The 119,108-nt window shown below is 47.9% G+C and overlaps 9 protein-coding genes, 1 long non-coding RNA gene and 2 pseudogenes across 10 annotated transcripts; 10 read left to right on the plus strand and 2 right to left on the minus strand.

Moving 5' to 3' along the window:
* Window positions 1–9,205: 9,205 nt before the first annotated feature.
* On the plus strand, window positions 9,206–10,915 carry LOC140222446 (uncharacterized). The gene is made up of 3 exons (XM_072293040.1): window positions 9,206–9,367; window positions 10,144–10,400; window positions 10,512–10,915. The coding sequence occupies exons 2-3, from the start codon at window positions 10,151–10,153 to the stop codon at window positions 10,544–10,546; spliced, it is 285 nt and encodes a 94-aa protein (XP_072149141.1). The 5' UTR covers window positions 9,206–9,367; window positions 10,144–10,150; the 3' UTR covers window positions 10,547–10,915.
* A 133-nt stretch (window positions 10,916–11,048) lies between these two features.
* On the plus strand, window positions 11,049–16,312 carry LOC117851421 (bHLH transcription factor RHL1). The gene is made up of 7 exons (XM_072293039.1): window positions 11,049–13,907; window positions 14,024–14,095; window positions 14,192–14,362; window positions 14,678–14,743; window positions 15,378–15,443; window positions 15,559–15,627; window positions 15,729–16,312. Exons 1-7 carry the CDS (start codon window positions 13,485–13,487, stop codon window positions 16,170–16,172), a joined length of 1,311 nt encoding a protein of 436 aa, XP_072149140.1. The 5' UTR covers window positions 11,049–13,484; the 3' UTR covers window positions 16,173–16,312.
* An 8,291-nt stretch (window positions 16,313–24,603) lies between these two features.
* Window positions 24,604–26,300, plus strand: LOC117853778 (uncharacterized). Its single transcript, XM_072293041.1, has one exon. The coding sequence runs from the start codon at window positions 24,732–24,734 to the stop codon at window positions 25,788–25,790; it is 1,059 nt and encodes a 352-aa protein (XP_072149142.1). The 5' UTR covers window positions 24,604–24,731; the 3' UTR covers window positions 25,791–26,300.
* Window positions 26,301–33,638: 7,338 nt separating this feature from the next.
* On the plus strand, window positions 33,639–35,660 carry LOC117854203 (cyclin-dependent kinase B2-1). Its single transcript, XM_034736507.2, has 6 exons — window positions 33,639–34,279; window positions 34,376–34,549; window positions 34,660–34,753; window positions 34,854–34,923; window positions 35,013–35,151; window positions 35,286–35,660. Exons 1-6 carry the CDS (start codon window positions 33,866–33,868, stop codon window positions 35,376–35,378), a joined length of 984 nt encoding a protein of 327 aa, XP_034592398.1. The 5' UTR covers window positions 33,639–33,865; the 3' UTR covers window positions 35,379–35,660.
* A 700-nt stretch (window positions 35,661–36,360) lies between these two features.
* Window positions 36,361–37,987, minus strand: LOC117854205 (uncharacterized). Its single transcript, XR_004640200.2, has 3 exons — window positions 37,824–37,987; window positions 37,361–37,714; window positions 36,361–37,264 (listed from the first exon to the last, which is right to left on the minus strand). It is a non-coding gene; the product is annotated as an uncharacterized lncRNA (long non-coding RNA).
* A 3,157-nt stretch (window positions 37,988–41,144) lies between these two features.
* Window positions 41,145–57,286, plus strand: LOC117851904 (CHD3-type chromatin-remodeling factor PICKLE). The gene is made up of 31 exons (XM_034733817.2): window positions 41,145–41,665; window positions 42,745–42,879; window positions 42,983–43,131; window positions 43,209–43,370; window positions 43,878–44,095; window positions 44,230–44,325; window positions 44,409–44,545; window positions 44,636–44,851; window positions 44,977–45,084; window positions 45,698–45,748; window positions 46,507–46,606; window positions 47,020–47,162; window positions 47,243–47,346; window positions 48,010–48,148; window positions 48,237–48,406; window positions 48,486–48,552; window positions 48,922–49,047; window positions 49,949–50,049; window positions 50,435–50,513; window positions 51,128–51,319; window positions 52,593–52,737; window positions 52,858–52,960; window positions 53,373–53,447; window positions 54,472–54,533; window positions 54,617–54,693; window positions 55,049–55,179; window positions 55,877–56,003; window positions 56,089–56,226; window positions 56,354–56,483; window positions 56,657–56,721; window positions 56,811–57,286. Exons 1-31 carry the CDS (start codon window positions 41,507–41,509, stop codon window positions 57,096–57,098), a joined length of 3,993 nt encoding a protein of 1,330 aa, XP_034589708.1. The 5' UTR covers window positions 41,145–41,506; the 3' UTR covers window positions 57,099–57,286.
* Window positions 57,287–58,923: 1,637 nt separating this feature from the next.
* On the plus strand, window positions 58,924–61,858 carry LOC117851755 (uncharacterized). The gene is made up of 8 exons (XM_034733651.2): window positions 58,924–59,313; window positions 60,269–60,352; window positions 60,495–60,529; window positions 60,622–60,733; window positions 60,856–60,944; window positions 61,075–61,183; window positions 61,268–61,408; window positions 61,500–61,858. Exons 1-8 carry the CDS (start codon window positions 59,062–59,064, stop codon window positions 61,575–61,577), a joined length of 900 nt encoding a protein of 299 aa, XP_034589542.1. The 5' UTR covers window positions 58,924–59,061; the 3' UTR covers window positions 61,578–61,858.
* Window positions 61,859–63,113: 1,255 nt separating this feature from the next.
* Window positions 63,114–64,636, plus strand: LOC140222447 (putative F-box protein At3g25750; annotated as a pseudogene).
* A 22,914-nt stretch (window positions 64,637–87,550) lies between these two features.
* On the plus strand, window positions 87,551–89,119 carry LOC117852472 (exocyst complex component EXO70A1). Its single transcript, XM_034734574.2, has one exon. The coding sequence runs from the start codon at window positions 87,697–87,699 to the stop codon at window positions 88,783–88,785; it is 1,089 nt and encodes a 362-aa protein (XP_034590465.1). The 5' UTR covers window positions 87,551–87,696; the 3' UTR covers window positions 88,786–89,119.
* A 1,542-nt stretch (window positions 89,120–90,661) lies between these two features.
* On the minus strand, window positions 90,662–92,163 carry LOC117852473 (putative F-box protein At5g55150). Its single transcript, XM_034734575.2, is given in 1 exon segment — window positions 90,662–92,163. A coding segment is annotated over 1 exon segment (1,116 nt). The 5' UTR covers window positions 92,041–92,163; the 3' UTR covers window positions 90,662–90,924.
* Window positions 92,164–92,210: 47 nt separating this feature from the next.
* On the plus strand, window positions 92,211–95,044 carry LOC140222487 (uncharacterized; annotated as a pseudogene).
* Window positions 95,045–95,238: 194 nt separating this feature from the next.
* Window positions 95,239–108,284, plus strand: LOC117852474 (uncharacterized). Its single transcript, XM_072293145.1, is given in 5 exon segments — window positions 95,239–95,559; window positions 95,649–95,721; window positions 95,817–95,947; window positions 106,260–107,037; window positions 107,040–108,284. Coding segments are annotated over 5 exon segments (2,043 nt in total). The 3' UTR covers window positions 107,780–108,284.
* The last annotated feature ends 10,824 nt before the right edge of the window (window positions 108,285–119,108 follow it).

A 119,108-nucleotide genomic window follows, 5' to 3' on the forward strand; every position in this document is an offset into this window, starting at 1 on the left:
TTATGTTCAAATGTGTTTTAAACATAAACACTTGCACATGCTTTATGTCACTCACAATGACCATGATTTAGTTAATAATATTTGAAATTAAAATATGTCGTAAAATGCCTAGATTTCTAACAATCCAAAAACTTAATATTTGTGATAGGCTTACGATCACTTGTCACTGGTTTTGCTGCTGCACTTAAACCAAATATTTTTGATGGCTCAAATTACAAACGGTGGCGTGATAGGATGATCCTTTGGTTAAATGCTATGAACATTATTCATGTCGCAAAGCAGAAGCCAGAACAGTTTACTCTAGAGGAGGAGCAAGCTTTCTTGGTGTCCGATAACCTTTTTTGAGACGCCGTGATTAGTGTTCTTGCGGAGAACCTAGTGGACATCTATCTCACGTTGCCGCCTGCAAAGGAACTGTGGGATGCACTTGAGGCAAAGTTTGGGGTCTCTCACGCTGGGAGTGAGCTGTATATCATGGAACAATTCTATGACTTCAGGATGGTTGATGATCATTCTATAGTGGAACAGGCCCATGAGATTCAGGCACTGGCGAAAGAACTCGAACATTTCCCGTATGTGTTGCCCGACAATTTTGTGGCAGGAGGCATCATTGCTAAACTGCCACCTTCTTAGAGGGATTTTGCCACTTCTCTCAAACATAAGAGACAACAGTTCAGCGTTACTGATCTTATTGGATCTTTGGATGTTGAAGACAAGGTGAGGGCGAAAGACACTCGCGGGAAAGGGGTTGTTGGGTCTTCTAGTGCCAATCTGGTGCGGAAGAACAATCCCAATGGCTTCCACAGTAAGAAGAAGAAGAAGAACAAGTAAGATAACAATGCAAATACTAAGCAGACAACCACTTTTAAGAAGAAGAAGAACAAAGGTAATTGCTACGTTTGCGGTGAAGCTAGTCATTTTGCCAATGAGTGTGAGAACCGCAAGTGGAAAGGCAACAAAAAGTCAGCAAACATGATTATTGGCGAAATTGCATGAACGTCGGGGTATGGTAATTCATTACCTACAGTTCTTTCAGTTTGTCATTCATCAAAGTGGTGGATTGATACTGGGGCTAATATTCATGTGTGTGCTAACGTTTCCTTGTTTTCATCTTATCATGTCGGGGGGACTTGCTCCTTGTTGATGGGGAATGGATCACATGCGCGTGTTCTTGGTGTTGGTATGGTCGATCTGAAGCTTACTTTGGGAAAGAACGCGCAATTGAAGAACATGCAGCATGTCCCCACCATCAAGAAGAATATCTCTCTACTATGCAGAGATGGTTTTAAATTAGTTTTTGAATCTAATAAATGTGTGCTTTCTAAATATGGGACATTTGTTGGTAAAGGTTATGAATGCGGAGGCTTCTTCCGCTTATCTTTGTCAAATGAATGTAATAGAGTTGTGAACAATGTGGTTAATGTTGATGATTCTAATGTTTGGCATTCACGACTCTGTCATATTAATTTTGGTTGTATGGCACGGCTAGCAAATTTGAATATTATTCCGAAATTCACCTTAGTCAAAGGTTCTAAGTGTCATGTATGTGTGGAATCAAAACAACCTCACAAGCCTCATAAGCCTACAGAGGCAAGAGATTTGGCACCACTTGAACTAATTCATTCTGACTTATATAAGATGAATGGCGAGTTGAAAAAGGTGATAAAAAGTATTTCATGACCCTAATAGATGATTGCACTAGATATTGCTATATTTATTTGTTGAAGTCAAAAGATGAAGATTTACACTATTTTAAGATCTATAAAGCTAAAGTAGAAAACCAACTTGAAAGGAAAATCAAACGTGTAAGGTCAGATCGTGGTGGAGAATATTTTTCAAATATGTTCACCTTGTTTTGCGAGGAACATGGCATAATTCATGAGAGGACGTCCCCCTATTCACCTCAATCAAATGGGATTGCCGAAAGAAAGAACCGCACTTTAATTGATTTGTTTAACACCATGTTAGATACAAGCTTTCCAAGAAATGGTGGGGAGAGGCTATATTGACAGCATGTCATGTCCTGAATCGTGTTCCTACAAAGAATAAAGAGATCACTCCATTCAAGGAATGGGAGAAGAAAAGATTAAATCTTTCATATTTGCATACTTGGGGGTGTTTGGCCAAAGTGAATGTGCCAATCACTAAGAAACGCAAGCTCGGACCTAAAACAGTTAATTGTGTATTTCTTGGTTATGCTATTCACAGTATTGGTTATAGATTTTTAATAGTAAAATCTAGAGTGCCTGACATGCATGTTGGCACAATTATGGAGTCCAGAGATGCTCAATTCTTTGAAAACATCTTTCCTATGCGAGAGGATTTTAGCAATGCTAGTCAAGAATTTATTACAAATGATGATCCAACCGATGTAATAGAACACAGTGAACAAACGCTTGTGAGGAATCCAGAGGAGGATGACATTGAAGTTCCTAAAAGGAGCAAGTGACGGAGGACTGCAAAGTCCTTTGGTGATAATTTCATTGTGTACCTTGTGGATGATACTCCTAGAACCATTGAAGAGGCATATTTCTTTCCAGACGCTGACTATTGGAAGGAAGCTGTCAGAAGTGAGATGAATTCTATTATGTCTAATGGAACTTGGGAGGTTGTTGATCATCCTTATGGGTGAAAACCTGTAGGATGCAAGTGGGTGTTTAAGAAAAAGTATAGGCCTGATGGTACTACTGAAAAGTACAAGGCGAGACTTGTGCCTAAGGGTTATACTCAGAAAGAAGGAGAAGATTTCTTTGACACTTATTTACCTATTGCTTGATTGACCACAATTCGAGTGTTACTTTCCCTAGCAACCTCTTATGGTCTTCTCGTTCATCAAATGGATGTTAAGATAGCTTTCCTAAATGGAGAGTTGGAGGAGGAGATCTATATGAATCAACCAGATGGCTTTGTAGCAAAAGCTCAAGAAGGAATGGTGTGTAAGTTGTTAAAATCTTTGTATAGCCTCAAGCAAGCACCGAAGTAGTGGTATGAAAAGTTTGATAAAACTCTTACGTCTGTTGGCTTTGTTGTGAACGAAGCCGACAAGTGTGTGTACTATCATTTTGGCGGGGGTGAAGGAGTGATATTGTGCTTGTATGTTGATGACATACAAATTTTTAGGACAAGCCTTAATGTGATTAAGGAAGTCAAGGATTTTTTTCTCAAAATTTTGAGATGAAAGATTTGGGAGAGGCTGATGTTATCCTTAATATAAAACTAGTAAGAGAAGGTGATGGTGGGGTTACACTCTTGCAATCCCATTATGTGGAAAAGGTTTTAAGTCGCTTTGGTTATAGGGACTATAAACCTGTTTCAACACCTTATGATGCTAGTGTAATTTTAAGGAAAAACGAAAGGATAATGAGAGATTAGCTGAGATACTCTCAAATTATTGGTTTGCTTATGTACTTGGCTAGTGCTACAAGGCCTGATATCTCGTTTGCTGTGGCCAAACTAAGCCAGTTTGTTTCAAATCCAGGAGATGATCATTGGCATGCCCTAGAGAGAGTGATGCACTATCTAAAAGGCACTGCGGACTACAGGATTCACTATACTGGTCACCCAAGGGTACTAGAGGGTTATAGTGATTCAAATTGGATTTTTCTGATGCTGATGAGATAAAAGCCATGAGCGGATATTTGTTCACGCTTAGAGGTGGTGCTGTTTCCTGGATGTCTTGCAAGCAGACCATCTTAACGAGGTCAACTATGGAAGCAAAACTTACAGCATTAGATACTACCACTGTTGAGGCTGAGTGTCTTCATGAACTCCTAATAAAATTACTGGTGGTTTAAAAATCGATATTGGCTATCCTAATGAACTGTGATAATCAGAAGGTGATCGTCAAAGTGAACAACATGAAGTCATCTGGGCATGTAACGAGGCGATTGAAACATGTCAGGAAATTGAGAAGCTCCGGAGTAATAGCTTTAGATTATATCCAAATGGCTCAAAACCTGACAGATCAATGCACAAATGATCTTTCACGAAATGTGATAGACAATGCATCTAGGGAATTGGGGTTGAGACCCAGTATGTGAGTCATGCTTTGGTGGTAACCTGTACTATGTGATCAGAGATCCCATGAATTAGGATAGTGAAACAAGCCATTGGTTGACTGAGAGAAGAGAACCTTTGAATAAGGCTCATTCCTGTACAAGTGCATTTCTCTTCAAACTGTAAGGCAGGTTGGCTTTTACCTTAATGTAATCTGAGTGACTTATTTAAGCAAAGATGTTATCCTACAGACCATCCTTTAAGGATTGCACCTATATGAGTTCGACTGCTGGTCACAGTCTATAAGAATTGGGTGATCTCTAGATACTTATGAAAGGTTTGGAGTATGACTTATACGCTCCAAACCGCAGGGATGCTTTTAAGCAGCCTAGTACCAGAAAAGGGTTTTGGTATAACTTGTTTGCACAAGATTGTCAATTCAAGGCATAGTCCATTGAACAGTTGTGAATAAATGTAGCCTCTCCTCTAGGTGGATGTTCAACTTAACAGTCTCTATCGAAAAACTGGTATATAAAAGCAGCAGTGAAAATGAGAGCATTTCTCGTGTGCCTTGAAATTTAGTGGGGATTGTTGGAATATTTGGGCTAGGCCCATTTAATTCATTTAATCTCAAGGCCCACGTTTAATGCTAAGTGGTTAAAGTGGTTAATCCCACATGGGTAGTTAATGAGTATCTTAACCAACTTAAATATGTGGACCATGTGTGCACTAATTGAGAAGTTGAGGAAGAGAGAAAGGGTGCCACAGGTGCGCGCTCGCTTGCCTCGCCGAGCCATGGCGTGGCGTGGTGTGCCGAGCGCGACGTGTGCGAACGTGATGTGTTGCAGTGAGGTGGTGGTTGGTTTTTACGTTTCTGAGAATTGATTCGTGACTTCATGACTCAATTATAACAGTGGCTGACATTAACTTCTAGTAACTAATATTGTTGAATGGCTGATTAATGGCTATCAATCACCTAAGACTGTGTCTAGGTTCGTTGAATCTCCTTTCTCCTACGTCTATAAGAGAGGTGCTCATCCTCTGGTTAATTTACCCGAAGAGACCAACTTCTCTCTCTGCTATTGCCCGCTGCTATCTTGGCATTCCCAGCGCGAGCCTTTGCACACACAGAGCTTGCGAGAGCAGGCCTCCAAAACTTCGTCCTGCTGCGACACTTGCACAAGTAGGCAGGTGATTAAATTTTTGGGGAGCGCATCTTCTGCGCGACTGCTCACTGGGAACGACTACGTCCTACTACTTCCTGAAGGCCGTTCGATGGACTGCTCTGCACCAACTCATCACCGTATCAACTCTGATCCACTACATCGAACAGCCTAAACCGACGTTTCGGGCATGCGTCCAGTTCTGGGAACGGCGCACCCATCGCCTCCGGCAATAGTCCCACCCCTGGTACATACTAAACCTCCTCTGGTTCTTTCTTTTGATTCTGTTTATGTCCAAATGTGTTTTAAACATAAACACTTGCACATGCTCTGTGTCACTCACGATGACCATGATTTACTTAATAATATTCGGAATTAAAATATGGCGTAAAATGCCTAGATGTCTAACAGATCTCACAAATCTTACAGGTAACATGGTGAATCGCTTTACTTGCACATTTTCTACCTACTACTTGAGAATTTCCTTCGTTCCGCCATTAGTTAGCCAACAGTACTATTCTTATGCTGCAAACAGCACATGAGTGAAAAAAAAAGGCATCAATAATAAATTAAAAAAGATACTGAGTAAGATCTGAATCCTTCACCTTAAGCAATGCTGCTGTACACGGAAGTTCATGCTGAATATGTTGGTATTATATCCACAAATAATCCACTTCGATTATTTGGATGAAACCTATTCCAACCCATCAGAGCTCAATTTACTGATATGGGTCTGAGCCAGTGGTTTATTGAAATCCTATACTTTTTTTTTCCTGAAATGGAGATTTCACAGGACAACCTATGTGTCATCGCAATGCTCATAATAGAATAGGCAATAGTGAGATAAACAAAGGAACACACTTTTAAGGATGGCTGGCTTTGGAAACTAGACACTTAAACTTGAGACACACCACCATTCATCAATCAGTAAAGTAGCACCAGGGTAACACATTAACACCTTAAATAACTTCATTTTATTGTTTTCTCCACAAAGATCTATGGTAGTAGCATCACCTGCACACTGTTTCTAAGGCTTCTTAATAATACGGCTAAGCAAATAATTGGTCAGGTCTAGTTAGGAGTGCAGAACAAATAAAAGTAACAGGCCTGCACTTCTAGGGCATAACTTCATTTTAATGTTTTCTCCACAAAGATCTATGGTAGTAGCTGTTTCTAAGGCTTCTTAATAATACGGCTAAGCAAATATTTGGTCATGTCTAGTTAGGAGTGCAGAACAAATAAAAGTAACAGGCCTGCACTTCCAGGGCATTGCAGAGCTGAATTTTATGGTAAAATGTTGTACCGCATTCATACCAAAGCATGGAAGCCAACCCGATTTATAACATTTTATATTTCCATATTGCATAAGTGATGTCCTATAAGAATTCCGATAAAGAAAATGGTACAGGGACACATTGACCCTGTAAAAACTCCTTAAAATTAGCTCAGGATGTCAAGCTGCATCAGCCCTATACTATGTATTTTGGTGGCATTGACAGCACAACAAATAATAATATATTACTAACAGGTACGCTAATGTTCAGCTGTAGCAAGCAGGACCAATGAAAACAAATTTGCAAAATAAATTTGATTCCACTCATGCATTGCAGGTGCACAGATGATCATTGACATTCCTAATTCTCTATTGTGACAATAACATGTGACTATAAACCTGTCTGAGGGCGTGTCGGGTCTATAGACCCGGGGTCCCCAATGGGCCCGTCTTTTCACAACACCCGGCCCAACAGGTGGCGCAGCGACAATGGACGCTTGGGCCGGCCCAGATACGCGACGCCAGGCTGTGACCACGATCTGGCCACCAACCAACGCCCTCGACTAGGAGGCCTGGTCGACGCCCCGACCAAGAGGCCTAGTCGGGGCTAGGGCCACAATCCGACTCCGACCAAGTTCCCCCAACCAGGGATGTGCCTCTGATTGGATCGGCGCATATCGCTCCCTCCCGACCAACACGGTCGGAACCGACCGGGACGACCGATCGGGGATGCTCGCTCGGTATGGGCCCGGAGAGCAGGTGGAGCGGATAAGGGAAGACGCTCAGGTCAAGCGCCATACCGAGGACTGTACCTCGCCACGCCCTGCGCACGCAACGCACAGTACCACCCTGCCATGTCAGGTGGACACTATACTACCTACCCATCACGACAGAGCGACCGGACGAGATGAATAGGGATGGAGGGCGATGGCCACCCCGTACCCGATGATGTGGGCGCTGACACGATTAGGCAGCACCCATGCACCTTCTCTCTCTGACTTGTAAGCCGTCCCCTTGAACTATAAAGGGGGCACTCTCTCTCTCCCTCTCTATGAGAGACTCTCTAGCTCTCTCGAGACACTCCGACGCTCATGCGCACTCGAGCACTCTCTCCAACACTTAGCGCACGTTCGAGCCCTCGTCACTCTCCTCCACTCGGACCAGAGCACGACCGGGCCTCAAACACCCCTTCTCTATTCCTCGCTTGTTTGTACCCCCACTGTAAACTTTGAGTACTTGGGCTCAGGAATACAATCGACCGACCGAACCCCGATTGGACGTAGGGCCCGTTGCCCGAACCAGTATAAATCCTAAGTCATTGTGTGCTAGGTCATATCCGATCTAACGCGCGGCAAGCTACGTATATATATTTACCTGCCGGCCAGATTCCGCATCCACAGGGCACAAGAACCCGAATTAGTAAAAGCACTAACACAAATAGAAAATATTCAGTAAGCGTTTAGGCATTGTGTCATCTCTTAGAGAACAAACAGTAATATGTTTGTGGAAGATCTGCAAATTAATAAAAAACTGTGATTCAATAAAAAAAGCAAATGGGCATACATGTACAAAAGGATGGGTATTAAGTACTAGCACAAAAGGATTATCCTAAGATGATCATTTCATACCCACAGCAACTACAGATATAGGCAAACTTGAATGCAAGTATGAAGACAAGCTACTCTCGATAGGATACCTAATCACGATGGGTAACACCTAGGGGGAAAACCAAAATATGCCCAAAAGACAATTTTAGTTCTTTCTGGCAGCATCAAAACACTTTACCTTCCAATCTAACATGTCGATGCTTTTCTCAAAGGCAATTGTTCCCTGATTTACACAAATTGACGTTCAGCGCAATTGCTTGGTATTCTAACCTGAGAACAAGGTTCTGCCGAAAGAGCAATCGGTTAAGTAAAATCCAATTGGATTTCTAAAACAATGGTTTTAATTCAGTGACATCTCAGTTCCCCACCAGTCAGGTTGCATTTTATGCTTGCTACAACTACTTATAACTAAAATTCATGTTTGAGATACAACTGTTACCTTAGGCAAGGACACAATCCTGAATTTCTCTTCTCGTATGTTCTTCTTTCATGATATAGGACTTCCCCTACTGACTTCGGTCAGAAAATAATATAATATTACATGAATAACCATTTAAAATATGTTACAATAGAGCAGTATTTATTATTTTGTTTTTAAAAAAATAAAAATCAATCACAACATGAAAGAATAAGTGAAGGAAAAATAAGCAAGAGAAAAAATAAAAAAGGAATGAATCAGGATGTACCTGTATGCATGCAGTTTCTGGTGTCGTATAACTTCAATCGACATCATCTACAGGCCGGTTCATGAAATAAAATTGTTTCGCGAAACAACAATCTCTTTCTCTTTTCTCATCCTCTCCTCCACATCCGAAAAAAATCATAAGTGGCACTGCATGAGATGATTTATGAGACTACTAAGGTGTGGCAACGTACTTACTCTTAAAAAATATTATAGGTACCTAAAACAAGAATAAAAAGGAAAAAAATAAGAAACACATATAAAAAATAAAAAGTAAATTAAAAATAAAAATATGCTAAACGAAAAAAATATGCCAAATGAAAATATACTGAAAAATAAAACTAACACTATACCATAAAAAAAGCCCCATAAAGCTTTGCTGGCTAGCTGAACGTTGGTGGGCCGGCCCAAAGAAAGACAAAAGCGACGTGCCGGAGTGGATCGACGATGATGTGGTCGGCGGCGTGGACCGGAACAGCGAGTATTTCGTCCCCATACTAGTAGGCCACAGCCCACATGCCCAAGAAGGGCTTCTCCGCCTCCGCCTGCCCGGCCCCCGTCGTCCCCGTCCTCCAGCCGTCCAGCGTCCACGCCGCCGGCGCCGCCGCCTCGATTGCCCTCCGGCCCCGGAGCCCCGCTCCACGCGGTAATTCCGGATCTGTTCCCATACCCTCTCTTCGCTTACTCGCCATTAGTTCCGCTGCTAACCGCTTGCCCGTCGATTGCCCTGGAGCTTTAGCAGGCCGTTTGGATTGCAAGTTCCGTTCCTCTGATTGTCTAAAATCTGGTTAGCAAAACTAGTTGGGTTCTGCTCTGGAGTCGGTTTTGTAAGCCCGTGCCGCGCGAGTAGATCAGGTGCGGTGCGGATTGCAGTAGCCACAGGCTGATATTAGTAATAAGGAATGAAATATGGAGCCTTAAGCTGATTCTGTAATATGTCATTTGAGCTCTTGTTATCCCTCCTCCTTTGGTCCTTTTTTTTGCTGTGCTCATTTTGAAGGTTATGTTATGTCTTGATGACTTTAGGTATTGGGTTTGGTGGCTTTAATTGATAAGCTCTGGTTGCCACTGTACCTGCACCAATCAACCATGTAACTTTGTAAGATTTCTTCATAAACCTTAGGGTGTAAGCGAGTAGTTGCATATATGGGGAATTGTGAGTATCTGCCATTCCATAAGTTTGTGTTTCGGGATATGCTAGTCAGAGTATGTTGAAAATTTGCAGAGAGGCAGATCCTGAAGAATTGAATAGATTGCTATTGTGTGAATGTCTTACATGTGCTGTTCGTCAAATTCTGATTACATTTATACAGTTTCGAATGGCACTGAAAACTCGAAAGATATCATGAAGAATGCAATATATTGCTATTATGTGAACATGTGCTACCCGTGGAATTCTGACTAGCATTTATACATATACAGTTTCGGTATGGCCGCTGAAGACTCGAAAGATATCCTGAAGAATGTGGATTGGAAGACTGTGGGCGGCTCAGTGGCTACTGAGTCTAGCCAACCGATTGTTAAGAAACGTCTCCCGAAGAAAATCAGGCAAGTCCCTGACTGTTATTTTCTGCCTCGGCGGTCCTGGCCTTCTGCACTGGCCATCTATGGTGCTGTGTGTGCTGCTGGGGTTGGTGCAGGGATGCTGCTTGAAGTGTGGATAAACAAAAAGATCAAAGGTATATTCCTGGATTTCATAGCAGGAGCAATTGATTTTCTTGCGAATTTTGTGTGTGCCACTGATAGCATGGATTGCTCACATTCATACTCTTGTTTGTTGCTGCATTCAGAGGATGGTGGCATTATCTGGGAGATGGATAAATGATATGGAGCACACTTTGATGCAGTAAAACCTCCCTTGCCATTATGGAGATTGCTAACTCGAAAAGTTTCTGATGCAAATTAACACAGCCTTGTTTCTGTATCTGGATTTATCTGCATAATAGCAGTATGAGGTGCTCCAAACTTCCAAGCTTCATTAAACAAGGAAACTGAAAGTGTCAGAACCACAATTCATATAGATTGGATTTTTGTGAGACATTGTAACTAATGTATTGGTAAGCATTACTTTGAATGTCTTTGTGGTTTTTCCAGCTGTTGAGTTGCATCTTGTAGTTGGGTTTGGCAATCAATGTATCTGGCATCATGTGCTATGTTGATAAATTATGAGAATTTATTCATTTTGTGCATCAAACTACTACCATGCCTGTTCTTGGAGAGAGAAAAAAAAGTGTACAGTATCAAACTACTATGCATTTGCCTTAGTACATAGGCAAAAAGCCAGGAGATGCTTGGGCATTTTCTTTTGTCATATTCTCAGAGATTGGATCAATCAATCCATGTTGAGATAAACATCAACTGTAGGACCAAAAGTGTAGGCAACCTTTATGTACCTTCATGGAGAAATAAATAAACTGCCATCCTTTTCCTTTGATATCTACTGGTAGTAAAATGCATAAGTTATGACTTACAACAATGATATTCCTATCTTTTTGCTTGATTTTGACCTTATGTAATCTTAAAACTTTTTTGCCATCCTTGCTAATTCATAATTGCAGCAATTTAAGTATTCAGCTTCCTGTTTTTCTCATAGAATGTTTGCACTGAAATCATTCATGTTCTTTTAGAAAGTGTTATGGTTCCTGTCTTCATGTTCTTTGTGTACTACACTTTCCTTCCCCGAAAGTGCTGATTTCTTCTCTTATCTGTGCCCTCTTTCTTGTGCCAATACGCTTTCTCCTAAGCATAGCCTTCGCATCAGCGCTGTAAGCAGCATTCAATAGAAACATGGACATCCCCGGATGGAATTTCTCTCCAATACATTATGGTATGAACGACAGGACATTAATCTCCTCTATCATCTCCATCCATGCCTGCTGGGGAGTCCGGGTACAGGGCGGATTAAACTAATCCAGGGGCCATTAATGTTGCAACCAGATTTGATTAGTGCAGTTAATGCGGGGATTGACTGACCTAAAACTGCTACTGCTCCTTCTCCAACTGATCCGTCCATTCCCCTCGGATCTTCAGCTCTGCAAGAGGAATGTGTCAGCAGTTAATGCTCCCTGCTGACTTCGCGCCACCCCCGTGCATGCTTCTTTTTCTAGACAAGGGAGGAGAGAATAAAACTGTGCGATCGTGCGCTCTTATTAGCCCCTTGTCAACGGATTATCTGATATTCAATAATCGTACATGCTAAGTAGGTTTATCCCCTCAACTAATTCATCTCCATCATGCTACCTTTATGTTCTTTTTACTACATCTTAGTTTTGTGTATACTTTTGCTATTATGGTCTTTTATGATCTGCAGTGGAGAGGCGGGTTGAGTAGTCTCTTGCATAAAAGGGCAGCTTGGGTAACAGAACATAGGTGAATCAACAACTAAAAATTCCGGTGAGTTAAAAGATTGGCTCACGTTTTGGAGAAGTGTGTAGGAATTGACAAATTGTGCCATTCAATGTATAGGGATCAGTGGTAAGAGATAAATTAGTTAATATGCATTGTAGTGACTATCTCTACTGTCTATACAAATATCTAGCTTGTGCTGATGATGTCATCTTGGTTGTTAGATGTGTAGAAACTAATACTATAAAGTAATAATCTTATACCTGTGAGAACCTGTAGACAAAGCTGGTACTGATCTCATTTTTTTTTTCAACACTTATGATCTTGATCTTTATTTTAACCTTCTACAAGTTGCAGGGTCTTCTCAATCAGCTAGACCTTTCCTTCACTTTACTGAAGGATCTGAGAGCATTTTGCTGTGCAAACTGCAAAGGCTCATAGGATCCTCCTTATTATAGCAAGCTGACAGTAAATAATCTTATCACTTTACCAGATTGAACCCGCACTTGTGCTAATTATTTTAGTTGAAAGAACATCAGACATGACTCGTAGTGGGGGCGTCAGAATAATCCCGGTGCTTAATGACTCTGTTCTTCCTGGGTATTTTCTTAGTCTGATCCTCTCTCTGAATACTTTTGCCCTACTGATAACTGCATTTAGCTGTCAGTCGATCTGTCATCGGATGCCATTTTGTCATTTGGGGTTTACTCTCGCACGCGCGCACGGAGCTGAGCATAACTTCTTGCCTTCTCCAGACTCCAATGCGTATGTTGTTGCACGTGTGCAGTCGTGAACTGCAGCCTGAACTGGGAGAGTGTGAAGCTGTTCAAGAACAATCACCGTTTCAGCTTTGGCCTTAAACGTGAGCATAGAGGTCATGCGGAACATTCACCGTTTCCGGAGACGCCTTCCAAAACGGCCCCGCAATACCTGATTTTTGTAAAGGCCCACTTTGAAATGCCATTTTTTGCCCGAATTTTGGAGGGAATTTAGCCAATTCGTGCAAAGTTTTTTGTGAAATTTCTGTGTTCCAAAGGGACGTAAGCTATTTAAAAAAAATAGCAGGGATTATCAAGTTGGTTGCGGAGAGAACGAAGGTGTGCCAAGATTGCCCCACACAACCAACTCGCTCGATCTTGCTTCCGATATTTGAATATTGTCTTGGACTCACACAAGTTATACTTCATGGCTGCATGTCAGTTAAGTTATGCTTCTCCTAATAACAAAAAAAAAATCTGAACGCCAAGGTGTTGCACGAACTAAGCTTACTTTTGTTTTTTAAAAAAACTGAAATTTGCAGACGCTGTTATAAAACCGCGCGAGCCACGAGTTGCTCCCTAGCTCCCTCCTCTTCACCCTGCATTCCGAAGATCCTTTACTCACCTCCGTTACCTAGACCACACAGAGCGGCTTCAATCATGCAGCCGAGCGGCCGCGAGATGGCCGGCGGCGAGGGCGGGCCGCAGCAGGCCGACGACTTCTTCGACCAGATGCTCTCCACGCTGCCCTCCGCGTGGGCCGACCTGGGCGCCGGCGGAAACAAGTCGCCCTGGGAGCTCGCCGCGGGCGCCGAGGACGCCGCCGTGCAGGCCGCCTTCGGCGACGAGTCGGCGCTGCTCGCGTCCCGCCTCCGGCAGCACCAGATCGGCGGCGGGGACGTCAAGTCCTCCTCCTCCTCCCCGGTCATGCTGCAGCTCAGCGACCTGCACCGCCATGGCGGCGGCCTGGCGGGCGGCGGGGCCAAGGAGAGCGGCGGGTTCTCCCCGCTGCCGCTGTTCACAGACCGGTCGGCGCCGGCGCCGGAGGAGATGGAGGGCGGCTTCAAGTCGCCTAACTCCGCCGTAAGTGTCGCGTCTTGGACTCACAATTACGCTTCCTTCCTCCTCGGCTCGATCTTTCCTAAACCTTTTGCGCGTCTCGTTGCCATGGATTCCGCCTGCCCGCGCGCGTCCAGCAGGGAGGTGACCACTCGCTGTTCAACGGGTTCGGGATGCACGGCGCGGCCTCCGTGCAGCCACAATTTGGCCAGGTAAGGTCACCGACTCAACTCTCACCAGCTAGTATATATATGCAAAGAACCCTGCTTCTTTAATTTCATGTATCCATGCTATCGTCTCTGTCGTAGGGAGGATCAATGTCGCCCCAGAGCCTGGGAGGACCGGCGGCGAGCGGCGGCGCGACACCACCCGCTGGCGGCGCAGCTTCGTCGGCCGGCGGCGGTGCGGCACCGCCGCGGCAGGTGCGGCAGCGGGCGAGGCGAGGGCAGGCCACCGACCCCCACAGCATAGCCGAACGTGTATGCCACATCTCGCCACTCTCAGCCCACCACCCTTTTCCATTCTCTGAATTATTCTTTTCTTTAGAAGAAATCAACAAGCTCCTGCGAGGACGTGCCAGAACATTGCAAATCAAGCATCAACCTCTATATTCGCTGCAATTAAAAATCCTTGAACATCATTGTTTATCTTGTTGGAAGAAGATATAGTAGAATTTCATGTCGTTATTAATCATGTAACTAACCAGTCAATGTTCACAAACCATCAGTAAATTTCCTACACTTCTTCCAACATACTACAGAATTTCTGAACTTGTCGCGATCCATTTCTCGCAGCTTCGGAGGGAGCGGATCGCGGAGCGGATGAAATCGCTGCAGGAGCTGGTCCCGAACGCCAACAAGGTCGGCAATCCCTTATCTCCCTTCTCTACCCCTTTTCTCCTTTCTGGCGTCTTCAACGTCGCCGTCGTTTCTGCTTTGCCGCTTCGCGCCCTCGATCCCGTCGTTTCTCTCTCCGGCGAAAAAGCTGGAATCTTTCCGGACCCACGCACGCGTGCGACGGGGGTGCTTGCCCGTTTACGCGAGTGGCAGCGATAGGCATAGGCTAGTAGGGGCGGAGACGGGGCCGGCAGGTAGGTGAGGGTAGGGCGCTGGCGCCCTGCTCCTGTCCTGTCGAGCTCATGCTCATGTGATGTGATGTGCTGGATACTTGGTACTGCAAGCTACGGAGTAGTCTGCAAGACTGCAATGCCTGAAACTTTGAATGAACTGTGAGAATAGTCTTGCGCCAGCTACTATATTTGGAGCGGAGTAAATGGGCATGGGGGGCGCACTCCAATTCCATGCCTTGTTTTGCTGAAATTTTCACTGAATTTCGGAAGTGGTGATCGAATTAATCATCAATGGCGGCATGTCGATGGATCAGTCTGTTAAGACTTAAGAGTGGCAACTCATTTAGCATGAAGAAATGGGGAGCAATGTGTGGGCGTCGACACTCGACACTGAAATGGCGGCGTGGGTTTGTCGTTTTTTGCAGACGGACAAGGCGTCGATGCTGGACGAGATTATCGACTACGTGAAGTTCCTGCAGCTCCAAGTCAAGGTGAGATGCTGCTACTTCTGAACACTGCTGGCAAGCGATAGCTCATCAGCTGCCTTTGAGCTTTGATCCCGGCTAGGCGGAGTGCCAGTGCTGACGACTTCACATGTTATTGCAGGTTCTGAGCATGAGCCGGCTGGGAGGCGCGGCCGGCATGGCGCCCCTGGTTGCAAGCATGTCCTCGGAGGTAACTGAACATTCGATGCTATTGCTAGCAGATCAGAGATCAGTTGCCTGCAGTGTTTCGATCAATTCTGAGAAGCATCGTGTTACTACCGGTTTGTGCAGGGCAACAGCAACGGCGGCGGCGGTGCGAAAGGCAGCGCTGGCGCTGCCACCAAGGGCAATGGCAATGGCAGCGGCAGCGGCGAGAACGGTGGCGGCGGCGGTGGGCTGCGGGTGGCAGAGAATCAGGTGGCGAAGATGATGGAGGAGGACATGGGCACGGCCATGCAGTACCTGCAGGGCAAGGGCCTGTGCCTGATGCCCATCTCCCTGGCGTCCGCCATCTCCTCCGCCACCTCGTCCGCGTCGCTCCTCTCCCGCCCGCCGCCAGTGCTCCGCCACGCCGCCGCCAACAGCAACCCTGCTGCTCCTGGCGGCCAGCTGCACGACGTCAACAACGGCGCCGCCGCCGCAGCGACGTCGCCGGCGTCCGCTAGCAGCGCCGGAGGAGGCGACGACTCCCGGTCCGTCAAGGAACTGGGCGCCTCCGGCGGCGGTAAGCAGTGATCAGTAGGAGGAGAGCCTTACCGAGCGACAGCTGTATAATGTATCAAAGAAAGGGTGTAACTAGAATCCTGTGACGTAGTAGCATCCTGTCATGACATCGTACCTTCGTTTTTCTTCTCCAATACATCTTTCATTTGCCATTTCCTCCTCCGTTGCCGCCCTTGGACCCTTGGGAAAATTGGTTCTATAGTACTGAAAGATGATGATTTCTATAAATTATTACTGAAAGAACATGCCACCGTAAAATACCGTTGAAAGATGCAATTGTGAACTGAAATTAGCACCCTGTTAAATTTTGCACAAACGTTGTTAACTAGGACAAAAATACCCCTAACCTATCAATTAATGTTCACTGGATAGAGTCATGATTCCTTGAAGAAGGGAAGAGAAGCAATATCAACGAAGAAGTGCAACTGCTTTTTTCTTCTACTGAGAAAGGGAAGAAAAACAATATCCACGAACTGTCTAGCATTCAATCTCCATTATTTGAGTAACAAAGAAACAGAGGGAAGGAAGTGGACAAGCTCGGAAGCTATTGCAGCCGCAGTGCCGCACAACATGCTATCTTCCCGATGGTTCACCTACTCATCCAGAGCTGCCAGCAGAAACGCGCGAAGCGAGCGACGGCCCCATGCGGCGGCGCCGTGCGGCTCGAGTGCCGGAGTGCGTCCCCAGGGTAGCACATATGGCCCCTAATACGGCGACGGATTGCGGCTCCAGCGGCCGCGCCGCAGCTTCCGCGCTGCCCCGCACCTCGCGCAGGCTCCGCCTTCGCTCGTCCTAGCGGCGTGTGCTCGCTCCATAGAGGGCAGCACGCCCGGCAGGTAGCTCACGGGGAGGTCGGCGTCACTGGTGGAGAGAGCCGGAGATGGGCCGCGTCGCATGAGGGCCAGGTAGGTCCGCGGCGCCCATGAATCGCGCGAGAGGAGGAATTTTTTTTATTTTTATATATATATATATTTTTACGATTTTGCAGAAATAAATGGTTGAATAAAAAATTTGCAAAAATGGATGTATACCGGCCGGACCAAATGGCGTAGGCTCCTTTCTTCGGTTGAAACGGCGGATGGGTGCCGGCTGCCACGTGCGGACCTATCTCGTCGGCTGAAACGGTGGAATGGCCCTTACCGCCGGTAAGGGTCCTCCCACCCATGTTGGCTAGCCGGTTGAAACGGCTACAAGAGCTCTTCCTTAATTTTTGTTGACTTTTATCAATTATTTTTTCTTCATTTTTATCAATTATTTTAATTATGTAGTTAAATTGCAATACGTAACTTCGTAATTTGAGGCTCTACCTCTATTTTGAATATTATTCCTTTAATTTTTTATAATATTTTTGAGAGAGGTAGAGTGATTGCACGAAATAATTGAAAATAATTTAACTCTCGGCCTAGATAGATTAGTCTGCGGATGACCATACATCGTACGCTATATAATCGTACACATGATAGCCTGCACCGGCGTACAAAATATAAAATAGGTCCTACGCACTAAATACGTCCTCGCTTGAAACGAGGGTCACCGCGACCACGACCAAGCCTCGCTGCCTGCTGCGCTACTCTAGTCTGCTGCTGGTCATACGTTAAGGGCTCCCGTGGGGCAACGTCGCGAGGCGGACATCCTGCTGCGGCCGCAGGTGGTGTCGCGAGGTCCTGGGTCGCGCCCTGTGTAGGATCCTCTGGGGCGTCATGCAACTGCAAGGCACCGATCACGTTAGGCTCGGGTCTGAAAATATCGTCCATCTCTATCCCTCCTTCTCGACGGAGTCCTCCGAAGCCCCCCTCAATCTGCGAACCCTATTATGCAACTAAGGAAATGGTATTGTTAGTTTCGTTGCGTATTTAAAATGGAATAGAAAAATTGTATTCATTACGCACTGTAGTGGCGTAGCTCTGTGCCTGGTGCAGCTGAAGAGGGCATCGCTCCACTGTAAGCTCCGCCCATCAGCGCGGCTGTGTTAAGGAATTATTATTTAGTAAGGTGAATTGCAAATATTTCATCAATGGTGTACGACAAAATAACATTCACGTACATGTCGGGGTCACGTACTGCGAAATAGTGGATGGGCCGGCGGCAGCATGCCAAAATGGTGGTGGTGCTGTTGCGGCCCAGGACGGCCCAGCCGCTAGTGCATGTGGCTGTGGTGCAGTACAGGGGCCGGGGTACGGCGGATGAACGGGTGGCTGAGAGGACATACCGGCCTGGTGGGTAGGAGGTGGAGAGAATGAACGGGGGTAGGTAGCCTGTGGTGGAAGCACGACGTCCCCGCGACCACCACGGCAGCTGACGGCCCTCAGAAACCTATTGCAGGCGCCCAAGGCCCGCCTGTACAGCGTCTCGTGCTGATGATTAGTCAGGTGCTGGAAGTGGTCGATGTCGTACATCAGCTCAGTGGCTACCTCTGCAAAAACATTGTACTTTTGGGAAGAAGAAAGGGTTGAAGTTAGCCACACCGTTTGGTTCAAGTTGAGTAACAAATATGATGCAGAAGCTTACCGCGACGTCGAAGTTGACGTCCCTCGAGCGCGGGTACGTCTGTGTGACAGGGGCGGTCTCTGTTGATGGCTGACTCGGAACGAATGTGACCCGCGTCCTCATCCTCGGCAAGAACCACCGAAGGTACGCTGCGAAAGCATCGTCATCGTGCGCACATTCCTTCTACACCACCTTGTCTAAAGCGGTCATCCACATCTCGACCCAAAGAACCATCCTCGAAGCCCACTGGACCCTAGGCCCACCACCACCACTACCCTGCCGGCTAGCCCTAGCATAACCATTGTGCAGCGGGTTAGATAAACGAAAAAAACTTTATTGGAAGGAGAATGAAAGGGTGGGGTGTACCTATGAACGGCGGCCGGGACTGCTGACGTAACAGGAAGTGGGGACTGCTGGTACAAGCCGAACTGCCTCATGACACGGTGAACCGCGTAGTCCTCGACGTGGATGTCTACACCAGTGGCCTCGTCGTCCTCCAATACTCCATGTCTCGATGGCACAGCGAAGAGAGCCCATGCGGGGCACGAGCGTGCACCTCGTCTATGGTGTAGGTTGTCCACCTCACGTCGGTATCGACAAGAGCGTCGAACTGACCGATGAAGTCTGGGTACGTCTTCTTCGTCTGCACCCCAACCCACGATCCCTACAACAAATAAAGGACATATTTGATCATGAATTCAATGTGTTTAGCCAACATCAGAGTGATATGATAGACAAGTGTTTAGATGATATGAATCATAAATAAAGGACATATTTGATTAAGATAGACAAGTGTTTAGATGATATGAATCGAATAATTATAGATGAAGCATTGTACCTTCCTCAAGCACCACAACGATCCCATCGTGGGTCTGTCGACATCGTTGTGGTCGAAAGGCAACTCCTGGTACTATGGCGTCGTCTCTCATGTAGTCGGCCTGCACAACAAAATACAATTAGTTGAAAAATTAACAAAAGTTAGACAAAACTATTTGGACATGTAGGTAACTAAGTACTCACATTGAACTATAAGAGCCACGCCTTCGTGGGCCCGTGTGTCAAGCTGAAGGTCCGGTACGGCGGGGAACCATCTTTGCGCTGAACATTGGCAAACCGGCCCAAGAGCTCATCACGCCAGGTAGGTGGGACGTCCACCGCGGCAATGGCACGCCGGCACAAGGAAGGCCAAGTAGCAAAGAGACGTCCTCAAGTGTGGGGGCCATCTCACCCACTGGGAGGTGGAAGGTGTGCGTCTCCGGCCGCCACCGGTCCAGCAGAGCTGCTAGCAGTGACACGTCGAACTGGAACCGTGTAGACTTCTTCCCGGGCCACACAGTACCATCGACCATGTCCTCCTCAACCAAACCTGGGTATAGGAAGAAGGCCCACAACACGTAACTTGTACCATGCATAAAATTAATTAGTTCAAACAATGTAATGTTAGAACTTAACACATAAGTTTAACTAAGTAAGACATACCTTGGAATCCAACGTGCGTCGATCGGCATCGTCGAAAGAAGGTTACGTGCCTGAAACATGCTCAGCCTCGAACCCCGTACGACTGACATGAACGACCTGTGAAGGCCGTCCAAGATAGGGTCGAGCAACTCAGGGGTCTAGTACTCCTCTGGAACTGGCTGCGCCATACCTACAACATGAAAAATATAAGTACGCCCCCAAAATAATAATGACTTCAAAATGAAAATGAAATAAAACAAACTACAAATGAGATATTGCAAATTAAATAGTCCACGATATGAAAATTTTACATGGTCACAGTACCAGAACTTAGGTTACATGTTACATTAGATTTCGAAATGTTCGCCTGAATTACGAGTACACAAACATGTATCGTAACGAATTGACAAACATATAGCACATGAATCACAGAAACCCGTCATTGTTGCTACGTGCACGACGACCTCGACCACGCACTGTAGCATTTCTATCACTGCTTGATCGACCAGCTTGGGTACTCGTACTTCCATACATCGTTGCAGGGCAGCTCTTGTAAGTGTGACCGGCTTCATAGCACTTGGAGCAGAGGCGGACATCAAGACCTGCTTCTGATTGATCCATGTCATTCCGGATACGTCTGTCCCTTCGGCTCATCAAAGAGTAATGCCCACTTTCCTTCGGCTCATGCTCAATCCACTATGAGAAGGTCTTGATGGACCTTCCCCGTCTTCACCTGACAGTCAAACCATCGAGTCCCACGTCCTCCAGAGATACAAGGTGGTCTGCCTCACTGTTCACCGGCCTCTTCGCTAGCTCTTCACATTGTTTCTTTGTAAGGTCATCAAGTTTCTTCCACAGAAGGTTGAATTTCCTCTCTTGATTCTGGCTGCATAGCCGCTTGAACAATTTCATAAGGGTCTTGTTCTTGAATTGCCTATGGAAGTTTGCACCCATATGCCTCGTACACCACCTACTCTTCAAGTCTGGCCATATCACCACCCAGAAACACTCCTGACTTCCATTCTATAGGTCTTTGATTGCTTGTAGAATGTCTTTGTGCCGATCATAAATGACACAAACTCCCTCCACATCCTTCACAATCATGTTCTTCACCCTCTTCAGAAACTAAAACTAGCTTTCTCTAGACTCCTTATCCACAAATGCAATCGCAAGCGGCAACACCTGATTGTTGCCGTCGGAGCCAATAGCTGTCAATATTGTTCCTTTATACCTTCCGGTCAGAAATGTGCCATCAATGCAAATGACTGGTCAACATCGCTGGAATGCCTCAATGCAAGGATCCAAGGCTAGGAATGACCATCGCATGACCTGTTTGCCTGGAAACTAAGCACATGGATACGCTTTCACGTCGTAGAAGGTTCATGGGTTCCTCTGGCATATGGTGTGCAACTAGACAGGGAGGTTGTCATATGATGCTTCGAACGTACCCCACTTCATCTTCAACGTCTTCTGCTTCGCTCGGTAAGCTTTGCTGTAGCTAATCTTATACTTGAATTTCTCCTCTACGGCACAAACAATAGACTTGGGCTCGAAGCTAGGATTCTGCACTATCTGAGGATACATGTATTGAGTAACAAAATCAGCGGTGAGGTTGTGGTGTGTTCCTTCCAATTCATCCAGCAAGCATTGGTGCTCAACCACTCTAGTCACCTCCCAGTAATCTTTCCACTTTCTCTTGTATGCGTGCACCCTCAATGGGCAATCATTTCTCACACAGCGGACATCATACACCACCAGGTTGCTCTTCTCCACTCTGAACTGATGCTGCAAAGCTGCCTTCACCTCATCCGCACTAGGGTACAAAGCACCCACGCATACCTCATTCTCCCTCTACTCCCAAGGGACATTTTCCCGTACACTGACCTCTAGGGCGGAATGGTCATAATTTGACCAGTTCCGCGGGACAGGGTAAGCATCTTCCTCATCGGACGAGTCATCATCCACGGCACCATTAGCCTCCTCTCCTTCTCTCTCCACCTGCTCAACTAACTCAGCAATTTCTTCCCCCTCATCAAATCCCCATTTAGCTCACGGGCTGCAACATCATCCTCTGCATCTCCCCCTTCTACCCCATCATTATCAAGTTCTTTGTTTGCCCCCTCAGTACTCTCCACATCTTCCTCCGCTTCAACTTCAGCACCTCCCACTTCTGCTTCCATCTGACTGCTAGACCTACCTTTCATGAGCAGTTGAACATACCATATGATCGGTAAACCCTGCCTCGTGCAACCCTTTACATAAGCTCGGAAGCTCGGGGTTTCTTCAAGCGGGAGCAGCTCCCAAAAGTTTATGTCAGGCTGTCTCTTCACTACAGCCCTCACGGACACATCAACTTCATCTCTATTATCATCGAAATCTTTACAAAGCCACCTGCATATGCCCCCAAGTCCTCTCTCTTGCTCTTAGTAAATACTTGCAGAAATACGGAAATCCACTCAAATCTACCCCTTCTGGACCATATCTAACCTTCCCGGACCATAGAACACTTGGAAATATAAACTATACGACATGCCTGCCAACATACACGAAACGAGCAGTCCAAATTACTCTCAAAAACTTAAAATCAGTTAACTAGAACGGCACCTTCAGTTCAATAAACAATGGAATCATTTAATTCTATCATGCATACTAACAACTATTTAAGAGTAAACCAACCTTACGAACTAAATTTATCATAGGCATCTACCCAGAATAATATACGCGACAAGCACAAAGGTTCTCACTAAATCTAATAATTCCAACTACTCCTATAAAAACTACATTGTCAATACCTAAAAACCCTAGCAATGCAAATGATATTCAACTAAATTTAATCTACATAAAACAACAAACTAAATTTACTGTGAACTAAATACCTAAGCTAAATCCACTATACTAACTAAGCTACATTTTCCTATGTCTAAAATCCGCTAGATTTTTCTAAGTCTCAGATCCACTAAACTAACTACTAGATCTATGCACTACTACATCTATCCATTACACTATCTACATTACCTAAACTACGAGATTTAAAAAAATACCTGAAATGAAGCGACGATAGAAGAACTGCTCCCTCCTCCTTCCCCTTCCCCTCCCTCCTCCTCGATCCCTTCCTCCCTCCCTCTTTCCCCTCCCCTCTCTCCCTTTCCTCCGTCTCTTCTCCTCTCCTCTCCTCTCCTCTCCTCTCCTCTCCCTCCCTCCCTCCCTCCCTCCCTTTCTAGCTCGCTCGCTTTGTCTCCGCCTGGGGCGCTCGGTCTGGTCTGGGGGCGCGCGGCGTGCTGTTATATAATGGACGACCTTGCCGGCTCATCCGGCGGTAAAGGATGCCTTCCGCCGTTTGAACTGGCGGGGCACCCTTACCACCGGATGAAACGGCGAAGCTTCCTCGAACCTGTCGCCATTCGAACACGTGGGTGGCCCGCTGGATGGGGGGCAGTAAGGGACTTACCGCCATTTCAACCGGTGATAAGTACCTACCGCCGTTTGGTCCGGCAACATACGTTCATTTTTTCAAATATTTTATTCAACTATTTATTCCTGCAAAATCGTAAAAAAAATTCCGAGAGGAGGTGAGGCAGCGGCGTCTGTTGGATCTGCGACCGGGAGCTGTGGACAAGAGAAGGGTAGAAATGTCATTTCAAGTCTATTTATATTCGTGTGAAATAGACGAAAATGAGTTCCAGGTACACAAAATGTAACAGAATAGTAATTTTAGATAATTTCAATGCTATAGAACCAATTTTCGCTTACCTTTTGCTTCGTGCAAAGGCCAGTATATTTTATTCCACGTTTCGTGCAACAACAGTGATCCCCGTACCATGTGCACAACGCTGCGATTGGCGAGCAACGCCGTATATATCTTTCATTCCCCTTCTAGAGATGTGCAGTGTTCAATGACTGAGATTGCGGGCCTGGACGATGACGATCTCGAGCGATGATGTGCAGGCTACTACTGCGCGTGTGATGGTTCCTCCGATCCCTCCGGTTCGATCGCGCGCACGTCGTCGTGATTGTTGGATCGAGACAAAATGCTGGAGATTGAAGAATGAACACGGGCGAGCGCGAGGTACGTGCACGCACGTTGGCGATGGTTGATGTGCAGGTGGCCTCTCGTGACTCGACCGTGCTTAAAAAAATTGTGAGGTGTGTCAACTCTGATGGTTAGGCTTAGGAAATAGTATGCTAGGCAAGGATTAGCCTGAATTGACCACAGTGAATGGCTACTTCGCTTTGCAGCTGTTTGGTCGAGAATCTTGCTGTTCGCTGCACGGTCGCCTGCAACATACGGGAATCGGATCTCCGAGATCGTGTCGTGGTATCTGATTTCTTCTCCTTTTGGGCCGCTCATTTCGCCATGGAACGGCCCAAAATCCCGCCAGAACCGCACGGCTTCTTGAAAATCCGGCCCAACGAACAGCAAAGTCCCTCAGCAACAACGGCCCAGTAGGCCCAGCAACAACGTCGGTTTCACCCCCGACTCAGCGAGTACGCACGCATCAGCTTTTCCAGACCGTCTCGAATTCTTCCTGCGATTTCCCCTTTCCTCTCGTCTCCGTCCGACCTCCCCTGCCCCTCCGCTCCCGATCCAGCTACACAGCCTCGCCGGAACCCTAACCCTAGCCCGCCATGGCCGGCCCCGCAGCCCCCTCCGCCGGCGCCGCCAGGTCGGTCGTCCTCCGCCTCGACGACCTCTCCCTGCCCCCGCGCTACCTCACCGTCCCCTCCCACCTACCGGTCTCCGACCTCCTCGGCGCCCTCCCGCTCCCCTCCTCCTCCTACTACCTCACCTCCGGCGGCCGCCCCCTCGCCCCCTCCTCCCGCGTCGCCGCGCTCCCGCCCTCCGCCTCCGTCCATCTCCGCCTCCGCGCGCTCCGCGGCGGGGGTGGGGATGGGGGCGCCACGGGCGCCGAGTCCCGCGACTGCTACCTCTCCATGTACCTCGCCAAGAAGCCTGACAAGGCGGACCCCAACGAGGCCCGCCTGTCGCGCTTCACCTGCTGCGCGCTCTCCGGGGAGCCCCTCGCCGCGCCCGCCGTTGCCGACCGCCTCGGGAACCTCTACAACAAGGAGGCGCTCGTCGAGGCGCTGCTCCACAAGCGACTGCCCAAGGCGCTGTCCCACATCCGGGGGCTCCGAGACATGATCCCCATCCACCTGCACCCGAGGCCGGACGCGGACGCAGCCGGGGAGGAGGTCCGGTTCGAGTGCCCCGTCACGGGGCTGGAGTTCAACGGGAAGTACCAGTTCCTGGCGCTCCGCGGGTGCGGCCACGTGCTCAGCGTGAAGGCGCTCAAGGAGGTGAAGACGTCCGCGTGCTTGGTCTGCCACAAGGAGTTTGAGGAGGCGGACAAGATGCCCATCAACGGGACCGAGGAGGAGGTGGCCGTGCTGAGGAAGAGGATGGAGGAGGAGAGGGGGAAGGTGAAGGAGAAGAAGGACAAGAAGGTGGGCAATGGCCTGAGCGGCACTAAGCATGCTGCTGCTGCTGCTCTGACGGCGGCAGGGGCTGAGAAGTTGGAGAATGGTAAGAAGGGGGAGGCTGCCACGGCAAAGCGTTTCAAGGCCGTGGACCATGCGCCAGCCCATGCCAATAAGGAAGTGTATGCGTCGATTTTCACATCCTCCAGGAAGTCAGATTTCAAGGAGACATATTCATGCCGGTCGCTTCCGCTGGGAAGGAATTGATTTCTTGCTGGGAGAGTATGCATGGAGGTGTGACCTTTTGTACCGAGTTTCAAGGCCATGGACCATGTGCCAGCCCATGCCAATAAGGAAGTTTATGCGTTGATTTTCACATCCTCCAGGAAGTCATATTTCAAGGAGACATATTCATGCCGGTCGCTTCCGCTGGGAAGGAATTGATTTCTTGCTGGGAGAGTATGCATGGAGGTGTGACCTTTTGTACCGATTTGCTTCATATCATGGCTCGCCCACAAATTTCATGGTTTGTTTTAGTTGCCGTTGTTATTTATGTCCGATTGGTGATGCAGAGCTATGATAGGGCAGGCACTATATTCAAATGAATGATGCGTGAAATATGCAGCAGTTAATCTTGTGTAGCAACTTTCTTGAATACAGTGGTAAGGGGTTCTAGAACAAATGCTTGCACAGGAGCAATCATGGTTGTAACCTCTGCATACAGTTAAATCAAACAGTTCATATGTAATATTCACGGTGTACTTATTTTGATTCTCATACATCATCTACAAAGAATGCAATCCATGGAAATAGCAAACAATTAGTGTCGGTGTGGACATGAATGTTGCAATGCAAAGTCAGTTTTCCTCGTTCTCCTTTACAAATGCCCAATTAACACTGCAGAGCAGTAAATCAATATTAAGGTGTCGTGAGGTGCAGGGTTCAGTTGCAGGTTTGTGAATTGCAGCTCTTGTATACCATTGAATGCACTGGTTAGGACAATTCCAGTTTTAAAATGTACTCACACATTAACTCCTGCCAAAGGTATCATGGCATGATCAAATCTTTGTTAAAACCGTGTAGTTTAATTGAAGTTGAAGTTGGTACATCTTTGAGTATTCTGTTTTACTATATTCTGCTGACTTTTTTTTTACTTGCAATCGTAAAAAATAGTTTCAGGCATGATCTTCGTTATGCTTGTGTGATGTGTCCATCCATTTGATGAATTGAAACTACCAGCGAATTTCTAAGATACATTTTATTTCTGGGTGTTAAATATATTTGAAAAAACAGCCTTATGAGTGTTTAACTGATCATCACTATGTTGGTTATTGACTCCATCAGACAAGAAATGGCTGAGAGATGCGTTATTCCATGATGCAGAATTTTGCTTGACTTTGAGACAGCAAAGAACGCCTGGCATAAGGAAGGCATGCTTCTGCCTTCTGTGCCTTGATGTTTCCTGTTTGAAAATTGCACCTATCATATTATTATTGCTTCACGGTACAAGCGGACACACAATCAGCGTACTGTCGTTTGCTTAGAGCACGTTCAACAGTTTAGATGACTGCCGTTTGCAAGCACTAGTCATGTCACATAGAGATAGCAATACAAACAACTTATACAATGGGTTGTCTATTAAGCTATCTGCAAGCTAATTAATTCTTGTATAGACTCATGAATCAAGATGATCAAATATGGTTTGGGAGCACGGGCCCCGTCGTCCCTACGGCGTACAACGGTGTTGGAGCGGGTGATATAGCTTGGGAGCACGAGCCCCCGTCGTCCCTTCGCGAAGAGACGGTGCGCCCGTCTCTCGGTTGAGTCAAGGGATTTTTTTTGCAAAAATGGCATCTCCCATATGGCAAAAAGGCGGGCGTTGTACGTGCCCTTATGATTCAGTGAGGTGGAAGTGAAAGTTTCATCACACCGTTTCCAATAATACTACATCATTTTCAAAGATTTAAGCTGATGATTGAAACAACCCCTTACAATGCACAGTTTCATATCACGATTTCATAAGCTACTCATAGTATTTAATTGATGTATAGTGTTGAGATTAAATATGCCATATGAATATGTAACCACCTATAATTGTACCTAAATCAAGTAGTGGCACACTAACCATGGCCACATAGGATCAAGAAGAGTTATGGAGATGAAACAAATTATTTTTAATGGGGTTTCATCATAGTTTCAAAGTCTAGGTAACCATTCATCTCCATGAAACCTAACTCCTCTTTCTTTCTTCATAAATTTTATGCTATGTCACCATTTTTACCTATGTGGCATGTCATTTAATGAGTTTGAAACCCTCGTAAAACTTGCATTGAGAATGGACTAATGTATATACTGCATTGCGCTCTATTTCAGTGTCGCATGTGCAATATGTCTATCATATTTTACTAAGCGGACCAGCATATTGTCATTTGCTCATGATGTCCACATCCGTCATTTGTGCAAGCCTAAACTCTGTAACAAAATGATTCATCTAAATCCTTCTGTCGTACATGCAGTTCCAGATGTAATACTTCTGATCCAAAAATTTTATAGATCCAAAGCTCTGTCAAACAAGATCATAAATTATTGATGCCGCGTCAACGCTAAACTGCTTTATATGGTCTCTAGGGTTAAAATCAAATGTGCTTGATAGTTGAGGTGCTAAATTTTAACGATATCTAAGCTGATCAAAATTAGACAGACTAATTTTCTAACCGGCAAAAAATTAACTTATTCTTATTTTTAGCATGTGTTAACAAGACATATAAAGTCATAATGATTTGAACATATTTTTCATACAAGATCTACCATCCACTACAAGAGTTGATATTATTCCCAACAGTTTTTAAAGTGGCCAACAGTGTTTAGCAAGTTAGTAAGTGGCCAACAGTGTTTGTAGTACAATTTCACTTCATTCCCCGCAGTTTTGATGAATTGCCAACAATATAATCCCTCACAACTTCATCCCCCACAGTTTTAGAGTTGGGCTCTTTTATAGTGCACAATACTACTAGATGATAGTATAGAGTATAGGGTGTTTTTTGGTATGAGTAAAATTGTAATTAGCACAAAATATATTATTGGGATGTTTTTTTCCCGCACGCCGCACGCAGCCTCCCATTTTTTCCCACACGCCGCGCCATAAAAGGGCTGCTGTCACCGCCGGCTGCACACCGCACGCCGCTCGAGCGCCGCCACCGCCGCCTCTTTTTTTCCCGCACGCCGCGTCGTAAAAGGGCTACTGCCACCGCCGGCTGCACACCGCAAGTGAATGCAACATTTAATGAAGAATTGAGGAATTTGATTAAAACATTGGCACAAATCATTTATAAGCCTTGTAAATTCAGAAATATGTAGACACTCTGATTATTGATTAAGGAGGCATATTTTAGGTGGTGCCTCGACTGATTTGTTATGGCACACAAAAATTAAGATGCTATATGTAAACTGTGAAGGGTACTCTTGCAAGGGTGCAGCTGAATTTTCCCTGATTTCATCTCTAACAAACTCTTACAGGTTACTGATCTCCATGACTTGGTAAGAAGAGCAATGGATGATCTCACCTCTGCAGGTCTACTGCCTAAGCTCTCAGATTGTTTTCTAACAACACACCTACGTTCCTTGATTGCAAGATCCATAGGGCCGTTCCTGCCGCAAAACAGGAGAATTACACAAACATTTCAGATTTATGAAACTGCAGATTGTGAAGAAATCAATCAGTGCAACAAATATTTTGCGCAAGGGAACGGGGATTACATGGTTTGGCACCCGGTAGCTGTCATAAACAATGCTGATACCGCACCACCAAGACTCGACCAGGAAAACGATTCATTAGAACTGTCAAGCGGTGTGTCTGTAACACCAAATTTCCTGAGCAGAGCTGTGACAAATTCAGATGGGGTCGGTCCACCACTATTTTCTGCCTTGGTAGATGACACCAGAACATCAGCAAGGTCCAGCAACGCCTCACCATCTGCAAGCTGCTCCAATGGCCTTTGCACTGACAATTGATCAGGAAGCAGATCAGGACATTGAGCAACCTCCTTAGAAATATCGAGTTGGAAATAGAAAGAAGAAGAAAAAACGAAGATTGAGGAGATCAAAACATTGAGGTATACCGGTGCAGTTTCGTCAGAAATGTCGAGTTAAAATAGATAGATTAAAAAATTGCCTTTTTTGAAGTATTGTTGGGGGACAAAAAAGGGAGCATTTTCAATGCATAGTTCTCGGCATCGAATTAATACAAAGTGAGGCATTCAGAGATGCCAAGCACTCAACCAAACTTGAAACAATTAAACCTGTACTACATGATTATCACTAAAATCTCAATGCGCTTAAGAAGGAAGCAAAGCAACGAGGGAAATGAAAAGGAAGAGAATAAGCGCCGGAAAGGAACCACCTTTATCATGAAGCATTTCAATCCTGTCCACGGCGGCGTCGAACTTGCCGAGAGCAGGGTCATCCTTCTTTTTGTCAGCTAGTATTTAGGAAGGGAAAAATAAAATCATGTACATCTACTGTACACTGGGTAGCCATTATTCCTGGTTGTCATTTTTTATCATAAACATTAGTAACAGATGTAAATTGACATGATGCCAAAAGGAATTAAAAACATGTCTTGCATAGAGCGAAAAGTTAATGTGTCTGGCAAAATCTTTTGAAAACTCAAATTATATGGAGATGTAGCTGTATGCAAAATGAATTTGATAGGTTTTTTTCCGTTTCATATAGTTCCTTTGAAAATGGATGCCTTTTATTGGAGAAACTGTAATTATTTTCTGCAATTATGAAAAGAAGTGTCATTATAAACTAGCAACCTAGGAATATGCAAGCTGACTTTTGAAGGTCTATTCATTTGATCACATATATTTTTTCTTTTGCAGGAAAACTGCTGATTTCGATAGATTTATAAGGAATCAGGTGTGGTTGTGGGGTTTGACTGGCTCTTGTTGGATTGTTGGGGCCTTCTTTGAAGAGGAGGATGGTACAAGTTTCTGCAACGGACAAAGTGGTTCATGTGGTTGCTCAAGTTGCTGCAACGGTCAATGTGTTTTTTCGAAATCCTAAGCTCCAATTGAAACTCGGAGGCCCATGTGTTATAAGTTTGCACTTTATTTCAGGAATTCTTTACTTACCGCACAAAATATTTAATACTCCAACTCCTGCTTGGGCTTGTACAAAAAAAAAATTATTCTGGTGGTGATTGGACTGAGATCATCCTACTGAAACATGAGGGATTCATATTCCAAATATCTAAACTTTAGGTGGTGTTGACAATACGCTGGATTTGAAGTTTGGACGGAGCTCCTGCTCCTGAAATCTGATGCAATGTTAAAGTTGTTGACAATGCGTTGGATCTGGAGTTGGAAGAACTGAAATCGGAATTTTTTTTTTGGCTCCAACTGGGGTGGGGCGCTGGGGGATGGTTATGGGTTAAACTCTTTCTATGTATTCACTTTCCGAGTGAGCCAAAATACCAGTTTTTGACTAGTTATGCGTGTAGCATGAGGCTCCAGTTCAATGGCAGCGTGTGAGGCTGCACGGTACAAACCTTATATTTGAAGGGACCTAGTTCCTGCTGGCGCTGATGAGCATACTCCCTCTCTAGCCTGCCTGCTGTTTCCTCGGTGCCAGCAGTGGAATCATCTGCTGTAGCTGGAAGTCAAGCAGATAAGCACTACCACATGTCCACATCGAAACCGGCAATCTCTTAAAACCTGTTCGGTTTTGCCTAGGATTAACCCTCTAACTATTCAATTCCTTGCTCTTCTGTGGAGGGAAGCAATTCACCGAACAACGTTGCAGTTGATAGATCCCGTTTCATGTTTTCTCATTGGGCGCGGCATAGCATTGCTGGGGTGAGGCTGACGAGACCCAGCTTAAACAAATCTTTGGCTGACATGAAACAGAGCAACTCGTGGAGCCATAGTAGGAACCTGAATTGCAAGTTCGACGTTGCTAGAAAAACATAGTAGGAACCCAATAGAATTTTTTTCTATTTTGATAATATGCTGAATATAATACATATGCATAGTTTAGGCTTTGTTCTAGATGATTTAACTCTTATTTTACCTGCTCATGCTTCTTATCTATCCATATCTATCTATGCCTATTCACAATCACTTTGCAAATCAAATCATGTTTCCTGATGCTTACTTAGTATAGATCATGTGACCTTATTTCCATGAATTGATAAACCTTAGGGAAACACTCTAAGGAAAAAACTATAATTGATCCGTGCGCTTGTAGTTCAAACTGACGTGCTAACAGCCGTCAACGTGCACGGGCGGACCTGAATGGCCACAAGATTCTCGCCAACAATCTTGGCGACTTAGGTTGATGATGATGCATGCTATGCTGGGTAAGACGAGTGCAGATGACGAATTCGAAAGTTTAATCGACTACATCAATCAGATGCCGGAGCTTCTTGACTTCCCGGATTTTATTGAGGACGGTGGAGTCTTCTTGAACTACATCAACGAGTCCCTGGGCATACCATTGAGAGGAATACTACCACCACCAATAATTGAGATTAATACTTAAGGTGTTGTTTGGATAAATCAATCTTGATACACATAGATTGAGATGGAAAATAAACTAACTTCTTTACCAATCCCTCCCTAATATGTATAGATTGGAGGGTACGCAGAAGAAGGCCCCGTTTTCTTCCACTGACTTATTTTTAGCACCCGTCACATCGAATGTTTAGATACTAATTAGGAGTATTAAATGTAGACTATTTACAAAACCCATTACATAAGACGAATCTAAACGGCGAGACGAATCTATTAAGCCTAATTAGTCCATGATTGACAATGTGTTGCTACAGTAAATATTTGCTAATGATGGATTAATTAGGCTTAATAGATTCGTCTCACTGTTTAGATTCCACTTATGTAATTGGTTTTGTAAATAGTCTACGTTTACTACTCCTAATTAGTATCTAAACATTCGATGTGACACGTGCTAAAAATAAGACACGGGAAGAAAACGCCCCTGAAGTCTAAGATGTAATGTTAATCCACAATCCCCACTTCCTTAGCTCATGGGGGATTTAGGATGAGAAATTACAAGTTTACCCCGCTCCAAATCTTTGCCTCTTTAAGAAAAAGAGGAGGCAAGGGCATTATAGACATTTCATTTTTACAACCAACCTAATATCCGGATTATAATCTAGAGATCCAAATAGGGTAGATTATTACAATATACTACCTAGATTCTTATAATCACTATACACTATCAGGATTCTTATAATCCGTCGGTGATCCAAAGGGGGCCTAAGTTGTGGGGACGGTTCATGTGGATGTGCGGTTTTTCGTGCGTTTCCTGTACTTTCAGGCAGTTTCTGGACGAGTGTGCAAGCCGCTACAACGACCGGAGCAGTTCACATCCTTGCCCGACCTGCAGCAGCGGCCAACACGGCGTTTGAAAGTCCTAGCGTCCAATGAACTCTTTTTGGTTAGGCTAAGCGGATGGAGCAACCGAGCAAGAAAACTCTCCTCCTGAAGCGGCTGTAAGGTGCAGACAACAGCAGCCTGCCGTGTCACCATGTTCGGTACAACAAGATTGCAACTGCATGGACTCTGCTGAATCATGGCCATTGTTGACCTTGCGATGTTCAGTTTTGCATTCGTAGCCATTGTGTCTGTTATTCTGTTTAATTCGCGGTGTTTTGTGCACACAGGGCGATCGCTAGGAATCAGTAACCTATGGCTCCAGCCTCCAATATGCGAGTGCTGAATGCAACTGTGAATCGTCTCACGGTACGCTCGATTTGGATTCTGGACACATGCCAACTCCTATCTGGTTCAACTGGTGGAATGTAATCTCAGTAGTTTTGTTGCCTTTGCAGTTTGCACACAGCAATTCCTGCAAAGAGTATCAGCTAGTGTCCGGAGTTACGAACATTTCTCTAGCGAATGGAGTTCTCTGGAACACGCCCATACTGTTTCAGCTCTTGTGCTCACTGAAACAACGTTGCTGCGAGTGCGTATTTCTACCGTCCGATCAAGATCGTGTGCCTCGGGCCGCACTTGACCAGTCGCGCTCTCGCCCGCGGTCCCCCGTGTGCGCCTGCGCCTGGCCGCCTTTTCTCCTCTGCTGGCCACAAGCCCACAGGTGGGTTCCCGTCGAACGACATCTCAAGGGAGCCGTTGGAGCGCCTCCTCGGCGGCGACATCTCAAACGGCTCTCTCCTTCCCCTCCGCTCCCTCCCGCGTACAAATTCTCCCCCAATTCCAAACCCTAAATCCACGCACCCCCACAGCTCCAGACCCCACCACCACCGCCATCCCCCCACGCCCATCCCCAAACCCACCGCGAGCGAGGACCGGATCCGGGCGATGGCGACGCTCCAGCACCAGCCGAAGCCGGCGGCGGCGGCGCCGTCGACGACCACGGGCGGCGGGCTGCGCGCCATGGACCTGTACGAGAAGCTGGAGAAGGTGGGCGAGGGCACGTACGGGAAGGTGTACAAGGCCCGGGAGAAGGCGACGGGCCGGATCGTGGCGCTGAAGAAGACCCGGCTCCCGGAGGACGACGAGGGCGTGCCCCCCACCGCGCTGCGGGAGGTCTCGCTGCTGCGGATGCTGTCGCAGGACCCGCACGTGGTGCGCCTCCTCGACCTCAAGCAGGGCGTCAACAAGGAGGGCCAGACCATCCTCTACCTCGTCTTCGAGTACATGGACACCGACCTCAAGAAGTTCATCCGCAGCCACCGCGCCAACCACGAGAAGATCCCCGCGCTCACTGTCAAGGTAATTCCTTGCCTCTTCGTTCACGGGACGGGAGGTGTTTGTGTGAATGTGTTAGCCATGGCTGTTCTGATGAATGGTGATGTTGCGCGTTCGCAGATCCTCATGTACCAGCTCTGCAAGGGTGTGACCTTCGTCCACGGCCGCGGGGTGCTGCATCGCGACCTGAAGCCGCACAACCTACTCATGGACCGCAAGACCATGGCGCTCAAGATCGCTGACCTCGGCCTCAGCCGCGCAGTCATCGCCCCTCTCAAAAAGTACACCCACGAGGTCTGAATCCGGAATCCCTGCTGGTCTCCATCAGCCCGCATGACTGTTTCCGCTTGATCCCTGCTCTTTGGATCCGATTCACGGCGGAGCCTGAATTGTTGTTTCTGCAGATCCTGACGCTGTGGTACAGGGCGCCCGAGGTTCTTCTTGGCGCCACGCACTACTCCACGCCGGTTGATATGTGGTCCGTGGGCTGCATATTCGGTATGATTTTGATGAACCCAGTGATCCTTTGTTAACGCGAACTTTTTGTTTCAGAATTCACAACGACACATGCATATTCTAATCTGGCTGTAAATTGCAGCCGAGCTGGTCACTAACAACCCACTCTTCCCCGGGGACTCGGAGTTGCAGCAGCTCCTGCACATCTTCAAGTAATATATCCCCCAGTTGTCCGCTTGCTGAAATCCTAAGTGGGTGTCTGAATACTGACGATGATTCATCTCGTTTTTTGGGATGCCAGGCTGCTGGGCACCCCCAATGAGCAGGTGTGGCCAGGCGTTGGCAAGCTCCCCAACTGGCATGAGTACCCGCAGTGGAAGCCCACGAAGCTCTCCACCCTTGTCCCCGGTCTCGACGCCGACGGCTACGATCTGCTCGGGGTCAGTACTGAATCATGAAATGGCCGCAAACGTGTTATCCTTTGAGAGCAGATTGTAGGGGTGACTGAAAAGAAGAGGCATTACGTTGTGAGGATTGCATACTAACTTGATCGTGAATCTTGTAACTGCTGCAGAAAATGCTGGAGTACGAGCCGACGAAGCGGGTCTGTGCGAAGGCGGCCCTGGAGCACCCGTACTTCAACGATGTGAACAAGGACCTGTACTGAAGCGATTGGAACCCCCACCGAGAGAGCCTTCATCAGTTGGGCATGGGGGGGGCACAGCTTCTATAACTTGTACTGTAGCTTGGTTGGTGTGTTAACATGATCCCCCTGCTGAAGGCTGAAGCAATGCTTTTGCTTCCAGTGTAGTAGCGTATGCCTGTTTTTCTAGCTGCTGCTTTCCTTTGTGTTGTGCCATTCAGTTAACTCGCTAAAGGACGAATTTCAGCATAAGTTAACTCGCATTTGACGAGTGAAATGATGTTTCTTTGCACTTGGAGCTGGAAATCCTGGAATCATCTTCGATTTTGTTTTGTAAAACTTCCTTTTTATCGTGCCTTGACGGCTGTATTGGGGAAGTGGTTCAGCTCTGTTTGTCTGGAAATTGTTTGTGTAGCAGCAGCCTCATAATCGTTGCAGCTCATCGCCTATCGGGTGAGGAGAGCGCGGCAGGCTACCTGATAGCAGGTAAAGAAGAATTCAGTAACTGTTATCTGTTTTGGTAATACATATACATACCAGACAAATGTCCAACTAAAACCTATTGTTGCAGCAACATTGGCAATCTTAGGGAATTCATAAAAGCTGTTTACGTGGAGAGAAGGTATGCTGGTGGGAGGTTTTCTGAAAGGCCTCCAAGAGATAAACAGGTAAATTTGATTGGATCTTAGAAGTCTAGTTGTTACCCTGTCTGAAAATTATCCATTATTATCATTCTGGCATTTTGACTATCAGAGGCTTCAGCAAGCCTACTGCTATATTCACTGAATACCTATAGAGGTGTATTTGTGATTAAAGCTCATTTATGTTTTATTCACTAAGTAAAGCCTTCTTATAATGTACCTTTCCTAGCATATTTTGTAGCAATGCATCTTTCTGAGGTAAATGATATTCCATCTTGCAGAACCAAAAGGCGGGTAAATAACACCGAAAGCTTGCAGAAGCTTGTTTTTCTCTCCTTTCGAGCTTTCCAGAGCTTTTGGCCCACGAAAAGCTAAGCTTGAAAGCTTGCTGTTTGTTTGGGCTTTCGACTTCTGGGACGAGAAGCTAGCTGAAAGCCCAAACAAATAGGACCTCTATAGCGTGATAAGAAGGCTTAAGACAGTATTATTCTTGCGACGAGTGATGGCTGTAAAATGGCACGTTGGCTTGCAAGATTGACGCATCTACGGTATTACTTTTGGATTGGCTGGGCCCCTAACTGGTGATATTTTCAAACGTGTTCACTGAGCTATCTATGTTCATTTCAATGAACCTGAATGTTTGTTAGATCGAGCTGAGTCAGGGCACGATGGCATGTTTATCTTTGCCGCTACGGATCGAACCAAGCCAGCGCACGATAGCATGTTTTAGCTCACAGTAAGAAATCTTAAACAGGAAGGTCAATACCATAATTATGTTAGTTAGCGTAGCAAAGCTGCTTGTTCGCTTCACGGACCTAGGTGAAAGATACGTTAGTTAGCATAACAAAGCTGCTTGTTTGCTTCACGTACCTGGGTTAAAGATACGAGTCTATAGCTTAAGCTCTCTCAGCCGTTCATTTTTTAGACCGGCGGAACAAATGCGAAGAACACAAATAATGCAACCATTCGGATGGTGTTCAACCTATGGAGCATGAAAGAATCTCACAACAGCAATGTGATACTGCATACCAGCACGCATTCCCCCAACCAATTAACTCAACGGAACTCTCTTTAGCTGTTTGGTCCGGAAACATCTCAAGGATCCAAATTACACAAAACAATTTAACTGCGAAATCTTAACCAAAGCTCAATAACTATTGAGCTCAGGGCATACACCTTACCTACGGGAATAGCAACCCAACCCTAAATATCCAGCAATATCATCATCCAAAGGCTCTTAGATGGTCCAAACCTCTCGAAAATTTAGGACTGCAAGGTCATCAAACAGGAAAGATGAGTAACGCAATTGTTTGCAGTCACTATTTTGAATGTTTTGCAAGAAGCGAAAAACATAAATTGGCATACCTTGCTGGCAATGTTGCTGGACAGCCAGTCTAGGCCTTCATACAATTCCTCACCAGTTGTAGCACTTTGAATGTACCTATCAACAAGATTAAAAAGTCGATGAGTCCTCTGCTGTACCAACAAAACAGTACACAACTACATATATTACCAAGCAGAAGTACAGAAATACAACACTATGGCTACATCACACTTTGATGACTTATGGGGAGGAATATGTGATGATAGTATGTGTTACCAGTGATGCTGGCGAAGTGAGTGAAGTCCAAGCTTATCAATAATCTCAGCAGCGTCCATAGCATTCGGAAGATCTTGCTTGTTAGCAAACACAAGCAACACAGCATCACGTAATTCATCCTGCAATCAGTAACATAACGATATATTTTGAAGTACTTGTAACATAACAACAGATGTGAGCACACAACCACATACCAGTGAAAATATTCTCAATAGCACAGGTATTTACCTCATTCAGCATTCGGTGGAGCTCATCCCTGGCTTCAACAACACGATCCCTATCGTTGCTATCCACAACGAAGACGAGACCCTGTGTGTTCTGGAAGTAATGCCTCCACAGCGGCATGATCTGTTTTCAGGCAATGCGAAAAAAATCAAGACAGTTCGAAAAAAAGAATGACTAACAAACTTTGAAATCGAGGGCGGCGCCGATTCGGTAGGGAGATAGGGTGGGCCCGCCGCCGGCGCCGATGCGGGATGAAGACGGCACGAGGAGTCGTGGCCGTCGCCGACGCCGATTGTCACCGGCGCTGGCGCTGATGCAGGATGAAGATGGGGCGCGAAGTCTCCGGCGGCCCGGATGGATCTTGCGCTTGCGTGGACGAGGCCATCGGGCCTGTTCGCTTCAGCTTATTCAGCCAGCTTATCAGCCACCAAACAGTATTTTCCTTTCACAACAAATCAGCCGTTTCGGCTTTTCAGCCGGCTTATAAGCTGAAGCGAACAGGCCCATCGTCGCCGCCCACCCGCCGCGGAGGCACCCGCCGCCATCTCCCCAGTGCGCGTGCGAGCGATTGGAAATGAAGAGACAAGGAGTGAAAGAAGATAAGGTTAATTAAGAAAGATGTGATATATTTCAAGAATGCCATTTTACATATTTCCAATCATATTCCTATATTATCCATACTACCCATGCATACTCCCATATAGCTTAATATTTTAGTAGTATACAATTAATCTTAACCGTCGAATCCTTACATACAAGTCCTTTTCGAACAGTAGTATAAGATAGTATTGTGTACCGTAAAAGACCTTTTAGAGTTAGTAAATCAAATATACTAGAACTGTTGGCGATTTATAAAAGGAAACCATCGGGGAAAAATGTGAGTCTTGTATATCTCTATATTTTAATACTAGAATGCATATTCGTAGTTAAAATTTTAATGTTTTACTATATACATCATTAAATGTCGTGGAGCATGTTAGTTGCATATGTTATTGACGAGATCATCCAATTCAGACGTTCTTCAGCTTATGCTTTGGTGGTTGGGATATTGTAGCTAGTTTGCCTTGACTTATGGGATGCCTTCTTTTACGGGTGTTTTTGTACAATCCTATCAAGCAAGTGTTGATTATTTGTTACAACTATTCTACCATGATTTGTCTTTAGAGCAAGGAATTCCCTTGTCTCTTGTGCAAAGGGAGAAACACCACATGTTCCGAGATGTGGATGATCTCTTCGCTATGTGGGGACTTTTGCTTTTTAAGGTCAATCTGATTATGACTTCAACAATAGTTAGAAGGACTAGGTTGCTGCTCTACACTCAAGATGCTTGGGGAATGGATGTCTACCTAGCTTCGCCGTGTGGCTACTTTTGCTCTTTAATAATTCAATCTAGTTGAATTTATATCGCAATGCTGCCAAGATGATATGTTAAAACTATTATGTTGTCCAAGTTTTTACTGTGATGTTCTCACTTTTATATGGAAAATATGTTACTGTGTACTATACGATTTTGGAACTTCGGTTCGTTTCTTAGGAAATGTTAGCCTACTGTTTCTTTTCATATCGATTTGTCGCTCTCATGACTTTTAGCCATAGTTAAATAGGAAGTTGTGAGAGCGTGTTCATCGGATTGAGAATCCACTTTTCCCGGGGAATCCCTTTGAAGACAAATATATCCACTTTTTTCCTTTTGTGTCTTTCTCTTCTAATATGTGGGTCCCACATGTTAGTGGATCCAAACATCCCTCCCTCTCCTCTCATCTTCTTTATGCTAGTTTACAGGGGAAGGGGTTCACTTTTCTCAATACCCTAGAGATGGTTATGCTCAAGGTAAAGTAGGGGAAATATATGATTTCTTTAGTTAACAAATATTTTCTGATTTTTGAGATGCATTATGGGATCAAATCTTTGCAAACACTGAATACATCAAGAAAAAGAAGAGATTAATCTCGCAACAATTAAACTCATGAAGGGAAATTACATAAATGAAACATCATCGCACACTTGTGATTGGTTTTTGTCACCACAACTTTGCTTGCACAAGAGATGTTGTCCCTTGCTGGCATGGCTTGCCAGATGCAACAACCTTTTGTTCGGTTCACGTTTCCATCCACGCAAGCCGCCCAGAGATCTTGTTTGGTTGCCCGTCTAGTGCTGAACCAATCCGCTTTTTGCCTTACTACACGCTTGCCACGCACTTGACTGCATACCGCTCGAGTCTGTTCATGCGAAAATGCACAATCTTATGCATCTGGTGGCGAGCCTAACCGGGAGAGGCTTGATGCCTTTTGCACCGCGGACCAGATTCAAAGGTTGGTCCAACCAACCAAGCATGCCAAGGTTGCACCCCGCGGACCAGATTCAAAGGTTGGTCCAACCAACCAAGCATGCCAAGGTTGCACCCCGCAGGCCACATAGGGCTGCAATCACGCCCAAAGCCAGTCTAGTTCTTGTTCTTTTAAGTAGTGTTCGTTATTAATACCTCTATTGGGCTTTCCATCTCATATCTTGTGCAGCCCTCCCGCCTCCTCCGCCCACAGCTCACGCGGAGCGTCATCTTGTCCCACACGACATCTCACACCCATGACGACATAAATAGCCCCCCTTCGCTCCTCACCACTCCCCGAACCCACCAAACCCTAGGCCACTTGGAGACGGCGATCCTAGAGGTGGAGTGAGAGCTTGGTGGAGGCAGAGAGGGAGCAACGCTTGATAGAGGTAGAGAGGTCACTTGGAGGTGGCGGCTCTAGAGGTGGAGTGAGAGCTTGGCGGAGGAAGAGAACGATAGCGCTTGAATGAGGTAGAGCTTGGAGGCGGTGACCCTAGAGGTGGAGCGAGAGCTTGGTGGAGGCGAAGAGGGAGTAGTGTTGACGGAAGTGGAGAGGTGGATTAGTTGTTACTCTGTTTCAAGAAACTATTTACTAGGTGAGTTGATACTTTAGTTTAAAGTTCTGTATAAATATTAGCATGTTATTGACATATAGATCTACAATTTTAAATCAGATCTGAATATGTAACATTTGAGATATGCTCTGCGATTCAAATCTTGTCAACAATAAATATATCCAATCCAAAAGATATATTAATCTAGCTACAGAAATAAATACGGGCATGGCATCAATGATGACAAAGCACACCAGAAAACTTTAAAATTACAACAAAGTTTTTTTTTCCAAACAAGTCCACGACACACGTGTGTTTTGCCTAGTCGATGCTGGATTTAATTATCTAACAAGTCCAGAAATTTTACTATAGTAGAAGGTTCAGATCGCAAATCCGGCCTAGTCCCTGCTCTTCCTGGGCAGTGGCCGTTACCACTGCCACCCTCCCCCTCTCCTCTCTCGTGCAGAGGAGAGAGAGAGAGAGAGAGAGAGAGAGAGAGAGAGAGAGACCCCCTCGCCGCCCTCGCGCCTCCTCCGCCCACAGCTCACGCCGAGCGTCACCTCGTCGCTACTACCTTCCATTCTCGCCGCACTTTCCCCACACGGCACCTCACCCCTCCGCGGCGGTAGAAATAACCCCCCTCCACTCATCGCCGCTCCCCAAACCCACCAAACCCTAGCCCACTCGGCGGCGGCGCTAGGGGTGGAGCGAGAGCTTGGCGGAGGCAGAGAGGGAGTTGCGCTGCTTTCTCGCCTGCTGGGTTTTGATCCCGTCGCGTGTCGAGCTGAGGAGGCAGCGCCACGATGAGCAGTCTCGTGGAGCGGCTGCGCGTGCGGTCGGAGAGGCGGCCGCTGTACACGCTTGACGAGTCCGACGACGACCTCCCGCCGCGCGGCGGGGCCGGGAAGGGGAAAGATCGGCAAAACGAAGCGCCTGCCGAGCGGATCGAGCGCGAGGATGCGGTATGGTCGCCCGGGGTTGCTTCTCTGTGTTTTTTGCTGCGAATTTTGCTGAGGTGGTCTGGTAGCTAGTGTTTTTGGGGGAATTAGGGTTGTTATTGCTAGGATTTCTCGTCGGAGATTTGTGATTAGGTTGCTAGATGGCTAACTATTGCAAAGAGGGAGGGATCACTTCTGCAATTCCACGTGGAGTAGGGAATTGAGGTAGCCTGGCTGATGCTGGAATGTTTCAAGGATTATTTGCTTGGATGGCATGGTTGCTTGGTGCCTTCTGGGGGTTGAATCGTGAAATTGGGCTTCCTCTCTCTGGCTTTTTTTTGGCAGAGTTTAGCTATGCCATGCTACAAGTTGGATAGTGTGACAAGATTAGGTCTACACAGTGGTGGAGCTGCACCTATGGCAAACAAGGCTGTAGCCAGTTGTAGCTCTAAAAGATCTATAAAACTTTGTTAAATTTGGAGATGAGTTCAAACAATTGTAGAAGCCTTAGACACTTGAATTCAGTCCTAGGTGTAATAAAACCTAAGCTTCGCCTCTGGCTCAGCGTAAGTTAACTTTTTGAAATTTGTGGATTCTGTAGAGGACTTATGGATCTGTGGTCTAATTTTTGACGCATCTGGTTGGTACTGTGCTACCTGAATTCAAACTCAAATGGAAGTTCAGAGTTGACACATGTTGCTTAACTGTCTTGGTGTAACTGGATAAATACTACATTCTTCCATGTTGTGAGGGGTGTTTAGTAGTTTTCTGTACAATATGCGGTCTTGGTGTTCCATAAGCTCAAGCTTCAGTAAGGACTGTCCACGAAATCATCATAAGAGAGGACATGTTTGCTATTACTTTATTGTCATTTTACATCAAATACAGAACAGTAAGGCAACAGTCTTATTATTTTGAAATCTGAGATATGTTGTTCAAAAACTGAACCTTGTTGTGTCTGTATACTGGAGCTCTAAATGTTTATGATGCACTATCTTGAATTACCCCTCTAGTTCATGTGATTTTGTATTTTTTATATTGTTTCTTTTCAGTCTACATACACATGTAGTTTTTAGTTGGTTCATCCTTATTTTATATGGCAGAAAGAAGAGGCTTGCCAGCGATGCGGAAAAAGTGATAATCTTGTCCCTTGTTCAACATGCACGTATGCATTTCACAGAAAATGCTTGGTTCCTTGCTTAAACATTACATCTGATAAATGGAGCTGCCCGGACTGCGTATGTCTTTGCCTTCAGCATACACCTCTCTTTCAACTTGTGTATGATACTGTTGGAGTGTTGGTGTAAGTGTGTAACAATTCACCTTGTTTGCTGTCTTCAGGTAAGTCCGTTGACAGAGATGGAGAAGATTCTAGATTGCGAAATGCGGGATGCCTCTCGTGAAGATACCAGTTCCTCAGAGCCTGAATCAAAGAAGATCAGGCACTATCTTATAAAGTGGAAAGGATTATCACACATTCACTGCTCTTGGTAGTTACTTGCTCACTGCAGAATTGTTTTTCTCTGTACTCTTAAACTATTAATTATCGTCTCTCTTTTAAAACCAGGGTTTCAGAAAAAGAATATTTGGAAGCTGCCAAGATACACCCTCGATTGAAAACTAGGTTGAATAACTTCCGTAAGCAAATGGATTCCGTGGAGAAATCTGATGATGAATTTATTGCAATTAGACCGGAGTGGACAACTGTTGACAGGATCCTTTCTAGCAGGTATGCAGATAATTTAACAACAAACAAATTACATACATGGGTCTTAACTATTTTACCTTGTATGATGGATTGTTTGTACTAAAAACACAGATATGATTTCTTTAATATACGTAATGACTTATGTTGCTAGTGACTTCATATCCTGGCACTCCAGCTTTTCTTTGGTGAATTACTGAATAGCATATGCATGTAGAGTGTCAGGTAACTGGTCATGCATGTTGTTGTTGTCAATGCACACTCCATTTATATGGCTGCTATCACCTTCTGGTTCGGTGAACCAGTCAATCATGAAACTCGTGTGATACTCTGAAATTTAGTGATTGTACCTAATTACTCATGATACAATATACATCATAACTTCCACTTTAGCTTAGTGCTATTTTTCCATGTGGTGATGGTCTTGTCCGTTTAGATGCCCACTAACCATCTTCCCTTACATGTATCCATTAATTTCCATCTAGCAGAAGTTGTCTGGTATTGAGATTTTCGACATTGTTTTACGAACAGAAAAAGCTCCACAGGCGAGCAGGAGTACTATGTGAAATGGAAGGAACTTACATATGAGGAATGTACTTGGGAAAGTGAGTCTGACATCTCGGCGTTCCAACCTCAGATCGAACGCTTTAATGAGATCCAGTCCAGGCGCAAGAAATATGGTGACAAGGGAAAGGCTGTCTCTCGTGATCCACGCCATTTCAAGGAGAGCCCTCAATTTCTTTCTGGTGGTATGTGTTATGTATAAACAGGATGGTGCTATTAATTAACAAACTATTCCTGGATATTTAATTTTCAGTTGACTGTAAATCTTATGGATCTGTTTTTTTCCATGAATGCTAATATTTTTTGATGGTTATTGAAGGCACGCTACATCCCTATCAGCTTGAAGGGTTAAACTTCTTACGCTATTCGTGGCATCATAACAAGCGTGTAATCCTTGGTGATGAGATGGGTCTTGGTAAGAGATGCTTTATTGTGAGAACAAAGTTTTTATTGTTCAAATGCTGTTTTGGGATGTTAAGTAAATGATCAAAATCGCAGGGAAAACAATACAGAGTATTGCTTTTCTGGCTTCCCTGTTTGAAGACAAGTTTGGTCCGCATCTGGTTGTTGCCCCCCTTTCAACCCTGCGAAATTGGGAGCGTGAATTTGCAACTTGGGCACCTCAAATGAATGTTGTATGTAGATTGAACTGATTTGAGATTCATGTTGTTTGTAATTCAGACAGATTTATATCCTCAGTACATTTTTTCCCTTGTTTTGGACAGGTAATGTATTTTGGAGCTGCTGCATCTCGGGAAATTATTAAGAAGTATGAGTTTTACTACCCAAAAGAGAAAGCAAAGAAGCTTAAGAAAAAGAAATCATCTCCATCTAATGAAGAAAAGAAGCATTTGAGGATAAAATTTGATGTCTTGTTGACATCTTATGAGATGATCAACATGGACTCAGCTGTTCTAAAAAACATAGAATGGGAATGCTTGGTACTTCTATTTTTGCACATCCTCTCTCAGTATCATTTCTCTAGCAGAACTTTTGTCCAGCTGTGTCCATACATAGCATGTTTTAGGGTTTAGTTAACTTATTTCCAATCTGTATATTGTGTCAGGTTGTGGATGAGGGGCATCGGTTGAAAAACAAAGATTCCAAGTTGTTTGGTCAACTTAAAGAATATAACACCGTACATCGTGTGCTATTAACAGGAACCCCAGTTCAGGTAACTATTTTCATGTACATTATCATACCTAAGCTATACTGGAAATTATACATTTTAAAGTTTGCCTATACCTTCCTGTCTCTTTTTGAAGTATTCCTACTTTTTCTTTAGAAATTCAACAGTGTATTGTACCTTTTAGCTCTCCTTGTTGGCAATTTGTTGGTAGCTAAATTTGTGTTTTTACTTGCTGATTCCAGAATGGGGAGCGTTCAAGTAACATTTTTAACTATCTGCCTTGTGAGACATATAAGGACACAGCAATCTAAATAGTGTATGATTATTGAATCCACAATGAAATGCTTATGTGAAATAAGAAGCGTTACTTTTCTGCACATGTGCAATTTGGGATGCTAGTGATATATCACATGTCTGTGCACTGCAAATGAAGTATTTTGAGTTAGACATCAGTTTGGCATGAGCCTTGATCGGTTGATCCAATACTAGGTTACATCATTTATTTCAGCTCCCACTTGTTAGCAATTCAATTCATTTGTTCATTTTCATCTTGAATTTTTTGGGCATATGGAGTTTCTTCTGTTTGTACTCTTGTCTGTTGATCCTGGCCATTTTGTTGTAATTGTTTAACTTGATGTTCTGGTTTTCTTCTTTTCAGAATAATCTTGATGAGCTTTTCATGCTTATGCACTTCCTTGAGGGTGAAAGTGTAAGATTTCCTGCTTCTTGGATGTTAAATGTCTTAATTTTATTTAGTTTATGGCACTCTGTAGTTTGTTAGTGGTGACCTTCCTTCTGTGGCCTCTGTGATCTTTTAAACTTTTAAGTAATGTTTCAATTGCAATGTTGTTGTTTACAGGCAATTTCGTATATTCTGATAGGTTATCATATTATTGAATTGCTTAACTAGGGCCTAGGATGGCAATGGTTGTCTGTGTGAACCACATCATGATTGCCTGTTCTAATGGATTGTCAGAGGGAGCTACTGTTATGATAATTGCTTGCCTACATTTTTAACTGTCAGATGGCTGGGTAAATAACTAAATATCATTAAGTAGCCTTGTGTAATATAACTCCCACAAATTGAAGTCTCTGCTGGAATTGATTTTCACGAATGTATATGTATTACTGGAGTACTTGTGAAAGCCATTTTTTGGCATTCACAGGCAAAATGGGATTAGATAAGGTTCAAGCTTGACTATGTACCACTTTCATTAATTCTTACTGGCACTATTTTGATTGGACCACTAAGTTTATTGGTCCCCAAACCATTTCTGCTTGGTAAAGCAGACATTGTGATGCATAACATGTCATGTACGCACAATGCATTGCGCGAATTTGGTCCTCTTGTGCAGCATTCCCCTCTCCTCAGCCCATGCCACATTAAATGTTTGATAGGACTGGAACACCTTTTCTCCTGAAATTACTTGTAGCCTGATGTGACATGCTTATGTCTGTACTCTGCAGTTTGGGAGTATAACTGAGCTCCAAGAGGAGTTCAAGGATATAAACCAAGACAAGCAAATTGAGAAGCTTCATGGAATGCTGAAGCCACATCTTCTTCGAAGTGCGAATCTACTTCAATTCAATGATTGTTTAATTGGCTGCCCCTGTTCAAAGGATTTCAAACTTATTGCTTGGGAAACTCGTATTATTGTCCATGAATACTGTAGTTAAACTTCCATCTATTGGTTTACTTTGCTGCAATCTAAATAGTACCTATCACCTTACTCATTTGCAACCTTGTACTTCATGGAATGCTGAAGCCACATCTTCTTCGAAGTGCGAATCTACTTCAATTCAATGATTGTTTAATTGGCTGCCCCTGTTCAAAGGATTTCAAACTTATTGCTTGGGAAACTCGTATTATTGTCCATGAATACTGTAGTTAAACTTCCATCTATTGGTTTACTTTGCTGCAATCTAAATAGTACCTATCACCTTACTCATTTGCAACCTTGTTTTCTCTGGTACAAATAGGATTCAAGAAAGATGTTATGAAAGAACTTCCTCCAAAAAAGGAGTTGATCTTACGAGTTGAACTGACGAGCAAACAAAAGGAGTACTATAAGGCAATTCTCACCAAGAATTATGAAGTGTTAGCCCGTCGTAATGGTGGACAAGTAATAGCTTGCTTTGATTTTCATTTAATTGACTGTATCTGCCTTTACCGGATTTACAATTCTTTATTGTCTTGTTGCAGATATCCCTAATAAATGTTGTAATGGAGCTGCGCAAACTCTGTTGCCATGGATTCATGACGGATGAACCTGATTCTGAACCTGCCAATCCAGAAGAAGGTTTAAGGTGCACAAGCTTCTTGTTTATTAACTATATTCTATTTATTTCTCTATGTTTATTTAGTTTATCTTTGCTGTAGCTGCTATTTGTTTGGCCCGTGTAGTTTCATGTTGGTTTCCATTATATCCTTATCCTTATTAATGTGCTCATTTGGCTAGCTCCTGTTCTTTCACATACTTTTCTTGCTGGTGTATTATGAAGTATGATAACTGGGAACTGCCAGTGTATGTGTAGGGGTACTTGGTATCACTAACCTTTTAAACTTGCTTGACTCTGAAGACACCTTGCCGTATTGGAGTTTTCCATTGCCTCTCTCTCTGTGTCTTCTCATTGAATTTGCTCTAGAAAATTTGTCAATGGGAAATGCAAGCGAGTTTGTTTCCAGTTGTTTTTCTTGAGATTTGGCTGGGATAAACATATTGTTAATATAGTGCACATTTTTGTTCAAGTGTAGATCCATCTGATAGAATGCCTATATGATGCCATTTATCTCCTAATACATTTCTGAGTAATATCATTGGAATTTGTTTCGATGTTTAACTGATTAACTGACTTGGGTTTAGTCATCTTTCAAGCTTGAGTAAATCTATTGATTGGTATTTGTACTCCATACTTCTTTTATCAGTTGTTACCATTATCTTGTTTCCTTGTTTTTTTTTGAATTTGTAGGAGGCTTTTAGATTCGTCAGGTAAGATGCAGCTGCTGGACAAGATGATGGTGAAACTAAAAGAGCAGGGCCATAGAGTTCTAATTTATTCACAGTTCCAACACATGTTGGACTTACTGGAGGATTATTTGAGTTACAGGGTACTTAACTATCATCCCACTTTGACTAGTGTTAGCTTTGCAGGCTAATGGATCTTATTCACTGTGCTATGAACGATACATGTTTCAGAAATGGAGCTATGAGCGTATTGATGGCAAGATAGGTGGTGCTGAAAGGCAGATACGAATAGATCGCTTCAATGCTCCGACTTCGACTCGTTTTTGCTTTCTTCTATCTACCAGAGCTGGTGGTCTGGGAATAAATTTGGCGACTGCAGATACTGTAATTATCTATGATAGGTAAAACAATCTCTTTGTTTAGACAAAAAAACCATTAATACAATGAGCTTATTTTAACTTGTCACCTATGCATGTGCAGTGATTGGAACCCACATGCGGATTTGCAAGCTATGGCACGAGCTCATCGCTTGGGACAGACTAGCAAGGTATGTTTCCTTGCAGTTTTATTTGAATTCAAATGCAGTTTTTTCAATTACTTTCATGGTGTTTCTTATATTTTATGAGTGCGCCCTTTGGTGTTCAGCTGGAGCAGTATCACTGAGTGAGCTGCTCTTGCAGCGCTTTCTATGGATAACTAGCCTTGTCCTTGGGAGTGTGTTGGTTGCCCGTTTCTATTCTGTGGCGAGTCTGTGCTAATCTCTAGTAGATGGGGTGTGTATATGGGGTGTCTGTGGTAGGCTTTGCCCTGCCCTTTGTACTTTTATTATTCTTCTTAATGAAATTATACGTAGCTCTCCTGCGTGTTCGGAAAAAGATTTCTTATATATAATCCTTTCATCTGTTTTTCTTTTCAGGTGATGATATACAGGCTTGTTAGCCGAGGCACAATTGAGGAGAGAATGATGCAGCTTACAAAGAAAAAGATGATATTGGAGCACTTAGTTGTTGGTCGACTCACAAAAGCTAATAATGTCAATCAGGTAATTGTGGTGACTGCATTTTAATGGTTAGTAGGAATTTTGCAAACCATCAACTTTGATCGATCTTTTGTGGCATGACCTATGTGAATTCTTGTTTATGGCATCAAAACTGAGTAATTGTTACTGGCATGGCATGAACCCAAATTCAGCATCTGTTACTATCATGTCCCTTTCTTTGCGCTACATTTTACAAGGTTTTAAACCTTCCACATGTTGCCAGAGTTGGTGAGTAATTAAGTCTCTGTAAATTTAGTTGTAGTTTCTCTTGATGTCAATAGAAGTTTATGATTGTTATGAGATTTTGTGGGTCTGGTAGCATGATTGAGGTAGATAAGTTTAGTTCCTCTAATGGTGCTATGCATTTATGATTCGGACCTGGTTTGTAGCTGTGGTACAATATGAGAGGTTGCTTAATTCTTTGTGGCTGATGCTAATTTAATAGCTCCAGTTGTTTGTTTCATATTCATAACCTTTGTAGGTGCGGTAGTTCAGATAATTTTAGGTTGCGTGATCTGATGGCGTAGGTTAAGGTGTTCCAAATTCGCCCTTAGCTGGTCAGCTGGGTACTTTTTGTTTGTTCTTACCGAAACAAGGTTTGTTGGTCTCTTTAAATTGAATTGCCCCTGACAACAAAATATAAAAAGATGCCATGAATTGCCCAGGGTTTCAGGATCTTTTTCTCATAAATTTCCTGAACCTTGGCTAGTTGCCGGTCTAACTCTAACTCCCGTCTTATGTATTTTTTTCTTCAAACTTTTAACAATTATCAACTTCTAGAACATGTAATTGGCATGTATAAACAGAACAAGTTAGCCCGATGTGCTATTCTGCTCCGCTTGTGAACCTCCATTATATTGATTTTTAGTACTAAATAATAAATATGCATCCTGACCTTTTTTAGGAGGAGCTAGATGATATTATACGCTATGGATCAAAGGAGCTTTTTGACGATGAGAATGATGAGTCTCGCCAAATTCATTATGATGATGCTGCAATTGAGAAGTAATTTTCTTCACCTTGGGAAGATATTTCATGCAACACCTTTTGTGATGTGAAGTTATTTAAATTATTCTCAAATTCACAAAATGATTTACAAAAATGTCCTGGAGCTTGGCAATTATTTTGATTATGTTTGGAAACCTAGAATATTCGTAATCATTGCAGTAAAGGGGCAGTTTATACTCTAAATCAATCATATACACAAGAACAACTGGAGAAGAACGATCAATTTTGTTTGTTCAATTTCATTTTCTTATGTATTCTCTATTTCACTGTATATGAAACACAGTTTTTCTGCCCCCAACTTTTAGCTCCTTTGTTATGACTTAAAACTTTAATGCTCTATGTTAGATGATTTTTTTTTTATATTTCTGCACTGGCCTCACAGGTTGTTAGATCGTAAGCAAGTTGATGATGAAGAATCTGTGGAAGATGATGAAGATGACGAATTCTTAAAAGGATTCAAGGTACTGTGGTCTTCTTTCATTACAAGCATAATGCTTGAGGAACTTCTTCTTTATTAAACTCTTTTGATATTCACTGTGGTTTGCCTTGCTTGTTCTTTTTCATGCTTATGTGCACATGATATTGGATGAAGTTTAGTGCACATCATCTCTATTTATGTTTGTCTGTGAGCTAGTGAGGTCTGAGTCAATGTTATTGGTATATTTCACCTTAATGCATTTTTCTATTGTTTAACAAACCACTACTGATATTTGATAGGATTAACCTATGTGTTAGATTTTTGTTGATGAATGAGATATTCTTGCATGTGCATTGCATGCATTCACATTTGAATTAGCTTGTTAGTTTTACCATTTTACGAGCCTTTTCATGATATACATTTGCGCAACTCTGGGAAAAGCACTCTCAAATAAGCAATGCTTCTGTGATCGTTCTTTGTTTCATTCACTAGCATGCTTATTCTAATATTCTTCCATGCGAAACATGGTATGCTAAAGATGCCAGATAATACAACTTGGTATGAGTATGACAACTCGTTCTTTCCACTTGCATTCCGATTATTTGGCATGTTCTAGCAAGCACCACATTTCTCATTTCATGTATTACTCCATGCCAGGTCGCGAACTTTGAATACATTGACGAGGCAAAGGCTCAGGCGGAAAAAGAGGAGGCACGCAGAAAGGCTGCAGCTGAAGCTGCAAACTCCGCAAGAGCAAACTATTGGGATGAACTATTGAAGGATAAATACGATGTACAGAAAGTTGAAGAACATACCGCTATGGGAAAAGGGAAAAGAAGCCGCAAACAGGTGTCACCTCTAAGCTTTATCATTATTAACCCAGTCCTTTTTTCCTTTTCCTTTATTTTCTGATCTGCATTCTTTGGTTTGAGGTTGGAAGAAGATGCAATTTTATCTAGAGGGATTGAAATTTGCTAAGAACTTACAGTATTCACAGAAAAAACTTTTAAACACCATGCAGAAAATTTGTAATTGCAATTAAATATTAGGAGTTCATTGCCGCAAAGAGACGAGAGCACTTTGCTTATACGCCTGACTATGATGATTGGTGCGACTGATCATCTATTGATAATATATGTATCAAAGCCATATAATCTGAACATGAAGATACGCATGCATGCTGCTTTCTTGTTGCATTCTGTGGCCCTTAGTATGGCTGCTACTGTGCTACTCATGTGTGCCACCCAAACTGGACTTGGTTGGCCTGGCCCACATCCATAACTCTAATATTTCTACGCAACCAAATGTGCCAGCACCCCAAAGTAAACAGCTTCTTGGGCACCATGGGTTGACGGCAAGCCCCTCTTGCAGCTTTCAATCTTTGTATAATTTGTACAGAGATCCCAATGAGCACCATCATGTCGTAGTTGCTTTTAATTAAATCACATCATAATCCTCAGATTTTTTTCCTGCACAACACAGAAATCAGAATCAACACGGAGGTTCTTTTGTCTAAGCACATCTTTTGTATTTCCTTCCATTGAGAGGACCAAGAAAAAGATACAGCATGCTTTAAGAAAAGACCCTGTATGGTTTAGTGGCAGAAGCATTATACGTGATTGTAGAATGTAATGATCCCCCCCCCCCCCCCCCCCAATATCTAACACTTATAAATTATCATGACTAAAGTTTGATGATCTCTGTTAATTTTAATGCTTTCTGAATGGAGCTGCAGTAATTTTGCATGAAGATAAGGCGAAAATACAAGGCCATTCTGTTTTTTATTTTTCTTGGTTTAATGGGATAGTACCATTAGTGCATTACCTCATAACTTAGGTGTGGGGTCTAGTCTCAATGTACTTTATCTTCTATTTGCCAAGGTAATGCTTTAAATTTAGTTTTGCATGACAAAAGGCAAAATATAGCCATGGCGTGTTGGATCTTTCTTGCTGTAACTGCACAGTATCATTAGTTTATTACCTTCTAATCAATCATGAGATCTATGAATGTACTGTTACGTTCTGTTTGCCAAGGTACTTTTAATTTGATTGAACGTTAGAGTGAGTATATGCATTTTCATTAATGGAAAAGACTGATCAGCTCTTTCTTCTCTGTGTTATAGATGGCTGCTGCTGATGAGGATGACATCCATGACTTAAGCTCTGAAGATGAGGATTACTCGTTTGAGGAGGATGTGTCAGATAATGACACAAGTTTGCAAGGAAATGTTTCTGGAAGGAGGGGCCAATATTCTAAAAGAAAATCACGTATGATTGATGAGTACACTGTCACTGTGTCATTGCTACACAATGAATTTATTTATTCTATACTTGCTTCAAAAAATATACTATTTATTTTAAACACTATGGCAATACATCTTTCATTAGGTAATGTTGATTTGATTCCATTGATGGAGGGAGAAGGACGTACCTTGAGAGTTCTTGGATTCAACACTGCTCAACGAGCAATGTTCCTACAGACACTCAATAGGTTAGTTAATAGTTACTGATATGCCCCTGGAGCCTGTCTTGTGGGTGAGCGAATATCGTGAACTTATAGTTTATGTGCAGATGTCGGCTTGTTATTTACATAGATTGATAGAGCAAGCACAGTAGCACACTTAAATTTCCTTTTATCTGTATCTCTTGCCCATGGATATTTTTCTCTCTCACAGGGTTCTTTTTTTGAAAATGGTTGCTTAATGGACATTTTTATCATTCGTTTCTATCATTCTGTGTCTGTCACAAAGTAGTTATTTCTTATCCAGTTTTTAAGCATCTAAAATATTTGTGCTTAGAGCCCTGTTGTATGCTTGGTATTCTCTAGTTGTACTATGAGACCATAATGAATGTGTACCATCTCATCTTTTGTGATCAGCAATTTATCCCACACAATATTGCAGATACGGTTTTCAGAACTATGACTGGAAAGAGTATCTTCCTCGTCTGAAAGGAAAAAGTGTTGAGGAAATTCAGAGGTATTTGAAACGTGCTCTCCATATTATGTGATCCCAAATATTTTGAGTTGAACACCAAATAGTGAGGATAAGGCATAGTTTTGTAACTTGAGTAGACATTATCTACAGCGTTTTACACTTTATTCATTAGCTCCTAGGCATATAGATAATGAACTTGAGTTTGTGCCTTGGTGAAGAAATCAGTAACCGGAAGTTCTAACTTCTTTTTCTTGAACACAAACTTCTGACTTGTAAGATTACACATATTGAGATGACCGTGGACTATTGGTAGTCAAGAGTAAGCAGGTGCACATATTGAGACGACGGTCAGCTAGTGAGAGGATCATGTTTTATCAGCACATACACACCAGTATGCTTGGGCGGGATCATGTTTTATCAGTTATATTGCAACTCTGGATAGCTAGCACCCTTGTCTATGAGAACAGATGCGATATCATATCACCAAAGGACACCAATTAAGCCAATTGTCACCAAAGCCAGACTATGTCTGCTAGTAGCAAATTAAGCCAACAGTCACCAAATCCAGACTATCTCTGAAGTGCTAGTAGCTTAACCTCAGCTGGAGCATGATTGTGTGACATAGTGGTCTGCTTACTGTGCATTTCCTAGCAATTATCGAGGTACTGAGAAAACTGTCAGCCAATGATAGGTTGACAATTAATAAGCTTACTTAGTTGAAATTCGAGTAAGCTTGAAGCTGAAGTAACTCATATGAACACCGAACAGGTGCCAGGATGCTGTCCCTCTCATATGGCTCTAGCATTACTTTTTTCCTTGTAGAACCCACAAGAATACTCTATGGTTGAGCATGCACCTAATTGTCTACACCCAGTTATGTATAGGGTAGGTTTGTATAGTGCCTAAAGTTGAGACCTCTTATGTTATTACTAAATGGCTTTCCAGGTGAAACACTAGATAAGCCAATTTTTACAAGCACTAAGGCAATCCTTTTTTAGTCTGAAAACTGAATTCTTGCAATATCTTTCCTACAGTTTATTTACTTATTCTATAAATGTTCTTGCAGATATGCTGAACTTGTCATGGCCCATCTTGTTGAGGACATTAATGATTCAGACTATTTTTCAGGTAAATTTAGCTTAGTTCTGGCTACTATCACTTCTACTCCAGCTACATTCTTAGTTTCTTACCGTCCATATGAATGGATGCAGATGGTGTTCCAAAGGAAGGGATTCGTGTTGATGATGTGTTGGTCAGGATAGCAAATATATCCCTTATCGAGGAGAAGGTACGTGTGGCTTTCAGTTGGTATTGGCATCTTACCATGACTTAAAACATAAAAGAATCTTATGAGCACCCAAGGTGATGTTGCTTAATAGAAACGTGATTGTAAGGTGCTGTATACTTTTGCATGTAAAGTGCAACCAATGCTGAACTGAACTTCTGTATTTTACCTTAATTGAACTTCTGTATTTGAACTTTTGTTCTTTTGAAGTCAGGATATTCTCTATCATAATTTGGAAGCATATTATTTGTACAATTTCATAGATCTTTGGACCTTATAGAATTTCATTGCTAACAGTACTTTGATCAGTTTGTGCCATCAATGAGACAACCTTTGATAGTCCTCGCTGTGGTTCCAGGTGGCTGCCATGGGACAAGGAAAAATTACAAACCTCTTTCCTAATTACTTGCTTTGTGAGTTCCAAGGCTTATCTGGTGGAAGAATATGGAAAGCAGAACATGATTTACTGTTACTAAAAGGGATACTAAAGTATGTATCTGTTGACATTTCACTTTGTTACAATAAGCTTTACAAAATCATCCCTTCATGTAACTACCTAAATTTTGTGGCTAGAATAGCTTAAAAGGTCAATGTTTATACTTTTCTTCAGTGCCAGCAGTTGCGGCCTTGCATTGACATGGCAGAGGGGTTTGGGTCACTTGCAGACCTGTGGGTTATCAGTTGTACAGCAGGCTGTATTTTTAATCTTTTGGTTGGGTCTGTATCATGCTTCTTGGTCAAGTTAGGGTTCCCCTAACAGGCATCCTCTCACACGCTTCCAGGTGGTGCCTAGGTGCCGCCTAGTCCCTAGTGCTTTTTGAGATATTGTGTCGGGGAATACTTGTTTAATTAAAACAATTCAGCTTAACTTGAATGGAAGTAAGCAAACTGAAGTATCAGGTACGACCCAGATGAGCTCCACAATTGATATCTAACTTCAATTTTATTATGACTCCATCTAGAGATTTTTACAATTGTAATTATGTCGATAACTTAATGAAAGCTGTTCTTTTAGAATGCTTAATGGAAGCTGCAGTGTTTTAAGGACTAAACTACAAATATTTGATCTGCGCGTTGAACGCCTTTAATTGCTTTTGTATATTATAAGATCACTTTGCATGTTTTTTCCCTCATGGCTAGTTCATTCTTTACCCAATTGCTAATTGATTGGTTTTCCCTTCATTAGGCATGGATATGCAAGGTGGCAGTATATATCAGATGACAGAGATAATGGGCTTTTTGAGGCTGCACGACGAGAGCTGAATCTCCCTTCCATTAATGAAATAATGGGTCCTCAGTTAAATGTGGAAAATGTTAGTATGTGCTCACTGTCTTTTCTTCCTAATTTTTAAGTGACTGACTCATTGTGTCTCTTATATTTTTCAATTCTTTTTCCAGGGAAATCTGGAAGGCGCACAGGAAGCCCAGGTGAACTCAGCAGGTGCCCATTTCAAGGAGATCCAGAGAAAGATAGTTGAGTTCTTGAGAAAGAGATACCATATCCTGGAGAGATGCTTGGATCTGGAATATGCTGTGGTATGGTGCCAGGCTTTTTTCCCTCAACAGACATGCACCCAAACTCTCCTGGGAGCACACACTAGCTGTTCTTGTAGTATCTTTGTCGTGGGGCATTTGTTAAGGCATACTTGTGTTTTCTTGGCAGATAAAGTCAAATACTCCTGTTCCTGATGATATTGCTGAACAAGGTGTTCCAGCAGGTCATGCTCCAGCTGTTCGAGATATCAATGAATTGTTGGTGGAATTGCAAGAATTGCAAAATCTTGAGCCAATTCGTAAGTAGCCTCTGATTCCCTACATGTTCCTTCCCTTCATCTATGCAGAAAGTGACAGATAACATCCTCTTGTGCTGCCACTCGTCATTTTATTCATGTGCCATGCTCGTTTGTCCTATGTACTTTGAGATTTGCCCATTGTTTGTGGTGATAACTGGGATCCTCGTTTCCAGCTACCAATGAAGTAGCTCCTGATGGCACAGGTGGTCCATCAGAAGTTCCCCATCTTTACAATAAGGTGTGTAACGGAGCAGAGTTTACATTAGTCATGAGTGAACACATGGTTTCATTTCCTCAGTTTAACCCCTCTCTGTGTATGCCCTGCAGATGTGTGGCGTGCTTGAAGACAGCGGTGCTTCTGCGCTCAATTCATTCTTCGGTGCCAAGTCGGCGTCTTCTAGTTTGGCCAGTAGCCTTCATCAGTTTGAAACTTTGTGCGAGGGAGTTGTTCAGGCCCTGCAACCCCAACAGAACGGTACCGCCAGCGCCATCAAAGAAGAAGCAGTAGATGCCAACTCCAAAGAAGCTGCTGCGCCCCCGCAAGATTCAGGCCCTGCGGCAGCGAATGGTGAACCTCCGGCTGCCAAGACAGAGGCGATGGAAATCGACGGCTGATGTGTAGGTGCCAGAGTGATAGGAAAGGGAATCCCGTTAATTTACTTTGACTGGTGGTCAGAATCTACCATATATTGTAACATCAAGTAAAGCAACCCCAGACATGAGACATCATCGCAAACCTTTACTGCTAATGCGTGCCGGCGAACCGTTCTGATAGTGCTAAGTTCCCCGGTTTCGTTTGCCTTCGTTGTATGTTTTTCACTTTTTACACAAGCCATTTCTGTCATTTCGTGATGCCATGCTCTAGTCAGGAACTCAGGATGTATGCCTGCATGTCTCGATCGGTGGACGGGGTCCCAAGAGAACGTGTGGCCAAGTCTTTCAGGCGCCCGAACGCGCGCTCGAGCGGACGCCTATGCGAATGTGCGATTCGTCAGATGAGGCCGAGGCCTTGGACGTCCTCTACCAGGCCGTGCCAGCCCACGGGCTGCATAAACGGCCCAGGCCCAGGCCCAGGCCCACGGGCCCATTTGTGCTGGGCTAGCCCGTAAAGCACGGCCGTCTTTGGATCATCACGAGGCATGGTGGGCCCTCATGGCCTGCTCTTGTGTGCCACTGCAGCCGCCGTCTCCTGCTGCTGGGCAGGCTGTCTATTTGTGCTGCCGCCGTCTCCTCCTGCCGCTTGCCTGCTTCTGCGTGCTGCCACCGTTGCCTCCACCAGGTACTTGCCAGTTGCCACCGCTTGCTTGCTCATCGTCGCATGGCAGGCCCTCATGGCCTGCTCTTGTGTGCCACTGCGGTTGCTGCCTCCTGCTGCTGGGCAAGCTGCCTATTTGTGCCGCCACCGTCTCCTCCTGCTGGACAAGCTGCCTATTCGTGCCGCCGCTTTGCCTGCTTTTGCGCGCTGCCACCATCGCCTCCACCAGATACTCGCCAGTTGCCACCGCTTGCTTGCTCACCGTCGCAGATGGAAGGGAGTGCGCCGCCGCGCCAGCCACCGGGAGGTGGCTTCGCTAACGCCTTTTGGCCAATCTCTAGGCTCGCAGCTCGCCTCCGCTAGGGGAGGGAGGTGGCGGCTTGGTGGAGTGGGAGTAGGAGGGGAGCGGAGCCAGCAGTGGAGGAGAGGAGGGGGTAGCGGTGCCGGCGGGAGAGGGAGGCGACGGCTCAGTGGGGTGGTAGTGGGAGGGGAGCAGAGCTGGCAGTGGAGGAGAGGAGGGGGTAGCGACGTCGGCGGCGGAGGGGAGGGGAGGTGGAGCGACGCCGGTGGTGGAAGGGAGGGGGGGGGGGCGACGGTGGAGGGGAGGAGAGGTGAGCGGTGGCCCTAGCCTACTCCCTGCACGCCGGCGTCGCCCGCTCGCCATGGCAGCCACCAAGCTTGCCGTCGCCGAAGGGATGCCGTAGGGGAGGCGGATCCTGGAGCTTGGAGGGGAGGTGGCCGCCGGAGGCCGTAGGGGAGGCGGGGAGATGGAGGTCAGAGAGGAAGGGGAGGATGGAGGGGAGGCGGAGGGTTGGAGGGGAAGGGAGGTCGGGACTTGGGAGGATGGTAGGGGAACCGGGGAGGCGTTCCTGTGGGTGGAATTTTGAGACTGGATGAGTATAGCTGGATAAGATTGAAGACGTGAGTGTAAACTTTGAAGGAGTTAGCGGGCCATCTCGAGGCGGCCTCTGTAAATCGGGTTGGGCCGGCCGCCTATCATGCCGGGTGGCGGTCCACACCTGGCACGAGCAATTAGGCTGGGCTAGCATGAGCCCGAAGAACTTCGTGCTGGACCGGGCCAGGTTCGGGAAAAAAAAGGCTCCATGCCGGGCTAACGGCCGCGGGCTGCCTGGACCCGCTGCCTGGACATCTGTAATATCATCATTGGTAATACTTCGTTGGTTTGTTCGTCCCGTCCTCGACCATGGTATCCACCGCAGTAGTCTCCGTCGACTTGCGGTAGGTGAGGAGGGCAAAGCACCGCACCACCAGAGCGCGCGCGCGCGAGCCTTGGCCCGTTGGCCGCAGGTCGGCGCCACAGCAATGGAAGGAGAAGCGGTGGGGAACCGCGGGCGCCAGCTGCCGTGGCGCCGCACGGTGGCCGTGCAGGCCGCGCTGTGCCTCGCGCTCTACGCGGCCTTCAGCATCGGCGAGCCGCAGCTCTTCCCGCGGGGCGGAGAAGGGGGCGGGGTGGACGCGCTGGGGCAGGGTGCGCGCGGCGGAGGCGGCGTCGCCTTCCTCAGCGTCGCCGGCGGCGCGCGGGCGACCGCCGACCAGGCCAGGCTGCTGAGGCAGGTGCGCGCGATTCTTACTCCCTCTCCACGATCCGATGACCCTGCCGTCTGTTTCGGCTCGCTGTGTTCTTCGTGCTCGTGCAGGATATCTTCCGCCTTGTGGCGAATTGGCATTGCCGCATTGCATTCCTTCGTTTAGCGCTGCAATTTGTTTTCACGGTAAATTGGATCACTACCGAGTAAATCGCGTGGGTACGGTAATCTAAAGTTCGAAACACTGCATTCCTCTTCGTTTAGCGCTGCATTTTTTTAACACGATAAATTGGATCACTGCCGATTAGATCGCCCATCTGATGTGCCCGTGAGTATGGTAATTCAAGTTTGAGACATTAGGAATTGTTGTTGATTCGTGGTTTGTTGGACCAATGGAAGTCATTCAGAGTGAAAGATGTCATCGTTGATTTCCTGTATTTATTTCCTTGCGCGTTTATGTGAGCATGCTCTCGTGCTCCTAACCGGGCGATGCTTTCGAACTGATTCACGCAATGGGTGATGATGACTTGCACATTTGCAGATCTAAGACTGCTATTACTCTATAGAGTCTTGGCATTGGACGTACCTGGGATGACGGCACATGCAGCATGCTCCTCTTTTGATGAGGCACATGTGCCAATGTGCTTCCTGACTGACCATGTCTTTTCTGAATTGTGGTGTTGTATTCTATTCTTACATCACTTTATGGACTGGTTAATGCCACAGCGTGGTGTTTGTTTGTTCATATAATTAAGTGAAGTTGGTGAGTGGTTCAGTCTGCTTTGCCACTCCCCCGCTCTGGCATATTTTGCTGTTGATGTCGAATTAATCGGCGTGAAACTTCTATGTACTTCATGTCCCTCAGAACTGTTTTGTTGTCTGTGGTTACATTGATTGACAATTATGCTGATTCTGTTCGCTGGAGAAATTGCACAGAAGTATGCATATCTGATCTAGATTTTCTATCCTTTTTTTTTATAAAGATGGAGGCTGTTGCAAAGGTTTATGAGGTCAAGTTTGTGCTGGATATTGCTCAATCTAGAGAGAATGACCCACTTTGGCAACATGTAAGTAACTAACTTGCGCTAATGAGTAATGAGATTGGAGTTATGTCTAATGTATTTCATCATCCACTGCCAATATGCCAGTAAAGGATTTTTTTTGTAATTGAACGAAACATTAAGTTGTTGTTTCCTTTTTCCCTTTCAGGGTTCCATGTACTTCCAAGCTCTGAATATCCCCTGGTAAGCTAGTTGCCCCTACATTTACAGCCACTTTTAATAAATTCAGCTCTATAGTGTACGATTATGAGACCGGACACATTGCTTTCCTTCAGGTATTCCACCACGTCATCGCATGGGCGGATACTTGGTAACTTTTTGAAGAAAGTGAGTATGTCACACGATCAGGTTCTAGATGTCATTGCTCTGGACACTGGGGCTCTGCAGGTATTACATCTTGAGCAACTTTGAGTTTTGGCATCAGCCTGTGTGATCATCAGCAGTACAGCATGTTAGATATGCTAAATTTTATGGATTCTTAGACTCTGATTTGCCATTCATTTTACAAGGAACCTCTACATGATGGAAAAATAAGCACTTCGTATAGGGAACAAACTAAATGGTTGGAGCGATCACTGGCGCTCACCAGTGGTAATTGGTAAGTGTTTACTACCAGTTACCCCTGTTCATTAAGCATGTCTTTGTAAGATCACCGGAGAAATAAATATTTCAGTGTGTTGAGCTATTGTTTGTAATCATAACATCTCACATTCTTTTTGTTAAGACAGGAAAGTAGTTGTTGGATATGATCCATTAGTTGTTTGCAATGAGGCAGAAGCACCAGAAATAATGAAATTCTACGAACCATTTCAGCGTATTTTTGCAAAATATGAAGTGGTAAATTTGGTTCTCTTTGTTGATGGGAGTTCTATTTTTTCAAATCATTTATTGCTATAACTTAACACTCTCTATATGATACAGGACGCATACATTAGCACGGGTGGGTTTTGTGGATACTTCCACCGTGACAATTCAATGTTGCACATTGGACATCCCAGACCTGGTGGTGACCATACAACGGTAGATGGTTTCTTCTTGCACAGGGTTACACCCCTAGAGATGGTGAGTTTATGGTTCTATGCTAACAGTTGCCGCCAATATCAATACGAAACATTTGAATCTCGATGTAACTTCCACTTGGCAAATGTGGCAGGAGTCGGTGTTGATAAATGTAGAAGGCAAGGTGGTTCAGAGATCTGTTGCCCACCAGCATGGGACGGGAGCCATGTGATCAAAACTCGCAACTTTCAGTCTCTGTTCCGTTCCGTCGTAGCGCAGAACGGAGGCCACGTAAAGCCGTATGGGATTCATTCAGTTTTGAAAACTGTACTGGGATGCACGACACATTTCTTTTGTTTGCCTATTTCAACATATATTTGGCTTTTGCAAGCAATTTTTAGCCAATCCTTATCACTTGCAGACAAACAGGGGTTAACTGTCGGATGCAGAGTGCTGCCCGACTATCCTAGAGCTTGTCAGTATCGTTCAGTATCAAAGATCTAGTTCCTAGTAGTTCCCTGCGTCCCCGAGACCCCGATGATGTATCGATGTACAAGCACGAGCAGCTCATGCTCCTCGCCTGCGTCTCTCTCCCCGGCATTCCGCTTAGCCGCCGGAGGTGCGTGCGCTGACGCGGTGTGAGTGTGACGCCTTGTCTCCCTGTTGGGCGAGCAGTATTCAGGACCTTTTCTAGTAAACTAGAAGTGGTTTAGACTCTTCGTTAAATCAAAGCCATTGGGATGGTTACTTGGTTAGTTCGACGGAGGCATGTTGTTATTGGTACGAAATTTGAATTATAGCCCCTCAAGAAAGTAAAAGCAATTTTTATGGTAACCAGTATCAAACTCCACTGTAGGTTCATCTCGTTTGAATATTTTAAAATGATAAATTTGTTCAGAGCATATCAAACAGTTTTAAAAAGATTTAAAAATATGAAGATATGTAGATGCATCCGTGTTCTATAAACACGTAAAACCTTAAGTCCAAATTTAATAATTTTGAAAAGATACAAAAGAGACAATTTCACACATCTAAATATATGTCTTTTTTCCATCTTTTTATGGAAAAGAATTAAAACTTGAGAGTTTGCGCATGCATAGAACATGGATGCATTTACATTTGTGGAAAGTTTCAAATTATTTAAAATTCGTCTGATATGTTCTTATAATGAATATTCATCGTTTTGAATATTTTAAGCTTTCACTGTAGTACCTGCCGCTATGGAGAATATACATGGTGCGTTAAGTCAAAATAACGAGTACTTTTATCGTACGATCGTTTTAACTTTGTTAGAAGTTATTTTTTTAATCATCGACAAAAATTATTAAAAAATATCAGTAAAATAAATAGAATTATTTAATTAGACTATGAAGATGCAACATGAAAAAATAGAAACATCTAAAATATTTTTTTGCAACATTTCAAAATAGTTGTTGAAACTTCTCGTCACATGTCTAACATCCTGAAAATAACCACCTCAATATCACATATTAATTGAAATCCATTGCAACATCACACTACACTTATTGCAACAAAAGTATACAAAAGAAATCTCACGACAACATCCGTCCTTAAGATTGAAGGGTCTCCCCTGCTGTAACATCATCACGTGTCTATCGCAATAAATTATCGCAACAAAATTAGTGTCAAAACTTTCCACCGCAACATGATCTCTAGGTTGTGGTGTCCAATTTTTGGTTGGGGCATCCGACCTCCTGACCTAAGCATTACCGCGAAATAATTTATAGTTTAGAAAAGGGTGAGTAATTAAAAGAAGAAGAAAAAAGAAAAAGGGGTATAACCCTTACGGCTTTACCCCTCACCCGTTGATGGCCGGCGCCGGCTGGTCCTCCCTCCCCGCCGATCTCCTCAAAGAGGTCTCCGGCCGGCTTTCCTCCGACGCCGACCACCTCCACATCCACCAGGTCTGCACCCACTGGTGAGCTTCCACCTCTCCCCCAGCCGCGTTGCGCCCATGGGTCGTTACCGGCCGCGTGGGTCGGACCCGATTGGAACCAATCGGCGAGTACTCCCTCCGCCTCCCTCGTGGCGACGGACGGAGATTGGAACTCGGTGCTCCACCGGCAGGCCTCCCCTACTGCTGCGGCGCGTCCCGGGGTTGGCTGGCCCTGGTTGACGATGGCCAATCCCCAACGCGGCTCGTGCTCTGGGAGCCCCTCTCCAGCACCGAGATCTCCCTCCAGTGTTTGAGTCCCCTCACCCGAATCTTCATCTCCGATGATCCACTCACATCGTCGGACTGGATTGCTATCGCTGCTCAGATAAAAGGAGAAATAGGGCGGAAGACTCTCTTCTGGCGCCCTGGAGATGCCACCTGGACCATGATGAACGAGCGAGGCACATGCGAGATCGACACCGTCGCGTTCCATGGAGGGAAAGCATACTACATCGATATCCAGCAGAACATTGTTATCTGCGATCTAAACACCGGATCTGATCCTTCTCCCAGGTGCGCTCCAATCTTCTTCGCTTGCTCCGTAGTGAACAAGCTCTGCAGGTGTCCCAGGCTTCACCCCGTGTGTGGGGTCCACCTGGCCGTGTGCAATGGCGAGCTGCTGCTTGTGGTGTTGTACTACTGGGGAAGCCATCCGTCGCCAGCTGAAGCCTACAAACCAGTTTGGACGCCTAACCAGCGCTTGGAGCTCCATGAGAGGGTGAGAGACCTTGGTGACCACTCACTGTTTGTGGGCAGAGGCGACACCTTTGCCCTCTCTGCAAAGGAGTTTCCTGTGATCAAGAGGAATTGCATCTACTATGCGGGTATAGCTTGCAACAAACCATATTGGATATCTGTGTTCCATTTGGAATCTGATGCTGTGGAAGAAATTCCGTACATGGAGAAGCTCAAGGAAGGCAGAACCAACCGGACGCCATATGCCTGGTTTTGTCCTAGAAAACCCTTCCTTAAGCAGTCTTGAAGGTCGTCTTCATGAATAAGCTGTTTGTTTAGGGCTTGTTTAGAATGTGGGAATTTCATAATAGTCTATAGAATGCATTAAGCTCCCTATGAAATTCCTTCAGTTCTGATACTCATCAGAATCTGCATATTTTTTTGGCACACTTAATATCCACTGTTAATTTCCTACATTCTGGGAGTAGAGAACATGGCCCTTCTGTTGCTTTAGGTTTGACAGTTATACCGAACAAAGTAGATAGTAGATTCAATATGGCAGTTATAGCATAAACTAAAAACTGTTTGTATTAACTGTATGGCAAAGCTAGTCACACTCCCCCCCAGTATCAATATGGAACATTTGAATTTCCATGTAACTTCCATTTGGCAAATGTGGCAGGAGTCTGTTGACAAACGTAGAAGGCAAAGGTGGCTCAGAGATCTGTTTTCACCAGCATGGACCGGGAGCCATGTGAAATCTCACGACTTTCGGCCTCTGTTCGGTTATGTCGTAGTGCAGAACAGAGGCCACATAAAACTGTTATGGATTCATTCAGTTCTAAAAAATTGTACTCCATTCACGCCACATGTCTCTGTGTGTCTGTTTCAACATACATTAGGGGCTCGTTTGGTAGGGCTCCGGGAGCGGCTCCTCGAGCGGCTTCTCCCGAAGCCCTGCCAAAGGACGCGCGCGTAGCAAAACGGCTCCGGCTCCGGCGGCGGAGCCCCGCGAATCGCGCTCTCTGGAGCCCTTTCGGGGAGGCGGAGCCAAAAAAAACCGGCTCCCGCGGCTCCTCCTCGGCCGTTTTCCACGCTTGCCCTAGAGGAGGGCTCGCAGGCAGGCCAGGCGACGGGGAGCTAGCCGGCACGGCGACGGGGGACCCGAGGGCCGGGTCGCGACTCAAGGCAGCGCGGCGACGGGGATGACGGTGGAGCTCAGTGTTGGCGGCGAGCTGAGGCGGAGCAGCGCCGGGAACCCGAGGGCCGGGTGGCGACGGGGGGCCGGGCGACGTGTGAGGGAGAAAGCGGCGGAAGCCAGAGGTGATGGGGAACACGGAGGAAAAAGAAAAGGAGAAGGGAAAAAAAGAAAAGGCGAAGGAAAAAAAAGAAGAAAAAAAGAAAAGGAGAGAGAATCCCTTTTCATTTATTTTTTTAATTCAAATGGACTTAAATTATAAATTATTATTAAACATTCAATTCATCTATTAAAAAAATATATATCCAAGGGTATATAGGACATTTGACCTCTTATATCCATAGCTAATAATATAGGAGAAGCCGTTTTGCCAAACACCTTCGAAAACGGGTTTATTGATACCAGAGAAGCCGCTCCATTAAAGAAGTCAGAGCTGGAGCCGTTTTAGGAGGAGCCGGAGCCCTGCCAAACTGGCCCTAGGTTTTTGTAAGGAGTTCTAAGCAGCCCTCTGCAAGGTCACGTGCTGGTGCATCCAGGTGGAGATGGAGACCGGCCGAACATGAGGCTCATTGCGCGGAAATCCCGTGTTGGGTTGCCGCCAATCCCGTCGCAGCTTCACATGCTGCTCATGGTTAATGGATGCGTCGGGATGGGATATCATGGTTAATGGATGCGTGGGGATGGGATATCCGCCGAGGATGAATCCTGTTAAGAAGACGGTAGCAAATTAGCGACAGAACAGGTAATGAGTAGAATTCGTGTGAAGGTACTGCAGAGGTGTGCCACATGTAATTGTAGTTTCAAGCGTGATTTCCCCTTTGTTAGATCAGGTGCGAAGCACCAGCCTTACGCAGAAAGCTTAGCAAGCACAAATTCTCTCGTACGCGTAGGGTCACGTACGGAGGTTTCAGCGAATACACGAGCGTGGATGTTGGTGGGTGCTACCGTGGCGAGTGGAGTGATGAGGCCGTGTTGATATCCCAATCCAACCGGTCGGGTGTGGCAGTTTTGAGTTGTCTGGTTACCCATGTTGATGTCCCAATTCAACCGGGCAAGTTTCTTTGGTTTTCTCTTCTTTTCTCTTTCTTGTATCTTTCCAGTCTAGAACTCCTCTTTAATATAATCAGCAGACAGGCAGCTCTCCTGTCTGGTTCGTTTCGGAAAAAAACAAATTCTCTCGTACATTTTCGACAATAGAGGAAACAATACATGTCCAAACAAACAAACATGCAGCGTGACTGCGTGAATCCAATATGATTTGTATGCGGTTTCTGTTCTGTAGAGAAGATCTAAATTCGAAACCTGTAGAGAAGTTCTAAAATCGAAACCTTGAGTTCGATGCCATTCCTTTGATGTAATCATTAAACGGTCTTTCTCCTACGCAGTACGACACATGTGAGAGTGCTCTAAAAAGATCAAAACTCAACAACGTTGGAAACAGAACTATCACAAAATATGACAATGTGGCCAAGGCATGGACCCTGCTCCATGCTAGCAAACACTCTTGTCTCAGACCAAAACAAAGTTACACGAGAATTCAGATATAATATAACGTGCCGTGTTATCAAATGTGCCGCCTGCCAGAAGGAACTCTGCTCACAATGTCATGCCAGCAGATGATCGATTGCAGAACGTGATCGTATTGGCATGTTTAATTTCTTCAAACAGTTACCAACTATCCGCACATGTAATGGCGGAGAATGCCTATTTTAAAGCCTGACGAGGAAGCAGTATCTAAACTACAGAGCAACATTTACTGAAGATACATGGAGAACAAGCCTACCAGGGACATTCAGAGCTTGGGAGCACAGGGAACCCACGGAAACCACATCATATCATTTGGCTTTATTAGTTTCATAAGGAGAAAAACTGCACAACTATTATATTGATACAGCAAAAATATATCATTCAGGAATCTGTTGTCACACAAGACCTTGGCAGTTTTCTCCAACATAAAGCATGATAATTCTAAACAACTAGCACATGAAGGAATTTGGAAATTCTCACACTCTAAATGAGCCTCTAAATGAATCTGACGAACAACTTACTCACAAAGACATGCTTTGAGCTCACTGCTGCATGAGCAAGGGTGATCTAGGACAGAACCAGGCACGCGGTGTCCAGTTGGTTGCATCTTCCGTGAGCTCCATTGGGTACGGAATTTCTTCCAAAGCACCAGATTCCAAATGGAACACAGATATCCAGTACTGTTTCTCCCGAGGTCTATCCACGTAGTAGACACAGTTGCTCTTGATCATGGGAAACTCTTTTGCAGAGAGGGCAAATGTGTTTCCTTGACCCACAAACAGCGAGTAGTCACCAAGGTCCATCACCCTCTCGCGGAGCTACATGCTCTGGTTCAGCGTCCACTCCGGCTTGTAGACTTCAGCCAGCGACGGGTGGCTGCCCCAGCGCAACACCACGAGCAAAAGCTCGCCGCTGCAGGCAACCAGATGGACACCACGCACAGGGTGAAGCCTGTTGCACCTGCAGAGGTTGTTCACCAAGTAGCAAACGCGGAAGCCTTCTTTTTTTTGTCAGTGCTAGATGTATGGTTTCTAGATGCATTACGATCGTGCTAAAGTTAAAATAACAAATTGTTAACTGAAAATCTCGGTTCGGGTAAGCGTCGAAGACTTGCTCAAGTCCACGCGCCCTGCTTCTGCGCAAGTGCCCCGGCGGCAGATAGTATCTCACATTTTCACTACAGCGAGCAGAATGGCAAGACAACAGGAGAGGAAGCCACTCGTGAGTCGTGCAAGGAAGCGAGCATCAACTTGTGGGCAGGTAAAAGAGCACGAGGGAGCGGGTGCGTGTCGCCTTCATCGGGAGCTCATGCCGCTTGTGAGTTGAATGCCCGTCAATGGCACAATGGCATAGTAAACGATTGGCGGTAAGCCCATCCTCAGTGCCAACACCGCTTAGCCCCGCAAATAGAAATGCTCTATCCTGGGGTCCCTGTCAAACCAACTGGAGATCAGACTATTAAGGTGTACTCCCCTCCGTCTAAAAAACAAGTCATTATGTGTAGTTGTCAAGATTTGCGGATCAAGACTTAAACTAGTAAATTTCTTTTATGCGCGTAAGGTTTCGGATAGTGACGTGAGAGACACGGGATTAGACTGGTTCGGGCAAAGGAACGCCCTACGTCCAGTATCGGGAGCTGCTCGTGTTGCCCACGCGGGGTTCTGTAGTAGGGGTTACAGGAGTACGAGAGAGGGAGCTGATCCTAGGTCTCTTGGATGTGCCCTGAGGCTCTAAGTGGGTGTGAGTGTGCTCTGTTCGCTCGAGAGAGTCCCCTATCTCAGGATCCCCGGTCCTCCTTTTATAGCGCAAGGGGGAGCTCGGGGTTACAATTGAGCCAGGCGTGAGGAGAAGTAAAAAAGATAAGCCGAGTAAAATGTAACATAAGAAGAGGGACCCAGGGCCGCCGCCCCTCGCTCCGGCCTCCGGTCCCTATCAGCGCGTCCGTCGAGGGAGGGCGGTTTCCTCCAGATCCTGTCGATGATCTTCCCTGGTCGCCGTTGCTGCCGAGCGCGATGATGATGTTCAGCCTTGGCATCTGTGCCCGCCGGGGAGGATGGTCGATTCTGTTATCCTGCTGATCACCCGTGAGACGCGGACGTCGCATCCCTGTCATCAGGAGCGCGGGGCGCGAGAACGAGCGGGACGCCTTCCTGTGCCGGCCGGCGCGGGTCCTGAGTACCCTGTGGCGAATCAGAGGGAGCCGCGGTCACTGCAGCTTGCGCCGCACGGTCGCGCATGGGTGTTCGCGACAGGTTGCGTTGGGGGCGCCAGCCCCTTTTTGCATGCTAGGGCCGCGGCGCATTTATGGTGAGGTCGATTGGGGGACCCACGAGATCAACACCGTGATCCTCCAATCTACGCCGGAGGTGGATATCTATCTTGTGGGCCCGAACGAGTCCGACCCTCCCGTCCCGGGTCGGACGAGGCAGAGTTTTGCGACCGAGGTCGGGCACTCCCGACCCCGGTACCCTGGGTCGGACGAGGTGGAGTTTAGTCTTCAAGGGGTCGGGAATGTCCGACCTCGGGACGTTGGGTCGGGCGAGGCGGAACGTGGCCTCTCCCTCCCATATTGGGCCGACGGCAATCTTGCTACCTTAGGTGGGCCTGGGCCTTCACGTTTTGTTGTTTCCTTGGACTTGGGGAGATCGTTAATATTTTCCCCCAACAGTAGCCCCTGAGCCTGTGGTGGAGCGAGGACGCTCCTCCAGAGGCTGCTATGATCGCTAGCATGGGATCCTCGCGGTTGATCCGGAACAGGAGGTGTTGTTCGGATGGCCTGGCCGAGGGGATCAATTAGGCGATGCATCCTGCGAGCGACTCAGTGCGGGAGGACTTCTCATCGTTCCCTTCCGTCTGCGAGCCTTGAGTTGAGACCACCCGCGTGGCCTTAGGTTGCGAAGCCAGCCCCCGAGCCCCCGCGCGTTGCAGGGGACCGGTCGGAGGTTGGGTCGACTTTTGTTCGTTCCCCCTCAAGCGTCCGTTCGCTAGGATGGAGGGGGCGAGCCGTGCCACGCTATCCTCGTCGGACGAACCGTGGTGCTCGGTGAGCTACTAACGGGTTGATTCGAGTGGGATCCCGGTCCCCGTTCGGGGGGGTCCGGCTTGGACCAAGCTGGTGGCGTACCCTAGGCTCCGGTCAGCCAGTTCATATAGTTCCCGAGTCCGTTCGGTCGGATCCGGGGGCTCGTTGCCTTTCTTCGGGGAAAAACCATGAACTTTGATGTCGGTCCGGACTCGAATGTGAGATTGAGACGCCCTGGGCTGTCGCGCGCCTGGGTGACGGTCGCTAGCGGACCCGTCTCTTCTCACCCCTCGCTCAGGGTTATCCTGAGGCGGCTGTCGAACCCGTGGCGGGCCAGCCTTCGAACCTCTGGATCGTAATGGGCCGTAGGGGAGTTTTCAGCCCCGTATCCCTTTTTACCTTTCGATGGGCCTTGGGCCGAATCGTAGTGGATGTCGCGTCCTGGGCCGAATGTGAAGGACGTCGTGTGCGTGTCTTCCGGGAGACGAAGTGGTGGAGGGTGCCAACCCGCAAATCGAGGGAAGAGGGGATGTTTCTGTGGCAGGTCGTGTGCGCAGTTTCCGAAAGAAAACGGGCGTGACGGGGGCGTACCTGGCGCCGCATTTATTACGATAGGGGCATCAGTTCTGCTTCCGTCGCGCCTTCCCTATAAAATGAGTACTTCCCCTCGCTGGTTCCGCCCGCCATTTGCCTTCAAGCCTTTTCGCCTCCTCGCGCGCCCTCAGCTCCTTTGCGCCCGCTTCATCTTCCTCCGTCCAGCGCCGCACCCTTTCTCCCCATCCTCCGTCGAGCTCCTCCCTCTCCGGCGATGGGATCCTGGGCGATTTCCCACTTCAGCCCCTCGCGCGCCGAAGGCCTAGTGAGGAAGGGCCTCCTCTGCAAGAGGACGGAGGCGGGTGAGTGGGAGCTTCCGGAGACGGAGCAGGCGCCAGCGCCACCCGCCGGCTATGTCGTCTCCTTCGCCCACTTCCACGAGAGGGGGTTCGCGACTCCGCCGAGCCTCTTCTTCCACGGGCTCCTGCATTATTATGGGCTTGAGCTGCAGCACCTCAATCCCAACGGGATCCAGCACATCGTGGCGTTCGTCGTGCTGTGCGAGGGGTTCCTGGGCATCGAGCCCAACTTCTCGCTGTGGAAGTACTTCTTCACGGTCAGCCTGTACCAGAAGGCGGAGAAGAAGGGGAGCCAGCAGCGGTCGCCCCCAGTGCCGATAGGATGCGCTAGAATCCACCTCCGCCATACCCGCGCCAAGGAGTACATGGCGATGAAGACCGCGGCGTCCCACAAGGGGTGGCATCAGCAGTGGTTCTACATGAAGAACTACTCGAACTCTCCCCTACCGGAGTTCACTGGCCGCATTATCGAGGTGGCGCCGGAGGTGTGGGTGTACGACCCGGTTGACAAGGAGAAGAAGCGGATCCATGCCCTGCTGCAGGCCATCGAGCACCTGAAGGGGAGGGGGTTGATCGGAGCCGGAGTCATCGGGGCGTACCACGCCCGGCGGGTGGCGCCGCTGATGCTCCGGGTCCGCTCGCTTGCCGACATGACCCCGGGTGTGCCGACCGAGGGCACCGTCCTTGCGACGGGTGCGCTCGCCGCCTCCGAGATCCGGCGGCGGATTCGGGAGGCGCTGGAGGACAAGGACGCCGACTACCCGGTACCCGAACACCCTCCGATGCGCCCGGACGAGAACTTCATTGACCTGGTGAGGATTTTGTGCACCAATCTTATTTTCTCGTGTTTCTTGGTTCGCCGCTCTGACGCGAGGCCTTTTTGCGTTTGTAGGGCAGCATGGCCCAGGTCGTGGACTCGCGCCCGCCGGTGCCGGAGGACGCCGAGCGGTGGCTGCAGAACCGTCTCCTTGCTGAGAAGCAAAAGCGCCGCAAGGACAAGGAGACGGCGAAAAAGAAGAAAAGGGCCGCCAAGGAGTTCCAACGGCGGCGACGAGGACAGGTCGTGTCGGACGACGACGACAACGATGATGACGACGATGAGGAGAAGGAAGAGGAGGAGGATGACGATGACGAGGAGAAGTTTATCCTTTCCCCCCGGTCGGGCGCGCTCGTTATTCGGGAGACGCGATCCCAAACGGCCGCGAGGGATGAGGCGGGCGGATCGTCCGCCCGGGACTTGGTCCCGCAAAGCTCTGGGGCCGTACCCCAGGGGTCGGCGCGGAGCGCTCCCCAGGGGGTCTACGGAGCCCGCCCCCGTCCCCGCGCCTGCGGCCCAGGAACAGAGGAGCGGCGACAAGCGGCCGCTGCCGGATGCCCCGGGGTCGGCGTCCGGCTCGGAGGCAAAGCGCGCAAGCCGTTCTTGCGCTGGGGGAACGTGAGTTGAATTTCCTCGCGAACCTCGTTCCTTTCCATGCATTGTGTTGTTTTCGCTGATGTTTGTCAATTGTTTTGCAGCGCCGCCCCTCGAGGCCTCGTGCTGCAGCTGGCGCCCAAGAAGGCGCTGCGGGTGTCGTCCGCCCCTGCGGAGCGGACCACGGCCCCGCCCGTGGCGAGCGGCGGGGTTCTTGGTGAGGTCGCGGGTCCCACCGCGGAAGTGGCCCCCGTGGCGGCGACCGGTGGAGTGGTGCCGTCACCGGGCGCGGGAGAGGGCGCGGACCCCGCTCCACCTTCCTCTTCCTCGGCCGACCCCGCGGTGCAGAGTATCGCTCCCCGGGGCCCTCAGGCTGGGGAGGTGATAGACCTCGACGCCGACGAGGCGGAGGGAGTGGCGGTGGTGGAGACGGGGACGGATGTCCCAGCGGCCGCGACGGGGACGTCGGCAGCGACGGAGGGAGGAGAGCCTGCCCCCGCGGCCACGGCGGGAACGGCGGCAGCGAGGGAGGCTGGGACGCCCGCCCCGGCGTCTACGACGGAGGAGGCGGTGGCGACAGAGACGGGGACGTCCGCCCAGGGAGCCATGGCAGGGGTGGCGCCGGCGGAGGCGGAGGTGCCTGCTCCGGAGGCCCCGACAGGGGCGGAGGCGCCTGCCTCGGCGGTCGCGACGGAGGGCGAGGTGGCTTCGGGGACACTCGCTCCGCCGCCTGCGTCGGAGGCGGTGGCGCCGACGGGCGGGCCCACGGCGACCTCGACGGGGGTAGATGCGCGGGCGCCGGGACCATCGGTGAACCCAGCGGCTTCCGGGATGGTGGAGCCTGTTTTGGCGGCGACGTCAGGGTCGGCTCCCGCCTCTGCCTCGGCCACTCCTGTTCCCAAGGCGTGGAGAGGGTCCGTCCTGCGTCGAGACACCTCTTCACTTTAGATGACGCCGCGGAATGGCGCAAGTGGCAGGCGATGCAGGGTGGCCTCGCTAACGCCCGCGCGGCTCTGTCCTCGGTGTTTGGGGAGCTGGACAGCGTCGTCCTCCCTGGTAGCCAGGTATGATACCTTCTCCGTTGGTGGTCGGCTCCTTTCTGTTGCTTTACCCCTGATGGCGTATATGCTTTGCAGGCTCTCCAAGAATGCAGTCGGGGGAAATCCGATTTCCTCCGGCTGGAGCGGGGTGTGGTGGAACCGCCCAAATTAACCTGACTAAAATGCATTGAAGTCGCCTGACATGCGATTATGCACTTTAAGCAAGTCAACTTGGTCGACCGTCGGATTTCCTCCGATAAACCACATAAACAGGATCGAGAAGCATCGTTCACGCGAAGGTGAGTAGCACAGAGATTACAACATTCCATCACGACAACATAGTTCAACAATTTATTACATCAGAGTTTTTGGAAGTTCAACCGAAATTTTTGCATGGTTCAATGTCAAATTAAAACTAGCGGAAGCTTAAACGTCGATACAAGATATCATGACAGAGCCGATCATGACATTAAAAACTCCTTCCTTCACCATCCGAGGAAGGATCCCACTCGACGGTCCAGCCTGGAGGAAGCTGGGTCGGCCAAGTGGTACCAACACCCAAGTTACCGACATTACCTGAAAAAGATTAGCCACAACAAGGCTGAGCAACTAGTACTCAGCAAGACTGACCCGTCGGAAAGACACGACCGAGACCTAGACATGCAGGGCTTTCTGGCTCTGGGGTTTTCTTGCCAAAAGCGTCTAAAGTCAGTCCTTACTTTCAACCTTTTAGCTCATGTTCTATGTTCTTTATCCATTCTAGATTAGCAACTTATACTAAACAAACATGGTTTCCAAGCAATTACTGAACAAACATCAAGATTAAAATCATCATCATGTTCCATCTTTACTCAGTGCAGAATAGCGATCAAGTAGTCCCAAACTGTGAGAGGCAGACGAATCGATTCGAATTTATTAACCATGCATGGCAAACCTAATCTCACGACATCCGCGCACCACGAAGGGTTGCTTCATTTGTCAGCCGTCCCCATCGATCCCTTAGGCACGTGTCAGGGCCAACTTCCTTTGGCATGCAATGCTCCACAGTCCCGGCCTAATGCTGCACTGTGACCGCACTTGCACCCACATGATGCACCATGGGAACGACATTCCAAGGACAGCCGAAAGGTATGCCACGCCCCAGTTCAATCAGGTACTAGGCTTCCCCATCCCATACTAGGTATGAGATTAGTACTTTCAAACACTTGATCACGAACGCCGACACGTTTTGACCTTAGTTCATTTTCATTTAGACAGACGGGGCAATCCACCATGCATCGAACACTAGCCTGGCCCCGTCCGTCGTCCTTATAGTTGCGACAAATCTGAAACATTCAACTCCTATAACTCGCGAGTGACAGGAAATCACTCGACTTTTACCGAGACCTATTAAGCATTGCACTACTCGACCTTAGCAACTAGTATTCAAAAACAAGGTACTAAGTTATGCATCTAAGGTTCCATTACAACTCCTCGAAACGTAATGCGCAAACAAGTGATCAAAAAGTGGCGTGAAAGTAAAACAGGGAGTTCATGCACCGGGGCTTGCCTTTAGAAAAAGCTTGCGGGTCCTCGGGGTCTTGCGCTGGCTCGGGCTCTCCTTCGAAGGGGTGCAGCTCCTCGGCGGGGTCTTCTTCCGGTGCTGGATGAAGCTCGTATGTCCCGTCGGCGAGATTCAACTCTACACGGAAATGCAATGCAGGGGTTAAACATTTTAGATGGTTATTTTAACACACTCATGTTTTAACACGGACACTTGTAGCAAAACTACAGAAAAAGGTGGGGGAGTTCAACTTCTGTTGGTGGAGAGCAGGATGGAAGGGTCGGATTTGGGAAAAACTCAGGGTCTGACCCTCAGGTTTAAGGAAAAACCGTATCGAGGTCCTCAGACTCAACACAGGGGAATCCCTGAAAAAGTTTCACCGATACCCTCGGGTCAAAGAAAAAGTTACAACCGAGCCCTCGGGCGAGGCGGAGAAAGGGTCGGCGAACTTGGCAGGGTCGGGCGAGGCGAAAAGAAAAGGGGTCGGGCGAACCGAAACAAAGGGGTCGGACGAACCGAACGGAAAGGGGTCGGACGAACCGAACAGAAAGGGGTCGGACGAACCGAACAGAAAGGGGTCGGACGAACTGAAAGGAGAGGGGTCGGACGAAACGAAAAAGGACAGGGGTCGAGCGAGACGGAAAGACAGGGAGGTTAAGTAGCTTACCTCCAGGTCTACCGGGGCGAAGCCTTGGGGTCGAAAGGAGCAGGCTGGGGCGGGAAGGTTGTACGCACGAAGGCTTGGGCGGCGGCGAGACTTTGACGGTGGTCCGGCGGTGGCGGTGCTTCTGGTGGACACAAGCAAGCTCTAGTACCGCGCGGAGGAGCGGGCGGCTGGTGTGTTGGAAGAAGCGGCTTGAGGGTGGCGGCGAAGTCGCTGGAGTGTAGGGTGGCGCAAAGGGGGTGAGCTCCACGGAAGCTCAGCGGCGGCGCGGGGAGAAGCGGTGGCTCAGAGAAGAAAACTAGGCGCAGAGGAGAAAGCGGCAACGCAGGTGCGGGCGGTGGCAAGGGGTGGCATTGCCGGCGAGGGGGTTCCCTTTTATAGGGCCGGGGTGGCGCGGAGGGTCGAGGCGGGGCTCCGGTGGGGAAAGGATAAGGCCGGGAGCGGCGAATGCTCGGGCGAGGCGGCCATTGGCCGACGACGCCATTGGGCAGAGGAGGCGGAGCTCCGGGTGGTCTTCGGCGGAGATTGGCCTTGGGCGGCGCGCGTCTGGGGCTTCCGGTTTGTCGGGCGGGCGAGGCGGAAAGGCCACCGTGGGGGTTTGGCGAGCGGGCGGAGGCGCGGGACGTCAGGGGCATCTCAGCTTTCTCGGCGAACGGGCGGAACAGGGTTGGCGGAGCAGAGCCGTGGCAGGCGGAAGGCGACTTGCGCGCGGCCGGCGATTGGCTTGCTCTGCGCTCGCTCCGTCCTGTCGCGGGCACGGGTTGGGCGCCGTGGCTCTCGTCCGGTCACTGTCGTGCTGGTGATAGGGCGCCGGCGAGCTGCCGGTGGCCGGCGGCCACGCGGCGCGCGGCGCGCGGGCAAACATGCTCGGGCGCGCGGGTGTCGAGACTCCCTTCGAGCTGCAAGCCAGACCAGCTTTGGAGCGATCCTTCTCCGAATCTTTCAACACAACGCCCGAAACTCCCTTAAACAAACTTGTTCAACTCTGGTAGTTCTTCAAACTTTGTTTAAGGTGTCGGTTCAGACTGTGAAAGGATTCAAAGATATTTCATGCCAAAATTAGCCAAAAATCTGGAATTCAAGACTTAGGATTTTCAAGGCACCAGGGTGAGTTGACTGGGTTACCTCACTTTGACCGGGATTTTGAACAAGTTCGGGCCCGATTTGGATCTGGGTCAGTGTAACAAAGTGGGAACACTCTTGAGGTACTACAACTTATATTAAGGCTCTGACTCGAGTTTAGATAGGAGAACGGGAGATGAAAGCTTGCAAAGATGGAGAAAAACTCGAATTCCAGGACTTAAGAGATTTTCGGGGTCCTGTAGGAAAAACCGGCTTTGGTTGTTGTTTTTGACTGCTTTCCACTCTGAATTAGACAAGGTGCCTTTAACCAAAGTTGTTGGAAATTAAAAGTTTTACAACTCTTATTTGGTCAGAAACTTAAGTTTGTATATAGAATTTCAAGCTTTAAAACAAACTCCAAACGAGCTTCTTAGATTTACGAAGGTCATTTCACTTCTTAACTTAGGGATCTTTCATCGGTTTAGAGTTAAAGCACTTAATTTAGGTAGAGTTGTTACACGGGGGCTCTGGGAGCGCTTCAACTTGGAGAGGCAGTGGACCAGGGAGCTGACCATGCAGGTTGCCGCCGCCTAGCAGGTCATCGAAGATCTGCAGAGGCTCGAGCAAGCGGCGCAGGAGGATGCGCGGCGGGCAGAGGCCAAGTTCCAAGCCGTCGTCGATAAGGCTCGCCTCGACCGCGAGGAGCTCCAGGCCACTGCTGCCGAGAAATCCCGCCTTGACGCCGAGGAGCTCGCGCTGCTGAGGGGAGATCTTGATGACCTTCTAAAAACCGTCGAGCGCATCCGGCGCAAGTGGCAAAAGGCCTGGCAGGAGTGGGACTTCGAGGCGGCCCGGAAGGGCGAGGCCGAGAAGATGGCGGTCGAGCTTGGTGCGGAGGTCGGTCAGCTCCAGGCGCAAGTGCAGGGGCTCTAGACCGCTGTGTCCCAGGGGGTCGACCGGGAGCGTGAGCTGAGGGCCCGGTCCGAGGGTGAGACTTCTCTTCATTTCTTTGTCTCTGTGGTGTTGCGGTGGTTTCTGATTTGGTGGGTCTTTTCGGGTGGTCCGTGGAGACGAAATCGCCCGGCTGAGGGAGGTGCTTGACGCGGAGCGCGCTGAGCACGGCAGCCTGCGGGATGCGGTCCGCGTCGTCTGCGACGGCCTTGGCGTGGTCCAGGGGGATGGGACGAGCTCACTGACGGCTTGTGTCCTCGGGACGTACCGCCAGGCCTGCGAGATCGCCGTGGAGGCGCTCCACACCGGCGTGCGGCGAGCCTTCGGGGTCTTCGGCTCCCACTACTCCGGCATCAACTTCGCCGGGATGAGCGGGGGATACGCTGCCGGCTACTCCGAGGCTGAGCTGGACGAGATCGACGCGTCGGTATTCAACTCGGCGGAGGCCCTGGCGAAGCTCCTGGAGGATGAAGGCGTCCCTCCGGAAGATCCCCTGACGAGTTAACTGTATCGGGCTAGCGCCCAAGGTGTAAATACGTTAGTTCCAGACTCATTTTGTGATGGCCATAGAGGCCTTTTCCATAACTTGTCGTAAAAAAGTTTCTGATCCTCTTTCTTGTTTTTTGGACTTGGAAAGTTTAGAGCGCGTTGTCGAGCGTGTCAGTAAGCGTTGATGAGCGAAGGCACCGTAGCCGCTGGGGCGTAGGTTTTTCGCAGTCCGATCAGTCTTGCCTGAACACCGTTCATGCTCTCTCTCCTTTTCACGCTTGAAAGTTCAGAAAGAGGGTCGGCTCGGAAAGGGAAAACGTTTTTGAGATGGTGCCAAGTGGCTTGAGCCGGAGCCCCTGATGGCCCCCGAGGGATATGCGGCCCTGGAACGAAGCCAGGGTCGGATATCCCTGAGTTCGACGTGAAACTTGAATGGAACCAGCTCGAAATTCTTTTTTCCGTAAAAATCTTTAAATTTACAGAAATGTTCATGTACAGAACTTGGAAATGAAAACTAGGGGTAGAAACGCCTTAGATGTTCTATGTTCCAAGCATTGCTGAAGATCTGTCCGTCGGGGGTCGCTAGCTGTAGGTGCCTGGCCGCAGTACCTGTGCGACGATGAAGGGACCTTCCCACGGAGGAGTCAGTTTGTGCTGACCCCTGTTATCCTGGACGAGGCGGAGCACCAGGTCGCCGACGTTGAAGGCTCGGCCTTGCACCTTGCGGCTGTGGTAGCGTCGCAAAGCCTACTGGTACTTGGCCGAGTGCAGCAGGGCCACATCGCGTGCCTCATCGAGCTGATCTTGTGTGTCTTCGAGCGATGCCTAGTTCCCTTGTTCGTCGTATGCCTTGACCCTCAGCGATCCGTACTCCAGGTCGGTGGGCAGGATGGCCTCGGACCCGTAGACCATGAAGAACGGGGTGAAGCCAGTCGCCCGATTGGGGGTTGTCCTCAAACTCCAAAGGACTGCGGGAAGCTCCGCGACCCACCGTCCGCGAAACTTTTTGAGGCGGTCGAAGATCCGTGGCTTGAGACCCTGGAGTATCATGCCGTTGGCTCGTTCGACCTGCCCATTCGTGCGGGGATGTGCCACGGCCGACAAGTCCACTCGGATGTGGTGGTCGTCGCAGAACTGGAGGAATTTCTTCCCGGTGAACTGCGTGCCGTTGTCCGTGATGATAGAGTTGGGGATTCCGAAGCGATGGATGATGTCGGTGAAGAATTGTACCGCCTGCTCGGACTTGATCTGTGCGACCGGTCGTGCTTTGATCCACTTGGAGAACTTGTCAACGGCGACATGCAGGTGGGTGAAGCCCCCGGGCGCTTTCTTGAAGGGCCCAACGAGATCCAGCCCCCAGACCGCGAAGGGCCACGTGATGGGGATGGTCTGGAGCGCCTGCGCGGGCAGATGGGTTTGGCGCGCGAAGAACTGGCACCCCTCGCAGGTGCGGACCACGTGGGTGGCGTCGGCGACCGCTGTCGGCCAGTAGAAACCTTGCCGGAAGGTGTTGCCAACGAGGGTTCTTGGCGCGGCGTGATGGCCACAGGCTCCGACATGGATGTCTTGAATTAGTGCCTTTCCCTGCTCGATAGGGATGCAGCGCTGGAGGATGCCGGTGTGGCTTCTCTTGTAGAGTTCTTGGTCGACAATGACGAAGGATTTGGCGCGACGCGCGATCCTACGTGCCTCCGTTTTATTCACCGGGAGTGAGCCGCGGACGAGGTAGTCAAGGTACGGGGCTCTCCAATCGGGCGGGGGGTCGGCCCCCGCTGCGGGGTCTGCCACGATTTTCATGACCGCGGGGTCAGAGGGGTCGGCTTCCGAGTCTGAGATGGGCGAAGCGGTGCCGACCCTGTCAAGGCCATCGCCCGAGCCCGGGACAGGTGGCGCGCTGCTGACCTCTCCCGGGTCGGGGCCCGAGTCCGGAGCCGGCGGCGCGTCGCCGACCCTCTCCGGTTCTCGGTAACGGATTGAGGGCTTGAACTGGGCGCTGATGAAGACGCCGTCAGGTACGGGCTTTCAGCCGGACGCTACCTTTGCCAGCTCATCGGCTGCCTCATTGCAACGCCTTGCGACGTGGTTGAGCTCCAGCCCGTCGAACTTGTCTTCAAGCTTGCAAACTTCATTGCAGTAGGCTACCATCTTGGGGTCGTGGCAGCTCCACTCCTTCATGACTTGTTCGACGACTAGCTGAGAGTCGCCCCGGACGTCTAGACGATGGATGCCCAGCTCGATGGCGATGTGAAGCCCGTTGAGGAGGGCCTCGTACTCGGCGACATTATTGGATGCAGGAAAGTGGAGGCGGATCATGTACCTGATGCGCACGCCTAGAGGAGAGACGAAGACGAGGCCCGCTCCGACACGGGCCCTCATCAACGATCCGTCGAAATACATCATCCAGTACTCCTGCTTCTCCGGCGCCGATGGTGTTTTGATCTCCGTCCACTCTGCTACAAAATCGGCGAGTACCTGGGACTTGATGGCGGTGCGGGGGGCGTAGGTGATGCCCTGGTCCATGAGCTCGAGCGCCCACTTCGCGATCCATCCCGTGGCGTCCTGGTTCCGGATCACTTCGCCGAGTGGGAACGACGAAACAACCGTTACCGGGTGGGAGGTGAAGTAGTGGCGCAGCTTCCTCTTCGTGATGAGGACGACATAGATGAGCTTCTGGATCTGCGGGTAGCGCGTCTTGGACTCGGATAAGACTTCGCTGACGAAATACACCGGGCGTTGCACCTTGAGGGCGTGTCCCTCCTCTTCTCGTTCCACCACTAGGGTCGCGCTAACCACCTGGGTGGTCACTGCGATGTAGAGCAGGAGGGGCTCGCCGTCGATCGGCGGGACTAGGATTGGGGCCTTCGTCAGGAGGTCCTTGAGTCGGTCAAGTGCCTCCTGGGCCTCGACGGTCCATTCGAAGCGGTCAGTCTTCTTTAAGAGTTGATAGAGAGGGAGCCCCCGTTCGCCAAGGCGCGAGATGAAGCGGCTCAGTGCCGCCAAGCATCCCATGACGCGCTGGACTCCTTTTATATTTCGGATTGGCCCCATGTCGCTGATGGCTGCTATCTTCTCCGGATTAGCTTCGATGCCGCGCACGGAGACGATGAAACCTAGCAGCATGCCCCTCGGAACCTCGAAAACGCATTTCTCGGGATTGAGCTTAATACGCTTGTCCCTCAGCCTTTCGAAGGCTAGTTCGAGGTCGGGGATGAGCTGGTCGCCCTTTTTGGATTTGACTACGATGTCGTCGACGTAAGCCTCAATGGTCTGCCCGATGAGGTCCCCGAAACACTTCAGCATGCATCGCTGGAACGTGGCCCCCACATTTTTGAGGCCGAATGGCATCTTAACGTAGCAGTAGGGGCCGAAAGGGGTGATGAAAGAGGTAGCGAGCTGGTCGGACTCTTTCATCGCGATCTGATGGTAGCCAGAATACGCGTCAAGGAAGCTAAGGGTTTCGCACTCGGCGGTTGAGTCAACTATCTGATCTATGCGTGGCAAAGGAAACGGATCCTTTGGGCACGCCTTGTTGAGACCGGTATAATCAACACACATCCTCCATTTCCTATTCTTTTTTCGTACAAGAACAGGATTAGCTAGCCACTCAGGGTGGTACACTTCCTTGATGAATCCGGCCGCCAAAAGCTTCTGGAGCTCCTCGTCGATGGCCTTGCACCTCTCCTCGTCGAAGCGGCGCAGACCTTGCTTTACTGGCTTGGAGCCGGCCTTGATGTTCAAGGAGTGCTCGGCGACTTCTCTCGGAATGCCGGGCATGTCCGAGGGCTTCCACGCGAAAATGTCACTGTTCGCGCGGAGGAATTCGACGAGCGCGCTTTCCTATTTGGGAGATAGGGTAGCGCCAATCTGCACGGTCCGGCCGTTGGAGCTGCTGGGGTCGAGGAGGACCTCCCTGACGCCTTCGGTGGCCTCGAAGGAGGTGGCTGGCTGCTTGGAGTCGGGCTGGTCCTCGGCGCCCTCCGCGAGCTGGACCGCCAAATCTCCTGTGAAGGCGATGGCCACAGCGTACTCGCAGCATTCTACATCGCACTCGTACACCTTTTGGAAAGACGTGCCGATGGTGATGACCCCGTTGGGCCCCGACAGCTTGAGCTTGAGGTAGGTGTAGTTGGGGATGGCCATGAACTTGGTGTAGCACGGCCGCCCCAAGATGGCGTGGTAGGTTCCACGGAATCCTACCACCTCGAAGGTAAGGACCTCCTTCCTGTAGTTGCAAGGGGTCCTGAAAGTGACGGGCAAGTCGATTTGCCCGAGAGGCATTGCCTGTTTCCCTGGCACGACACCGTGGAACGGCGCCTTGCTGGGGCGAAGGCGGGAGCGATCAATCCCCATGGTGTCGAGGGTCTCAGCGTAGAGGATGTTGAGGCCGCTGCCTCCGTCCATGAGCACCTTGGTGAGGCGCGTCGTGCCGACGATGGGGTCGACGATGAGAGGGTAGCGTCCCGGATGCCGGACGCGTCCCGGGTGGTCGGACCAGTCTAAGGTGATGGCGGACCCCGACCAATCGAGGAAAGCCGGTGTCGCAGGCTCGGCCGCGTAGACTTCGTGGCGCTCCAGCTTCTGACGGCGCTTGGAGTCGTACGCTGCCGGGCCGCCGAAGATCATGAAGCAGCCGTCCACCTTGGGGAAGCCGTCGTCCTTCTCCTCGTCGGGCTTCCGTTTCCGGTCGCCTTTCACCGGGTTGCCTACGAAGTACCTCTTCATGAGGTTGCAGTCCTTGTAGGCGTGTTTTGCGGGGAACTCGTGGTTTGGGCACGGTCCCTCGAGCAGCTTGTCGAAGAAGCCGGGAGTGCCCTCTGAGGGCGGTTGTCCTCGCTTGCGCTCAACAGCAGCCACGAGGGGAGCCTCGCGCCGCTTCTTGCCTTTCTTCTTCTGCTGGCGGTTGGAGGTGCCCTCGTCTGCATCCTCCTCCCGCTTCGCCTTGCCCTTGGAGCGGTCGAAGATTGCTCCAACGGCCTCTTCGCCCGAGGCGTAGCTGGTGGCGATATTGAGGAGCTCTTCCGTGGTTCGCGGGCCTCGGCGCCCTAGCTCGTGGACGAGGGGCCGGCAGGAGGTTCCTGCTAGGAAGGCCCCTATGACGTTGGCGTCCCCGACGTTGGAGAGCTCAGTGCGCTTCCTGGAGAAGCGTCGGATGTAATCCCGGAGGGACTCGTCTGATCCTTGGCGGCAGCTCCGGAGATCCCAGGAGTTGCCGGGGCGCGTGTACGTGCCCTGGAAGTTTCCTATGAATATCTCCTTCAGGTCGTTCCAGCAGCGGATCCGACCCGAAGGGATATGTTCCAGCCAGGCTCGTGCTGAGTCGGCCAGAAAGAGTGGAAGGTTGCGGATGATGAACAAGTCATCGTCCGCCCCACCGGCCTAACATGCAAGCCGGTAGTCGCTGAGCCATACCCCGGGGTTCATCTCCCCCGAGTATTTGCCCACATTCGTTGGTTGCCTGAAGCGCGGTGGAAACAGCGCGTTCAGGATGCACGCGGAGAAGGCCTGGGGCCCCGCCGGGTCAGGGCTCGGGCTACGGTCTTCTTCGCTATCGTAGCGCCCGTCGCGGTGGACGTGGTAGCCGCGATCTACCCCATCCTCCCTGTCCGCGCGGGAGCGCCTCCGCGCGTCCAAGGTGTCGTGGGCGTCGCGGACAGGGCTGACACGTCGGTGAACGGATCGAGCCCCGCCTCCTGCGGGCGGTGGTGTTTGTCGAGCGGACGCGGCCTGTTTTGCCCTAGGAGGAGGCTGGTGGACAGACTCCCCCTGCCTCTCCGGGGGCGCGTCGGGCGCTACCCTGCTGGCGTTTTGCCCGCGTCGTCGGGACGCGGAGCTTTCCGCCTGCTGGACGGCGGCGCACTCGAGCAGGTCGTGCACCTCTTGGCGCACCCGTCGCTCCTCGGGCGTCGCCGGCTCGGGGAGTCACTGGAGTAGGGCTGCCGCGGTAGTGATGTTCTGGCTGGCGCGAGCGAAGAGCTGAGGGCGTTCTTCGTCCGCGCCGATGCGCTGCTGGACGTCGCGCGCCCGTTGTCGTGCTCCGCCTTCGTTGCGGGGGCACTCGACCTCCTAGCGGGATGCCACGCGCGCCTCCGGCTGCCGAGGTCGCACCGGGGCCTTGCCAAGGGCCCCAGTTGTAGCCGCGGTGCGCGGTTGGGGTGTCCTCTGCCTCCCTTCGATGCCGTTGTCGTTGGACCCCTCGGAGTGTACGTCGGCCATGAAGCACTCACGCAAGGGGTGGTGGCTCCCGTTGTCGGAGCCGGTGTCGGAGATCGTCCTCGCCACGCCTGCGAGCTTGTTGCTCGCGGGCGACACGGTCATGGACCGCGTCAGGAGGCGACCGTAGGTCACCGCGGCATTGCGCAGCTCGAAGAGCCGCCTCCCTGGGGAAGGCCCTCCAGCGCGCGCCTGGACGCTCGCCGCTGTCCCGGCGGTGGAGCCGGGGATGGTGGGGCGAGCGGGCAAGATGAGGAGAGAGATCAGCTCGACCCCCTCCCCGGTGGCGAGGAAGTCCAGACTCCCGAAGCGGATCAGGGAGCCCGGAGCGAAGCTGGCGTCGTGGCTGGCCATCTGAAGCCGGAGATGTACGCGCAAAGGTCCCCTACCTGGCGCGCCAACTGTCGTTGTCAAGATTTGCGGGTCAAGACTTAGACTAGTAAATTTCTTTTATGTGCGTAAGGCTTCGGATGGTGGCGTGGAGACACGGGATTAGACTGGTTCGGGCAAAGGAACGCCCTACATCCAGTATCGGGAGCTGCTCGTGTTGCCCACGCGGGGTTCTGTAGTAGGGGTTACACGAGTGCAAGAGAGGGAGCTGATCCCAGGTCTCTTAGATGTGCCCTGAGGCTCTAAGTGGGTGTGAGTGTGCTCTGTTCGCTTGAGAGAGTCCCCTGTCTCAGGATCCCCGGTCCTCCTTTTATAGCGCAAGGGGTAGCTCTGGGTTACAGTTGAGCCAGGCGTGAGGAGAAGTAAAAAAGATAAGCCGTGTAAAATGTAACATAAGAAGAGGGACCCAGGGCCGCCGCCCCTCGCTCCGGCCTCCGGCCCCTATCAGCGCGTCCGTCGAGGGAGGGCGGTTTCCTCCAGATCCTGTCGATGATCTTCCCTGGTCGTCGTTGCTGCCGAGCGCAATGATGATGTTCAGCCTTGGCATATGTGCCCGCCGGGGAGGATGGTCGATTCTGTTATCCTGCTGATCACCCGTGAGACGCGGACGTCGCATCCCTGTCATCAGGAGCGCGGGGCGCGAGAACGAGCGGGACACCTTCCTGTGCCGGCCGGCGCCGGTCGTGAGTACCCTATGGCAAATCAGAGGGAGCCGCGGTCACTGCAGCTTGCGCCGCACGGTCGTGCATGGGTGTTCGCGACAGGTTGCATTGGGGGCGCCACCCCCTTTCTGCATGCCAGGGCCGCGGCGCATTTATGGTGAGGTCGATTGGGGGACCCACGAGATCAACACCGTGATCCTCCAATCTACGCCCGAGGTGGATATCTGTCTTGTGGGCCCGAACGAGTCCGACCCTCCCGTCCCGGGTCGGGCGAGGCGGAGTTTTGCGACCGAGGTCGGGCACTCCCGACCCCGGTCCCCTGGGTCGGGCGAGGCAGAGTTTAGTCTTCAAGGGGTCGGGAATGTCCGACCCCGGGACGCTGGGTCGGGCGAGGCGGAACGTGGCCTCTCCCTCCCATGTTGGGCCGACGACAATCTTGCTACCTTAGGTGGGCATGGGCCTTCACGTTTTGTTGTTTCCTTGGGATTGGGGAGATCGTTAATATTGCCCCAAACATTATGTGATTCAAAATTTGTCTAAAAAATAAGCCATTACACTTAATTTGGTATGTATGCATGTGGACATGCAGCAGTCAATTAGTGTTAAATATGGCTAATAAATAAGAGTAATTAAGATCATTTTACTTTTTTAATCTATCTTAACAAGTTAACATTGGTAGAATGACTTTTTTTTTCCAGCTACCTCCTCCAAATGTAGCTGCGGCGGCCCGTCTCGCGTGTACAGTGCTTCTCTTAAGAAAGCTGCTGTCTTATTGAATGGAGAAGGCGATGAGTAATAGGGATGTAGTTTCCTTTTCTTTTGTTTTTTCTTGTTGCTCCCTCGGTTGCGAGTAATTCATCTTGCTCGGTATTCCATGCCGAGCAAAACTTTCGATTGTATTGTACTACCACTGGCGCATGTTTCTTCTTCCTTCTTCTTAATATTGCTGTTGTTGGATCTTTAAGAAAAAAAATGCCCATCAATGGCTACGGCCGTGACCGAGATAAGAACAAATAGGCGATTGTCTATGAATCTTTGCTCTGTTCGCTTCAGCTTATCAGCCGGCTTATCAGCCACCGAACAGTATTTTTCTCTCATAACAAATCAACTGTTTCAGCTTTTCAGCCGACTTATAAGTCCAGCCGAATAGGTTATTTGGTCCACGATATGCCACCTTCGCTACGCAATGACGTGCTTATACATCTATTGATTAAGGACATGTATGTATACTAGATGGTCTCCATGTCACGTAATTTTGAGACAACTTAATAGAAACCCGTAATATGTTTTCAAGTTGTCTCATATTAGTTACATAATTTTCTTAATTTGTGCATAGTAAAATAAATATTATGAGTTGTATGGCAAAAACTCATGCAATATGGGAGATTTGTCTCATGTTTCTAAATTTTAGCGTATTGTTGGGGGTACGTCTTAGGTGACTAAGGTTAAGGACCCCCTTTATATAAAAAAGTCTTGGAATGGGATTTAAGGGCTTGTTTGTGATGGTTAGGGACTCAGCTGTAACATCCAGTGATCTTTTTGTAAAGTTCAGGAATCTATCTGTAATATTCGACCCCACCAATAAAATTAATATAAACAGTCGCCTCTTCCTTCCTATAAATAGAGCTCAAGAGCTTAGAGGAGAGGATTCTTGACCATTTATTTATGTTAATTTGGTTTCTCTCTTCCTTCTCCCTCCTGTGTCTTTCCGGATTTCTAATTCCAACACGTACGATGTGGTTGCTTTGTAAAACAACCACGGTTTTCTCATCTCCCTTTCTCACTTTCACATCATCATAATTCCAATTTGCAATTATACAAGAAAGCATTCGACTTTTTTTCTAAAACGAAAAAATACTCGCCCATAAGGTCATAACACACGTGTTCCCTTGTTTCAAAAAGAAACATGTTCCCTCCAATTCTAAAAGAAAGATCTCCCTCCAAAGTGCTTGTGGATTTTTTTTCTTGCGGAATCATGCTGCTCTGGGAAGCAGGGTGTAGCCGACCAGCCGTGCAGTGGAATAAAGGCACGCGCGCTCGTTGCCGCGTGCTTTGAGTCTAGCGAGTAGAGAGTAGACTTCCCGTCGTCAACATGCCGATATTGGTCAAGACTCAAGCGAGTGCGCGCTCTGCCTTCTCTCCTCGTGCCGACCCCTCGCCGGAGCTAGCTACTAGCTGCCCACATGGCCACATCTTCCGTGCCACCGTGCGCCATGTACGCGCGCATCAAGACTATCATTGCCGAGGCCCGGTTGGACTCCGGCGGCGGCGGCGGCTCCGACAACAGCAGCGGCGGCGGTAGCAGGCCAGCCTCGCCTGGCGCCTCCGAGAGCGACGGCCCAGCAGTGCCGACGGGTTCTACACCCCGCCCCCCCCCCCCCCCCCCCCCCCCCCCCCCCCGACCTCATAACCAGTGAGTTCCCGCGCCACGCCTCCCCTCTCTCCTCTTCTGCTCGCGACGAGTTCGACTTCGACCGCGACTGTGCCCGCCAATTCTTCGTGTCGTCGCCACGCGTCCTCGACGACGTCCACACCCACCAACAGCGCACGCTCCTCCTCCTCCTCCTCCGGCCTTCGCCTCTCCCGCCGACGCCGCTTCGCGAGCCGAAGCGCTGTCGCACTGGCTCTCCGGGCTAGACGTCGCCTGGGTTCTGGACATGGGCGCGTCCGGCAGAGGCGGCGGCGCCCTCCCGCGCCGGGAACTCGGGAGGAGGGTCAGCGCGTGGGCGCAGGCGCTGGGCACCATGGAGCGCGTGTTCCGCCGACTGCGGCACCGGGAGCTCGAGCCCGCGCAGGCGGCCGCTCTGGGGGAGCTCGCGGCCGCGAGCAGCGGCGCGATGCTGGGACTGGCCGGCGCCGTGGCCGCCCTCGGGAGCTCCCCGTCGACGCTGCTCGCGGCGCTCGACCTGTACGCCCCGCTCTCAGAGACGTACCCCGTGCTCGCGGTGCTCTTCTCCTGGGGCCCCTCCCACCCCGTTCCGGCGGCCGCCGGGGCCGCGCTCGCGGGCCTGGTGGACACGGCGCGGCGCGGCGGGCGCGACCTCGGGGCGTTCGTGCGCTCCCACTGCACGTGGCAGATGCCGCAGGGCGGCGAGGTGCACCCGTGCGTGGGGTTCTGGATGGGATACCTCCGCTGCATGCTGCGCCGCCGCGTCTCCCTCCACCTCGTCCTCGGCTGCGGCGATGGCGAGTCGCCGGCGACGCCCCTGGCGCCGGGGGCTGAGGGCATCAACAGGCTGGTCGCGGAGCTGGTCTCGTGCCTGGAAGCCGCGCTCGAGGAGAAGGCCGCGGCGCTCGCGTCCCCGGGGCTGCGCCAGGTGTTCGTGCTCAACAACACGCACGCCGTCGTGCGCCGCGCCGCGGGCTCCGACCTCCGGCACTTCCTGCCTTCCGACTGGCTCCGTGTCCGCGAGGAGCGCATCGAGGGCCACATCAGGGGCTACATGGACGCGTCCTGGGTGCCCGTTGTGTCGCGGCTGGACAGCGGCGGCGGCCGTACTAAGCAGCCCGCCCGGCGGCGGAGCCCGTTGATCGCTTTCTACACGGCGTTTCAGAACGCGTGCAGCACGCAGAGGTGCTGGAAGGTGCCCAACCCGGCGCTCCGGAGCGTTCTCCGGAACACCGTGTTGGAGTACGTCGTGCCGGCGTATCGCCGGTATTTGGATGATCACCCGGAGGTTGAAGCAGCCCCCGGACGCACCGTGGAGGAGCTGGAGCAGCAGTTGTCGGACTTGTTTGAAGGATAGAAGACAATGATACGAGCTGAAGTCGTCTGGAGTCTGGACAAAGGAAAGGAGTACAGTACAGCGAAACAGAGTGACCACCCTGTTTTTCAGAAACAGAGGCTGCTTTTCAATTTGTTTGGTCTGCCGAGACCGAGAGAAGCAGCGGGCCTGTTCGCTTCAGCTTATTCAGCTGGCTTATCAGCCATCAAATAGTATTTTCTTCTCACAACAAATCAGCCGTTTCAGCTTTTCAGCCGACTTATAAGCTGAAGCGAACGGGCCCGCATTTCGACCGGCAAGCGCCAGCCAAGAAAACCAGCGAATATGATACATCCCTCGCACGGTTCCTAGGTCACCTCATCATCTCTCATTGCTCACAGGTGTATAGTTGCTAGGTCAATATTCATTCATTTTGAAACATTAAATCAATTCTTTCCATAAATCGTAGATCAGACTTTATTATTCGTTTGAACGTTTGTGTTGACAATTAAGGAAATAAAATAAGATCCAAGATGAATATTTCTTATTTTAAATATTCAACATTCTTTCATGAAATGAAGCTCGAACATTTTTCCTGGTGAAGCCGGAACTTGCAATTGTTTTATGGAGTAAGGACAATTTTGTGCTGAACTAGAAACAATTTTCTTGTAAATTCAAAACATTATCCAATTGTTTTTCCATATGATTGCATTGAAGAAAAACTTGTCCTAACAAATATCGTGCAATCTGAATTTATTTTGGTTGCTCAGTTTGAAATTGTCATTTTAAGTTTCATTTATTTCCGTGGACTGTACTAGAATGTCATGAGCTGGACGATGAACGCCGGCGTGCGCGCGTTGAACTGCGGATAGGAACATCCTACTAGAGACGGCGCCATGGCATGGTGGAAAGCAACGGGCTGCACGGTATGCAGCTATTAACAAATTCACGTACATTTCGAAGATCCCGAAAACCAAAATAAGTCGAAACAAGCTTCTGTTCGACGATCCCAATACGATCTGTACGTGGCTTCTGTTCTATAGAGAAGGTCTAAATTCGACAATGTTGGAAACACAACAGTCACGATATATGACGTTATGGCCAAGGAATTGAAACCATAAAATTTAATTACATGGCTCCTCCTGTTCCAGGTGAACTAGAAATCCTTGATCCACCCTGCCTTCTAAAATTTATCAACAAAGACCCGTCACAGACCAAATCCAAAGTTACAAGAGAATTCAGTTGTAATATAACATGCTGTGTTATCAGATGTGCCGCCTGCGAGAAGAAACTCTAACCACAATGTTAATACCTGCAGGTGAACAGTTGCAGAACGTGATCGTATGGCATGTTCAATTTCTTCAACCAGTTACCAAATATCCGCATGTACTGACAAAGGAGAAAGCCTGAAGGAGAAGCAGTATCTTATAGTACAGAGCTTACACGCCTACATTTACTGAAGATACATGGACAACAAGCGTGCCAGGAATATTCAGAGTTATATCATACATGAATATTCAGAGTTATATCATACAGGAATCTGGTATTATTATCGCCAATCAGTTACTTTTGTTTTTTTTTTTGTGGAAATCAGTTACTTTTGTTTCGCCAAAGTGGGTGTCCCGCTCTGAATTGAATAACAACCAACACGATTACACGAACATGACATCATAAGGCTCTGCTATTGTTTCCATCTTCATAGCAATAATTTGCACTAAAAATAATCTGAGAATATATTGTAGAATTTGCGTTCTTCTTTGCCAATCTTTACTCCCAACTTTTTTCAATGTAACATTACTGTGCAAATTGTCCATCAATATCAGACAGCTAGACGTGTGTAATGACTCATCAAGCACATAAACTCGTACGTCAATTCAAGGTCAACAGTGAAATATGCAGACATAAGGGAGTCAGAAAATCAGACATAAACTTCACTTAGTTTAATGAACACAACTTGAGCATGGTCCAATTCAGATCTTAGCCTCACCAAAAGGGGCACAAACACACAAGAGGTTTGGCAACTTTCCCCGACGCAAAGCATGATGACTAAAGGAATTTCATTAGAACTTCCGGCATTCTAAACAGGTAGCACAAGAACAAATGTAGAAATTCACACACTCTAAACAATCTTCCAAATGAACCTAACAAACAGCTTACTCGCAAAGACAAGAGCATCAAAGCTCACTGCTGCTTCAGCAATGGTGTTCTGGGACAAAACCAGGCATGAGGCGTCCAGTTGGTTCTGTCTTCCTTGAGCTCCTGTGGGTACGGAATTTTTTCCACAACATGAGAACCCAAGTGGAACACAGATATCCAATACCGTTTGTGGTGAGGTTTATCTGCGTAGTAGATGCAATTCCTCTTGATCGCAGGAAACTCCTTTGCAGAGAGGGCAAAAGTGTTGCCTCTGCCCACAAACAGCGAGTGGTCACCAAGGCTCATCACCCTCTCAGGAAGCTCCAAGCGCTGGTTCGGCGCCCATACCAGCTTGTAGACTTCAGCTGGTGAAGGGTGGTTTCCGTTTCCCCAGTACAACACAACAAGAAGCAGCTCACCGTTGCAGGTAACCAGGTGAACCCCACAACGTCGATGATGCCGGTCACAGGTGCAGAGCGTGGGCAGTACGTGACAACCATAGAATATCTGAATACTCTTCGGATCGGTTCCGGTGTTGAGATCACAGATAGCAATGGTACCCATGATGTCAATGTATTATGCTTTTCCTTCATGGAACATGACGGTGTCGATCTCGAATGTTTCTTGGTCATTCAGGATTGTCCAGGTGGCATCTCCAGGTCGCCAGAAAACCGTCTTCTGCCTTGTCACACCTTGGACCTGGCCAGCAATGGCGACCCAGTCCGACAACGAGGTGAGGGAGTCACCGGAGAGGACGACTAGGGTGATGTTCTCCAGACACGGCAAGGAGATCTCGGTATTGGAGAGAGGTTCCCACAGCACGAGCCGCGTTGGATATCGATAGTGGTCCACCAGCACAAGCCAACCCCGGGACAAGCCGCAGCAGTACGGAAGACCGGTCGGAAGAGCGCCGACGTCCACCCTCTGCGCGCCGTCAAGAGGGAGCCGGAGGGAGTAGTCGCCGATTGGTAATATTCCGCTCCCCGCGCGGCCGGCAACGACCCACGGGCGGCGGGCGGCTAGGGGAGAGGTGGACGCTCGCCAGTGGGTGCATACCTGGTGGATGTGGAGGTGGTCGGCGTCGGAGGACAGCCTGCCGGAGATCTCTTCGAGGAGATCGGCGGAGAGGGAGGACCAGCCGACGCCCACCATGCGGCCCATGCCCTCTTTTTTTTCTCTCTCTCTCTCTCTGGCAACAAAACCCTAGATTATAATTTTGGAGACGACGAGGCTTTTTCTTTATTTTTTTAGAGGCCCTCTCTTTCTTTATCGTGCGGCGACGAAGATTGGGGCTCCCAGAGTGGGCCGTTCTACTTCAAAACGGCCGAAAAATGAGCCAGTATGCGGTGCAGGCCCAAATCGGCCCAGCAAGTCGTATTGGTCGAGTCGGCAAGCGAGTAAATATATATTAGCGCATTAAGTATGTGAGTGATTTTCTGCATTTTAACATTACGATAGGATTTATTTAAAAAAATAAAATATAGTTCAATATTTTGAATATAACATATCCTAATTTTAAGTTTATTCAAGATTTTCCATTTTAAAAAAATAAAAATAACAATAATATGTGGACTTATATATTTTACATTATGGCGTGGGTCATTATATTTTACATTGCGCTAATCTTAGTTTTTCTTCGAGACCTATATTCATTTTAGTTTTCCTTTTTTAAGCTTTCCTGCTATATTCCAAAAATATATGTAGGCGTAATGTCTCAATCCATATTTTTGTACAATGTACATGTAAATGGAAATTGCTCTACTGGGGATTCCGCTTTAGTACCGGTTCCAAACCCCCCTTTAGACCTTAAAGGCTCGCGTGAACCTTCCTTATCATCCTACGTACGCAGTGCATGTGATGGATGTAGATATGCTCTCCTTTTAAAGTAACTTGTGGAGAGCCTTTAATACCGGATCATAACACCACCTGATACTAAAAGTTTTAGATCTTTTAGTACCAGATCGTAATACCACCCGGTACTAAAGGTGCCTTTAGTACCGGTGGTGTTACGATCCGGTACTAAAAGGTCTTCAAGGGATTCTAAATTTGGATCCAAAATATGACCGGTACTAAAAGAGTGGATGAGATGTTGTTTTTCTAGCAGTGACTTCAGGTGAATTTATAAATTGAAAATGGGTTGAGTAAAAAAGTAATATTGTTTGTACGTTTGGATGTAATTTTCATGGCCCCGTCATGATCGGTGTATGTTGCATGAGCACCAATATTTAGGAATACATGATCTCTTTGGTTTTTTTTTTTGCAACAAGTCTCTTTGTGGTTGATATAGCCCACTTGTCAGCCACCAGACTCGCTCTGCGGTTACTGCAGAGGAATCTCATTTGTACTGTGCCGCGTGGGGTATCGGCAAACCTAGCTACCAACCCATGTACTTTTTACTTCCCCCCACTTCATACGCTCCAGAACGTTGCTACATATAATGCATGAACAGATTGTCCACTAATAATCAAATGAAATGTTGGTGCTAGCTCAAAAAGTATGTAAAACTAAAACTATGGGACAGTGGCAGACGCAGGAGTTAAACGGAGCCTGGACGAAATTAAAAAGATTATCTTCCCATTCTGGTTGAAGAGGACTACGATCATTGGGGCTAATGTGAACACTTAGGGCTTATTTGGCAGCTCATTTTCTTGCCGGGTTCCCGACTTTTTTCCGCGGAGGAAGCTCATGCGGAAAGTTTTCACGGGCTAGTTAACCGGCGCCTTTGGAACCCTACTAGGCCGGGGAGTTCGGCCAGTCTCAGCCCAATTTTCCGCAAGGAATAGCTTCCGGCCTCCACGTATCGGGCGCCCGTCCCCATCCTCGTCTCGCCCGTCTCCTCCTCCGCCAGAAAGCCGCTGCCGCCACTCCCCGTCTCCTCCTCCTCTGCCACTGCCGCCCCCTCCCCCCCATCTCCGTTGTCATCGCTGCCGCCACCCCCCGCCTCCGCCGCCGCTGCCGTCGCTCCAGCAGAAAGCCGTGCGACCTCCTCCAAGATCCAGGTTTAGGTGCGCCTCCTCTAGCCCTTTCTCCCCATCTCCTCCAAATCATCCCCTTCCTCTTCTCACCCCCTTTCCTTTCTTGCTAGGGTTCTGCTCCAGCGTCAACTCGAGTCCTACGGCGAATGACGACCTAACGCAGTTTCTACGGCGGCGGACTTGCCCAATTCGGACTTCCCTGCCACCTCCACCTCCCCATCAGCCATCAGGTGCCGCCTTTTCACAATGCTAGCAACCAAAGGCTACAAAAAGCTTTTCAACACAGCGGTGAGACAATCCATAGGAAAATAACATAAGTTTTCAAAATAATTCTTGCCTTAACTCATCGATTTGTGAGACTCCCAAGTTCATTTCAAACTCATATCAAAATCGTGACAGATCCTCGTTTTATGCCCTTCTTTCAGGTGTGCATAATCCTTTCCCCAATCTTTTCTTTCGTTGCGTGCCAAATCCTTTTTTTTCCCTTCCGTGTAGAATTGCATGGGTGCAATCGATGACACTCATATAGCAATCACCATCGCAGAAGACAAGGCCCCTCCCTACAGAAATAGGAAATGAACCCTATCACATAATGTTATGTTAGCCTGCAACTTTGACCTTAACTTCACATTCATTTCTTGTGGATGGGAAGGGTTAGCATCAGATGCAACAGTCCTTAGATCTGCTATTAGCAAAAGATTTATTGTGCCAGAGGGGAAGTTCTATCTTGTAGATGGTGGGTACGCAAATACATCATCCTTTATTGCCCTATATCGAGGAGTTCGGTACCATCTCAGTGAGTTTAGAAGGCGTCGTTCATCTCAAAGTGGTTATGCAAACTACAAAGAACTATTTAACCATCTCCATGCATTGCTTCGTAACTATATAGAGAGGACCATTGGTGTTCTAAAGAAGAGGTTCCTGATTCTGAAAGTAGGCACTTTCCATCCATAGAAAATCAATTCAAGATTGCAGTTGTAGCAGTTGCATTTCACAATATAATTAGAGGGCAAAATGGTTAAGAGGGGTGGCTGGATGACCAACCAGAGTATATCCCAATAGATCAATATGTTGATGTGCTGGAGGGGGACAATAACTATCTAAGTGAAGCGGAGTCAAACGATGGCAGTACTCTAAGAGATCATATTGCACACCAAATGTGGGCTGCTTATAATAATAATAATATTTAGTCTAGTTTGATTCATCTAGTTTGTGTATGTTTTGCTTATGTAATTTTTGGAACTTTCTACTGCAAATATTATTATAATAAGTGCCGTTTTTAATGCAATTGTTATCTTTGTACTTGAATTTCTTTTTTTGAGGCACCTTGATCTTGCTTATGTTTCTTTGTACTTCATCTTAACATGTTTTGAGAAATGCAGCCATGGCGGGAGAAATTGATAGGGCTGCTTGGAACTCCGCTTATGAGAAAGGTCTTGTTGAAATATTACTTGACTACAAAGATAACCCCAAATATAAAGGTCAAAATGGTTGGGTATCGGAGGGCTGGAGGATTATCACTTGCAAGTTTAATGAGAAGTTTCCCATAGCTCATTTCACAAAGAAGCAGGTGCAAGAGAAGGAGAAGGAGCTCAAAGCTAATTACAAGGCACTAAGAGATGCTAAAAGAGACAGTGGTAATGGTTGGAATGAATCTTTGTGTATAATACTAAAGGAACCACAAGTATGGGAGAAACTAATTGCGGTAAGCCATTTGGACTCTATATAAAATATGCTAAGAAGTAGCTAAGTTATTGTTGTTAACTAATTATCCTTTTCTGTTACATTCAATAGAATCACCCAAGAGTAGCAAAGTTTCGCAAAAAGCCATTTCCCTTCTTTTACAAATTGGAAGCACTATATGAAGGTGAAGTTCTCTCACTTGTATAGCTTAATTTATTGCTTTCAGCATCAAACAATTTTGTGGTTCTAATATGATTTCCAATTTTCTCTTGAAAATAGAAAGTGTTGCTATAGGAAATCTAAACTTCACATCAATCATGCAAGTGGATCCACCTTCTGCTCCTGCACCTCCTGCTGTTCCTCCTCTTACACCTGATGTTGTTTCTCCTCCTACACCTCCTATTGCTCCGGTTGTTCCTCCTCTTGCACCTACTATTGAAAGAAGTAACTCTGAACAAAGTAGTAGTCACTTGGGTGTGAATCCATTTGCTTCGAGTTTCGATGGCCAAGAGACTTCTAGTGCATATAATGAACGCAATGAAGCTCAAGATTCAAGACAGGAAGAAGGTGGCAGTGGGAGAAAGCATAAGCAAAGTCACATTAGCTCTGCTCTTGAGGGATATATGGAGTACAAAAAGAGCGAAACCAACAAAACTTTGCAAGCTCTTGAAGAAAGGAAAAGGCGTGAGGAAGAATTTTCAGTTGAGAAGTGTGTTGATTAAGTGGATGCTATGGTTGAATTAACCGATGAGGAGAAGACATATGCTTTGGATGTCTGTGAGTCTGACACACACAGGAAGATATTCATTACAACCAAGAATCCTAATGTTTGATTAATGTGGCTAAAGCGAAAAATCAGGTATGTCTCTTTGAATATGCTTAATGTATGGTTCATGATTAACTTACTTGTCTCATCATGTCTAACCATGTAAAATTTTTGCTTTGTGTGAACCTTCTACTGCTGACATGGCTAAATTATTTCACTTTTTTATTTGGTTAATTGCAAGCCCTGATGAGAAGCACTACATGATGGGTGTATATAACTCAAGATTTGAAATGGTTCTATTCAGGTAATATAAAACACTATAAGCTAATTGTCATTTCTCATGTAGCCAAACTTTTGTGTCAGATGATTATTAGATTCCCCTTTCGTGCAACTATTACGCAACCTTGTCTAGTTATCAATCTTTACGCAGTTAACTGCCTATTACTTAACCTTGTCTAGCTATCAATCTTCTCATTTTTGTTTAACTGCAGAGTCCTTGGTGGAAGCAATACATGATCTGAGAGAAATGAAGCGATTTGTGCTAAATTGACATGCTAGTTTACTAGTCCTTGATGCTTGCAAATGTGTTCTTTATATGCTGAAGTGCATGGTATTTGTTCTTTATGTGCGTGAGAAAAAATTTGAGTATGTTGTGTAACATAGGAGTTGCATGGTGTGAATCATTTTAGCCGTCTTCTCATTTTGAGTATGTTGGTGCTGGTCGAGAAAGGTTAAGCTTATATGTAATAGCATGTGCCTGTTACCCCTGAGGATCATGGAGTAATATTCTGCTACTTTGGATAATATCTTGATAATATATGCATACAGTTGCTCTGTCCGCAGCTAGTCTCCTGTCGCTGCTCTGTTCTTCTGCTACTCTATTCTGCTGCCGCTACTCTGTTCTCTGCTCTGTCTAGCAACAATGCCTGCCCAAACAGCTCCAGCAAATAGCACCAACAGGAGCAAATTAACCCTATGGGCAATTTCCAGATAGCACAGGGCCTTTCTTCCCTAGCGGCATTCACATGTACTAGGAAATTCCCCTACGGGGCTTTCTTCCCTAGGGTTAATTTATTCCTGCTGCCAAACTAGCCCTTAGGACTAATTTGGGAGACCAAACCCCAGTCGTGATCCTTGCAATTTCCTCGAGCAGGAGTACCTCCGTGAAATCTAGGCACGGGCCAAATTCCCCACCGTTTGGAGGCCCACGCCATGGGGAAGGACGACCCAACCCACGCATTTTCCCTGGGGTACCTCTTCCCCACCTTGGGGGTCCGGACGTGGTTTCCCGAGATATTTAATTATTTACCATCGTTAGAAAAGTCACTCCTTGATAATTCACTTTTAAAATGACACCTACATATTTTCCATTGGAAAGAGAATTTGTCTACATTTATACCATTTTTGCTGACGTGGTGAGCCATGTCCCGTTGCCAGCATGGATCGACCATGCAAAATGACTGTGGTGGAACCGCCCAAATTAACCGGGCTAAAATGCACTTAAGTCGCCTGACACGCGATCATGCACTTTAAACAAGCCAACTTGGCCGTCTATCAGATTTCATCCGCTAAACCACTTACTTAGGATCGAGAAGCATTGCTCACACGAAGGTGAGTGTTTATAGAGATTACAACATTCGCATCTCATTAAATAGTTCAACAATTTGTTACATCAGAGTCTTCAAAATTCAAATAGAGTTTGCAAGGTTGTAAACAACGAAGAAGTAAACAAGCGAAAGCTAAATGTCGATACACGATATCATGATGAAGCCGATCATGACATCAATAACCCATGTCCTCACTGTCCGAGGAGGGATTCCACTCGACCGTCCAACCGAGAGGGAGCTGGGAAGGTCAAGTAAGGCTAGCAACCACTTCATCTAAATCACAACTTGAAAAAGTGAGCCACAAGAAAGGCTGAGCAACTAATACTCAGCAAGAATTAACCATCGGGTGGTACTAATCCACCAACTTCTAAACATGCAAGGCTTTTTAGTTGTGGGTTTATTTTTACCAAAAGCAACTAGTGTTGATCCTTACTTTCAATGTTTTATCTCAGGTTCTAAGTTTGTTAACCATTCTAAGTAAGCATCTTACTCTAAGCAAGCATATTTATCAAGCAATTAGAGACAAACATCAATATTACCATCATCATAATGTTCCATCTTTACTCAGTGTAGCATAGCGATCAAGCGGTCCCAAATTGTGAGAGGTAGACGATTCGAATCGAGTTTATTAACCATGCATGGAAAACCTAATCCCACGACATCCGCGCACTGCGAAGGGTCGTTTCACTTGTCTGCCGTCCCCGTCAATTCCCAAGCACGTGTCAGGTCCAAACTTCCCTTGGCATGCAATGCTCCATAGTCCCGAACTCTGCTGTACCGTGACTGCACTTACACCCACATGATGCACCATGGGAACTACGTTCCGAGGATAACAAAAGTATAAGCCACGTCTCAGTTCAATCAGGTACTAGAATTCCCCATCCCATACTAGGTATGGGATTAGTACTTTCAAACGCTTGATCACGAACACCATCACATTTCGACCTTAGCCTATTTTCATGTAGATAGACGAGGCAAACCACTGAGTACCGAACAATAAGCCTGGCCCCATCCATCGTCTTATAGTTGTAACAAAAGTAAACCAATCAACTCCTATAACTCGCAAGTGACAGGTAATCACTCGACTTTTACCGTGTCTTATTTAAGCATTGCATCTACATGACTTATCATACTAGTGTTCAGATCATGGGTACTAAGTTCATGCATCTACGATTTCAGTCAACTCCTAAAATGTAAATGCACAAGCATAAGCATCAACATATTGCACAAGTTTTTTTAAAAAAAGGAATTTATGCTCCGGGGCTTGCCTTCGATCTCGGAGGAAGTTAGCGGGTCTTCTGGAGCTTGTTCTTGCACGGGCTCAACCTCCACGTGGTTTAGGTCAACTGGGGCTTCTCCTCTTGAGCAGGGTGAAGCCCATACGTCCCGTCGGCAAGGTTCACTTCTACACGAAATGTAAATGTAACAAGTTCAATTTTCCATGCTTTCACATGCAGGATGCAAAATATGAATTATTGCTGAAGTGTAAATTATATTTCAACCACATTCACCTAAACAAGGTTCTAAACTTTCATTATCTTCATGAAGTAAGGTGTGTTGTGGTATAAAACCCGGGGTTGACTTTGATGGTGATTGCGTACACATATAAGGTTTTACAACTTAGACTTCACAAAAAAAAGGTGGGGTCATTCTAGGATTGCTCAAGGTTCATTTGGAAAGTTATCATGTTTCTGAATGTTTTTCTATACCTCTTCTGAAATTACATTTTTACCCTTATTATTACTTAATGTTTCTCTCGTCCATTTAATTAGGTTCATCTTCCAAATTTTGTTTCAACATTCAAAAAGTGAGGTATGACTTTGATACTTTAACAGTAGATTAGACATATCATCATTAGGCTGCTGTAAAAATTTGAGGTGCATTGGATTAGTACAAAAATAGTTAAAATTATTTCATCATCCTAAGATAACAAGTACTTAATTATTTTTAACTCAAATTATAGAGAGAGTCTATTGCTGAATTTTTAACAGAGTGTTATATAAGTGCAACAGAGCCTTTGGTGAATTTTTCAGGGTTTTTAATGAAGGAAATATATTTTCCATATTTATTTACTATTTATGTTTCCATAAACAGAAAAGTATATTTCATAAAGTTTTATTCTATGATTCATATTTTATCTAGTAACTTCATTCCGTTACTAGGTTACTCCATGAGGTTTCTTATTTTTCTCCGCCTAGATCATTTTCTATGCAAAAAGTATGATTTATCACTAGGGTTCCAACCATTTTTCTAAGATCAAGCTCACTCATACAAACTTATCAGAAGTGGTTTTGCTATTTTAGCAGGTTTCTTTGGTTTACTATGCATTCAATGGCTTAAACAAGAATTAAATCATAGAACATTATTTCTAATAGTAACATGTATAAAGTTTATTTTCTATGAAACTACACACTTCACTAAGTTCAACAAAGTTGATTTGGGATTTGTGATTTTTTTCTACATTTATCTGTGCATTTACAAAGTTTCGCATTTACAAAGTTCCCTCATTTATCTGCAAATTTTAAATCAATTAAACCATGACAGTTTAGCAAACAGGCCCTTAGAGTTTTCAAAGCTTCACACATAAACCCTCGGTTTCTACAACTAAGTCCCTACGAAGATTAGAAGTCCTCAAATAGGTCCCTATGGCGTGCACGGTGGTGGGCGAAGAACATTTCGGCGACTCAGCGGCTAAACCAAGGGATCGACAGGTGGGGAACACACGGGTGCTGACCTAGGACAGGTCCGGTGAAGGACGGTGCGGCGGAGAAGGCTTGGTGAGGGCGAACGGGGTTGGGGAAGAAAACACAGGCGGCGGCGGAGAGCTTCGGTTGTTCCGGCGCCGGTGAGCTTCCAGGACAGCAACAGGCGGCGGCTCGAGCTGCGCGGTGGTGCGGTGAAGCTAAAGTGAGCGGTGGCAAGGGATGGTGCTACGCGGAATAAGTGGCTCCACGGTGAGGGTGAGCGGTGGGCGAAATAGGGGAGCAAAGCAGCGGCGGGAAGAACAAAGGCGGAGGGGCGCGCCGGTGAGGAGGTGCCAGCTTTTATAGCCGTGGGCGAGAGAGAGGGAGGCGAGACGAGGCTGCAGGCGAAAGGATAAGGCCGGAGCTGCGGCAGGGACCTCTAGCGCGCGGGATAGCGGGTGGTGGCACCATTAGCGCGCGCAGAGCGAGGCTGCGGTGCAGGGCATCTTCCAGCCATTGGCCCAGCAAGATTGCGAAGGGGCAGCGGCGTAATTACCGCGCACGGGCATTGGGCAGCTGGGGCACTGGGTCGTCGCGCCGGGGCAGCGGGTTGGCGAGGCGGAGCTGGCCAGCGGCGGCATCACCGGGGCGCACGTAGAGCAGCGGGTCAAGGAGCGCAACTGGGCGGGGTGGATGCGGTGCAAAGGGGCGGGATGTCCTCACACTCGACTGGGCGGTCGCCTCTGGCTCCAATCGCGATCGGGGACTGGGTGAAGCGGCCTCGCCGGTGAATCCAAGCCACGTGGCGGCGGCGCTCTGGAGCGCGCAGCGCGTGCGTGCTCTGCACGGCGCGTGGCTCGGGGTAGCCCAACGGTCGAGGTTTAAGGCGTGGTAAAATGGAAATTTACCACTAAACTTGAAAATTTACCAAACTAATATTTGTTTTCCTCAGTTCAAAGTTTAAATTTTACAAAAGGTTTAAGTTCAAATTCAAAATATATTTGGATTTATAAAGCTCCAAAGTTTGAGGGAACGCCTGTTTTCAATATTTTGGCTGACTTGAGCTCCAGTTTCGAAGGACTTCTGATGTGAATTTGGCTAGGGTCCAATTGATGAAGTTATTGTATGAACTTAGTTTTCAAACTCTTATAAAGGGTTTTGCTGGTGTTCTTTAAAAGTTTTGTGAGATAAGTTCATGCCAAGATGTGGGTTTGAACTAATTCCAGACTTGGCATAATTTTGCAGGTTTGGGCTGAGTTGACCATTTTGGTCAACTTTGACCTGATTTTTGAAGGGATTTGTTGAGATTTGGCCCTGGGTCAATTAAGTGAATTTGTCGAAGACTTGAAGTACTCCAACTGTTATAAAGGTTTGATTTGAGTTCATATACAAATTTGTGAGAAATAGGGCTGCCAAGTTGAGGAATTTCACTGTTTTCAGCACTAAGAGTTTTTGAAGTGGATTTGAGTTGTTACCGATTTGATTCTAGTTTTTGAACTCCTTCCTCTCCAAATCAGCAAAAGTGCTAATAATAAAATTTGTTTGTTTTGCAAAGTTCTATAGCTCTTATATTGCCAAAAATTCAAGTTCTTTTATAAAATTCAAAGTTTTGGATTGCCTCCTATTCAAGCCTTAAAGGGCATTTTAGTCCTTTCATGAGCTTAATTAGTTGCTAAATGCTTCTCTTAGGCTTAACCAAGGTTAATTAAGCTAGGGTTGTTACAATGACCTTCCTACCCTTGCCTTCTTCCCTTCTATTCAGAAGCTCCGACAAGGTCTGTTCCGACATGCGGACCCCACTCGACAGCGCCCCACCTTTTCCTCCTCAACTCTATGACAGATGGCCCCCACTTATCATCACCTACCTTCCATGGCCGTCCATGGTGCCACAATCCTCCTCCCTGTCCATGGTCGTCGCCCCCCATCGTCTCCACCGGCACACCACACCTGCCCCCCCCCCCCCCGCCGTCGTCGACTCCAGCCCCAATTTGGCGGCCTTTGATCCGTGCCACAAGCTGCACGCGCCACGTCCTCCTCCAGCCCCTCGACACACCGCTGTCCTCCACCACCTCGTTGTGCGTCCCCAGACGCCGCCGATCGCACTGCCCCGCTGGAATCCAATCGCTCCTCCCCCCTCCCCCCCTCCTAACGCGCGCCGGTGCCCCCTGTCGTCTACGTAACCGCGTCGACTTCCTCCCACCAGCCTGCAGCTGCCCGGCCTCCTCTGTCGCGCGTCCTCCAGTGACTACCCAGCTTGGCCTCCTCCGTGCCCCCTCTAAGTACCTGGGAGGTGCGCCGTCTCTTGGAGGTGGAGGATTCTGGCAGCTGCATGCCGGCCGGATGGCACCAACAGACAATGGTGAGCGCGCATGACTGAGAGGCTTGTTGTCCATTAGTCAACTTCACCCTTGCTCATCCATGGTTGGCTGGAGGTGGAAGAAGAAGGGTGGGTCCCACCAGTCATTGAGATGGAAGGGAGGAAGAGAGGAAACAGACAGGCTTTGGAGGAAGAGATGCAGGGGTAGAAGGGTCATTTTACGTGGCAAATCCATGCTAGCATGACGAGGTGGCTTGACACATCAGCAAAAATAGCAAATGTGTTGGTAAAACTTCTCTCCGGTAGCAAATATGTAGGTGACATTCTAAAACTGGCATCTCAAGGAGTACCCATTATAAGGATGACAAATAATTAAATATGCCTGGTTTCCCGTCCGCTTTCGCGAATCGATGCGAGCACCGTGCCGCTGCCGCCGCACCGCCTCTCCGTCCAGGCGCCTCCTCTCCACTCCCCATCCAAGCGCCGCCACTCCCCCTCCCTGTCCAAGTGTACCTCTCTGCTCCACATTCAAGCGCCACCCCTCCACGTCCCCGTCCAGCGTGGCCCCTCTTCGGCACCGGCGGCACGCCCCTCGAACATCTCTATCTGCACCGACACCTCCACCTCGGCCGCCAGTCTGCCACCTCATCTTCCTGCTTGGCATACGTGAGTTCTCCCCCTCGCCTTCTCCTATTGTCTAGGGTTTATAATCCTCTTTCCTTAATTCCTAGTTCTTGAAGATCTTGGTGGCTTCAAGACTGTAAGATCCAGATACACTCCTTTTTCATCTCTTCATGGGACATTGTATGCCTAGGTAAGCATCCCATTCTATTGGTTGCCAAGGATAAATTGCTTGTTACGATTTATACTATGCTTATTGTAAAAATGGATTGTTAAGAATGGAAAAAATGCAGCAATATTATTACTGTAATATTATGCACCTATTTGATGATGATCATTATAATAGTCGGCACATGGATGCAGCTGGTACTAACTGCTAACCTCATCTCATCGCATATATGTGTGGTGCCACCCATGATTGCCTTGCCTGGTCATCCATACTAATATCATCAGAATCATCATGTGGTTTCGAACCGAAAACAAAGGCTCATTTAACCATTTCAATTTGTTTGATTGTTCATGTACTATCTCTTTGAAAACAACAACAGAATGAATGATTGTTGGTTTCATAACTGCCGGTAGCTTGTAGCTGTGCTGATTTTGCTTGTACATTCAGCTACGATATGCGATACCTAAAAGAAAGAACAAGTTATTGACTGCATTCAGTTGTTTTCCTTGCTTTATTTTTTTGGGTTTTAGAACAGCTGAAATCTTTGCGAGGGATTAACTTTACAAAAGTGTGGACAGGTAGAACTGATTTGTAGTGTTTTCATGCACTCGACTAAATTGGAGTGTCATCCATATGCCAATGAACAGGGACACCTGCAAATAGTCCTCATGTCTATATGACCAGAGCACACCTCATCTCTAACCAGTGAAAAAAAAGTCAATTAAATCTTAGAAGGCCATGAGATTTGGTGCAAAAAAATTAGTTCAGGAATGCTTATTGCTAGTCCACTTGTTGTTTTTCTGATTAGAGATGATTCATCCTGGTTACACTTTAACTAGAATTGTTTGGTGTAAATATAGTTGCAGCTATATATTTGATTATTAGATTTTTTTTGTGTGTGCTTGAATTCCATAGACCTCCTGCTGTCTGTACTGCTAATGCTATTGGTTGTCTGCAGAACTGGTGTTTCATTGTTGCCTAATATTACACTGCGCACAATTGTCATGAGCTTTGATTACTGATATAATTGCAGATGTCTTAGGGATCACACCAGCCAGCAAGGAGCTTCTTGAGGGATTGACTGACTTGTCAAGAACATCGCTTCTCTAATCAGGTACTGTTAAGTTTAATTTGCTTTCCATGCTCTTTTTCTTGTTAGGTTTAAACTATTTGGAGTGGAGCTGCGATTAACTTCCGTTCTGGAGATTTATCATCCGTTCTGGAGATTTATCAGTTCTTGCATCATAATCTTGTAGACATCAGATGGTTGTTAATTGTCCTCTTTAATACGAAACGTACTAATCTTGCTGCTATACGAAGGCAATAAACTAATCTTGAATAAATCAATTTTACTTGTGCGTGTTATTGTTGCTATTATATTATGTGATCAACACTGATCTTAATTTTCTTTTTATTGTTTGTTTGCCAGAATTAGTGAGTTTTGAGGAGAACCAAGAGGCAAGGAGAAAATGATTGGGGAAGGTCCTAGAGTAGTTTTGTGGCTAATTAGATCCTTAAATCACAGAGAACACATGTCCCTTTTTGTCTCCAGATGCAATACGTTGTTCCACCATTTGTATTGTCTGAAGCACAATATTATTTTCATGTCGATTGTTTTGTCTTAATTTCTAGAAAACATTATGTATGTCTTCACGAATGAACTGCAAAATTGCAGGGTGGTTGCTACAGGAGAAAAGTGATGCTGTTAACGTGGGATTACATTTGTATGCCATGTATTCGGTTGGTAGTTTTTTTAAAAAAAAGGTGTACAGGTAGCTGGATAGGGTCATCATGGTTCCTACTGTTCCCTCCCACCATACTGTCCTGCGCCCCTGCGTCCAAACTACTCCGTACTTCCAAACATGACGCGGCAGCGACGGGGAAGGGGCAGCGCTGCCTTGCGGTGGAGGGGATTGGAAAATCCAAAAATTTCCACACCACGTCGTTTCTCCCCAGGGCTAATATGCTTCCAAATTAGCCCTTACCTGCTCTTGCAGCAATGGCGTTGGAGCCCGGGCAGGCGCCCAGGATCGCCGGGCCTTGACATCCCGTCGCCTCGGGCGCGTTCTTGTGCTGACGCTCGCGGGGCCCTGACGAACGGCACCAGATCAGAGGCGAGCAACACGGAGCAATCACGGCGACCGGGCAGCGGCCAAGATGACAACCGAAAGAAAGGGAAGCGACGCTTGGACGGTGTACAAGAAGACTCTGGTCGCCAAGTCCACGCCCGCGTCGTGTGTTTTCTTCCGTGAATTTGCCTCCGTGTGCTTGCTTGGATTTTTTTATTCGCGCAATTCCAGTGTCGGACCAGCTTATACAGTGGAAGTGCCCACTGGCAAAATCGGCTCCACACCACACCACCATCGCCCATCGGAAAAACTGTGTGGAACCGGAGGGCGCACCAGTCGATGCCGCGGCAACGCTCGCGCGTCGCCAAGCAGTCAGCAGCAGCTAAGGCTCGACCGCGACGGCGACCGCGACTCCCCAGTTTCACCTCTTCTTTTTCACCACCGCCGCACCACGGCACACGCTAGCATGTAGATTTCCCTGGTTCATAGGTTACCGGATTGCGGCGACGGCGAGCGCCATGCCATGTATGGGAGCATCAACATCGAGGACGCCCAGTTCAGCGCCGACGGCGGCGACGAAACAGCAGCAGCGGAGGCAGCAGCCCGGCCTCCTCCGGTTCCGGCCCCTCGGAAAGCGACGGCTCAAACAGCAGCAACGCCGACGAGTTCCAGCGCCATGCCACTACTTCTCCTTCTTCCACCTCCTCCGTCCGCGACGAGGCCGACCGCACCGGCCTCCCCCTGGTCACGGAGTCGTCCGCCTGCGTGCTCGACGACATTGGAAGGCACCAGCAGCGCATGCTCGCCCTTCTACCAACCTTCTCTTCTCCGACCGGGGCCGGTGCGCGCGCCGACGCCTTGTCTCGCTGGCTCGCCGGGTTCGACGTCGGCTGGGTGCTGGACATGGACGCGTCGCGCTCTGGCTGGGGCGGCGACGATGGTCGTCTCCCGCGACGGGAGGTTGGGAGGAGGGTCAGGGTGTGGGCGCAGGCACTGAGCACGATGGAGCACGTGTTCCGCCTTCGCCACCGGAAGCTCAACGCCGCGCAGGTGGCCGCTCTTGGGGAGCTCGCAGCCGCGAGCGCCGGCGCGATGCTGAAGCTAGCCGGCGCCGTGGCCGCGCTCGGGAGTTCCCCATCGAAGCTCCTCGCGGCGCTCGACGTATACGTCCCCGTGTCGGAGGCGTTCCCCGTCCTCGCGCGGCTCTTTTCCTGGGGCCCCTCGCATCCGATCTCTGCTGCCGCCGAGACCACGCTCGCCAGCCTGGTGGGCGCTGCAGGCACGACCTCAGGACGTCGTTCATAAGGTCCCACTACCCGTGGCGGATGCCTCAGGGTGGCGAGGTACACCCGTGCGTCGCCTTCTGGATGGGCTACTTCCGCTGCTTGCTGCGCAACCGCGTCACCCTCTACGTCGTCCTCGGCAACGATGACCGCGACGGCGGCGAAGCACCGCCGCCGCTCGCGCCAGGTGGCGAGGGCGGCCTCAGCCTGGTGGGGGAGCTCATATCGTGCCTCGAAGCCGTGCTCGAGGAGAAGTCTGCCGCGCTTGCGTTCCCGGGGCTGAGGCATGTTTTCATGCTCAACAACACGTTCGCCATCGTGCGCCGCGCTGTGCGCTCCGACCTCAAGCTGTTTCTGCCGCCGGGGTGGGTTCGTGTCCGCGAGGATCGCATGGAAGGCTACATCAAAAGCTACATGGACGCGTCGTGGATACCCGTCGTTTCACGCTTGGACGGTGGTGGCGGCACGAAGCCGGCCGCCGTTCTCGGGCACCGACGAACCAATCGACCGAGCGCGTTCTATACGGCGCTGGAGAACGCCTGCAGCGCGCAGAGATGCTGGAAGGTGCCCAACCCGATGATCCGGCGAATCCTCCGGAAAAGCATCTCGGAGAACGTCGTGCCGGCGTATCGCCGGTACTTGGAGGACCATCCGGAGGTAGAGGTGGCCAACGGGCGCAGCACGGAGGAGCTCGAGCAGCAGCTGTCAGATTTGTTTGAAGGATAGAAGAACATTTCGCGATATTTTGAGGTGTAGGACGATGAACACATTTCGTTAGTCTTGAAACACTGCCTCGTGCATATACCCGGTTACATGTACCACGAAGTGAGAGGAAAAAAGGGTCGAAAGAAGGAGAGAGGTGACGATAATGTCAAAAATGCTAGCAAAATGGTGTCAAACTATGTGTTCTTTATTGACATTCAAAAAACTTGAAAACGTATATTTATCCAGACAAACATAACCCTAAGGTGCACTGAAAAACCCCATCTCTAACCGCCGAAGATGCTCTACGACGACGACTTTGTGTTCACAAAGTCGACTGATCGATTTCCAATTTCAGTCACCTAAGATCTTGGAGCCGTGAAGAATGTTTTAACACAGAGTTTTTCCACCAATGAAATGAAAAGAATAAAAAGCTTTTTATCTAAACCTTCCAATATCTAAACTTAAGAAAGACCAATAGTAAAATTCTGAAAAACAAATACATAGAAACTTACCCTGACCATCGTCACAACTTCTCATCGTCAGAAAGTGTGGTTGCGATGCCCAAATATGCGAAAACGATAATGGCGGATGCTGGCCACAGCAGGTTGCATAAGTTGCCGTCCAAGCGCACGTGCTCACAGTCACAGAGGTTTCACAAGAACTAGCTAGACCTAGCCGTAGTAGTCTCATGAGATTTTCTTCCGTCGTCAAGTCACGCGGGAAGAGTCGTCCGTGTTTCTTTCGTGAGTTTGCCTCCGTGCTTGGATTCATCGATCACAGTTCATGGCGAACCAAGGAGCTCGTGTTATCACTCACTCTCAGTTGGAAAATGGTCAGTGTCAAGTTTGCGCGCACCGGGAAAAACCGCGCGCACCAGCCAATGATGACACGACCACGCTCGCACGCAGCCAAAGAAGCAGCGGCGGCCAAGGCGACCATCGCCATCCGCGCTCATGACCTCACGTACGTCAAGATGGAGGACGTCAGAAGCCGCGTTGCAGCAGCCCGGCCTCCTCCCTCTCCGGCCGCTCGAAAGAGACGGCTCCAGCCTCCGGCAGCTGCAACGCCGGTGAGTTTCTAGAGTGAATTGCAGCGAGTCGTCTCTGCTAAGCCGACCGCCCGGCGGCGGAGACCGTTGATCGCTTTCTACACGGCGTCTGAGAAGGCGTGCAGCGCGCAGAGGTGCTGGAAGGTGCCCAACCCGGCGCTCCGGGGCCTCCTCCGGAACACCGTGTCGGAGTACATCGTGCCAGCGTACCGCCGGTATTTGGATGATCACCCGGAGGTTGAAGCAGCCCCCGGACAGACCGCGGAGGAGCTGGAGGAGCAGTTGTCTGATTTGTTTGAAGGATAGTCTGATAGAAGACAATGGTACGAACTGAAGTCGTCTGGACAAAGGAAAGGAGTAGAGTACAGCGAAACAGCGTGACCACCCTGTTTATCAGAAACAGAGACTGCCTTCAGTTTCTTTGGTCGCGGCAGCCAAGAAAAGCGGGGAATATTATACATCGCTCGGACGGCGTAAGCTCGTCCTCTCATTCATTTTGAAATATTAATTTTTTTTCATAAGATGTACATCTGATTTTTTTATCCATTTGAACCTTTTATGTTGCCTAAAATTAAGCAACAAAATAAGTTCAAATATGAATACATTTATTTTTTTTATTTTTTTTTTCTAAATATTCGATATTTTCTGTCATGAAGTTTAAACATTTATTCTCATGAAGCTAGACATTTTTTTTCTAATATGGAACAATTATCTTGCAAAGTTAGAACAATATTAATTTTTTTTGCTAAACTTGGAGCAATTTTGTCGTAAGACTAGGACATTGTCCCACTCATTAAAAATTCCAGCTTTATAAAACTGTTGACCGGAGTCAACTGAAGAGGATAAAGTTTTGACAGCCAATGAAGGAGAAGAGAAAGAGCCCGCTGACGATTCCGCGTTGACCAAGACTAGCCGCGGGTGATCAGGATTCCAGAAGCCGATAGAAGATCGGAGGAGATCCGATCCGAAGCGGAAACGATTCCCAAATAAGGGAAAGCGTGGAGATTTATCTTTAGTAGCTTTAGGATAGCTGTGACAGTCATGTCGTAATCGACTAGGATTTTAGCTTACTCTAGGGTATAAATATAAGCCCATGAGCCTTGTAACAGGAATCATTAATCAATCAACACAACCTTTTGGCGCCACGCTGCCAAAACGCTAGGAGTAGGAGTAGAGTAGATTCGACGAGTTCCTTCCTGTGCGCGCGGCTGCATCAGATTCGATCTCAGACGAGCTTGTAAGTACCGTTACCCGTCATCACGTGCTCTATCGAAACTTTCTAAGTTAAGTCTTATATTCTGATATTTGTGCATGTGGCTAATAATCGAGTTATCCTAGATTGCAAGTATAACTTTTTAAGCTCCATCCAATATTCTATTTGCTTTCGACGTTGCCGACAATGATGAAGATAAAACACACATGGCCGTGCGCACTACCTGCCTAACTCCAGTTTGCCGGTTGGAAAGGTACAGTGCAAAGCGCGAAGGTAACTTGTGTGGACTGTGTAAGGAAAATGATTTCTGTTGATTAATATCAATATGGGAATAATTAAGTTTGTTAGTATGCGAGATTTATGTCTCATATGTATGCTAGGAAATGTTCTTGGGAACCAAATACCCCAAAATTACAAGTTAAAAAAATGTTTTCATGAAGATATAAGGACCGACGTATTTAGTAGGTGACCATGGAGTGAGATAGGTGTTAATTTTAGATGAAGAGGAATGTTGCCTTTCCTTCTAAGAAGAGACTGCCTCTTACTATCACTTGTTATTTGTCTTCACTTTGGAGCTTATCTACCGACGAAGGGGTCTCTGCATCCCCAAATAAAGGGCTTGTCATGACTCCACACTAAACTGGATGGTTGAAAAGTTTGCTGGCGTGCCACCAAGCTCCAAGGCAAGGCACTCCTTGAACCAGTAACAAGGCAACATCACCTTGCAATCAACCTCTATAGGGATAATCTAACACTAGTCCTTATTATGAAGCTCCAGTTCAATAGCCTTATGCTTAGATCCAATCTCCCTATAATCACACACGCACGACTCCACATATGACGCAGATTATTACTCCATAATTGGAGGTCTAAACCCGCCATGGCTATATTTCCCATACGAGACAAATAGCCGCGTGTTGCCTGAAGGGCATGCAGGTTGTTGACGCTCGTTATTGACACACTTTTAGTGCCATTTAAGTGGTGTTTTCATACAAATTTTTATACTAACCCACCATTTGGCACCTGAAATAACCCCGTTTTCGCATATGCATTGTATTTTGGAGTAAATTGGACCTAAAAATATAATTTTGGATAAAGCCCCGAACGAGCAATGAACCTGTCAAAGACGAAGACCAACAGGCTTAGAAAAAGCCCACGCGGATTGGCCTGGTGAACCCCAAGCTGATCGGCCAGGGGTCTTCTAGCCTCCTCCGACGCTCATTTTTTTGTCAAGCACTCCTCCAAGATTACTTAAGGGCTAAGATTGTGAAGATATGGCAAGTATCACTTTGGGATCAAAGAGGAATCAAATAAGATCAAGCGGAGATTTGGAAAGACATCAAGGATCAACCTCATCCTGAAGCTATCGACGTGCCAGGCTGTGGCAGAACCGCTCAAATTAACTTAGCTAAAGCACATTTAGTCGCCTGACACGCGATCATGTACTCTAATCAAGTTAATTCGGCAGTCTGTCGGATTTCCTCCGATAAACCACTTCACTTTTCCCACAAGTAGGGTACCGCAGCACGATCACCTTAGTGCCGATGCGGATCCTAACAAAGCGATTACCCACCTTAGCTAAGACTGACTAGTCCATACGGAAGCAACCATGGGCTTAACGACCTACCAACGAGGTCTTAACCGGGAACCTAAGTCACAAAGATCTTACTCCTTTTCCATGGCTCCCGTTGCTCACCAGCTCACCCGAAGACCAACAGTTTAGCTAGTGGGATTTATGCTAAGCCGTTGCCGCATACAACGGTCGAGTGGTTGCACGAAAGTTGGGTTAGGCAAGATGACACATCAACTCGGTCCTTAACCATGACAAGATGGATATCTCCCAACCTTACTCAACCACCAAGGTACGAGCCCAACATATTGGCATTTCTCACATGAAACACCCATCCATCTCGTCTAAGCATCTCTTTCTTTTATTTCCGAAGAACCCAATTTCCCTTTTCAAAACACTCACACATTTATTCTTTAACAAAAGACATTGTGGTCATGATTGAATTGAGTAACAAGATCCTAAGTATTCTAGTAGTAATTATCATCTAAACAGAGCAAGTCATATTTCGAGATAATTATAGGACAAGCAAGGAATAATTATAACAATCTAGGGGTGGCTATCCAACCATGTTTCAGTGGTAAAATAATATGCAATTTATAAAAATGGCCAATAGGTTGTGTTTGAAAAACTAGGATAAATATGCATCAAAGGGTGAGATTGGACTTGCCGTTCTCAAAGCCTTCCGGGAGTTCCTGCTCGCGGTACTGTTCCTCGGGCTCGGGCTCGCGGTCAAACTCCTCGTGCTCCTCCTCGGGTACTCCGCGATCTACGGCACACACAATCGAGCATACAATAAATAAAAGAGAATTAAAATTTTTCCCGTTGAGCTACGAACAGAGAATGCGAACGGAAAATTGAAGGAGTAGGTATTTTCATGAAATTTGGATATGTCTCGGCGGAAGTATATGGGAGGAGGCCGTGGTCAAATTTGGGATCAATTGGAGGAAGTTTGGTGCATGAAATGACGAGTTAAAGGAGGGTTAGGGGCTTAAAACAAGGTTTAGGACTAAACTGCGAGAACCAAGGACCTATTTGTAATTATTTTTGAAAGGTGGAAGGGCGTATCTGCGAGACTTCTTTGAGAGAGGTGGAAGGGCCGGTTTGCAAATAGGGGAAACTAGGGGGTTAGATCGAAATGGGAGGGGATTTTTCCCCTTCTTCTTCCTTGCACACGGGCACAGGGAGGTAGGGGGCAAATCCGGCGGTGGGCCGGCCGGCCAAGCTCGCCGGCGGCGAGACCAAGCGGCGGGGGGAGGTGGAGGAGGATGTGGGGGACCCATTTTGGCCCTCACCTTGGGCGGATGGTGATGGGGAAGGGGGTGCTAGGCGTGGTCAAGGGGGCGGCGGGACGCTCCAAGCGGCGGCGCGCAGGGGTGGTGGAGCAAGGGGGCGGCGAGCTGGGCGGCATGGGCGAGGTGGTGGCAAGGGGCGGTCGGGCCTTGGCCCTTTTATAGGCGGCGGAAGGGGACGGAGACGCACAGGGTGGCGGGGCCGGCAGCTTAATGGCGGCCGGAGTTTTCAGCCGGTGGCATGCTGGAGTGGACGTCCTCATGAATGGCGTGGTGGGGGCCGGCTCAGTCGACGAGGGGCACACGGCGATGACCGGCGTGGGGAGGTGCGCCGGTAAGAGGAGGGCGGCGCTCGGTCGGGGGCCGTCGGGTGCGGCGCCGGGGTGGCGTGCGGGAGTGGAGGGCGCGGGGCGCGGCCGGGCATTGGCGGCCGGGCGCGACGTGCGGGGCGCCCTGGCGCTAGCGGGGCCGAGCACGGGCTAGGCGCGGCTAGGAGGCGGGCGGCCGGGCGCTAGGCGCCAGGCGCTAAGCGCCAGGAGGGAAAAGGGGAGGCCGAGGAGGAAGGAAGGAGAGAGAAGAAGAAGGAAGGAGGAAGAAGGAGAAAGGAAAAGGAGAAAAAAAAAGAAAAAAAGGGGGAAAAGAAGAGAGAAAAGAGATGGAGAACCGGCAAAAATTGCAGGAAGCGGTCGGGCGCGTGCGACGGATTTGACGGGCACGCGACGAAATTTGCAGGGAACGAAAAACGATGGCTGTCGATGTTGGGTGCCGGGACGGTGGGGTCGCCGGGAAGGAAAAGATTTGTAGGGAGCTCAACGGTCGGAAAATTTTGAAACAGATTTTTAGCGGGTGATTTGAGTTATTAGATTTTATGGGCGTTACACATCCCATACTAGGTATGAGATTAGTACTTTCAAACACTTGATCATGAACACAATCACATCTCGACCTAAATCCAATTTCATGTAGATAGACGGGGCAATCCACCGACCACCAAAATAGTTCACAGAGCCCTGCTCCGTCCATCGTCCTTATAGTTGTAACAAAAAGGAGAACAAACAACTTCTATAACTCGCGAGTGACAGGCGATCACTCGACTTTTACCGAGTCCTATTTAAGCAAAGCAGCTACTCGAGATCCTGTCATACTAGTATTCAGAACAAAGGAACCTAGGATCATGCAACTAGAGTTCCCAAACAACTCCTGTAAACGTAAATGCACAAACATTAACAACAGAAGGCATGCACAAGTTTAGAAAAACCGAGTTATGCTCCGGGGCTTGCATTCACACGCTAAGTTAGCTTGAGGGCCTTCGGCGGGTTCAGCAATGGGCTCTGCCCCAGCTTGGAGTAGCTCTATAGCAGGGTCCTCGTTAAGCACTTGATGCAGCTCGTAGGTGCCGTCAGCAACGCTCAGTTCTACACAAGATGCAATGCAAGGATAAGACACTTAGACGGTGATTCAACAGTATTTGTAAGGATTTAAACCAAAAACTGTAGCAAAACTACAGGAAAAGGTGTGAAACCTACTTTATTGGATTCTACTCAGAACGAGGATTCCAACCAAAGTGATTTCACATTTTTCTGATTTTTCCTCGATTTAAGATGTAATTTCTAAGTTTCTGTCGATTTAATTCGAGTTAAAAGAGTCGGATTGGGGAAAACTTACAATCTGACCCTTAGACTTAAGGAATAAGTGTACCGAGATCCTTTTATTTAACATAGAGAAGTCCTCAAAATTTAACACGGATACCCTCGGTCAAAAGAAAAGACACAACCGAGCCCTCAGGCGAGGCGGACAACACTCGGGCGAGGCGGACAGCACCCGGGCGAGGCGGACAACACTCGGGCGACGCGGACAAGGTCCGGTCACTTTCGCGGATGATTCAAGGTCAGGAAGAGCTGGAAAGGGGTCAGCAGCTCACCTCCAGTCCTACTGACGAGGTCTTGGGGTCGGGAAGAAACAAGCCGAGGTGGAACGAGGAACAATGGCGGCTCGGGTCGGTGTCACGGAAACTGGCGGCGGTGATCCGGCGAGATAGGGGCCTCAGAGGCTCCTTGAGCAGGTCGGCGAGCTCTTCGAACAGGTCGGCGAGCCCCAGGTGACCAAGGCAAAGCTGACTGTGAAGGAGTCGCTGCGCGGGGCTGGCCGGAGTGGCAGCTCCAAGTGCGGCGGTGAGTGCGGTGGAGAAAAATAGAGCAGGTAGTGCGACAATGGCGGTGGTGGTGAAGGGAACTCCGGTAAGAGGCTTCAGTACCTTTTTATAGATGCGCGGAAGTGTTCGGGGAAGGAAACGAGCTCGAGTGGGCGAGAAGATAGGATAGAGGGAGAAGGAAGTGCTCTGTTGCAGCGGCGATTGGTCGGTGCCTCCATTGGCGAGCTCGGACGCAATCTTGCCCTGGTTGGGCAGCAAGGATTTGGGGCTAGGGGCAAAGCAGGTTTGCTGGGCACGCAGATCTGCTAGGTCTGCGTGCACATGTGGTCGCGTCACGCTAGTTACTGGGCAAAGGCATGCGTCGGTGAGCTTCGGTGGTGTGGCATTCGTAGAGAGGGGAGAGGTGGAGCGGGATTGGGCGCTGGGGATTTGCAACAGAGAGGAGGGATAGCCTGCTGGCAGAGGCGGCGGCGCTGGGCAGGCGGGCGCGGGGGCACGTGACTGGCGGTCTTGATAGGAGGGCCGGGAGGCGTTGGGGCGCGCGGCCGGAGATCCGGGTAGGACGGATGTGCGCGGGAGGTGAGGTAGCACCGGCGCAGCAGCGGCCGGCTTCGACCATGGAGTGGTCGGGGCGACGGCGGAGCTGCGAGCACCACGCCTGGCGCAGCCGGTGAGGTCTCGGGCGAGACGGGACGGGGCGGAGGAGCTGCAGGGTGTCCCTGCTTGTGACTGGGAGAATGGACGCGTCGATCCATCTTGTCGCGGCCGGCTACTGGGCGAGGCGGCGCTTGCCGGTGAGGCCAAGCCACGTGGCAGCGGCGCTCTGGGCACGCGGTGCACGTGCGCGGGCGCACTCTAGCCGAGGGATCCGCGGATCATTTTGCCGGGCCAAACTTCAAGCGCTCGGATCTTCCAATTTTCAAACCGCACCGTGTTGACTCCCTTTACCAAAGTTGTAGTACACAGACCAACGTCCAACTTTTGTAATTTTGCTGAGTTCAAAATCGTGGTGGATTTGGAGATTTGAAACCCCAAAATTTGGAGGAACGCCGGTTTCCCGGACTTAGGCAAAAACGGCACTTTTGACTGATCTTCAGGGCTCTGGGCTGACTTGAGCTGCAGATTTGAAAGGCTTCGGAGATGAATTGGACCAAGGTCCAATTAAAAAAGTTTCTATAGGAACTTAGTTCTCAAACTCTTATAAACGGATTTTCTGATGTTCTATTCAACTTTTAAGAGATAAACCTGCCCTAAGGCGCCGGGTCGGGCTGATTTCCAAACTTAGCCGGAATTGCTAAAAGAGACTAGGTTGACCAAACTGACTGACTTTGACCTTGATTTCGAAGGCTTTCGGGTTGGATTTCAAACTTACTCCTTAAAGCAATGTTGTTAAGGAAGTTGAGTTCTACAACTCTTAGTTGGACAGATTTTTTTTTAGTTCTTAAGCAAAATTTTGAGTTACGGTTTGGGCAGCGTTTCAACCTTATGAGGGGCAAAAGGGTACTTTCACTTGCCTTATTGTTGCCCAAGTTCTTCTTTAAGCATTAGTGACTGGTTTTAAGATTAAAATACAGTTTAATTAAACCAGGTTATTAGAGCCTACCTCCTTAAAAAGAATCTCGTCCCGAGATTCGGGTGCAAGGACAACTAGTGTGGTTTGTGTGTGTCTTACCTCCTTGGTCGAAAAGAAAACTGCGGAAGTGCTTATTCAGGTATTGCTCTGTTTCCCATGTCGCTTCATCCTCCGTGTGGTTACTCCACTGAATTTTATACATATTCACAACTTGCCATCAGGTGTACCTTTCCTTACGATCGAGGACTTTGGCAGGATATTCCGCATAGGATAAGTCGGTTTCGATTTCAAGTTGTTCCTGCTCCAAGATTTTGGTCGGAACTCGGACACATTTCTTCAATTGGGAGACATGGAAGACGTCGTGAATAGTTGAGAGCTGTTCGGGAAGCTTAATCCGATATGCAACGGGTCCGCATATCTCCATAATCTCATAGGGGCCAATGTAACGGGGAGCCAATTTCCCCTTTACCCCAAACCATTGTATACCTTTAGTCGGGGAGACTCGAAGGTATACATGATCACCAATATCAAACTGCAAGGGTCTCCTCCTTTTGTTGGAATAACTTTTCTGGTGTGATTGAGCGGCCTTGAGATGTGCCTGAATCACTTTTACTTGTTCTTCAGCTTCAATCACCATATCGGGTCCGTAGGTTCTTCTCTCTCCCGCTTGTGACCAACTCAATGGTGTTCGACACCTTTGGCCATACAAGGCTTCAAATGGTGCATTTTTAAGCTAGACTGGTAGCTATTGTTGTAAGAAAACTCTGCTAAGGATAAGCATTTATCCCAATTCTTGTCAAAGTGTATGACGCAAGCGTGTAGCATGTCTTCTAGGATTTGATTTATCCTTTTTGTTTGGCCATTAGTCTGAGGGTGGTAAGTGGAGCTACAAATTAACTTGGTGCCAAGTGACGTTTGCAGTTGTTCCCAAAAGCGTGCCACAAACTGAGCACCTCGATCGGAGATGATCGTCTTCGAAACACCATGTAAGGAGACAATACGGTCAAGATACAACTCTGCATATTTCCAGGCTGTATAGGTAGTGTGAACGAGAAAGAAGTGTGCCGTCTTAGTGAGGCGATCCACTATAACCCAAATAGAATCATGGCGCTGAGAAGTAACGGGTAATCCCACAATGAAATCCATGTTGATATCTTCCCATTTCCAAGATGGAATAGGTAGCGGTTGCAAGGTACCTGCTACCTTCAAGTGACTTGCCTTGACACGTGTCGCATTCCGAGACATAGCGCGCAATTTCCGGTTTCATTCCACTCCACCAAAAAGTTTGACAGAGGTCATGATACATCTTATTGCTGCCAGGATGAATCGAGAACTTGGAGAGATTTGCTTCATCCAGGATTTGCTACCTAAGATTGGGGTTAGATGGGACAACAAGTCGGTCCTCATAGTACACTATTCCCTTTTCATCTTGTCGGAAATGCTTATACCCCTCATCCCTCCGTGCAACTTTCTCCTTAATTAGTTTTATTTCCTCATCTTCTAATTGTGCCAGCCCAATTTGGTCTTCTAAGGTAGATTCAATGGAAACATGACCGAGGGTGCCATAGGAAATAATTTCCAAACTAAGTTTTTCCATCTCTAAGAGCATCCGCCACTACGTTGGCTTTGCCAGGGTGATAATGCACTTCCAAATCATAATCCTTGATTAGTTCTAACCATCTTCTTTGGCGCATATTAAGATCTGCTTAAGTAAAGATGTACTTGAGGCTCCTGTGATCGGTGTAGATATTGCAGTGAGTGCCCATCAGATAGTGTCTCCACATCTTTAGAGCGTGGATCACTACTGCCAACTCAAGATCATATGTAGGGTAGTTCAGTTCATGAGGCCATAACGCTCGTGAGTCATAGGCACTGACTCGGTTGTCCTGCATAAGAACACATCCAAGTCCAATGCCAGAGGCGTCACAATACACGTCGAATGGCTTAGTAGTGTCAGGTTGCGCTAAGACTGGGGTAGAAGTCAAGAGTCTTCTCAGGGTGTGGAAGGCTTCTTCACATTTATCACTCCACATGAACTTGGCTCCTTTCTTTAACAACTCCGTCATAGGCTTAGCGATTTTTGAGAAATCTGGGATGAATCGCCGATAATAGCCTGCTAGACCTAGAAAACTTCGGATTTGATGAACCGAAGTGGGTGTCTTCTAGTCCATGACCTCTTGCACTTTGCTGGGCTCGACTACTATGCCCTCCCGAGAGATAGTGTGTCCCAAGAATTTAACATTCTCTAACCAGAACTCACACTTGGAGAATTTGGCATAAAGTTGATGATCCCTTAAGCGATGGAGAACCACGTGAAGATGCTCGGCATGTTCTTCTTTGTTCTTCGAGTACACCAACATATCGTCAATGAATACCACGACGAACTTATCCAACTCAGGCATGAATACCGAGTTCATGAGGTACATGAAATAAGCGGGTGCATTAGTGAGTCCAAAAGACATAACTAAGTACTCATAGAGTCCATACCGGGTAGAGAAAGCAATT

This window comes from Setaria viridis, chromosome 4, assembly GCF_005286985.2.
Source record: "Setaria viridis chromosome 4, Setaria_viridis_v4.0, whole genome shotgun sequence".
Lineage (NCBI taxonomy): Eukaryota > Viridiplantae > Streptophyta > Magnoliopsida > Poales > Poaceae > Setaria > Setaria viridis.

What these genes read in the sequence shown, in the direction of transcription:
- LOC140222446 (XM_072293040.1), top strand. Translation starts at nt 10,151, where the DNA reads ATGGCCGCTGAAGACTCGAAAGATATCCTGAAGAATGTGGATTGGAAG. An exon ending in GATAAACAAAAAGATCAAAG is followed by an intron (nt 10,401 to 10,511) that starts GTATATTCCTGG and finishes TGCTGCATTCAG; the next exon opens with AGGATGGTGGCATTATCTGG.
- LOC117851421 (XM_072293039.1), top strand. Translation starts at nt 13,485, where the DNA reads ATGCAGCCGAGCGGCCGCGAGATGGCCGGCGGCGAGGGCGGGCCGCAG. An exon ending in TCAAGTCGCCTAACTCCGCC is followed by an intron (nt 13,908 to 14,023) that starts GTAAGTGTCGCG and finishes CGCGTCCAGCAG; the next exon opens with GGAGGTGACCACTCGCTGTT. An exon ending in TGGTCCCGAACGCCAACAAG is followed by an intron (nt 14,744 to 15,377) that starts GTCGGCAATCCC and finishes CGTTTTTTGCAG; the next exon opens with ACGGACAAGGCGTCGATGCT.
- LOC117853778 (XM_072293041.1), top strand. Translation starts at nt 24,732, where the DNA reads ATGGCCGGCCCCGCAGCCCCCTCCGCCGGCGCCGCCAGGTCGGTCGTC.
- LOC117854203 (XM_034736507.2), top strand. Translation starts at nt 33,866, where the DNA reads ATGGCGACGCTCCAGCACCAGCCGAAGCCGGCGGCGGCGGCGCCGTCG. An exon ending in TCCCCGCGCTCACTGTCAAG is followed by an intron (nt 34,280 to 34,375) that starts GTAATTCCTTGC and finishes GCGCGTTCGCAG; the next exon opens with ATCCTCATGTACCAGCTCTG. An exon ending in ACGGCTACGATCTGCTCGGG is followed by an intron (nt 35,152 to 35,285) that starts GTCAGTACTGAA and finishes TAACTGCTGCAG; the next exon opens with AAAATGCTGGAGTACGAGCC.
- LOC117851904 (XM_034733817.2), top strand. Translation starts at nt 41,507, where the DNA reads ATGAGCAGTCTCGTGGAGCGGCTGCGCGTGCGGTCGGAGAGGCGGCCG. An exon ending in AATGGAGCTGCCCGGACTGC is followed by an intron (nt 42,880 to 42,982) that starts GTATGTCTTTGC and finishes TGCTGTCTTCAG; the next exon opens with GTAAGTCCGTTGACAGAGAT. An exon ending in ACTGTAATTATCTATGATAG is followed by an intron (nt 48,407 to 48,485) that starts GTAAAACAATCT and finishes ATGCATGTGCAG; the next exon opens with TGATTGGAACCCACATGCGG.
- LOC117851755 (XM_034733651.2), top strand. Translation starts at nt 59,062, where the DNA reads ATGGAAGGAGAAGCGGTGGGGAACCGCGGGCGCCAGCTGCCGTGGCGC. An exon ending in ATGACCCACTTTGGCAACAT is followed by an intron (nt 60,353 to 60,494) that starts GTAAGTAACTAA and finishes TTTCCCTTTCAG; the next exon opens with GGTTCCATGTACTTCCAAGC. An exon ending in CAAGCTCTGAATATCCCCTG is followed by an intron (nt 60,530 to 60,621) that starts GTAAGCTAGTTG and finishes GCTTTCCTTCAG; the next exon opens with GTATTCCACCACGTCATCGC.
- LOC117852472 (XM_034734574.2), top strand. Translation starts at nt 87,697, where the DNA reads ATGGGCGCGTCCGGCAGAGGCGGCGGCGCCCTCCCGCGCCGGGAACTC.